The sequence below is a fragment of the Neomonachus schauinslandi genome, chromosome 12 (genome assembly GCF_002201575.2).
Source record: "Neomonachus schauinslandi chromosome 12, ASM220157v2, whole genome shotgun sequence".
NCBI classification, from domain to species: domain Eukaryota; kingdom Metazoa; phylum Chordata; class Mammalia; order Carnivora; family Phocidae; genus Neomonachus; species Neomonachus schauinslandi.
Window position 1 is genome coordinate 36,075,249 of NC_058414.1, and position 144,179 is coordinate 36,219,427.

Below are 144,179 nucleotides of genomic sequence, written 5' to 3' on the forward strand. Positions count from 1 at the left end.
GACCATTGGGTATGATATAAGACTGATGAATCACTGACCTCTACCTCTGAAACCAAGAATACATTATATGTTAATTAAAAAAGTAAAGATTATTGGTTGATAAAAAAGTCTCCTCTCCATTAACGCCACCAGTAGCCACATTGACTGATAACCAGATCACAAGCAGAATGTCAACTCACTGGGCGCCTGGGTGGCTCAGTTGGTTAAGCGACTGCCTTCGGCTCAGGTCATGATCCTGGAGTCCCGGGATCGAGTCCCGCATCAGGCTCCCTGCCCGGCGGGGAGTCTGCTTCTCCCTCTGACCCTCCCCCCTCTCATGTGCTCTCTCTCATTCTCTCTCTCTCAAATAAATAAAATCTTCAAAAAAAAAAAAAAGAATGTCAACTCACTTTGAGCTTCTGGTCAACTAAAGATCTTACATTTATTCAGTGTTGTTAAAATCCTGTCCTCTTCAGGGACGCCTGGGTGGCTCAGTCATTAAGCATCTGACTTCGGCTCAGGTCATGATCCCAGGGTCCTGGGATCGAGCTCCGCATCAGCCTCTGTGCTCCGTGGAAAGCCTGCTTCTCCCTCTCCCACTACCCCTGCTTGTGTTCCCTCTCTCACTGTGTATCTGTCAAATAAATAAAATCTTTAAAAAAAAAAAATCCTGTCCTCTTCAGCATTTGTACAGTAGTTTTAAATGCCAATTTAAGATCTTAGTAATTTTCATCTAAAAAATACTATTTTGTTACTTTGGACCTTGTTGCAGCCTATTTGGAATTTTTTGGTTCCAGATTCTGTCATTTAGAATGTGAAGCATGTTCTACTTTGCTGCCCAAGTGATAAGGAAGTATTTCTTGTAGGTCCTTAGTCAAGTGGACAAGAATGTGAGTGAGATAGAACCAAGGACAGAGCTCTCAGCCCTGGCACAAGGCAGCTCCAGTAATCAGAACTCTTTGAACAAGTGTATAAGAGCCATGAATGCACTCTTTCATCACCTTCCCCATGTTTTTGCAGTTTGGCCACAAGGTAATATGAAATTTTGTGAAATTCTTTGCTGGGAATATAGTACTAGCAACACCCTCAAAATGGAAAGTGAAAATATTTTTATATTCTTGTCCTCACCAAAAGCCTCACATAAAGGCTTTGGTGATGACATTTTAAATTTTTTAAGTGCTCATAAACTATTTTTTAATATTTTTTAATTCTGCGAAGTATTCTATGGTAAGCTCACAGGTGGTTGTGTGGGAAGCCTAATTTCTTTCAATACATTAGAATGTTACTCACCTAATTCCAGACTTCATACATCTCTCTGCCATTCATAAAATTGTGCAGAAATTTCTGCTAATTCTTGTTCCTTTCTCACCACAGGAGGAAAACTTGAACTCATGTAAATTTCTAGGTGTTTGGGTACTTTGGAATATTATCCATCTCTGATTTCCATTTGTCTTTTTTTAAAATTTAAATTCAGTTAATTAACATACAGTGTATTATTAGTTTCAGAAGTAATTTAGTGATTCTTCAGTTGCATATAACACCCAGTGCTCATTACATCAAGTGCCCTCCTTAATGCCCATCACCCAGTTACCCCATCCCCCCACCAACCTCCCCTCCAGCAACCCTCAGTTTGTTTGATTTCCATTTATCTTAATCATGTTTGTGTTTCCCTTTCTTAGTGCAATGAACATTCTTTTTTTTTTTTAAACCTAATTAATATTACTCCATATGCTTCAAGCAGCGATGTGTTTTCCTCCTCCTTTCTGCTTGGAACACATATGTAAAAACCCTTAGAGTTGTCCTGAAGCTTCTTTTATCTCAGGTCATACTATGCTTTAACCTCCTGAAAGGTCCCTTGTCCCTCTTGTATTTCACTCTGGTTATGCACTTATCTTTCTTTTCATCTTTTGTTATTTTTTGCAGTGAAATGAGCAGAATATTCCTTGGGAAGGCACCCAATCATCTTCAGAGAACTGTCTCCTTCCTCAAAATGATTGCTGGGAACTCCATAGTCAAACTTTCTTTCCTTTATTCTTTCTTTTTTTTTTTCCTTTTCCCTCTCTTTCTTTTTTTAAATGTTCTTCTAGAGCTGAATTCCCTTTCAGTCTCTGGACATAGGACTGTGGTATCTTTTCCTGACCATTTTCTCACACCTGTTCTCTTTTGGGGGAAACAGTTTATAGGATAGTGGTTAAGCAACTCAGCTTTGGAGTCTAACATGCTAGGTGAACTCAGACAAGTTACTTAACCTCTTTGTGCCTCGGTTTCCTCATCTGTAAAATTGGAGTAATTGAATTCACATTTTGTGGAGGATTAAATGAGATAAAATATGTAAAATTCATAGTAAAATGCCTAACATGAGATAATATATATTAGTTATTATTATTGCCCAGGGGCCATTTTTTGACCATGGTACCATGAATCCTAGGAATTTGGTTCTGTTCTTCCCGCATTCTCATCATCTCCACTTTATTAATCAGTTCTTGAAATTTAAAAAACTGCCTCCAGGACTGTGACTCATTGTATTTGCTCTACAGTAGTCCTTATGCAATTTGATAAAAAATGGTGCTTTTGGATTTATTCTGAAAGCAAGCCTAACTCTTTTTTTAAAGATTTTATGTATTCATTTGACAGAGAGAGAGAAAGAGCACAAGCACTCAGCAGACAGAAGGAGAGGGAGAAGCAGGCTCCCCACTGAGCAGAGAGCCTGATGTGGGGCTCGATCCCAGGACCCTGGGACCATGACCTGAGCCGAAGGCAGACGCTTAACGCCTGAGCAACCCAGGCGCCCTTATTATTAACTCTTAATTGGGTGTTGGTTTTTCTGTTTTCCCTTTATCCTGGTTTCTATGTCAGTAAATTGGAGAATAGACTTAGTCACTGTATGAATTGGTAATTTTAACCTACAATAGAGCAAATAGGTAGCACAGCCTCGATGCCTTGACCACTTATGATGTCTTAGGAATCTTACAAGGCAGACCAAAACCCAACCGTGAAGTGTCTTTGTGTTGACATGTTCCTAGATCCTGTACAGGTTTGTAATGTAATTGTACCTCTGGCTAGTGAGGGAAACATAATCCACATGTAATTTCTTCTTTAGCCTTGATGTGTGGATTACATTGATTTCTTTTGAAACGCTGAACCAGCCTTTCATCCCTGGAATAAACCCCCTTTGTCATGGTGTAGAATTCTTTTTACGTATCATTGAATTCTATTTGTTAATATTCTTGAGAGCTTGTTTGGAGGTTCTAGCAGGGGAGTGCAGCTGCTCATGTACCCTTGACCGGAGACTAGTCCCTCTCTGTCGCGGAAGGTCGTCCTCTTCAACCCAGCGTGCAGCTTCGGGAGGGAAACACAGGTAAGGGGAGAGGGAACACCAGCCTAGCCGGCCAGATCAGCTGAATCAATCCCGGCCATCAGTGGGGTGACAGTTGTCACAGCCAGATCGCCCTCACATCCTATTTGTTAATATTCTTAAGGATTTTTGTGTCTATGTTGATGGGGAGTATTGGCCTATAGTTTTCTTTTTTAGACTTTGTAAAGTGTTGATATCAGGATAATAATAACTTTATAGAATGAGTTAGGAAGTATTTTGTCCTATTTTATGGAAAAGATTGTTTAGAATTAGTGTTCATTCTTCAGTGAAACAATCTAGGCCTAGAGATTTCTTTTTGGGGAGATTTTAAATTACAAATGCAATTTCCTTGACATATATAGGGCTATTCCAATCATCTATTTCATAGTGAGTTGTAGTAGTTTGTGTTTTTGAGTATTTGCCTCATTTCTTGTAACTGTCAAATTTATTTGTATGTACAGAATTCTTTGTAACTTTCCCTTATTAGTCCTTTGGTGTCTGCAGGGTCTATAGTAATACCTGTTGTTACCTTCCTGATTCTTTTTTCTTTTTTCACTTTTAAGTCTTGTGTTAAGGTTTGTCCATCTTACTGATCTTTGCCAAGAACCAGCTCTTTATTTCATTGACTTTATTTTTCTGTTTTCAATTTCATTGATTTCCACTCTGATTTTGTTATTTCTTCTTTCTGTTTGCTTTGATATGAAATATTTTAATTTAGTTCATTTTATCTTTTGATTTTCCTTGAGAATTCCTCTCTGATATAAAGATTATTTAGAGATATGTTGGTTAGTTTCCAAGTGTTTAGAGATTTTCCTATTATCTTTCTGCTATTGATTCCAGTTTGATTCCATTGGAGTCAATTCAGTGGAGAAAGGATAATGCACAAAAACATTTGAAAAAAATGCATCATTCATGATGCAAACCGTCAGAGAAAGGAATAGAGGAGAACTTACTCAGCTTGATAAGAGTATCTACAAAAACACTGTAAGTAACACTGTAGTTAATAGTGACAGTGAATTCTTGCTCCCTAAGATTGGGCACAAAGCAAGTATGTCTGCTCTCAATAGTCTTATTCACTTTGACTTCAAGACTTATTATATGTATCTACAGTAGTCAAGATGGTTTAGTAGTGCTGTCAAGATAGACATGTAGACCAATGGGACAGATTGGAAATTCCAGAAATAAACCCACATGTATGTGGTTATATATTGATTTTTAGCGAAGTACAGAGGCCGTTTACTGGAGAAAGATAGTCTTTTCCACAAATGATGCTAGTAGACCTATTGGATATCTGTATGCAAAACAAAACAAAAAGAATTGATCCCTAGTTTGCATCATATATAAAAATTAGCTCAAAAAAGGGGCGCCTGGGTGGCTCAGTCAGTTAAGCATCTACCTTCAGCTCAGGTCATGATCCCAGGGTCCTGGGATTAAGACTGCATCCGGCTCCTTGCTCAGCAGGGAGCCTGCTTCTCCCTCTGCCTCTGCTCCCCCTGCTTGTGCTCTCTCTGTCAAATAAATAAAATCTTTAAAAAAAATTAGCTCAAAATGGATCCTAGATCTAAATTTTAATAAAACCTAAAATTTTTGAAGTTCCATAATGAAACATAGGAAAAATTCTTTGTAACTTTGGATCAGGCAAAGATTTTTCTTTTTTTTTTTTTAATTAAGATTTTATTTACTTAGAGAGAGTGTGTGTGAGAGACCAAGCAAGGGTGGGGGGGATGATCCATAAATATGATCCATAAAAGAAATTTATAAATTGTACCGCATAAAAATTAAGAACTTTGAAATACACTGTTAAAAAAAAGAGACAACCCTACAGACTGAAAGAACATATTTGCAAATCACATATCTAATTAAGGAATTGTATCTAGAATATATTAAGAATCTTCAAAATTCAGTAATTAAGAAACAAAATTCCAATTAAAAAGTGAACAATATATGTGAATATATACTTCACCAAAAAAGATATATTAATTGCCAATAAACACACGGAAAGATGCTCTAACTCATTAGCTATCAAGGAATTGCAAATGTAGTTTATTGTGTCAATTTTGCCTCATAAAGCTGTTAAAAAACTTAAATATTTTTATATTCCCACTTGTCAAGATATTAAGAAGTTTGATTTCAGTTATGTTTACTGGGGCCCTTGTTTCTGCTAAGGCCATGGAGTAATTCTAGGGACTTGTGTGGCTCCTAGAAAATGGGTTAAGATCAATTGACCTTGGCCACTACAGATGTAGGCTACTGCACAGTTTGGGTCTGTGTTCTTGCACCTCGGACTTGAGTTTACCTCAGAGACAACGTACTTACCTTTCTTTTGTACAAATCAAAGGCTCAGACCCAGAGGCCTCCACAGCACCTGAGGGCTCTGTAGCCACCCTTCATAAGCTCCTTGCCTTCATATCCCCATCCAGAGTCCTGCACAAAATTGGGACATAAAAGGATGGTCTACTCTTTCACAGGTGAGGACATTTCTTCCTTCATCTGTCCGTGGAATTATTTCCTCTCTCAGAAAGTCAGCTTTATTTTCCTGCATGAGCCTGAGACCAAGCAAAAACCCCATGAGCATTTGTTTTTTGAGAACCAGCTAAACAGGAAGACCATTTTAAATAGCTTGCTACACTCCCGTATGTCATCGCGTTTGATATCACTGAGGCCTGTCTGGCTCTAAAACTCAAACTGCATCTCCAAACCCTTTGGGCTCAATATTTATTGACAAGATATTTCTAAGAATCTCAGTCTAGTAAATGCACACTCATTGGTAGATAATTGAGGGGTTTTTGTTGTTATTTTTCTGACAATGATTAAAGACATTGTAGTAACTCAGAGTCATCACTCTCAGAATTCTCATTCAAACATGTCAGTATAGGTGTAAGAGATCAACTATATCTGTCTTCTCTTGTGGGTTGGCATTTTGACTAAATGGCATGATTTGTGCTTCATTAACTGTGTTTTGTTTCTTCTAAAAAATATTGGAAAATACTATTTAATCAAAGCTTCTGGTTATTTGAGATTTTACCTTATGGGTTTTTTGTTTTAAGATTTTATTTATTTGAGAGAGAGAGAGAGCATGGGGAGGGGCAGAGGGAGAGAGAGAAACTCAAGCAGACTCCATGCTGAGCATGGAGCCCTCTGGCAGGGCTCAATCCCTCGACCCTGAGATCATGACCTGAGCGGAAATCAAGAGTTGGGTACTTAACGAACTTAGCCACCCAGGCGCCCCTAGGCTGTATGGTTCTTCATGAAGGAAGTTTACAAGTTTCTTAAAGTCAGGGACAGTATAAAGAGAATCCCCAGCTTTAAATAATCTTAATAAATCTCAGTTGCACAAAATTTCATGAGGTATAATCTAGATCGTACAAAAAAATTTGTAACATAGAACTTCCCGTATTTCCGAGGAGCACACTTAACCCTCTGAAAATGTCCTGAGTAAAGTTGTTACTGAACTCAAACTTGTCCGTGTACCTGAGGCACAGTAATCCAATGTCTGAGACACCGGTTTTGAAGAAAAGAAGGCTTTATTAACAGAATTGCAGGGGATCACTCCCAAAGCTGCCTTGCCCCGTTGAGCCTAGGGACAGTTTACATACATGAGAGGGTGTTAAGGGATTTCTTGAAACCTTGAGGGGAGAGGCCTTGAAACAATAAGGAGATATGCATTCTTCTGGACAGTGAGGCTCTATTCAAGAGCTGGTAAAATTAGATACACCAGATAATTTGGAAGACAAATGTTGCAATCCAGTCCCCATTAGGTTTCTACAATGAGTAGGTACACAGAGGGTATGGGTGAAAAGGCAAAGTTAATGATTGATTGTGCATAAGGTTAAGAGGAGCCTAAAACAAGTAGGGGCCACAACAGAATGTGGAGCTAAGTTAATAATGCGACTAACACAACTATAGTCCTGCTTATGCTTTCAAAACAAGTCCCGAAACCAATTGTCTGGCCTCAAAGTAGCAGTAATTTTTGGATGAGAAAGGCAAGCCTCTGGCTCCATAACCTCCATCAAACTATTAATTTGGGGATCTGGCTTAAGATACAGTTATATTTGTAAATGTGATGGTCAATTTAAGATACAGTTATATTTGTAAACGTGATGGTCAATTTTATGTGTGAATTTGGCTGGGCCATGGGGTACCCAGATATTTGGTCAAACCTTATTTTTGGGTGTTTTTGTAAAGTCGTTTTGGGATTAGATTAATATTTGAATCAGTAGATGGAGTGAGGCAGATTGTTATCCCTAGTATAAGCTGGTCCCCTGTAATCAGTTAAGGTCTGAATAGGACAAAAAGGCTGACCTGCCCTCCAGTAGGAGAGAATTTCTCCCACCTGACTGCTTTGGAACTGGGACATTGGCTTTTTCTTGCCTTCGGACTCAAAATGAGATATCTGCTTTTTCTGGGTCTCAAGCCTGTAGGCCTTTGGACTGGAACTAGACCATCAGCTCTCCAGCGGCTCTAGATTGCTGGTGCGCCTTGCAGATCTTGGGACTTGCTGACTTCCATAAGCACTTAAGCCAATTCCTTATAATCTGTGTGTGTGTGTGTGTGTGCATGTGCATGCAGATCTCCTACTGGTTCTACTTCTCTGGAGAACCATAACTAATGTAGTAACTTTTCCTTAGTTTTAATATATCCTATTGGACCCTACAGAAATATGAATATTGGCTAGTTTCTCTGGTCTCATGTCTCCTACTAAGGGCAACTACTTTAGCATATAAAATAAGCAATTTTAGGAAAAGAATGGTGATTTCAGAAGATCCTTGCTTTGACTAGAGACTCACCTCCTATGTTAGCTGCAGAAGGGGTTCCTATTCAGAGTAAAACGAAAAACCTCATGACTGGCCCAGAAAATAACACATTTTTCCAATGCCAGAGGGGGTAATGTATGTCTCTTTTTAGACTGATAACACCATTAATTTTATTGAGGTAACTAGTGATTTTTTTTAAAGATTTTATTTATTTATTTATTTGGCAGAGAGAGACACAGTGAGAGAGGGAACACAGCAGGGGGAGTGGGAGAGGGAGAAGCAGACTCCCCACTGAGCAGGGAGCCCAATGTGGGGCTCGATCCAGAACCCTGGGATCATGACCTGAGCCGAAGGCAGACGCTTAACGACTGAGCCACCCAGGTGCCCCAACTAGTGATCTTTTAATAATCGGTTTATAAAATGAAAAAATAGGAACTTAAGCTTTGTTGGAAACTTCTAGGTTGACAAATAAACCAGATCTAGTTGGGCCACACCCAATGTAGGACATGTTCTAAAACAGGTTTGCAAGTTTGGGAAGAAGAATGCTTTCTTCTGCTTTGCTAAGCATCCTAAGAGGGACCCTTGAAGATTTGTGGTTAGGGGATGTCTTGAATGGGTGGGAGGAGAAGTGGCTAAAGAAGGAAATTGGGAGGAAACAGAGAAACCACAGCAGTTCCTGAAAGTAGTTCCTTTGGGGTTCATTCAAAGCTTAAAGTTAGGGTGTCATGTCCTTTCCCAAAGGGATACTCTCTGGGATTTCCTTTGTGTCTCTCAGATAGTGAAGTGACTACCTCTCTTATGGAAAACAAAGTGTTCAGAAGAGCTCATACGAAGAACTGCCATGATGCTAAATCTCCGGGCAGGCCTGTGGTGAGGCTTTCCTCCCCTGGCTTTTTCCATTTCAGTTGGTGTTCAGTTCACCCCTATTATGTGAGGCACCCATTGGAGTTAAAAGATTATTCACTGTTAAGTGGGGCATGCCTATTTCCCCTGCATGATTTGACCATTTTTCACACAGCAACATTGTTCATGATGATTATGTACAAATGGAAAGAGTTCCAAAAAGCCACAAAATGTCCAGCAAAGAATAGTATCTTCAGCAAGAGATAGGTTATGTTCTAGTCTTCCAAGTAAACTGCCCCATATCATCATAAATGGAGGAAAGAAAACCTCGCAGTCCACCTTTGGGGTTTACATGGCTTCTGTGTCTCCCAGGTAGACCTGTGCCAAGGCCGCCATAGGCTATTATTACATTAGCTTCACTTCTTGGATTCTTGGGACAGTTTGTGCTCAAGGTCATGATCTCTTATTATTTAAAAAAAACAACATTAAAATGTACAGCAATATGGGATTTGATTTTCATATGATTATAAGGTTTTTTTTTAAATGACAATAAATACGAACATCTTTGAAAAAATATCCTTAGTAGACCACTGTCTTGTTTTCAGAAAGCATGGTCCAGCTTGGTTCTCTGATGCCATCTACTGAGTGTGCCCTGTGCACCTCTCTGGCCTCAGCTGATGCTCTGGTTTAGCTCAGTCTGATCCAGCCACACTGTTCTCTCTGTTACCCACACATATCAACCTCTCACTCCTTCGGGACCTCTGTCAATGCTATTCTCCCCTATCTTCCCATGGCTGGCTCTTTCCTATTAGTCGGGCTCAGTGCAAATGTAATTTCCTTAGACATGCTTTCCTGGCAACCCTACCTAAAGTATCATACCCTCCTGCAGCCACTTATTTGTTGCCTATTGCATCTCCTTGTTTTGTGTTCTTTTTCATAGCATTATCACTATTGGAAAGGTTTCACTTACTGTTATTCTTGTCTACTGTTTGTCTTATTCCACTTGAATATAAGGTTCTCAAGAACAGGGACTCTGTCATTCTTACCTGTTGCTGAACCCCTAGAGCTTAGTATCTAATAAATTGTGAATGAATGAGAGTGGACATTCAAAAATAATTATTGAATGACTTAATGAATTCCAGGCACTGTTTACTTGGCAGAGGATTTTTAGCCTTGGGAAGTCATGATTTACCAGAATTTCTTCATTATGATGATGACAAATCTGAGACAAAGTGCAGTTTTCCCAGAGAGCTGCAGTGGCCACTGAAAGTCGACAAAGGAAAGCCTGAGTCTTGCAGTAGAAGGAGCTCTGGAGTTGGACAGGCCATGGGTTCAAAGGTTTGTGGCCTTGGATGAATCGCTGGGCCTCTCTATACCTTGGTTTTCATAAATGAAAACCAGGAATGCTAATGACGATAGCTCTGACACTGACCATCTCACCAGATTACTTTGCATACCATGGAGAGCAACATAAATTTCAGGTTCTCATTGGGTAAGAAAGGGCTCTTTGGTTCCTTCTTCCTTTTGTGTCACTGGGAGTTTGTAGAGTTTTTTGTATCAAAATTTGACACATATCCTTTTTTTTTTTTTAAGATTTTATTTTTAAGTAATCTCTACACCCAGTGTGGGTCTTGAACTTAACAACCCTGAGATCAAGAGTCACATGCTCCACTGACCGAGCCAGCCAGGCACCCCTGACACATACATATTCTTGAGGTAAAATAGCTTCTACTGAACCATGGATTTGTTTCTCGACCTTCCTTGATATAGAGAAACTCCTGAAAGGTCTTCTAACTTGTGTTGTAATAGGAATGACTGGGCCTGTAAGGAATAAGGTGTCAGGTCTAGAAAACATTTTCTGGTTTGATATTTATAAATATCTAAAGTATTTTAATACTGTATTTTGTTGTAACATATGCCCCGTTGTGCTTCCAAAAGTAATTTAAAGCAGTCTGTTAGTAAAATATACATATAAAAAATAAATCACGGGCGCCTGGGTGGCTCAGTTGGTTAAGCGACTGCCTTTGGCTCAGGTCGTGATCCTGGAGTCCCGGGATCGAGTCCCGCATCGGGCTCCCTGCTCGGCGGGGAGCCTGCTTCCCCCCTGACCCTAACCCCTCTCATGTGCTCTCTCTCATTCTCTCTCTCACAAATAAATAAATAAAATCTTAAAAAAAAATAAATCAGGTATCATACGAAGAGAGAAAAGAGCTGTGCAGTTTCACTTACCAGAGAATTACTGAAATGATACAGAAGAATTTGTGTCAGCTTTTCAGCAGCCAAAGAAAAAGGGAAAATAGGATATGTCACATCTATTCCAAGTCTACTTTCAGGCTAACCCAGGTCCATTTATAGGTACCAGAATAAAATTGATACTTGTTCCCTCTTAGGCAACTTTTTTTTTTTTTTAGAAGACAGCTTTGTACTGGAAGATAACCACTCCTTGCAGGCAGGGCACACAGAAGAGGCCCTGGAGAACCTGTTCATTAGAATACATTTACTACAGTGATGTTTGTTTGTTTGTCTATTTATTTCCTATATCTGCTTTCAGAGATATGGAAGGTATAGGGACCATAATAGAATAGAACCTTGTAATGGGCTGTGATACAAATCTGGACATTTACTGTTCTATTTGCCCTGCCTTCTTTCACTCTTCTTTTGGGAATTGTATCTCTCATCTTCAGGGAACCATTCTTTCCACTTCAACAATGGGAGCTTCCATGGTTTTATCCAAAGTTGTGGCCTCCCTGGCCCAGTGATTGTTCTAATTACTGGATCAATCAGAGATCTTTCCTAGGATTTGTAAGTCTGAGTGTAGAGGGTACCAGCCCAGTACCCTTTCCTGGGTGAGGCTGGGAGAAGAGATACTAGGAGTTGTAGGTCACCATGTTTCCAGCATGGAGAAAGTGCAGTCTAAGAAAATGAGGCTGGAACTCAGAGGGAAGCCCAGAGATGGAGAGAGAGACGGTCCTGGCTGTGTCTTGAGTCCTTGAAGCCCAGCTGTTCTCCTGCCCTGCCCGTGGTTTGATTTTCTGACCCAAAAGTCTCCACTGATTAAGTTAGAACTGGGTTTGTTACATGAGCCGAAGGGTCCTGACTACTTTTGAGAGAGATATGTAGGTTTCGCTTGTCCAGGATCCTTCTCTCCTTTTCCAGTAACAGCATTTTGATTTTCCTTTTGGGAACCACCCCACCTTGGTCCTTGTAGAAGGGTCATACAGACTCTTACTCACATCCCTCTTCTGGTTGCAGGCATGGAAATGTGATCCAGGCATGGCAAGTGAAACTTATTTTCTGGGTTTTAATTGGAACTAAGGGGAAAGAGAAGCTGGAAATGCCAGGGATTATTAAATGAAGAGGGCCTGCCAGTGAACAAAGCTAACACAGAGGAAAGCAAAACTCAGAGAAGAGAAAGGGAGACTAAATCCAGATGATACCTTGAACTTCTGGATCTTTCTATGCCTAAACCTTGGCTTTTTCAGCGATATGAGCCAATCATTCCTTTTTCCCCTCACACTGGTTTGAGTTGGCTTTTTATCACTTGCAATTAAAATCCCTGGTTAATAACAATATCTGAAGTCAGCCTTACGTTCATTGAGTATTAAGTGACTGGGGAGTGAAGCTCCAAAGCATCTTTACTCCATACACAAATTTAGGAATTTTCTTATGCTGGTTAGTCCTCAAGTCAAGATGAGTCACCGAAAGGTAGAAAACCAGATTTAAATAAACTGGAAACTAGCAACATGGAATGTTATTGAGTGATGTCTACCCAGAAATACTTTCAAACTTCCTTGAGTGAGAGTGCCAACAATAAGCCACTTAAAATTAGACTGTGCTATTTACACCATCCATGGGAAGAATAAATTAGTTGCAGTATATATGGTTTTTTTTTTAAGATTTTATTTATTTATTTATTTGAGAGAGAGAATGAGAGAGAGAGAGAGCATGAGATGGGGGAGGGTCAGAGGGAGGAGCAGACTCCCCGCTGAGCAGGGAGCCCGATGCGGGACTCGATCCCGGGACTCCAGGATCATGACCTGAGCCGAAGGCAGTCGCTTAACCAACTGAGCCACCCAGGCGCCCCTAGTTGCAGTATATATGTTTTTTGTCAAAGGCACAGGAATTACATTACTTTCTACTCAAGTCTTTCCTAGGAGGATGTTTGGTGATAATCCTTTTTTATTATATTTGATCTACGATTTGGTAATGAACATAGAATATTCTGAAATCTTTTGGCTGAAAAATGAGTCAATGCTTCAGTTAAATGAAATGAATCAATGTTGCTCTTTGGCAGGGACTGACCTGTGACTTATTTATTTATTTTTTAAAAAAGGAAAACATTCCCTGCCAGATCTATGTAGACAGACATTTTTCTGATATAATTTCTCCTTTATGAATAATTTCTTAGTCCTCATTCACTATTGATAAATATCCTGTTCATTATCCAAAGGTGCCATTCGCAAACGTTTTAAGGCTCAACAGTGGTAACTTTTCCTTATCATATCACAGCTTCTTGTTTTTGAGTGTTCTTTTTGTGGTTTTAAGACCTTTTTTAATGACTGTGTTTCCTTCCTTTTGGTAAAACTTTTGGTTTTTGGTGGACTAATGTTACTCTGCCTGTCTCTGCTGCCTGGATGGATAAGAAGGTGTTTATTTGTCTGCTTGTTTTTTGTTTGTTTGTTTTAATGGAACCAGTGGGATTTTTTTTTTTCATATTTACTACGGCACATAGAGTACTTTCTTATTCTTAAAAAAATCAGTAAGAACTTATATCCCTTTTGAATTCATAATATTCTTCATAAAATTATTTTTATTGATTATTTCACATTGCCTGAAGATTCTAAAATTATATGAACTTGTATAATTCAGATTGTCAGGAATAGAATAATCACCCTTAGGTATGATACATGTGAGAGCGTCTTTCCCCAACAAAGCAAATGAAGACCATATAAATCGCAAAGCACTTTGTTATTTTGATGCTATGTCAAAGCAAAAGGTTAATTATAATGAGTTTTAATCCTGTTTTTAAAAGGTAATCTGTAGGAATTTGTTAGGTAAATAAATTTAGTTTGGCACTCTCTAAACAAGATGATTTCTAATATGGTATTCCTAAAAAGTAAGTTCACTTTTTAGAAAGTACTTTTTAATTTTCATTTATACAAAACTTTGGTCATGTTTAGACTGAAAAATACTTTTTGAAAATTGAAAACTGAAAAATTAAGAATATTGAAATGGTACAAATGATACAATACTCTCTAAAAACTGAAACCAATCCATCCAGAGAAATACTTTCACAAATAAGTTTTTTTTTTTTTTTTAAGATTTTTAAGATGACCACCTGTTGTGATACCCCCCTGGTCCCTCCCTGCTCTTCACAGAATTCTTGCAGGACCTTGGCTCTTGCTCTTTTCCTCCAAATTTCTCTTTTCTCAAAATTCTCACGTATTTATAATTACATGCATGGTTGTTTAGTATTGTGTTAATCTTTCTCGTTAACAAATTTGCATCTGACAGTAGTCTTCCTCACACAGAGTCTTAATACAAAATGACTAACAAGGTGGGAATTTCAAACAGTATGGCATATTGACTACATTTAGTCCTGTGCCAGCTAGTTTTTTAGTCTCTAAGAGGAGGTAGTTTTCAAACAGAAAAATCAAAGGACTGTTTTCACAAGGGACTTTGTGAGACTCGGAGCACACGAAGCAATACTTAGGTCCGGGTACTCGATCTGTTAGGAAAATGCTCAAAATACATTGTATTCTTTTCTTTACCTAGAGAAGGACATTGCATCTGTCTGGTATATATCACTTCAGTGACTATGTCATGTCACAACTGAAAGTTTACTATATGGACAAAAAACTTAGTATTTTTTAAAAATGTTTTTAAGTAATCTCTACACTCAGTGTGGGGCTGAAACTCATAGCCCCAAGATCAAGAGTCTCATGCTTTATTTACTGAGCCAGCCAGGCACCCCAAAACTTAGTATTTTGATCATTATCTTAGGGGGATTTCTTACTGATTGAAAAATCTTTAAGGAACTCTCTAGGGAATGCTAAAGTAGAGGTCTTTTTAAGTAACATAATTTGTCTTTCTGTAGTTTCTTGGCTCCTTTCCTCCAAGATGAAAATGGAATGAAAGTGTGAGGAGTCAAAAGTTAGTGGTCTGGGGAAGGAATGACACTTTTTTTTTTTTTTTGCGGTGGGTGGGGGGACATCAATTCTCTTATTAACTGGGAACTTATTCACTTAGGAAGTGGAACTTTCTGGGGGTAGAATTGTCCTTACAAGGGATGCAGGAAATTGCAGACTTTGGAACATTCTTACAGATGTGAGGTTACAGCTATGTTTATTGTCAATCTCGTATGAACAATTTTCAGAAATACAACAGACCTTCGACATAGTAGACTTTAAAGCATGCCATTTGGACCACTCACAAGCAATCCAAAGTATCAGAAATGTATGGTTCACTGAGGCACGAATTTGAGTGATTTTCCACTGGAAGGATGAGTGAGGAAAGGTATTCCTTATCTAGGTAGGTAGATTAGCAGACATTCAGGTTGGGGAAAAGAAGGGCAGAGTTAAGTTACTAGAACACAGGGGCTCAAAGGAGAGATACTCCTGCTCACCTCTAGAGCTGGTGCTTGGACCTCTGAGGTGAGGGTACAACGCAGTGGTGCTTGGATCTTCGGAGGCGGAGAACTCAACAGGAGGTGTGCCGTGTGGCTGGTGCTGATGCTTCTGGGGCCCACACTGCATAGTGCTTGGATCCCTGATGCAGAGCAGCTGGCTGATGTTCTGGAGGGTCTTAGTGTAGCTGGTGCTGGGAGGGAGTGCTGAGAGAAGCTAGAGCTGGAGGGTCACCTGCCGTGGAGGAGGAGGTTGGGGAGGGATGCTGAGAGAATCTAGAAACCTTCCAATCACCAGCCAGTGACTCTTACTGACAAATCTTAGTAGGAATCCAGCTGCCAAGGAATCTGGGATATGTAGTTTTTAGAGTCCCAGACTCAGCATCCCAGAGCAGAATACAGATGAGAGCCTTGGTCCTAAGAGGCAGTTAGCGGATAACCCACACCATAGCTCCACCCCATCCGTAGAAATATTGGCTAACTTGTGTAAAGTTACAGCTGGGAAGTAGAAGGGTTGGGGGTCCTTGGGTGAGTATATGGGGATGGAAGAAACCATTCTCTTCTCATGATATCAAGCTTCTGAGTGAAGAAGAAAGTGTTCTGCTTTTAATTTGTTTTTCTGGTGCTCGCTTCAGCAGCACATATACTAATATTAATTTGTTTTTCTGAAAAGAAATATCAATCAACCACATTAAAAATGCAACATATCTCAATGGTGGCACAAATGGCTATTAATAATATGTGTACTTTATTGCTGGGGTTGAATAGAGAGGAAATTTTTCATGGATGCTATGTAATATATATTATTGAAAGAACTGTGGTCCACTTGATTTATTTTTCAAGTTTTAAATGGCATTTTATGAATATGAGTAATTTGTGCTTACTGTGAAAATTCAGGAAAAACAGAAGTATTTAAAGAAGAAAATAAAAATCCCTAAATAGTTTAGGCCACTAACCTCAGGTAACCTCTGCTAACTTTTGGTAACTATCCTTTCAGTATGGTGTGCTGTAAAATGAAAACAATCACTGCATTTATTTATTAAATATCTATTTATTTAAAATGAACTGATTGTATAATAACATAAATAACATATTTTCTAACTATGTTTTCCAAAACAAAACAGTTTAGTGAGAAGAGCAGTATTATTTTACATTTTTGCGTCTCTCCCCTGTGACTAGCTTAATGAAAACAACTGGATTCTTGTATCTGCTTCTGCATTCAACCTGTTGAATTACATTGTTTTTGGTTGACGTATATAAAGAAAATCTAGCCTCACACAGATATGTAGTAGAAAAAGGAAGAGTATTTTAATAGCTCATTTGGATAATTATGGCTGTTCTTCTTTGATTCATAACGTAATGTCTCAAAAGTTAGGTGTAACTCAATCACTGTGTTTATATTTTTTGAAGTTGATCATTGCTAAGGAAATTCTTCACACAGTCTAGAATTATAAAGCCAGAAAGAGCTTCATCTCAGATAAGGAAATCAAGAGATAGTGTGTGACAGAGCCAGGTTGAGAACACTGATATTGGGATGACCCTTTCAACAGGCTCCCCATCGCCTCAGGTTTTTCCAGCGTGGTTTTTTGCCAAAAGAAATCTTTGTTTTTCAAGAAAATGGATATATTGGTAAATTGTATTTTTTAAAGTAATAGATACTAAATTTCATTTTTTATGTCTTCTTCCTCCAAGCGATTCAGCTTTTTGAAGGGAGCAAGAGAGTTGGTTGAGTATTGCAGACTCTGAACCAAGTTTTTAGGGCCCTCATTTCTCCAAGAGATGAGGCCCCATGGTGCAGTGCCATATTTTAACCACTAGTAGGCACTCAAATACTTGTCAAGCTGAATAAGTCTTTCCATAAATAACAGACTGAAATTACCATCTCAAAACTTTTTTTTTTTTTAAGATTTTATTTTTAAGTAATTTCTACTCCCGATGTGGGGCTTGACTTACAACCCTGAGATCAATAGTCGCATGCTCCACCAACTGAGCCAGCCAGGTGCCCCTGTAAAATGCTTTTCTGATAGAGTGCATTATGAAGTTAACTTTATTCTTTAAAATTCTAATTTTAGAATTATTAGATTATTACTCAGATAATAATGAATGTAACTAAGGTAGAAAATTTTTGTGGAATTGAGAATATCTTTTAGTTGTACTATTGTTCAGGAAGAAAAATTTAAAAACATCTGGATTCTGCTTTCTTGGCTTATGATACTAGTTTATTGTGTTGCTTCATTTTCTTGTAGATGGTAAAATAGTGATTCAAAGAATAGGATAAAATACAAATGTGGCTCTTCTTTTTAGGTCCTTACTAAGAGAGAAGGGAATCTTTTCCAGATTTTTAAAGTTTTATTTATTTAAGTAATCTCTACACCTAGTGGGCAGCTGAGCTCACGACCCTGAGATCAAGAGGTGCTCGCTCCACCGACTGAGCCAGCCAGGCATCCCTCCAGATTTTTAGAGGGCTAGATTATTCAGCAACTTTTTAATATTTAGGATTCAGTAAAACTCAATTTGGGTTTGGTTTCATACTTCTATTTGTAATTTTTAATGGTGCATCCCTTTAAGGACTAATGTGATATGTTTGATTCATGAGCACTCAAAAATCCACAAACATTATAAATTAGTAAATATGACAGAATTTCAAGCATGAGAAGTATTTCCATTAATAAAGATAAGGATTTTGCCTTCAGTAAATAAAGTATGGCATGAGCTTACCTCTCCCCCAGAATCTGTTCAGAAATCTCAGAATTTGAACACTGTTCATTCTTTCTTTTGTTTCACATTCCTTTTGGGAAAATTCCTTGAACTATAGTCTAAAGAAAGAAGTGAGGTAGTTTTCTCTTCAGACTGGTTGTATTTTCTTCCATTTAACTGATTTTCAAAATCTTAATTGGAAATAAGAGTAACTGCTCTCTCCTAGTCAAAATGTCTCTTGCCACCTACTGGTTGTGTTTCATTCAGCAAGTTAGCTGGATGAGCCTTACTTTCGTGATCCGTAAATGGGAATAATATCTTCCCTGGTAGGGTGTATGAGGGGATAAAATGAAATAATGTATGTATAGCACTTAGCATAGCATGTGATCAGAGTAAAACCTCATTTGTCATTATTGAAGAAACTCTCCTGATTTTCCAGGTGAAACAGTATTCTTCCTTTCCTGTGTAAAACACACTAGCAGATGCCCATGACATGCTGAATGCTCCTGGCCAGAAGATACTCAAGAAGGTGTGGTCAGGGACTAACAGCATTGGGATCACCTGGCATCACCTTGTTAGAAATGTAGATTTTTAGGGGCACCTATGTGGCCCAGTTGGTTGAGCATTAGGTCATGATCTCAGGGTCCTGGGATCAAGGCCCCGAGTCAGACTCTACACTCAGTGGGGAGTCTACTTGAAGATGCTCTTTCCCTCTCCCTCTGCCCCTCTCCCTACGCACATGCTTGCTCTCTCACTCTCTCAAGTGAATATACAAATGAATCTTAAAAAAAAAAAGAAATGCAGATTTTTAGGTCTCAGCCCCAGACCTGCTGAATAGGAATCTGTATTTTAATGACCCTCCCCCCTTCCCCAAGTGACTTGGAAACACGTCCAAGTTTAAGAAGTACTATGACAAGGACACCTGCTTAACAGATGCTTGCTCCCAAATCATGTGATACCAGTTGTTCTTGCTTTTGTAGTTATATAATTTAACCAAGTATCACATAAAGCTAAATAAACATATGAAAAGAGAGTGTTGTCTTTAAGAAAACTAAGTTAAATGCTTTGAAACAACGCTAAGGATGAATGAGTCATAAAAATTATTGTTGAACTAAGTGGGGGTGAGACAACTGTAAAGATTGGAAAAATGATAAAATTTATCGAAAAGTGGTAAAAAAATTTATCGAATTTGAGCTTTGAGTTCTTCTCTTGCATGTGTTAGCTTCTAGACTTCACTTTAAGAAATTGAGTCATTTAGTCACTTAGTCGTTGGCTGGAGCCACTCTGAGTGTGTGCTCAGCTCAAAAGATAAGGGGGACCTGGAATTAACAGCTGGTGGCTGCCAGCCCACCACATCTGGGCAGCCAGTCTTTTCCTAAAGGAAGAACCAAACAACACTCGCAATGTCTGCCACAAGCCCAGTCTGTTTCTGTTTTTGCTTTTAAATCTGTAACCTGATGGGTACATGCATGGTATAAGCAATAAGCCTGTGAGACCAATGTCTTATATACTTTGCTGGGCAAAGACTCCTACAAATGTGCAGACTTTGAATATCCTGAGTGTGAAAATAATTATGCATTTTAATGATGGTGTTTGGAACTTGACAAACACTCAATCATGCTCTCTGGATACCAGTCTCTATAAATATAGTCGCCAATAGTCATCCCCAGAGCTACAAATTAAATCTCCACTGATTTTCAAGTTATTGTGAATTTACTAATCAAAATTCTGCACACAAATTGGCTCACCCAGGATGCATAATACTTATCTAAACCACCAAGGAAATATCTGAGCAGAGTCAGCAATTTGTCTTCCGCCATCTCTACTAAGTTTTACAGACTAGGAATAGCCAGTGGAGAAGGATGTTTTGTGATGCAAATGACATATCTAATAAAGGGTTAGTATCCAAAATCTATGAAGAACTTACCAAACTTAATACCCCAAAACCAAATAATCCAGTTAAGAAATGGGCAGAAGATATGAATAGACACTTTTCCAAAGAAGACATCCAGATGGCTAACAGACACATGAAAAGATGTTCAACATCACTCATTATCAGGGAAATACAAAACGAAACCACAATGAGATACCACTTCACACCTGTCAGAATGGCTAAAATTAATGACAAAAGAAACAACAGCTGTTGGTGGGAATGTGGTGTTGCACTGTTGGTGGGAATGCAAACTGGTGCAGCCACTCTGGAGAACAGTTTAGAGGTTCCTCAAAAAGTTAAAAATAGAATTACCCTACAATCCAGCAATTGCACTATTGGGTATTTACCCAAAGGATACAAAAATACAGATTCAAAGGTGTACATACACCCTAATGTTTAGAGCAGCATTATCAACAATAGTCAAACAATGGAGACAGCCCAAATGTCCATTGACCGATGAATGGGTAAAGAAGATGTGGTACATGTATACAATAGAATATTACTCAGCCATCAAAAAGAATGGAATCTTGCCATTTGCAACAATGTGGATGGAGCTAGAATATATTATGCTAAGCAAAATAAGTCAGAGAAATACAAATATGATCTCACTATATGTAGAATTTAAGAAATAAAACAGATGAACATATGGGAAGGGGGAAAAGAAAAAAAGGAGAGAGGGAAACAAGCCATAAGTGACTCCTAATGATAGAAAACTGAGGGTTGCTAGAGGGAGGCGAGTGGGGCATGGGCTAGATGGGTGATAGGTATTAAGGTATTAAAGAGGGCACTTGTTGAGATGAGCACTGGGTGATGTATGTAATCATCATATGAATTCTCCTGAAACCAATATTGCTCTGTATGTTAACTAACTAGAATTTGAATTTTAAAAAAACCTTAAACAAGAAAAAGATGTTATGTGAAACATCTATCACAATATCAAGCTTTCTCACATGAAGGCAAGCTGATGTGATAAAAATAGTGACACTTAAAGTGAGAAGATCTGTGTTTGAGAATGGCCTCTGTTATTTAGTTCCTGACTTAGTGTCATTAGAAAATGACTGATCAGTCTTTACAAATAGGCTTTGCACAGGAAAAACCACCACCAAATCAGTCTGGCTAGAGATTCTGGGGGCCTCTCAAGCCTTTTCTGTTGTTGTGTCTTTTCTGGATTTGTGTGCATAAATTCTCAATTAGAGGGATTTTCTTCCTCCCCACCCCCAGGAGTTTGTGATCTCTTACTCCCTCTGGTGTCTGTCTGCAGTACTGCACTTTCTCTCGAGCTGCTGCAACCGTCCCAGCTTTCTTTTGTTCTCAGCAGCCCTCAGGCTCCTAGAGTATTCTGCTCCCATCAGTGCCTGTGGTGCGTGAGACAGAAACAAGTCTCTTGGGTATTCCCTGGCCCCAAAAGCTGGAACATGAGAGGTATGCTCCAACTTTTTCCTTTCCCAGGGAGAAGCCTCTAGCTGAGTTGCTTAATGACTTTCCCAGAATAATTCTGCCGTTGGTTAATTTTCAGAGTTCTGAAAATATTGATTTTGACAGATTTTTGCCAGTGTTCTCATTGCTTTAATGGAGGAGCAGATTTTTGGAAGTCCTTACTCTGCCATTCTGGATGTGCCTCGTCTCTATTTTGCCTTCATTCTTAAAAGATCCTTTGAATTCGTGCATAATCTAGATTGATATTAATTTTATTTTTATCTTATTAATTCTCTCATTCTACTGTCTTCCATTATTAATGTTGAGATGTAATTAATTCACTCATTAGGAAGTTAGTCTGTTTATTGTCATTGGTTGCTTTTTAAGAGTTCCTATTTTTGGATTTCTGTGAATTTAGTCTGTATGACTATGAATTTCTTTTTATTTACTCTTCTTGGCTTTTTTTGGGCTCCTTATGTCTGTGGATTGATGTGTTCCAAGTTTATGGAAAATTCTAAGCCATTATCTCTTCAAATACTACTTGCAATTCATTCTCTTTCTTCCTCTTATTTGGAGCTCTGATTAAACAGATGTTAGACCTTCTCACATTTCTTAGCTTCTCTTCTACCTATTTCTTCTATCAAATTGTGTGAACGCCAGATATTTTCTTCTCACTCTTCTTTTAGTCCATGAATCCTCTATATCTCTGCCTTATCATCCATGAAACTCATCTACTGTCTCTCAAATATTATTGTATTTTTCATTACAGAAATTATATTTGATTCTTTTATATACTATTTATATTTTTTGTAATTTTTTTATCCTCTGTAGATATCTTCATTCTTTTTTATATGTTTAACATAGTCAGCAAAATTATTTCATAGTCTACATACAGCAATTTCAATATCTGGTGTCTTTGCAAGTCTATTTCTTTTCCTGTTCTCCTCATGAAACCTAGTTCCTATGTGCCTAGTCATTTTTGACTGTGTGCTGCACATCATTTTTTATTTATTTATTTTTTTTACTATTGGCAAAACTTACACTTACATTAAAAAAAAAAATAGAACATTTGAGTTTGCCAGAACATTTGAGTTTGCTTTTGCTAAAGCACAAGTGGGGAGCACAAGTGTTTCTGAAGAACATAAACTAAATTCAAGAGTTGAGATTCCCTAGTTTATCCTGAAGAGGGGGATGGGATGTAGTTCCATAAATTATTTCACCTTAATTCACCCTCATCCTGAATCCTGACAGTTCAGCATTTTGGGGACGATAGCTTCTTGTGGGGAAGGATTTCTTCTGTTAGTTGTCTGTCTTCTTTGTCTGTCAAAATTAAGGTTCACATCAGCAAATGACCTCAGTGTGTGAGTGGCTTCTGAGAGCACTTACCATTTTGAGTTATTATTTTCCATTTACTTTTAATTTTGTGCCTTGGGTTTTTTCTTGTTTTCATTTTTATGTTTTTAACAAGATAATTTTAATATTTTATCAAAGTTTTTAGTGTTTTCTGGAAGAATTAATCTGAACTACCTAACAAACCACTAGTAGAAATAAGAATTCCAGGGGTGCCTGGGTGGCTCAGTTGGTTAAGCGACTGCCTTCGGCTCAGGTCCTGATCCTGGAGTCCTGGGATCGAGTCCCACATCGGGCTCCCGGCTCAGCAGGGAGCTTGCTTCTCCCTCTGACCCTATCCCCTCTCATGCTGTTTCTCTCTCTCTCTCTCTCAAATAAATAAATAAATAAAATCTTTTAAAAAAAAAAAAGAAAGAAAGAAATAAGAATTCCAGGGGTGCCTGGGTGCCTCAGTCCGTTAAGCATCTGCCTTCAGCTCAGGTCATGATCTCAGGGTCCAGGGATCGAGCCCCATATTGGGCTCCCTGCTCAGCAGGGAGTCTGCTTCTCCCTCTCCCTCTGCCCCTCCCCACCCCTGCTTGTGCTTGCACTCTCTCTCTCTCAAATAAAATAAAATAAAGAAATAGGAGTTCTAGTTGAGCATATTTCTTCATAATGTGCTGCATCTCAGAGAGCTTCATGAATACCATGCTGATTTCTTTAGATACTTTTTTCCCCTTCTTCATTAGGTCCATTATTAGTTTTATAGGCATATCAATTATTTTTCCATATATTTTCAATATACTATTCTGGTCTTCCATTTCTTTGATAGTTGAGTTAAAATATATGTATATAATAAAATATATATGTTTGGCATCATTATACACACACACATATATGACATCATATCTTTCTATTGTTGACCCTCCAACTTTCTGTAACATCCATGGGACAGTACTTCTTTATTTGTGTTAACATTTCTGATTCACTTTGTTACTGCCCCATTTCACATTGTCATATAGTCTTTGAAGGATATAAGAATTATTTCTGAATTTCCTCCCAGATACTTTTCCATGAAACATATCCATTCTTCTTCAGTTTATTTGGCATACTGGGGTCCTCCAGAGAAGGTTGTGGAGCTATATCTGGGCACTATTACTCCTTTTATTTTTCAGTTCAAATTTTTTTTATTTCACCAGTAGGTTTTCTGCCCAGTAGAATCCTCTCAGCTGTTAGGTAGACAGGCAGGTCCTCAGCAGAGACTCAATGTATTGTAATAAGATTCAGAAAACCAAATTCATTTTTCACTCATATCCTCTCATTTTATCTTCTTTCCCTGACAAAGCTGCTACCATCATTTGGAAGAAGAAATGAAAACCATCTGTGCTTCCATGACCCTCAGCTTCTTACCTAAAACCCTCTGACAGGAATCATTTTTTATGACATTACTATTCATTCCTATAGGAGTAAGAAGAGTATGTCTGATGCATTTAATGAGCCTTGGCAAGCTTTTGTTCAGGGCTTAGACATATGTTCTAAGAAACCAATTATCTTAGGGCACATTGTGATATTTGGACAGGAATCCACTGAAACTATTTCAAGGAAAAGAGCGATTAATTGTAAGAATACATGGCAATATTATAGAATCCAATTGTTGGAAATACAGCCAGGTCTCTTGAGAGATAGAAAGCAATCAGGCAGCTATTTTTTCCATTTCTCTCTTCCTCTCTCCCCAGCCCTCTCTCCTAGCCTCTCTCTCTCGTCATGGTTCTTTTTCTCTATTTCCTCAGTATATCAGAATTCTCCTGATTCTCTTTCTTATTTATCAATGTATTTCTGGCTAAAAATGTCTGCTAACTCAGAATCTTTGTGGACTTATATCTCCAAAGTCCATCACCACGTAATTAATAGTGTTTATGTTTCTTAGTTAGGATTCCTGAGATAGAATTTAATTAGTTCAGATTAGGTTAGTTACCTGCTCATGGCCCAATGTGCTGTGGCAAAGACAGTGAGATCATGTGGTCTAAACATAACTGCCAAAGCATGGGTGGGAGACAGATACTCTTAGATGGTGGTGTGAATGGAGAGGTGATGATTGGCTTATCAGTTCATCAACATACTGTTCTGGAATGGAGATTTATCCACTTTTTAAATGCACAAAGTATCTTCTCTGGTTCAGTTATTTCAACATATGCCAAGTACAGGGGTAGGCAGGTTATGTCTTGTTATTAATTGAGTTTTAGATTGGTAGGGTTTTCTGTTGTCATTGTTGATTAAGTGCTTTGTAGTTGTCATATAAATCAGGTCAAGAGTTATCTTTTTTTTATGTGCTTTTCTAGTCACTAAGTTCCAAACTTTGGCTTTGCTTCCTTTCTAGTCTTTTGAATTTTTTTCTCTATTCTTTCTAGTCTTCCAATGAACTGGAGGAGGGTTGCTTTCCCCATACCTGTCTGGTCCTAAAATATATATCATCTGTGAAACTTTTGGATCAGTAAAAAATAATGCCCACTTTGCAAGTTCCCCTCTCTCACAAGATGAGCTACAGACCTTGGTGGTTGTCCCTGGAAGTAGTCATGTTCCCATGTCTAACAGTGGCCTTGTTGTTCTAGTAAGGACTTCTCTGCTAAGGAGTCTGTGCATATCTACATATACTTTTTAACCTTTTGGATGACCTCTTCTGTAACCTGCTTGTTCATATTCTATGCTAATATTTTTCTTGTTGATTTGCTGGAGTTCTTTATATGTTTTAGATACTAACTCAGTTTTATCTTCCATCATATCATTTATCAATTAAAGATATTTGACAAGGGACACTATTCCTTGTTGACGAGGTATCTTGATTTTGATGTAAGCAAATTCATCTTTTTTTTTTTTTTGACTTTTGGTTTATGCTATTTGTTTAAGAAATCTTTCCCTGCCCTCAAGCCATTTGCTCACATATTCTTTTCATACATGCATTTATTTATCTTTTATGGTTAGATATTTAATATCCCTGGACTCTACCTTTTTATGTAGGATTAATAAGAGATCCAGTTTTATTTTTTTCCATGTTGTGAGCCAATTTTTCCAACACCATCTATTAAACAAATCATTGTTTTTCCCTGATTTGTGGTGCCATCTTTGTTATATATTTTGGCAAATCTTGTATATTTAGAAAAATTTTATGGTAGAAATGAACAATTCCTCAACAAATTTGATGTAACTTATCTATAAAACCATCTAAGACTGTGGTTTTTGGGTTGTTTATTCAAGTATTCTATTTTTGCTGCCCAATTTGTCCATTTTTATGTATTTTTTTTCTGGAAATTTAGTTGTTTCATTTAAGTTTTCGAATTTATTAGTGTATGGTTGTACTTTGAACATATACATATAGATATTATAATGCTCTTACTCTTTTTATAATATCTGTGGTGTCCTAATTATTCATCATTTTATTATGTTTTTTTAACTAAGCATCCTCTTTTCCTTGATCAGTCTCATTAGAGGCCTTTTTTAAAATAATTTTTTTCAAAGAACCAAATATTTGGTTTTGTTCCTCTTCTCTTTTTTTTGTTCTTTATTTTATTGACTTCTACTCTGAAACTTATATCCCTCTGTAATACGTGTTTTATAAGTTAGTTGGAATGTTCAATTCTTCCATAGAAGACAAGGAAAGTAAATGAGAGGTATGAATAGTAAGTAGATTAGTAACCTGTGAGATATACTAGATGTAGAATAATTTGAATAGAGCATATGTGTGTTTAACCTAGACTATTAAGATATGGAGGAACCACAAGACACCAAGTATTTATGATATACTAAAGATACCAAGGTATACAAACCCCAATATTAATGATATACTACATATGCATGAGGCTTCTAAGACATTCAATAGTCATGAGATTAAATATACCACACATGTGACATCTATTCTAGTTCCTGTGCCCTCTGCCCAAGAAATACAGATAAAATCCATAGCTGTTAATTATGGTAATTGGCAAGCTGCAATTGTAGCCATGAGTACTTAGTCCAGCATTTCGCTGGTAGTGCAAGCACTACGTGTTGGCTCTCGACATCTTCCATCTTCTGTGCCTCTTTGCTCAAACCTCAACTCTGGTCCTCATATCTATGCTTTCAGCAGGGAATATGGCGTAGAGAGGAACACTATCTAAGGATTCAGGTAGTATGGTTAGCCTATCCTGCTGTACTCTACCTTAAGATCTTCTTCTCCAGGCTTCTCACTGAGTGTTTTCACTTGATTAGATAAACTGCATGATTTGAGCATGTTAATTTGGTCTATAAGCTTTTGTGGGCCATGACTTCTGAGATAGCTTGCCCGATAGTGTACTTGGAGAATACCATCACCTCAGGGGAATTTCTCATATAACATTTTCCTTCTTCTGTTTTTCTGCTTTCATTCTGTTGCTCACCATTTTATTTCTTCTTGGATAAATATATCTAAAGTTTAAGTGTCATCCCACTATCCAGTGAGGCCCACAGCACTGGTTTGGACTATGACTCTGCACATAGGCCAGAAATGTACATGGGACCTTAAGCTCACCTTCCTTACTTATATCAAATGATGACCGGTATACTGATCTCCCATCCCTTTGCTTATGGCAGGAGATGGCTTAACTTAGATTGGAAAAAAAAAGTTTAAGTGTCCTTCAAGGAACTGCTTTAGTATGTCCTGTAAATTTAGAGATGTAGTGCTAAATAGCATTAATAATTAAAAACTAAGATGACAGTAATATAAGACAGTCACCATCCTATAATTTTTAATATTCTTGTTAAAGTAAGGGTTATATTAAAATATTATTTCCAACATCAGACTGCTGAACCTACAATTTTGTTATTAATTTCTAATTTTATTGCTTTATGGTCAGAGATCTTCTGAATGGTATTAATCATTTGGAATTAATAGAGGTTTTCTTTATGATCTTAAAGATGGCTGTTTTTGTAAACATTCTGTGTATACACAAAAGGAATGCATATTTCTCGTTTGTTGAGCTTAGCTAATATATTTTCAATAGCTTGAGTTTGGTAATTGTATTTTCCAGATATTTTTATAATACTTCTAACATTTTATTTCTATCAGTTTCTGAGACAGGTGTGTCAAAATCATCAACTACAACTGGGGTGCCTGGGTGGCTCACTCAGTTGAGCATCTGACTCCTGATTTCAGTTTGGGTCATGATCTCAGGGTCATGAGATCAAGCCCTGCGGTGAGCCCCAAAGCAAGTCCCGTGCTCAGTGGAGAGTCTGCTTGAGATTCTCTTTCCCTCTCCCTCTGCCCCTCCCCCCACAAATAAATAAATAAATCTTTTAAAAAATCATCAATTACAATTGATAAATTACATATTTCTTCCTGAAGTTCTTTCAGTATTGATGTGTTTTAAAGCTATATTTTAGGGTGCATGTGAATTTATGATGGCTATAATCTTCTTGTTCAATTATTTCTTTTAAAACTTTTCCCATCTTTTTTCAGTCTTTCATTTTCTTTTTGTCTTACATGTATCTCTTGTTGCCTGTACATTGTGGGGCTTTATTTTTTTTAATTTGAGATTCTCTGTTTTAATTGGTGACCACAACCACTGTATTATAATTAATGCTATGTTAAGACTGTTTCACACATGTTAAGACCCATATTCATGTTTATTTACCCATATTGCTTTCTTAATTATCCCAATCTCTATCCTCCCCCTTCCCCCCACCAAAAAACCCAGAAAAGCTTTAGCCTGCTTGCTTATCATGTTGATCTTGTCCCCAGTCTTGTCAATATCAACAAGAATTTTAGTTTGGGGTATTTATTTGTTAACACTTGAGTTTTCTTATTTGAGGTCTCTTTCTTTAATTAATTAAAAAATATATTTCTTCAAATATTTCCCCTTCCCCATTTATATGTTTTGGGTCTCCTTCTGGGACTCCTGTTGTCTACACATTGGCACTTCCAACTCTGTTTTCTATTTTTTATCTTTTCTGTTGTCTATTTCTTTATTCATTCCTGCTTCCTCTGGGGGAGATTCCTAATCAGATCTTCTTACTAATTCATTTAAAAGCTGTGTCCATCTTACTAATTAACTGTTATTCATTGCAATTATTGCACATAGAGTGATTTATTTCAGCTATTACATTTGTTCATAAACAGTATTCCCCCGGGTTCTTTTGTATTATTTCTTGTTCCTTTCTGTATTGCTAATAATCTTTCCTTATGTCCTTCAATATATGTTTTCAAGCTTATTTGGAATTCTTCGTCAGCCTTTCCTAATCATGCTGGCTTATTGTAGACTTTGTTTAGTTTGTTGGCTCTCCTTGGGAATGGTTGTATTCCTGATACGTCTAATTGTCTTGGCCTATGAGCTTCTGACTTTGGAGTAATTGGTCTCTAATGTCTCTTGGGGAGTAGCCAAAGGCCAAGCCATGGCTTTGTGGATCCTGGTGAATTTAAGAAGAATGAAGAGAGTGGGTCCCAGGGTAAAGACCAAGTCACCTTGGGGTATCCTGGATACTTTCCTGGGCTGCAACTCCACAGGAACTCTTACACCTGGCTGCTGGTGTGAAGCTTTGGGATAAGACCCTCCCCTCCCCACCTCATCCAGGTTATAACGCACCAGACTTGTGGGGTTGGAGAAGAAACCCAGGGCAGGAATGGATGCCCAAGGTGGCAGCTTAGTGCAAACCTACTTGTTTTCATGAACTCCTTACTCCTTTAGGGCTATTGTGCCACTCTGAGAGTATTCTGTGGACCCTGGGATCAGCCTGTGGCTGTAGGAGAGGTCCCAGAGCCCAGAGAAGGTGAAGAGCAGAACACAATAAAACTCTTTCCTCTGTCCTATGCTTTATTGCCGTGGCCTCCAGCCGTTGTCTAGACCCCTTCCTCTCTCCTCAAAGTACCCACTCATTCGAGAAACCTAGAGTTTTTCATTTTTATTTCTTTTTTCCTTTTCCTTTTTTTCTCCCATTAAATGCTAATCCCTGAAATGCATGTGTGCCCTCTGTTTCTGTGGTTTCTCCAGGGCTGATTTCTGGAGTTGGAGTAGTTGGCAGCCCCAACTACTTTGCCCCCTTGGCTGGCCCTACAGTTCCTCGAGCCTTTTCCTTCTCCACTCTGCCTCTCTTCATCACCTGATACCTAGTTCCATGGGTGAGTTCATGTTCATGGTCTTTATTGTCCTCTTTGTGCAGGCCTCCATTCTTGAAAATCAGTAAGTGGAAGTCTTATTACAAACAGTGCTAAAATCAGCCTTCCTTCCACTTCTTCAGCTCTGCTGCAGGCCTCAAGTTAGGCCTGGGGTGTCCACTGAGAGTTTCCCAAAGCATGTTTTTGTCTCCCAAATGTCTGCACAAAGATCACATCTGAAATGAAAAAGCTGCAAACCAGCACTGTGTGTGAAAAAAAATCCCTGGGTAGAAAAAGAAGTCATCACTATAGAAAGAAACCCTTTAAGCTATAGAAGGCTGAATTTTGTCTAAAGACCACTCATTTTTTTGAAAGAATCTATGGAGCATGAATTAAGTTAATTTTGGACCAAAAGAAATACATGTTGCAAACAACCTCTATCCTCTCAGTCAACAGGAGACAATGATCTGGTGTCCTTTAGAGTTAAGAGGGGAATGGTCTTAACTCTGAGAGGCAGGATGGTGCAACCACCCAACCAAGATGGCAATTTAAAAAGCAAAGGCACCGGGTACTCTTGATTCAAATCCTAGCCTGGCCACTTACTACTAATTGTGTGACTGTGGTGGGTGCATTATTTAACTTCTCTTTCACTTAGTTCTCTCATCACTAAAATGGGGATTAAAACAGGTTCAGTTGTTACAAAGAGTAAGTAAGCTAGTGTCTAGGAGTCTATTCATATTGCCTACGGTGTTTCCATGATTGGAGTTCCTTTCTTTTTTTCTTCTTAAATCATCTCTATTTAAGGGATGCTCTCCATAACACTAACCCTCATGATAGTACCCCTCTTGTGATGACAGTATGCAGAAGCTGTCATGCTTGGGCACAGGAGGGGAATGCTTGCAGCCCTGACAGTAGCCACCCACAGTGCTGTGTGCACATGTCAGGGGTTTGCAGCTGGGTGTATGTTTGGGTGCAGGGCATCTGTGTGAGACCTGTGCACTAGCCTTGAGTAGCCGGTCGGCCAGGGGTGGATGGACACTGATTTCCTGGTCTATTCTGAATGTATTTTCTTTCCTCCCCTCATTAAGGACATCTCAACTGGTTTCACTGAATTTCTATTCAGCACTTCACTTGTAATACTCTGAGATTTTGTTTGGAAGCAATTTCTCCAAATTAAAATAAGAAGTCTCTTAAGTAGAGGAGATGGCAGTGACATGCAGCGGCATTGCTGGTCAGTCAGCCAAGAGGGTTTCTGGAAAGTTAGAGAGAAGGCATTGAATTTCTGTAAGTGGAAATTTCTGTAAGTCTGATCAGTGACCTGAGGGCCTGGCTGGTCAATGCTTAAGATAACGGAAAATCTCTGAAATCTTTCAGAGATGCTCACTAATCCAAATGGAGGAAGACTTGCTATTAGAAAATCTCCCTGACCTGGGTCAGACTGTGTTTTTTTCTCCTTCAATGCTTCATATTATTCACAGGTAGTAAACAGATGTTAATCCTATGTCTAGAAGAACAAAAATAATCAGAAGGATAGTTCTTATTTTTCAAATGTGGTTTTTCCACTTTGCTTGATTCTCACAAGCACATATCATTCTTTGTTTTATGTTTCCAGTTATTGTTCCCCCCCTTTTGCCCCCCTGCAGACACGTAAATTATCTACGGATTAGTTCACTAAAATCAATTTTATGTAAGCTTAAGCTAGGAGTGAGGCATCTTGTCTCCCCCCTCAAAATAGTAAATGGAATTTCCTTCTGAGTTTACCTGTACTATACATTCAGGGATCATTTCTATAGTTCGTTACCTGATGGCTTTTCTAAATATGGCTTCTGATCTCCCTTCTTCATGTATAACCTTATTTTAAACTCTAAAGTGTTAACTCCCCCCAATAAGGAGTTGAATGGTAGTCTAGCCAATGGAAGAATCACTGTTATAGACCTTCTTCTTATGAAAATGAGTCCTCGCTAAGTGTTTATGCAGAGATCTTGTTCTGAGAATGTTTCTTATAACTTGAGCTGTCCTACTGAGCACTAATAAGGAGAAAAGGTCACATTCAGCTACCAGTTCCAACCACATGGGTCCCTTTGTTCTCCCACTCCAAAGATATTAGTGGTTATGGTCTTAGGGTAATGGTTCACTTAGTAGGTTTTGATTCGTACCATTGACACAGGAAAGGAGCAGTCACCACGGCAAAGAAACTTTGCCATGATAACTACTATTAATAAATATCTGTCGTGGAGCTAAATGAAAAGTGTATGAAATGTCTGTTGAATCAATGGTAATGAATGAAGGAATGAATGAGCAAGGTTGGAGCTCCATGATGATAGTCTTTCGCTCATTTCTTTTTCAACCTCTTTCCCTCTTTCAAGACCCATGATATCTGTGTGTACTAAAGGCCTATTTTGTAGTAGGGATCAAAGCAGGTGGGCAACTGACCAACTAAGTTCAAGTTGCTCTCTTGAAGAATCAGGTTTTATGGTATGATGGAAAATTACTTTTGTTTTTCAAGATCACAAGGGTAATGATATCTATCTGTACTGCCTACTGGGACATAAAGGAAAGATGTAGCCCTTATGTATCTTTTCTGAAAAAGTTCTCCAGCTCTCACGAGGACAATAGTTGAATAGTGTGCAGAACCTACAAATTGTTCCTGTTCTCCTTTATTAGCCTATCACAGTTCTCATTTAATCCTCGTTTTTTCCATTTCATGCTTTCCAGATCTGAAAATCTTTCCAATAGTGGCCTTTATGCATTCTAATGACATTTAATTAGTTGCCTTTTATCCCACCTTAGTCTCTCTCCCAGACTATATTAAAAATCAATGATTGTAACAATTCTAATGATCTGATGTGATGTTGGACAGTTCAAGTCTGGTCCCAGAATAATGAAGAAAAAAAAAGTCAAGAACCAATAAAAGGATGTGATACTTCTTGACCTAGATTTCTTTGCTGTGCTTCCAAAACTTACACAGTAGAGATCAACAGTTGTGTGTGGTTTTTGCATTATCAAGGGTATGAGAACAGTGCTATGGAGTTTATAGTAAAGTTGAAGAAGGAAGATGATTACACTGACAAAGACAATAACCTCGATGTTTTTGCATATGGTTTTCTAACCTATACTTTTGGATTATCTTTCCCCCTCCTGCTACCCAAACTAAATGAGATGTTAGCTGCCCTTGACTGAAATGAAAAAATGAACATGGAATGAGCAGGAGACAAGATAAATGAATGAAAGATGAGAATATATTTCTTTAGAAAAATATGCACATATACATCTTTTTGTTTTTAACATACTCTGTATTAATTTATACATATACATAGCGTAAGCAGTTCACATCATTTTGGCACTATGTATAATTCTATGGTAAGCTGTGTTGTTTCGTCAGCCCCTATAATAGCACAATAATGTCTAGAGTATTTAGCAATATATTATCACATTTGTACTAGAGCTGCCTCAAATACTCTGTTTTCCATGTTTGTAAACGAAAATAGGAACACCACTACATAAACACTGTGATTGGAAAAATACCTTCTTTTCAGTTCCTCCCTTACACTCAGTAAAGGAGACATAAGCCACTTTAGTATCCAAAATACATTTTCACTGAAGGAATATAATTTTCTTTGGGTGCACTAAATATATAACCAGAACAAACTGACTTTCTGTTTTTCCACAACTAAATCACCTCTAAAGGCAGTGGCATCGACATAGATGAGATCTGAGATTTGGAGGGTTTCGATGGATTTCCCCATTTAGCACAAAATCAAAAGATAACTCTGATTACTGTTGCGAATCCACAAATGAACTTCAGGTGCCAGTAATGAGAACTGGTTTATTCAGGGATTTTTGAAGATTTTATACTGAGGATGTAAGGAGAGATGTGGGAATATAATATTGGGTTTTAATAAGAACCTCTACTTTTGTTTTAAATGAACTGGTAGATGGTTCAACTCGTAGCACTTACTTTTCCTCCTCCTGTTTTGCTAATAGCAGCAAACAAGAGGTCAACTACAAACTGATTTCTAATTAGCCCTACTGAATCTTCCTGGAAAAGACTGAGATCTTGTTAAGCTTTGAAGCTGGGTGGAAGGCAGTTAATGGATTTATATGGAGTCTTTTAATTACCAGTCTTAAACAAATTTATCTTTTACTGCTAGATAGCACCCAAGGGCAAGAGGTAATCTGCTTTATAAACCTTAGAGTGATTTGCTTTATAAATCCTGGAGCTTAAGAAAGTGGAAAACTCTCTTTAAAGAGAATATTCTCTTCCACTAGAAATTATATTTTTGGCAGTTTTGTGAAAAATTTAGTGATGGATTCTTTGTGACCTCCCAATTTATAAACGTCAGTGACCAAAGCACATTCAATGTGAAGGCCAGTTCCTCACGGCAGTTAGGGCCTGTTCAATGGACAGGATTCTCCAAAACCACACTGAGCATACAATATTAATAAACCAATTAACAAATTGGCCCATCTAATGTTTTGAGCAAATTGACTCTAAATTTCTTTGTCATTCAAAGCATTACATCTTCCTGCCAAATGCAGGTCTCCCCACCCCACCCCACCCGCCACCTTCTTAGTCATCCCTATATTAGAAAGCCACTTGGTCTTGCAGAGGTCATGTAATTTGTGCTGTTTACATTGTGTGGATGGTAAAACATCTGAGTAACATCGGAATTGACTGAAATAAAAAAATTAAAAATCAGATCCATAGCCAAATACAGAAATACTCTAATTCAAAGTCTAGAGTTAAAAAGAAAAATAGTGACCGTGATTTTAATTTTTCAAAGTTATAAATGGCTCAAGATTAACAAGGAGCACCCTGTTTCTGAACTAGATCAATTTAATTCTGTTTTTCTTGGATACTTTGCTTGCATTACTCTGACATCTGCATCTCAGTCCCGGATGAAAGATGGAGTTCACAAGGAATGCAGTGGGAGACCCCATTCCTAGACTGTCTCCCACAGCAATAGTACCAAGGATAACTTTCTCCAGATTTACTATGGACAAATTCACTTAATAATTCTTCACAAATGATATGCTCAGCTCCTGGGAGGATGGGGATCACTTTAAACGCATGGTCTGTCTGTCTCCCGGGAAATGGAGGCTCAGTGATCACGATGCTGCGTTAGCTTCACATTCAAGCGGATGACTCTTGCTCAATGATTTCCAAAGCAATGACCTCGGCACCCTCCTCGCCCAGGTTGTTGGCGGCTTCGTTCCTCGGCTCCTGATGGCAGATGTAAACCGGGATGTCCCTGGCTTCGGCGGCGGCGGCGGCCGGGCGGCGGCGCGGGTTCCTTCGCCCCCAGCGCTGGTCCCACTGGGTTTTAAACTGGGCCCATTGGCGCTTCACGGTGGTTTGGACCTGGAAGAGAAAAGGGAACCTTGTTGTCATATAATCGTCAGAAACGACCGAGCCAAGCTTATGGGCACAGTTCGTGGAGCTTATCGGAGGCTAGAGGAGGCTGAGTTGTAATTCTGATCCAAAGGACCGTGCAGTATACACGCTTTGGCTGGGGAATATACCATCTTGGGAGAAGAATTTGCAAGTCGGAGAAACGAGCTGCTTGCCTAAGCTACCACTGGCAAGGTCGTTTGCCCTTTTGAGCAAAAAGTGTCTTCTTTAGCTCTTCTGTCCAATGAATGAAATTTGCCTTGGTTTTATGCCCCATATGGTATAGGTGTCCTATCAGAGGAAAAGATTTTGAAAAGTTCTTATCTGCTACCACCTCTGATAATGCAGAAGCTTTAATCTAAACCTACACATTATTGGTCATGTAAATACACACACACACACACACAAACACATATATGTAAACCACAGCACAGTTCGGGGGTTTCATGATAAGTACTTCATACTGTTGATTTTTCTTTCTCCAACATGGCTTGGGGTGGGGTGGGCCGGATAAAACTCTGGTTAATGGAGTGCGAAGCTTTTAAGCATAAAATTTCAATCTCTTCCTGTGGAAAAACTTCTAATATGTAAACCAACTTATCAAACTTGCTTCACAAATATGATAAACTATACAGTACAGAAGAAGATGCTAAAGCCAGGAAGCTCTAAATATGAAAACTACAATAACCGCAGCAGAAAAGAACACCATGGGCAGTGACACTGCTTGTGGAGCTCGGCTTTCTTCAGAATTGAATTCAATTTAGTCATTAAGGTTCATCTTCCCTGTCGTCTCTTAACTTCTTGCTTTCCTCTATAGCTGAGCAAGACTAAAATAATTGGAGATTATTGCTACAATATCTACTCTACATTTCTGAATTTCTGTTGCTCAGTCAGTACATGAGACAAGCTTTTATATAAAAATATTTGTGTCGATTTATTAATACATCTTTCATTATTTTGCTACCGAACTTGAATGTAAGACCTAACCATTATGGGGGCACAGGAGGGGGAATCTGGAAATAGTATGACATGAGATAAAGTGTGTAACAAGTTAATTGTGAAGAACCAAATTTGTATGAATCTAAAAGAAGATATAAATGATGGCCCAACCTATTAATCTTATAAAGCGATATGTATGATAGAAGGCTGAATAATTTCTGTGGCAAATACATTTTCTGTGTATCATAGCAGAACAATCTTTCCAAATAATTATTAGTATTTGTCACATCATTTAAAATAGTTTATGCAGAAAAAGGCAAAGCAGTCAAAGGATTCACTGAAGACAAGAGGGTATGAAACTTGTCACTGGGAGGTTCCTTTTCATACAACAGAGCAGCCACCAAGTTCAAGGTGACAAATGGCAGAGGAACTTGGTAATCTGATCATTTGGAATTACTGCAGCAACACACTCTGTTTTGTCTTTGTGTTTTTTTGGAGGTGATGAGTGTGTGGGCGTACTCTCTAAGGCGTGTCTATCTAATTTCATTTAAAAGAGACCAAGACCAAAACTTGAAGTGCCATGGTCAAGCTGTGTGCCATGCAGCTGAACCTTGTGTTGACAAAAGATGTACACAGGACCAAGGATGGCATGAAAAGCTGTAGCCGGGGCTTACCATGCGCCGTTTTCCAAGCTCTCGATTGGTATGAACTCATTTAATCCTGTTGATTTAATGACTACTGTTCCCTTCACTTTGCATATGGGGACTGAGGTGTGTCCAGGTCGGACAGTTGGATGTGGTGGACCCACCAGGGCAGGGGAAGCCCGTGCTGCTCCTGACCTTGCTGCTTGGCCACAGCACACGCTGTAGAGAGCTGACCATCAAGTTCAGAGCTGAACTGGAAAGAGGACTTGTTTCTTGTGGTCACTGCATCAGCAGGATGAGAGCATTAAGTGTTGACCCATCTCCTCCAAAGACTGTACTCTTTGGGTTTGGGTCCCAGCTTGTTTCCTGCGTGTTTTTTTTTTCTTTCTTTCTTAGACTTTTCTCCTTTGTGAAAAGGAAATCAGGACACGAATTCAGACTTATGAGTAAGATTTACCGAGGCTATCTGAATCACCTCGTATGGTGTTGGTGCGTAGCAGCAACAACTCCCTACTTTTTCTCCTATTCTCTCCCCATCCTGGCCGCCCCCCCCTCCACCTCCAAGCTTCTTCCCCATGTGGCTGGATTTGAGAGAGTCAAGTATCTCCCTTATGATAGTCTGGCACCTTCAGGCTCCTATCTGGCCTCGTTCTTTATTAGGGCTGTTTACTGGTTGAAAATTGATTCATGTAAGTGTTTTGCCTCCTATGGTTTCCTAAGCACCTTCGTGGAAGAGGTACAAATGGAAGGTGTAATATAGCTAGAGGGGACGGGATGGATTGGAGGAATGGAAGAGGCAGAGATGAGGAAGAATGAAACAGTAAAGAAGAAAAGCAATTAGGACAGTTTATCTACATTTAGTGCTGAATAACTGAGCACTGACTGGTTTGTTCACCCTCTGAGACATTTCTGTCTAGAGGTCAAGACACAAAGAGAAGACAAAGTCTGAAGGATTAGGTCCATTTATTCTCTCTAATTGAAACAATGTGCTCGTGCACACACCGGCTTCCTGCGCTCGGCTACTGCCATTCAAAACAGCAGTAGGGTGACATACTCCAAATGGGCGGAACTTGATCAGGGTTATTCTCTTCAGGAGGCATGCAGTCCACACCCAAAGTGACCTGAAATCTTGGTCTGATGGTTTTGTCCTTTAGCGGTTTACCCCTAATGCCCCCATTTCAGCCACCCGGCCAGGCACATACAGAAGGGATTTGGGTCCTGTAAGAGCACTTAGACACCAGGCACAGAGCTGCTGTCAGGGGCAGGAGTGGAAAATTCCCATCATTCTGCTGCTTTTGTCTGAGTTGGCTCATCTCTCTGCCAGAGTGGTTTTAAGCCACTTACGGCCTTGACCCGAGTTCTCCAAAATTAACCAACTGCTTGTTTCTCTCCACCAGCTATATCGTTTCTTCCCATCAGGCCTCTCTGCTCACGCCGCTCCCTCTCCTGGAATGGCCCTCTCCCACCCTTCACTGATGTCAAGACTTGATTTTCACGACTCAACTCTGTTTCTCCAGGAAACTTTTCTTGACCCCCGATAAAGAGTCAGGAGTCTCTTTTCTGTGCTCTAGTTGCAGTAACCTATATTCCTTATTGCTCTTACTGCGTTATCTCATCATGACTTGGTATGTCTCTCTCTCCTCCTGTACAGGGAAATCCTTAAAAGCAGGAACCATGTCTCGTTCATTTTTATATTCCCAGAACGTGCCATGCTGTTGGGCATATAGCAGTTATTCAACAAACACTTGTTGACTGCTTGTCAACATCCATTCTAGAATGAGTTCATAACTCTTTCAGGCAAGAAAGTGATCACTAATGACCATAATTAGTGCACTGGTATCCAGTGGTACTAGGGTGGGGAGCTGAAAGCATCTGGGGCAAACCTAATGGAGAAATTAAAATTTTCTTTCATGCAAACATGAAACACTGGGTTTTGATATGAGACTTAGAATCACTGCTTTTTGAGAACTTGAATTCCTTCCGGAGGTGAACTGTAAGCCACTGGTGTTAGATCATCTACAACTGTTGCTTGGTCTTCTCTAGGTCTTATCTTATGCCATGGTGTATGTTTTTGGGAACTGCTCTTGAGCTCCAATGAGTCATTACTTTTGGAAATGATCAGAAGCAGGTACTTGTTGTATTGCCTGGGCAACCAGCTGGGCGGGAAAGGAAGACTGTCACTGGGTAACACCACACCACCTTTCTGTTCTTTTTCCACCTACAGCATCATTTCACAGGATCTCATTCAATGCCATGAAAAGAAGGACTGAACTTTGGGTCAAGAAACTCACTCTGCTCACATTAGCCTTGTAATCTTGGGTAGGATAGTTAGCCTCTCTGAGACTCCTTTCTTCAGTACAACTCTTCTACCTCACCTTGCTGTTGGAAGGATTAAATTGTGACAGTATATATCAAAGTGGCATCTCAGCTTTAAAGTACCATACAGGGAGGCTACTGTTATTATTGCTATTACTGTACTGTTATTAGGGCAGGATGTTGACCTCAAGTCTTCAGACGACGAAAATGAAACTCTTCTGTCATATTCTTTTTGGAGGGTGGTGGTGCTAAGAAAATACAAAGACCTCTCAATGACACACATAGTTTCTGAGCTCATACATTCTAAACTAGGTCTCCACAGAGTGCTCCATGGCCCGGGCTTGCTACTTCCTGGATTTCTTTTGGATTTCTGTACAATTTATTTTTCTGTTGGGACTAGTCAAGAGATGGTATGGTTTTATTTGGGTCGTACTGTCTATTAAATGTAGGTCCTTAAATGCTTTAAATGCCAGGTTTATAATTTAGAACCATCAAATGCCCTGTTGAGGAATTAGGAAATATACTGCTTCGGCATATTTTTGGAGAAGCGATGTCCCCAGACAAAAGGAACTGATAGTTTCCGTGGATTCAGCATCTCTCAAATACCAACACTGTCTTTATAACTAAAACTTACACAGATATTTAGAGGCATTCCAAAGCAGACAGTTTAAGTTTAGAGAGAGTTTGTAAAAGTGCCCAGCAGACCAAAAAAAAAGTCTTTGTTTCTCCTCACCTGTTCTTTTAAAATAATCCCCATTGGAGTATCCATGCATATTAATGAAGTATCCTGCCCAGAATGAGGCCAAAGGGTTTGAGGCCTATTTTATGTTTTTAATATTATTATTACAGAAATATTGATAGCCTTCTATAATTGCATTCCTGAATTATAATCTATTCTTTTGTGTGGAGATGGCAGTCTGCTTCAATTTGTAAACCACACATATAAGAATAGGCCTTTAGCTGGATGTAAAAGACACTTGAATAATTATAGTTTAATAGGGCAATTATCTCCTACAATACCACAGGTTGAGCTTGATGCTGCTTTGATCACTACAATAAGGGCATTGAATCTGTTTGAAAAAAAAAAAAACAGGGAGACTTTTCATTGCTCCTGAAAAGCATCAGAAATGTTAGGAGTTGCCAATGTGATAAATATAACATACAAAGTTTTGAATTATATAGATTCACCACTCATTATAAGCAATTAACACAGATCACTTTACATTTTCCCTAATTATATCAACTTATTTATTGCCAACTTTAAAAAAATAGAGCCCTGGTCTGATAAAGACATAATTATTGCATCTGGCTCTATTATTAACCATCTATATGAGGTTGGTATATTTGGGCCTCAGTTTCTACATTTGTGAAAAAGAAAATCAGGTCAGAATCTTCGTGGTTGGACTTGAAAGCTTTTATCTTTGGCCTTGTTTTCTTGAAGTTCAGTATAAGCACCAGCAGTTATATACTGTTGAATGGAAGGTGGGATTTACCCCCGGGAGTTTTGAGTCAATGGATAGCAAGATTTTCAGACCTGCTCCCTCACACCTTCACTTGCTGATGCCACAACTCAACCGGCCTGCTGCAATCTAAATTTAAGATTAAAAATCACAAGTTTTAAAAACACTATAAATCCACCTGGAAGTATGCTTTAAATGCTTTTATATGACTTTCTGAAGCGGAATCCCTATTAAACCCTGTTAATTAGATGCTGAGGGGTACTTCTGAATATTATTCATAAAGTTGTCACTAATATTTCTTTCACCCTTTTGGAGCATTATCTTTACTGGTCTTTATCTTACAGAATGTACATGCCCTACAGTTTGAGGTAAATTGGGTACTTCATGATTATAAGATCAAGGCTTTCTAATTCCTTTTCGCTATGTACTCTTCTATGTCTGTAGAAGCTTTCCTGTTCTAGAAGACAACAATGAATAAATAGCATCTATAATAAGGTTAATATTTTTCAAAATATTTAACTATTGTATTTCCTAAATAACATTCCCCTGCAACTCCCTCATTCATTAAGTCAAGGTCATTCATTGCTTGAAGAACAAATTAGATTTTGTCTAGAGTAGGTTCTCAAAGTGGGTTCTCTGATCAGCAGCATCAGCATCACCTGGAAACTTGTTAGAAATGCAAATTCTCAGGCCCCATCCCTGTCCTGCTGAATAGGAAGCTCTTCTGGGAGGGGTCAAGCACTCTATGTTTTGACAAACTTTTCCAGGCAGTTCTGATGCACATTAAAGTTTGAGAATACTGGTCTAGAAAAAAGAAATCATTGCTTAGCTTTGAGTCTCAAAGCTGACTTTCTTGAGTCTCTAGGACAACAGCTTTGAAAACCAGGTTTTATTGAGTGAGAAAAAGAATTTCTAAGTAGAAAAGCTTATCTTTGCATATGAAGTGAAAACCGTACTACTCTGGAAATAGAATTTTACTAAAAGCCAGAGTATAGAGAACATGCAAGATATGGCATAGGGAGAGTCCCCTGCAGTTGGAAGGAGCAGTGGTGAGTACAAAGCCTTCCAATCCCAAAAGGAAGAGGAGAAAGCTATACAGAAACACAAATAACCTTGCATTTCCCCTTCATGGTGGAAATACCTGGGGAAATGGGGAGAAACATAAAGCAAGGATAGAAACACCCCAGTAGAGCAAATCTTTCTCTTCTCATAGTCATGGCTATGACATGTGCTGAAGGGATTCACGGGCCCTTCACAGTGTGAAGAAAGGAGGCTGACTCTGCAGGCTCCTCGGGTGGCTTGTAAGAGAGAACTGGTGTTGCAGAACAGGGCTGGGGCCTGGCCAAGGAGGCTGCACAGTCAAAGGATCTCTCGGCTCCTCAGAAGTGAGGGGAGCCACCTGAGTGTCAGCAGGGGCTGCCAACTGCACCTTTGGATAAAGGCTTTGGAACTAAATATTTTCTAGAAAGAGACTGCTGTCTCTTAGAAGCTGGTGGGATGGGCCCTCTAAAGCAGGATAAGTTACAACAAACAAAAGTAGTTGTAGTTTCCATCCACTCCAATCTGTTACTGTTAAATTGAGATCTTTCTGATCATGCTACTTTGATCGACAAATGATTTTACCCACAACACATGGACAATGGCAGGAGACATGAAAAGGGAGAATATCCACTGTGTTGTTGGTGCTCTCTCAATTTTTAAGCTGTAGCTTGGAACCACTGGGCATCTTTAGAGCCACCGTCATCTTTTTGAGGTCCCTTAGATACTTAATAATTCACTGAAAGGTGTGGGTGGTCCACGTCCACACTCTTGGAAGACATGTAGGAAATATGTGACCCATAAGCACACTCTCATGGGCGCTTCCTCACTTGTACTACTTTCATTCTCCAAATTCCTTCCCTGCTTCTAGTCTCTCTGTCGACTCTCTGATCCATTTTTATAATGGGAATCACTGATAACATACAGGTAAAAAATGAAAATGAAAACATCAATCTGCACCGTCTAACTGCCATCTCAGCCCCTAGACTAAAACTTTAGCCCCCTGCTAAAACTCAGCGTGCTGTCAGCAAAGCCCAAGCACTGCTCTGTGGCAGCTGCAGCTGCAAGGGCATCCCGCAGGTCCGCGTGTCCTGCCGGGTTCGTGGGGTGTAGACGGCACCTTCACAGAAGGCCGGGTGGAGAGCCACAGGCCTAAAATTCATGGCGCTGTGAGGTTACATTTGGCACAGTACACAATTTCTATCTTATTAGAAACATCACACTTGTAGCTTTCCCCGGTAACAGAATCTTAATTAAAAGGGAGATGGTTTCTTGACTTCGAAAAGCGGAGATATCATACTCAAATGAACTAGAAACATTCAATTGTTAGGAGGACTTCTTGGCTTGCTTCCTATGCCTGACGCTCCAAAGACAGCGTCATGGTTAAAAATGAGGCATTTTTACAAATGCCTGCAATCCTCTCGTGTTTTCAAGGTATGGCCCTTCTGAACCTGATTTTTACGTTAGCCCTACATAGATACAGCTTTAGGTGGAAAAATTTATTTGTATGGCACCTGAAACAACTCAAAGATATAAACAACTCAAACAGAGATATACATTCACAGAAATTGATAGAAAGTTGGGATGCCCTGAGCCCTATTTATTTATTTCGCTTTTGCTATGCTTAAAACAAACAAAGAAAAAGACAAAGAGACTTTAACAGCTGGCAGCAGAAGGATGTCTTTTCATTCCTATCTCAGGCCTTTAGTCTAGCCCCTAGTGAGAGTGAATGCACAGCATATTTCTGCTGAGTGATGGGATGAGTTTATGGAGGAGCGGATGAAGGGAGGAATAAAATATACCAATTAAAAAAGGAGAATGGAACGACAAAAATCTTGTGATGCAGTGACAAGGTTGGAGATAAATAATAGGTCACAGAACAGCAAAATCTTATAGGTGCTCCCTGTTTACCTCAAGAAATAAAGAGTAGAGAATCAATTAAATATCAATTGACTCTGGTTAGAAAACCTTTCTAATTAGCAACAGGAAAATCATATGTTTGTTGATCTCTTAACCAAATGTGATTTTCCTTGGTATAGAATTATTTTTACTAGGAATCAATGTAAAATTATAAAAAATGTTTGTACATTGCAATTCATGTGGTATATAACTAGAGAAAGTATACTAACAAAGCTCCAGGGAGGAATCATAGACATATTACAGTGCAGTTGGAAGAGTCAGTTCATTTAATTAAGAATCAGGAAATTTGGTTCTAGTCCTGGTTATACAACTATGATTGTGACATTGTGCAAGTCACATGTTCTTCCTGGAGTAGATTTCTTACCTAAAAAATGAGGGAGCATACAAACCATGTTTCTTGAAGCCCTGAATATTCTTTGGTACAAATTTAAGCAGCTCCACTTTTTTTTTTTTAAATTCAAGTATAACTAACATATATGTTGCAAATGGCAAGATTTCATTGTTTTATGGCTGAGTAATATTCCATTGTATGTATATACCAGATCTTCTTTATCCATTCATCCATCAATGGATGCTTGGGCTGCTTCCATATCTTGGCTATTATAAATAATGCTGCAATAAACATTAGGGATGCACGTATCTCTTTGAATTAGTGTTTTCATATTCTTTGGGTAAATACCCAGCAGTGGAATTACCAGATCATAGGATAGTTCTATTTTTAATTTTCCAAAGAGCTTCCATGCTGTTTCCCACGGTGGCTGCTCCTGTTTGCATTCCCAATGACAGTAAGCAGCTCCATGTTTCTGCTTCACCAGTTGGGGTCCCAGGCAAGAAGATTTCATTGGAAGAAAGGGAACTCTGGCTAACCCCGCCCTGACAACACTGGCCATATGGATCCCTAGATTTTACTGAGCTAAATATTCAGATATTAAATTACTTATTTGAGAATTCTTTTGGGGTCTTAACTTCAAGGGGATTGTCACAATGTCAAAGACTTGGTATGACACCAGCACCAAGCAGTGGGACAAGATAGCAGTGAACCAGTACAAACTGGCTGGATACTGACTCCGCCCCAGTGAGGAGCTGGGTCTTCCAAAGGGATGGCAGCATGACTTCTCTTTCTATGGGAATCCAGAATATCTCTCACTTGCTGCTCAAGGGACTGACCACCTTAAGGTGTCATCCAAGGAAATCAGAACATAGCTGCCCGTGTGGGTAATATCTGCAATTCTCCCATAGAAACATAGGTAAGATTCGGCTTGAAGTAGTGGAAAAATACATGATCCTGAATGTCACGAAACCCCACGAGGTCAACTGCGTAAGTGAGAGCAAATGAAATGTGTCCAGAGGCCCTCTGGGAACTGTAAAGTGCTGGCTTTATATCAACGAGTGATGGTATTATGTGAAATGCATGCTTACCTCGTTGTTGCAGAAGCAGTAGATCACGGCGACGAAGAATCCCTAAAAAGAGGAGGAGAAATAGAACTGAAGTTATTTTTGGGTGCATTATGTTGTTTAGGAATCCATATAAATAGACAGCCCAGAGAGGAACATTTCGCTATTGCACTAGCAAGTCAAGGTTTGATGAAAGACGATTACTAGTGCACTCATATTCAGTGCTTCACTCTAAGAATATTCTAGTTTAAGAGGGATGTAGCTTCCAGCTTGGGGTCCAGTGGAGGCATTTCTGACTATTAGGAACATCTGCCTCTCTGCCCTGTGTTTTCATGGCATTGGTGACTATGATGCTAGCAATCCAGGTTGGGAAACTGATTGGCATTGGTTATGTTGATCTTCAAAACTCCCCTTCATGAAGGCAAAACAAATGTGGCCTTCAAACTACCGCAAAGGGGAAGGAAAGGTTGAAAGGACAGTGGGAATAGAAATTCTGTCCTCAGTACTCAGTACTGTGCAGTGGGTTCATCCCTGGACAAATATTTGTCCTCAGAAAGATGTGTTCTCAAAGCTCATACTCCCCCTGTTTCCTTCCTCAGTTTTGAGATTCAAAAAAAAGAGAGAAACAGGTAATGAGAAAGAGAGAAGCTGTATCCCTTCCAGGTTACATCTATTTGAAAAGGCCAATCACAGATGGGCCTTGGAAAATGCTTCACCCTATGTCAACTAGCTGAGCGAATAGTTGAATAAATACACCACTGGCTTCTTTACCTGGAAATGAATCAGAGAGTGCATCAGGTAATCATATATCTTCCCAAGCATCTTGTTGGAAGGCCTCCAGGGAAAGACGACGAACTGGATTCCCAACAGGGGCACCAGGATCAGAGTGGCCCTCACTGCCTTCAGGTACATGTGCGATTCCGCCTCCTGGGTCTCCCTCATCTTGCTCACGAGCACCCGGACGATGTTGAGCAGGAAGAAGAAATTGACCTGCCAAGATGCGATGTTATGAGCAAATCATCCAGGTCGGACCGACTTAAGGATGCCTGCTTTCCTCGGTTCTTGTTTATCTCGTCCTGGGAGCAGATGTCACCCCACAGGACGGGACAGACGGCCTGTGAGGTGGTGTAATTCGCTCAGCATTGCCTGAAGCATCCATATAACCAAAGACCCTCCCCAGACCTGAATTAACATTTCCTTTTTTTTTTTTCGTCCAAATGAGAAAAAATTTTTTTCCTATATAAGTAAATATATTAGGTTCAATTCCAATGAGGGTGGTTTATTCTTTACTTTGATTTTTATGATTTTTACGAAGGAGAGTCATAAATGACACTTTTAGATCTTGCTTTCTGGTCATTTCATTACAAAGATTTTCCCCTTAGGCAGGACCACTTCATGGAAAGTGAAATGAGGACTGAAGAATTTGTCTGTAAAGTTTATGTAGTAGAGACAGTTAACCCAGCCTTCTTTTCTTTCTAATAACATTTTTTAAAGAAAATAACTTCATTGAGGTATAAGGCACATTCAGTAAATTGGAGATTTTAAGTTTACATTCAAGAAGTTTAGAGAAATGTATGTACCTGGGTAGCAACCACTCCAAACAAGAAAAGAGCATTTCATTACCCCAGAAGGTTCTCTCCTGCTCCTTTGCAGTCAACAACCTCCTCCACCTCAATCAACCACTAATTTCTATTACCATAGAAGTGGAGTGTTATACAGTACGTTCTCTTTCGTGTCTGGCTTCTTTGGTTTGACATAGTATCTGTGAGATTCATTCATGTTGTATATACTGGCATTTCAATTCATTTTTATTGCTGAGTAATACTCCATTACATGGATAATACACATAATTTGTTTATTCATTCTCTTGTTGATGGAAATTGGCATGGTTTCACAATTTGACTATTACGAATAAACATGCTATGAATATTTGTATGCAGGTCTTTGTGTGGACATACGTTTTCGTGTCTCTTGAATAAGTACCCGGGAGTAGAAGTAACTGCCTGTTGATATGGGAAGCATATATTTAACTTTATAAGAAACTGCCAAACTATTTTCCAAAAAAGTGGCTTCATTTTATGTTCCCTCTAGTTCTAGTTGAGAATTCCAGTTGTTCTCTACCCTTGCCAACACTTGGTATGGTCACACTTTTTAATATTAGCCATTCTGGTAGGTCCCAAACTACTTTTGACTGTGAAGATTAGTTTTGAAACCAAAGTTGTTTTTAAAACTTAATTGATGATTTATTTTTAAGTTATTAGAATGATTTTTCTACCCGGAATAGAAGTAAACATTGTTGTCCCCAAAACTCAAGAAAGGAAAGAGACCTTTAGTAATAATAAAACTCTTATGAGGTATTGGAAATAACTGGAAAGTTGGGCTGGTACGTCCATCACTGCTCTGAAGAGGGGTAAAAGAAATCGAGTGTGCACTGAAAAGACTGGAGCAGTGGGAAGTCAGGCTGGATGATGACTCGGTTTGATGGGTTACTAATGGATACTTCTTCAATACGACTCAGACTGTTTTCATTTTTCTCATTCCTACCCAAAGAAAAAACACTGTCTTTGAGGTTAGTGGGAAAAATAATGTCTAAATAATAAATGGGATGTCATGCTCGCTACCATAGAGTAAACCTTGGGTAAAAACAAAGAGCTTGGAAATAGATGCAGATGGTCACATTCTCCCCAAACCCAACTTCTTACTAGTCATGTGATTTGGGGTGAGTTTACTTGAACCTTTGGGTCTAGTTTCCCTAATGAGTTAAAGTAGTCCTGATGTATCTACTTTGAAGGGTTGCTGTTAGGAACAGCCTGGCAATGCATGTGAAGGGCCTGAAATACTTTTAAGTGCATGCTCCGTGGTAGTTCTGATGATGGTTCACGGACCAAAGATGAAATGAAAGATGGTTTTGTTTGGCAGAGACCAGGGAAAAAGGTGCAGAGGGACTCTGATTTTTCACTTCCTTTATCAGTAACATCTTCTTACCATTCTTTAGCCCCTTGGTCTTTACCTTTAATGAGGAGCATGTAGGTATAGCATTGTTTAAAGAAAACTGTATTTTTGTGATGGCGGGGGTACAAATGAACTTATGCCCCTTCCCCAACTGTGTTAAATAAAATTTAGTTTTCTCATTTGAAGACCCTCAAATTGAATTGTTACAGATGATCTCATTATAGATCATCATTATATTAGCCTAATTTTGAGGTTATGATACATATGTGACACAGAGCCATCTCTACAGAAATCTTCACAAAGAGATAATACTTAATAATGGATTTAAAAAGCAATTCTCAACAACAACAAAATAAATAAAAAGCAATTCTCACCACCAGCGCTGCCATGACGGGACCGTGGATGATGTAAAGCAAATGGGTTTCCACACTCAGCCAGCAGCTGAAAAAAAGGAGGGAGGGAATGCATGAATATAAATGCATTTTCTTTACAAATATGTTCACTTAAAAACCACCAAAATACTTACTTGTCATTGAAGTACAGCGCCCTAGTAATCGCATGGATAGTGGTTGGCACCAGCGGGAACCCTGAAAATGTGAAAAAGCAGAAATCACACCTGATTTCTTGGTCATAAGCTACAACTGTGATTGCATGGAAAATGGTCGTTTATTTTCAAAAATAGTGGCAAATTGTAATATCTCTGTCAAGATACTTCCTGATGTTTTTACACAAACTATTTGTGGTCAAACCAGGTAAAAATCTCTTGGTTAGAACATCATGTGTCTTCAGAGTTTCATTAAGAGCATCCAGATAATTAAAAGCCTTTTACAAATTATCCAGGGTGGTAGGCACCTTATTACTCTATGACCATTATACCATTGTTATGTCTATGGTGATGACAATGATGATGATGATGATGGTGATGACTATTAGTTGAGACCAGAAAGCTCTTCACTGCGTGTGAACTGGACTCTCTTATAGAGAGGAGTTGGGTCCCCATGGAGGGAAGTGACCTGGGGCAGCTTATGGAGACAAAAGCCTGATTGCTCTGAAAGCCTTATTGATGTTCATAGTATTTCTTGTAGGCTTTTTGTTTTCCTGTCTGTTTATATCACGTATTATCGATCCCGTTTTCTTTCCATAAGAATATTTCAGGGCACAACTGCATTCCCCACCCTCTGTAAGTTCTGCCTGCAGAACCTCTATGAAGGCAGCTTAGCATCTACTTCCCTGACTAAACTCCAAGTGCTAGTAAAAAGCAACTTTGAATTTATAAACGGAACGATGGGGGTCATTACTGGCAATGCATTCGGTCAGGGTACCTCTTTTTAAAATCATTTTTCATTCTACAAGTGTCATCTAGAGTAAAGTTGTGATTCTTGCAAAATGATTTTTTTCTCAGATGTACCCCAGCCCAACAGAATATTGCTTGAGACATTTGTAGAAAGAGCTTTTAAAATTATCATCGGATTAAGAAATGTATCTCAGAAGTGAGTTAGACCTCCACACTTTTATTTTCTGTGAATTATATGCAGAAAGAGAATGCCTCAGAATATTGAGTTTTCACATGAGAACAACCTCAGCTTCTTAACCCATGAAGCATATAATTCAATAGGGCCATTGATTAAATGCTTGGCCTGAGAGAATTTTGAGTTAGACTCTTTACACAAAACATAATTGTGTTTTATTCACAGCAGTTCTAACGTATCATTTCCCCACTTGGGTTTTAGAAACAGAAATTCATTCTCTTGATTTATTCTGAAACATACGTTTTAGAATTAGACAGCAGAAGAAGCATATGGAGATTCCCCCGCCACCTCATCATTTTGTAGAGAGGAAGATGTGTTCCTTAATGTACAGAGGAGCGCGGACCCTGTATCTGCTCATTCCCGGTGCTCTTTGCCTTGCTCTAGCCATGATACCGCTTTTGATGCAGTTTGTTTACCCTTTCTCTTCCTCTTATCCCCCAGGCACCAAGGGCCATAACGGCCCTTCCTGCCACGGCCTCCCTGAAGTTGGGGAGGGTAAAAATAATCTCTTCTCCCTAGGATTCTTTCTTTTTTTTTTTTTTTTTAGGGGGACCAAATAAATTCTATGTGTTCATTGTAAAAGTCCACGGGGGGGAATTTCCTTCTTTGAAATTTAACAAGAGGAGAACGAGCAAGGTGAAGAATCAATCTGGAGAGTGTTGTAAAATAAATGATTTTTTTCAGAGAACTAAACTTCACTATTTGAAGTTGCTTCAATTTGAGAGAAATCAACTAGTAAGCGGCCCCATGCAGATTTGTAAGGGAGTAACTACCGAAAGAAGCCTTCTTTCACTTTCTGTTGGGAAGAATTGCACCACTGGGTACTTTTCTCCCAGAGGGTGATGTTCCTTAAGTCTCTTATAATTTTTAGGATCTGTTCCAGATCCTGGAGTGGGTAGTATTATTCACAGCTGAAATGAATGGATGGGATGTACGTCACCTGCAAACAAAGTTATGTCTTAGGACATAGCTTTCTTGGGCCAAATCTTCTGCCGTACCACTTTCAGACTCTTTTCAAAGCACAGGTTATGCCTTATTTCATGGTACCATAAAATTTAGGACCTATCATACTTTTTAGGTGTGAAAATAATTTCAAAAGGACAATAAAAATATTATCCAGTAGAAATTTTTTCTTCTTCCCTGCTCCATTAAATTCTTTAAAGATTCTGTGACACTATTTTTCTTGAGAAGTTATTTCAGTTGTACTTTTCACTGTCTTCCTCTCACCCAAAGATAATGCTTGCCCAAAGTTCTGAGACAGAACAATTGCTTCAAAACACATCATCATGGTTGTCTCTCAACTTTGTTCCCAGACATGGTAAAGAGTTGGGTGGAATTTTGGAGCGTGTGCACGCACACACGTGTGTGCAAGGGTAGAGAAAGATAGATTTAAGGCCTGCTAAAAAATAATTACATTTTAGAACTATATCGGTTGACTATCTGTCTTTCCAAACATCTGTCTAGAGGGAAGTGCAAATCCTCATTCTTTTAAATTTATGATTCCATGCTTACCTTACTGAGTGCAATGTTCCTTAGGATCCCACTTCAATCATTCTGATAAAGTTTTAAGTATTTTCTGATTAAGAAAGGTTAAGGTATCCCATACATATTTTTACTTATTTTTATTACCTTCTTTTTGATACAGCTGAACAGCTTGTTCCTTTTTCTCTTTGAATTGTTTATGCGTGTTAAGCAGATGTCTTCATCGAGCTGTCTATGATGATGTCAAAAGTTTTATAACTAATTCACAATGCATCAGAATGGAAAGAGTAGTTATAAATTGTTCCTTCCAGGGTGTCCTCATCTCTGCTGAATGTCACAGGCAAGAATAAATTTACAACCTTTTTCTTCCATGGGAAATTTTCTGAGTATGGCAGATAGATGTTTTTGAATAGTCAAAACCAGTATAAGAAATATGCCATAGATTTTATTTTAAAGGAAATAAGTAAAATACATCAGACAGAAATGGTGTGTGTGTGTGTGTGTGTGTGTGTGTGTGTGTGTGTGTGTGTGTGTGTGGCAGGCCAGGGGTGGGATGTTATTTTCAGGTCTTCAGTTGGAAGGCATCTGACCAGCACCAATCATTACTATTGTGATGATCAGAATTACTATTGGGGTCATTGACCTGTATTCAGTTGATTCCTGGTATGATTAGCTTTGGAGGACAAGAAATCTCTGACAAGGTACATATGAGGCTGAGAAGGTCAGGGAAAGGTAAGATCAGCCTCTTGTGGAAGGCTGCAGCTAAAAGAAAAAATAATAAAAGGCCATTTTGATCTTTGTATTCTGACCTGTTTTGAGGTCAAGGAAGAGCAAGAGAACCCAGCACTGTAGGACAGTCACAAGCCTGCTTTCTAATCTTGCTAGATCGTTAAGGTAACAGAATAAGGGGGTTGTGGGGGAACAGTGGTGAGGTGGTTTGGGGTATATTCTAGATGGGTTGTCCAGTTCGCAAAGACCCCTCTCCCATTTTTTCTGGATGGGTCACCCATCTCCAGACATGTTTGCACTATGTGATAATCTCCCTCTCAAAGTCCGTGGCCATTATTCATTGAGCAGTGGCTGGCCCCCTGAGTTCAGTTGGAGCAATCAGATTCTCTTGTCCTGCTATTCAGAATTAGGACTTAAAGACAAGCACCTAGTCTTTTTATGTACCTGGAACAGAAAAATGTGAGCTCAGGAAAATTTGGGGTAGCTTTAATTGACCATTAGGATTGGGGGAGCAGAGACCCTATGATCTGTGGTCTGTAGAGAAAGAGAAGGGTTAAAACAGATGCTTAGGAAAAAAACAAAACAAAACAAAACACACAAGACAGAGACAAAAGATAGAAGGAGAGTGCTCCTGGTTTTCTAGTCCCAGTGTACAACACTTGTAGTAGCCTTGGTCCATTTCAGCCCTTGACTTCCATGAGCTACTCTAGGTTCTGATAATTTCTCTCTTTTTGCTTAAATTAGAAAATCTTATTCTCTGTTACTTGCAACCAAAGAGACGAAGCATCATCAGTTCATCGATGACATACCCCAAATATCTGCCCCACTAGCCCACCACTATACTTTTGTCCTATTGGTTTTGGGTCATGTGTTTTGCTAAAGTCCATATATACCTGTTAGGAAGGGTGTTATGGAAACAAATATTGCATAGGGCCAGGCCTGGTGTAGACTGTGAAAGATTTTAGGTCACTTACATGACTTCCCAGACATATTTCCATACAGTTGGTGACAGTGCCTGTTGAGTAGGGGTTTAAATACAAAGGTTGATGTTTTCAGAAAGCTTCTGGATTATCTTCTCTCCTCATTAACTCTTTCCTCTCCTATCAATATTTTTAGGGGCTCTGCAAAATGCTGCATTAAAGAGCAGGCTTAATTGAGAGTAATCCACAGCTTCTGCTCCAAGAGCCATAGTCACCCTATCAGTGGAGAATAAGGGCAAGCCTTTGGCTCTACAGTCGGGATCCTCCTCTGGTATGGGAGGTTCACAGGATGTGTCTTTTTTTTGGTAAGGCAGCATGCTTTTTTTGTCCCAGAGCTTTTTGCCTCTCCCTGTCTCACTACCTACCTAGTTTCCTTCCATCAGAGTGAGCTAGACTTTAGCAACCCCTGGGGGAAGGGGAGAAATTCTAGAGTGGCCTCATCGACCTCAACACCCCACCTTAGTCAATCTGTACAGAAGCAGCCATGGTTTAAGCAACCAACCACAGGCTTTTCAAAGTCATTGCCATGCACTGTGGTGTCAGGTAGGCTGCACTTGGAGTCCCATGAGGTTATTTATGTCTATTGTTTGGTGGGATTCTACCTCCTGACCTTTCACTGGAGGAGTCCTGCTGATGGATTGATAAGAAGGAATGTTTCTGAGGAAGGGAAGTGGTGCCTGGATGGAGGAGATACAGAATTCAGAATGTGAAACTCTCCTTTGTTCCAAACAGGATGATAAATAAAACTGAAGGGAGGGTCTAATCAGATCTCTCAGTCAGGGCACATTTGTCCATCTGGTAGCTGGGTTTGTTTCCTGGAGAAATGCATAATCACACCCCTCCTTCTCTGCACTGACTCCCATGCTGGTCACAATCCATATGAACTTGTTAAAGGGCTTCTACCAAGCTCTCTTGGAGACTGAACTCCTGCCCCCACCTGTGTCCCATCATTCCTCACAAGACCTAGGCCCCTGATCAGTTTCTGAGACCAGAAAGACTAGAAGAAGACTGTAAATATGCAGACAGAGGTGAAGGTGGCTCAAAACTCAGCTGGAAAAATACATACCCCAGCCCAAGAGATAATACCACCGAAGGTGCTGCTCCTCGGTGAACACGGCCACCACGATGAGTGTGTGCAGATAGATTCCTTCACAGAGCATCCAGAAATAATTGCAGGCCATCATGTACTGGTGAAAGAAATGCAAAATCTTGCAGCTCAGCTGTCAGAAAGAAATGGAGAAAGTCAGTGGAAGATATTGACCGTGAACAGAGGGTAATGTGAAAACGAGCCAAAGTATTTGTATTCAGCCTTCGAGGGAGTTTCCCCAAGCATCTGTGGACACGTGCCACCCTCTGTCTCCTCAAATCAGAATGACAGTGCATAGAGCATTACTATTACAGGTAAACAGCCATCTAGGGCAATGGAAGCCTTGTCCTCAAAATGTTCTTTTCCTGTTACATTCTGGGGACTTATATAGACTAGACAGGTTGATTTCCCTGCAATGTTTCTAAGGCCCATAATTTTTGAGAGCATCCAAGGATTTTTCACATGACTTTTATGGCCCTTTTTCTGTGGCCAATGAGGCAAATAACCCAGAAATTGTTAATGATGCTCCTAAAGTTCATTGATCTGTTGGTGATGTCTCGTTAGCAATAGAGAGGAGAGAACCAAGTGATAAATTCTCATATATGAGCCAGGAGCTATGCTGAACCCAACTGATGTGAGTGATATGGGAGCCTTAGCTTCTATATTGGGATCCACATGTTTGGTGCACAGAGATTAGGAATAGCATCCTTGTTTAGTACTCAATGCAGATGTAGGAACCACATCTCTGGGGGAATCAGATCAGCTACATATTGTTGTCTGTATAGAAATAATCATTGCTTAAACTACATAACAGAACCCTAAATTATTTCATAGTCATCTTTAGAATAGGGCTTCTCATCTTGGTACTAGAGATATTTTGGACTGGATGATTTTTTTGTTGTTGTGGGGTGCTGTCCTGTGCATTGTTGGGTATTTAGCAGTATTCCTGACCTCTGTCCATTAGACACCAGTAGCAGCCCGGCCCATTCATGAAATCAAAAATGTCTCTAGACATTACCAAATATACTCCGGGGAGCAAAATGTTCCTGGTTGAGGATCACTACCCTAGGATATTTAGCTGTGCTTAACTCTGTCTAGCAACAATGACAACAACAACATCTACTATTCAAGACGTTAGGTATTAGAGATGATTGTTTGCATTATTATTTTCCCAGTTGCTCCCTATTGCATTTTGAATCTGACTGATTTCAGGCTTTCTTTTTTACAAAGTATGATAGCCATAACATGACTTCCAGTGCTGCACTAACCTTTTCAGGACTGCACATTTCTATTTAATGCATAGCAGTAATAATTTATTTACTGAGAATCCAATGTGCTCAGTCCTTTCAGGACTCATAGAACATAGGGAAAAGCCAGCTGGGTCCACAAGAAGGCAAATATTGCATTTTCAGAGACAGAAGCAACTTCTGATTCTGACCAAAGTGGAACAGTAATGCAAATAATTCAAAACATCAGGTAATCCAAAATAATTTATAATTGGCTTAGGAAGGCACTGATTTTTTTTTTTTCTATCTGAATACCTTCCTGACTGGAATTATTTGATTTAATTTTATATTAGTTTGCATTTGCTAAGCAAACACTTGCTGGTGCACATGAACTCAAACATATAGGTGAAGTAAGAAATTCAGTCGATACTCCGCATTCATTTTTGAAGACTACTCTTATTTCAAAGCCCTATACCTTCTGGGTCAAGAATCCCAGTGTAGATGCTTAGGTGTCTGCCACTTGTAGAGGAGGGGATAGGGAGAAGATAAAGATGATAGCCCTGTGCAAATATGTGGCTCTTTGTCATCCAGAGCAGTTTGGCTTCATGTTTTATAGACAGTCAATTCTCATTATTCACAGTAGTTATGTTCTACAAAGTTACTGCAAAAACTGAATTAGCAAATACTGAGCCATTGCTCCAAGGGGAAATACAGGTTTAGGTTCCTATAAGCCTCTGGTCAAAATATTTTCATCCACCAATCAATATATAACTTTTATTTGTTTCTGTTTAAAGATAACTTATTTAATATATATTGTTGATTTACTAACATTGAACTCATGGCTAACAACACTATAACTTCTGCCTGAGGGAAACTTATCTAACATATCTATTTTTTCTGTAAGATACATCATAGCCTACTTGTGCTTAGGAATATGACAGCACTTAGGCATTGTGCTTGGGGGCTATTTTAAGCAATTAAATCACCAACAAAAAGCACAAAAATGTGAAAAGCATGGCATTAAATAGACTGTGAAAAGGACATTTACACTATGAGAGATGAAATAAGAAGACAGAGTGTTGCCTTGTTCAGCCTCAGCTGGGAATATGTACATCAGGTGACTCAGTGTTTTTGCTACTCTGTGCATGTCTGTGAATGACCATGAAAGCACTGAGAATATGGATTTTGGACTTACAAATAAATTTTAGCAAGTAGGCAAATTTGTAAATATGGAATCTTTGAATAATGAGGATCAATTGTATTTGGGTTCAGGGTAAGATATTTTCTGAGGATAAATGGCTCAAAAGTTCACAAAAATTCTGAAAATCACCAGCCTATTAGTTTTTTCCCCAATATATCATGGACATAATTGGATATATCTAGATGATCAAGATGATTATTAAAATTTTTATAAAATTGGTCACCACTTTGATCAGTGGTTCATAACTAGGGTTGTTTATCAGTATCACCTGGGGAACACTTACAAAATATACATAACCAGACCTCATCTCCCTTGTGTATTTTCAAAATATTTTAGGAGTTTCTAATGTAGGTTCCTAATGAAGAATCACGTGCCTGAGATATTCAAGGTCATTCAGTTGCATTCAACAAACATTTATGGAGCACCTATTAGGAGCCAGGAACTACACTAACTCTGTGAATATCAAGATGAATAAGGTATAGTCATATAATCTCTGACTTGATTATAACTCTTCCCTCAAGGATGGAGTAAAGCAGGTATTCAACAGAGAGGTCCTCTTGCCTAAGGTTAGTCCTTCCCATCATTCTGGGATGGTTTTCTGCTTAGCAGCATGAGGTAATAAGATATTAACTCTGAGATCAAATAAGCTAAATAGCTTTTTGACTATTCTTCCAGGAAGCAGTCATAATACTGTAATTTTGTTTAGAATAATTATTTCCCAAGTTGCAAGAAATAATCTATATTCAAATATAACTAGATCACTCCCAAGTAAAACAACAAATGTTCCAAGCCAAAAATATATGGAATTTGTGAATTATGCTCTATTTTATTTTCTTCACTAATATGGGCAACAAAGAAATAATTCTACTGTGAATGATATGTATCCTAAGAAGTAAAAGCAATACTATCCACTTTGGCTTCAGAAGACACCATTTAGTGTCTTCATTATCTGTTTGTGTTTCAATAAAACAAAATTTGTTGAGCAATAATGTCACTATCAAGAGAAGAGATCCTACAGTTTTCTTGATTGGGTACACTCATTAGACAAATCTATGTTTACCATCAAATGGCATGAAGAGCTTTTATAGTAATTTGATTAAAAATGGAATTGGAATTATAGAGCAAAGATTTTCTTTAGTCTAACAAATTAAGTCAACCTCAAAATTCTACAGAATGTTGATGTTCAGTTGTGGATTTTATTCCAATTATATCTCCCAACCACACTTAAGAAAATTCTTCTTATCTGTATAGCATAGAAAATACTGTGTGTCAATGTGTTTAAGAACCATTCAATGGGGGGTACCTGGGTGGCTCGGTTGGTTAAGCATCTGACTCTCGGTTTCAGCTCAGGTCATGGTCTCAGGGTCGTGGGATCAAGCCCTGCGTCAGGCTCCATGCTCAGCTCAGAGTCTCCTTGGGATTCTCTCTCTTGCTCCCTCTGCCCCTACCCCTGCTCATTCTCTCTCTTTCTCAAATAAATAAATAAATCTTTTTTTTTAAATTTTATTATGTTATGTTAGGCACCATACAATACATCATTGGTTTTTGATGTGGTGATCCACGATCCATTGTTTTCATATAACACCCAGTGCTCCCTACGTGCCCTCCTTAATACCCATCACTGGGCTAACCAATCCCCCCTCCCCGCTCCCCTCTAAAACCCTGTTTGTTTCTCAGAGTCCATAGTCCCTCATGGTTCATCTCTCCCTCCAATTCCGCCCCCCTCATTTTTCCCTTCCTTCTCCTAGTGTCCTCCATGCTATTGCTTATGTTCCACAAATAAGTGAAACCATATGATAATTGACTTTCTCTGCTTGACTTATTTCACTTAGCATAATCTCCTCCAGTCCCATCCATGTTGATGTAAAAGTTGGGTATTCATCCTTTCTGATGGCTGAGTAATATTCCATTGTATATATGGACCACATCTTCTTTATCCATTCATCTGTTGAAGGGCATCTCGGCTCTTTCCACAGTTTGGCTATTGCGGACATTGCTGCTATGAACATTGGGGTGCATATGGCCCTTCTGTTCACTACATCTGTGTCTTTGGGGTAAATACCCAGAAGTGCAATTGCTGGGTCATAGGGTAGCTCTATTTTTAAATTTTTGAGGGACCTCCACACTGTTTTCCAAAGTGGCTGTACCAACTTGCATTCCCACCAACAGTGTAAGAGGGTTCCCCTTTCTCTACAACCTCTCCAACATTTGTTGTTTTTTTCCCTGTCCATTTTGGCCATTCTAACTGGTGTAAGGTGGTATCTCAATGTGGTTTTGATTTGAATTTCCCTGATGGCTAATGATGATGAACATTTTTTCATGTGTCTGTTAGCCATTTGTATGTCTTCTTCAGAGAAGTGTCTTTTCATATCTTCTGCCCACTTTTTGACTTGATTATTTGTTTTTTGGGTGTTGAGTTTGAGAAGTTCTTTATAGATCTTGGATACCAGCCCTTTATCTCTAGTGTCATTTGCAAATATCTTCTCCCATTATGTGGGTTGCCTCTTTGTTTTGTTGACTGTTTCCTTTGCTGTGCAGAAGCTTTTTATCTTGATGAAGTCCCAAAAGTTCATTTTTGCTTTTGTTTCACTAGCTTTTGGAGATGTATCTTGAAAGAAGTTGCTGTGGGCGATTGTCAAAGAGGTTGCTGGCTATGTTCTCCTCTAGGATTTTGATGGATTCCTGTCTCACATTGAGGTCTTTCGTCCACTTTGACTTTATCTTTGTGAATGGTGTTAGAGAATGGTCGAGTTTCATTCTTCTGCATGTGGCTGTCCAATTTTCCCAGCACCATTTATTGAATAAATAAATCTTTAAAAAAAAATTCAGTGGGGGAAAGAGTACCTCCATATGAAAACTGCTTTGGAATTTTTTGTTTTTTTAGAAAAGACCAACCTTAGAACAGGTGGTCAATGTTTTGAGGTGTTCCTATGTTGTACTGGGGACAAGAGAGGGATTTTGGGATGAGAAGTAGAAAGGAAATCAGCACTGATCTATGGAAGCAATGCAGGCAACAGTAGGTCACAGCCTATATCCTATCTTTAAGCCATTGAAGAATCTACAATGAACCATTCTTGGTACCATTTGCCCTATGGGTATGTTACCAGGTCTGAAAGGGAGCTAGAGAATACCATCTTGCCTCCCAGAACTCACTCCACCATCTTCATAATGTCTGAAATGCCACATAATTTCATTTCTTTAGCTTAAGACTGTTTTCCTTATTAAAATGCCATACCTCTGGAAAGGATTACACATTTAATCCTATCATTCATAGAAACCTTAGAGTGGAAGGATTGAAGAATTTAAAAAGGAATGGGGATGGAGAACCATAGGAAACACAGATGTGGAATGTGGCATAACAAATACTTATTAATCTTATACTGGATGCAGGCATTAGGCTGGAAGATTAAAGTGGTCAAACACCAACTGTACTCCCAAGAAACTTAAGAGTCTTGAAGGCCCAGAGAAATGCTGCCAAAGGTAAGCTTTCTACAGTGGAAATTTTTGGCAAGGGCCAAACCAGTGCATACTTCATTCACATAATACATTTTGTATGTGACCAAAAACTCTTCTCTTTTACAAAAAATACTTGCAATTTCTCCCTTTCATTGGTAAAATGGAATATCAGGTGAATAGGTACGGCTTCCATATTAATTCTGTCAAGTCAAAGCTGCTAGGTTTGTCATGTTTTAAAGTAGAAAGTTTAAAGTTTGCTCTAAGTTCAGAGTGATTTCCAGTGACTAAGCATGATTATTTATGTTTCCCTAAAGCTTCTAAAATGGTTTTTTTTTTTTTTTTTTTTTTTTAAGATTTTATTTATTCACAAGAGACAGAGAGAGGCAGAGGGAGAAGCAGGCTCCCTGCTGAGCAGGGAGCCCGATGCGGGACTCGATCCCAGGACCCTGGGATCATGACCTGAGCCGAAGGCAGACGCTTAACCATCTGAGCCACCCAGGCGCCTAAAATGTTTTTTTTTTAATGTGGTAATTCTTTTTATTGTTTTTGCTTTTCAGAAAAATTAATACTTGACACCAGTCTTGCCTGAAGTTTTAAGTCAGCTGTTCAGGGTTAATAAGAAATGAATTTTTCTACTGAATTTACAGAACATTTAGCTTTGTTAAATAATTTCTCATCTTTTTCTTCATTATTTATTATACAACATTCGAGGATAATACAGCTGCCTTAAGATTTCAGATCTGAGAAATCTATGGCAAGACTTTTAGAAAGTGCATTAGTCAAGGTACAATTTAAACATGAATATACACACATTCCATAACCCAAATCTATACCATGGACTATATATAATCTTTCCCCCTACAATATGGCCTGACTTTGTAGAACAGTGGATTTCAACTGGCACCCTAACACAGAAGGAAGGGTGCAAAGTCATATTTTCTTGAGCCAGGGAAGAAGAATCGATAAGTCAATCTCTAGATATTTTGCTCGAAGGAAAAGACATTTTTGAAAACCGTGAATAAGACAGATTTGTGGTCTATATTGGTTAAATTTACCAGGTTAATTTATTACATTTTACTTAATGGACATTTAGAGTACACATTGAGTGAACATGTAATTGCTGTTAAATATGTGTCTCCCTGATCATTTTTTTGTCTCTGCTGTTTCTCCTATCTTGACCCTCAGGATTTAAACCCAGTAATATTAAAAAAAATTTTTTTTAAGATTTTATTTATTTGCGAGAGAGAGAATGAGAGACAGAGAGCATGAGAGGGGGGGGAGGGTCAGAGGGAGAAGCAGACTCCCTGCTGAGCAGGGAGCCTGATGTGGGACTCGATCCCGGGACTTCAGGATCATGACCTGAGCCGAAGGCAGTCGCTTAACCAACTGAGCCACCCAGGCGCCCAACCCAGTAATATTTATACAATAGGTGAGCAGTAGGTGCCAATTAAATCTAAATGAACATGGCTTTGGGTAGTGCTTATAATGTTGTTCACTGAAAACATTTTGGTAACTAATTTGATTATTTCTCAAGTATCCAAACGAGAGCTGCTTAATCAAGATTGGACAAATAAATTCCAGGGTCCTTTTTTTCTAACAGACCTATGGTTCTCGCAAATGTCTGAAGGGGTCAGGCTATTGACATCAATAAAAAACTTACAGTGCTGGGCAGGATCCCCGGCAGGGGTGCCCTTCTGAGTCTCTGCCATGTTCTTCTAAGTTTTGGCACCTTTAGAAGGCCAACAATTCCCTGTCATTTATGCCCTGTAGCCCTGCTAAAGCAGTTCCTTCTCTTTGCACAACGGTCTTCAAGCTGAGCATACAAATTCTTCTTTCTGAAAACACTTCCAATCTTCGTGATTTGCAATTTATCTTTTTTTTTTTTTTTGAGAAAGAGAGAGCACAAGAGGGGGTAGGGTCAGAGGGAGAAGCAGACTCCCTGCTGAGCAGGGAGCCCGATGCGAGACTCGATCCCAGGACTCTGGGATCATGACCTGAGCTGAAGGCAGTCGCTTAACCAACTGAGCCACCCAGGAGCCCTGCAGTTTATCTTAAAACATTCCCAGTCTTGAAATAATGGTTAAATAACATATTTAAAACTATAGTCACCTATAAACCTGGTAGTTTAATTTTGATAATATACCTACTTTTTACTCTGTCACAATGGTTCACATTTTTCAATTATTTACACTGCATGCAAATCATCCAGAACTTTTCAAGGCCTTTGAGCTTATTACAGGTAAAATCCATAATCACTTTTTTTCTCATAAAGGAGAGATGCAAGACTTATTTATCAGCTGAATTCAACTGCATGTGACAGGAAGATGGATGCTCTCTATTGAAGTACTATTTATGTATGCAATTGAAACATTTTTCTCCAATGGCCATCTTTATATGAGACCTATTTAAAAGTATGTCTTTTGCTGCTTCCCTTATCATTTCAATTAAAAGAAAACAAGCTTTTGTGTGAGTCAAATATACTCAGTATCTCTTCTCCCCACCCCATCATTCCAAATAGCAGTTCTTTAGAAAACAGAAAATCCAGAGAAAACATGCTCTCCAATGATTGAAAAAGGTCCTACTTTATGGGCCCTTCATCAGTCTGCCCCGATCTGTGAGAAGGAATTTTGATTTCAGGATCATTTTAAAGTATTATTATTGGAGAAGGGTTTTCATGATTAGCTTTTGGTTTTACATGAAAAAGTTTACAAGTGTTCCCATTCTCTGTAATATGATGGGAAGTGTGTGTTTATTTCTCATTCATTAGAAACACTATTGAACCCAGTTATAAGACCAAAACAAAATGGGAGATACTAGATCTGATGAGATGAGGGATGCTGAGAAGAGTTTTATTTCCCTTACTTAATTATTTGAGTTTGTGAATTGTCTTGAGACATGTTATGGGAGAATGAGGTATCTGAGTATTTTGACATATAATCAAAGGAAGGTAAATTATTTTACATTTTTAGAGCCAAGGACTCACTTTTTTTGTCTTTTCTATTGCTTTTCTTTTCTAAAACAGTATCAGTTTTACAAAGTTTCCAAAACAATATCAGTTTTAGAAAGTTTCCAAAAAGACTTAGCAAAAAATTAGTGATGTTATTTATCACTGCCATTTTCTCCCTTTTGTGAGTGGTCCCTTATCATTCTGGAAGCTATTTGAAAGCAAGGAACTCAGCATTCCCAGCAGAGAAAGTTGCCCAGAAAAATAACCCAAAGTATCCTCAAACTTTTGTGTGCCTAAGTATTTCTGTACAGGAATGTATATTGTACTTGATAGATGATTTAAGGAATTTTGGAGGATAATTTTGATTATCTGAGAATGTTATTTTTATAGGCAAATGTTAATAATGCCCAACACCCCTAGTGCACAAATCCACAATTCTGCTTCTCTGTTTAGGCCTTCATTTTAAGGAGAATAATTTGTAAATTTATAAGCAAAATTTTATATTATTTTTTTAAGATTTTTTATTTATCTGAGAGAGAGAGCACAAGAGGGGGGAAGGTCAGAGGGAGAAGCAGACTCCCTGCTGAGCAGAGAGCCCAAAGTGGGGCTTGATCCCAGAACCCTGAGATCATGACCTGAGCTGAAGGCAGCTGCTTAACCAACTGAGCCACCCAAGCGCCCCAGAACTTTATATTCTTTAAATCAATTTCTTTATTAGGTAACTGATTATTTCATGCTGTTAGGAATGTCATCCGTTTCCCCAACATATCAACCCCTGAACTGCATTCCAAATGTGCAGAGTTAAGAGGGAGAAATGAGAATGTTTCTCTGGAATGTGATATATTTATTTCAAAGGTAACTTACATCTGGCCTGGTGCCTCATGCCCTCAAATTTCAGGTTTCAGTGAAGATTTTCACCTTCTTGTTTTCATCCTAGGTTTTTCCTGCCTATCATACGTCTGCTTTTCAGATTAGCATTTACCTTACTGTAGTCACAGGAGTGTAAGTTTTCTTTTCTGGGGTGTTTTTATTTCTAAATGATATTTCTAAATCCTCAAGGTCTCTATCTTCCTATGAGGGAGATTTTTGATTACTTTTTTCCAGGAGATTTTTGATTACTTTTCTCTTTAGAACTTTTGGGGAGCTGCGATAGTGCTCCTCCAGAGAAGTATTTTGTGTCATTCTCGGGTGTCTCAGGATGTTGTGTGAATCAGAAAATGCTGGAAAGGGCTTCTTCCGGTTTCTTTAGGGAAACATGCCATACTGGGCCCAGGTACAACGGAAGAGGTATTTTATACTTTCAGAGTCAATGTGGGGTTTCCTTTGGAAAAAGCAGTCAGGCCTGTAGGGGCAATGCAGTCTCCTGTGAATGACTGCTCAGATTAGGACTTTGTCCACATTCTAGTCACTTCCACACAGACCGCCAGGATTGGTTACAGGTGAAAACTGGTATGCAACCATCCAGAAGAACTAGGAGATGGGGAGGAGTAGTGAGTAAAAATGTAGAGAAAATCCTTGTGGGAGAGAGGTAGGTTAATCACAACTAAAAGCCAAAACGAAAAGGATTCTGATCTTCTAGTCAATTTTGTTGGAGTCTGATAAGTTCCTGGAAATCACGTTTTTGTTCTTCTGTGAATGTTCCAGGAAAAGCTGGCCAACATATGTATGAATGTCAACAAGGCACCAGCCAGCACTATGGCTCTGGCTTGTTCTGCCTCCTGTATCCATGTGATGTGCAGATCATTCTGTCTTGTGTGGGCACAAACTTTTGGGAAATGGAGGCTGCATCTCCATGATCTTCCCTGAATTATTTGGAACTGGAGTAAACAACACCGTGAATTTGTGGGCAAACGTTTTTTTGTCTATCAGGGAGGATGGATTAAATGAGACTGACATCCAATTAGGTTGGTAATTTCCCCAGCTCTCTTCTATTGAAGTGAGAGGGTTATTTTGATACATGGAGAACTAAAAAGGAATATTGCTCAACTTTTCCTCTCCATCCCTTCATACATCTTACAAGGTTGAAAATGCCCTTTAATCTACTCCTTTTTAAAAAAGATTTATTTATTTATTTTAGAAGGGAGATGGCAGAGAGAGAGAGAGAGAATCTCAAGCAGACTCTGTGCTGAGCGTGGAGCCCTATGTGGGGTTCGATCCACACCCTGAGATCACGACTGGAGCCAAAACCAAGAGTTGGATGCTCAACCAACTCATACCACCAAGGTGCCCCTAATCTACTTTTTGATATTAAATTCTAAAAGGAGTGGCTATGGCTTACTTACAGGAGTCTGAGTTCCTGAAAGCATTTTAAAATGCATCCCTCCAAATATGTCCAGTTCAAGTGTAAATAACAAAGGCATCTACAGTAATTATCTTCCTATGGGGCTGATTTTCTCAAATTTTAGAATGCATCAAAATCACTGGCAGAGCCTGTTTAAACACAGGTTCTTGGGCCCCAGTAGTAGAGATCATGATTCAGAAGGTCTAACGTGGGACCTGAGATTCTGCATTTCTAGGGAGCACCTGGGGATCCTGATGCTGTTGGTCCATGGGCCACCCTGAATGGGTTTAGGGTATAGAAGGAACTTCCTCAGTACCTGATTCCTGTTTTGGTTACTTGCTGGTCTTCCAGTGCTGATAATCCTAATTATCTATGTTCCAGTAGACTCACAATGCAGTGGGGAAAGTCCTGACTTTGATGCACATGTATACTAAAACCTCATGAGAAGGAATTACAGTACTTTTTGTCAAGATGCCAGTGCAGTTGATAAATGAAGGAGCAAAAGGCACTCATATCAACTCGAAAACTGTCAACTTGTACAGTCTTTAAAGCTAGCTGAATGAAGGAGAAAAATCCCCCAGTCAGAAAGTCAGCATTAAATAACTTTGTAAGGAAGTACTGCAGTGTTTCTCCAGAGGAATTTAAGGATGTAACATTTTCAATTAAATGTGAATCTGTCATGCAATCCTGAGCTGATTTCTGATAAAGCCTCAGAGAAAATGAGCTTGAGTCTATGGAACGGTAGTTGGGATTTGGTGTGTTTAGGGGGAAAAAATGCACTGGAGATAAAAGTCCCATCTAAGATAAGAATGTTGGAAGATGATCTACAAATTGGCAAAGGAAGCACTCTGGAAGTGTTCTGAAAACAAAGCCACAGTAAACAGAAAAGCAGGATACACACATGATGGAAAAAAAGCCTGTTAAGAATGCAACACGGGAATACAATTAACAGCTTGCTATGCTCAAGGGTCTTTTTCTATATGGTATAATGAGGATATTATGTCACTCTTCACTAGAGGTTCTCAAGCCATGATTGACTTAGTTTTATTTTCTCAGACCACTGCCCTTTTGGTGATTTCCTATTTACTAACCTCTGAGTATTCTCTGCATTCTGTTTTTACACTTCGTCCCTTTTGGATTTAAGCAGTTTTTTGTTTGTTTGTTTTACAAATGCTCTGAAGTTTCCAAATCTATGCTGTTTAACGCAGAAATGAAACCAGGTGCCACCATGGGAAAATGGCAAGTGCTTAAGGCCTAACGACAATGGTAGCAACTATAATATAAATAATAATAGCTAACATTTGAGAGTTGTTATGTGCCAGTGTTTTGAAGATTTTTAAGTGTATCAGTTCATTTAACCCTCACAAACGACTCTATGAGGAAGGTGCTATTATCATCTGCTCTTTACACATTAGCAAAGTGAGGTTAAGTACATTGCTTAACATTGCAGAATGATCTGTAAGTAAGTATAAGAGCTAAGGATTTGAGAGCCTGTAAGATCAGTAGGATCAATGCTATAGTATTTGGAGCAATCCAGCTAAGCACAGCAAATATCAGACTGACTTGCTCCATGGCTTTCTAGCAATGAACCGACAGAATGTACCACCAAGGGAGAGTACAAAATTCCTTCTATCTCAAGTAGAAGCTTTTTGAGAATGAAAACAAATCTATAAGAAATTCATGATAGCCTAGCTGCAAATGTTGACACGAAGCCTCACTACATAAACCGTCTCACAAGGTACCATTTGTAAGACACTGATTTCCTGTGCAGAGGAACCACCCAGATTGGCCAGATGAGAGAAACTACAGGTTGGGTTGATGTTTTATAGCCATTTTAGGAAAAAATTCATCAAATCCATATGGGAAAATGGCCAATTATAAATAATACATTTTAAAGGAAATAAAGAAATCCTCCATACTTTTCTGCACCATATGATCTTGGTTAAAATACCATTTATTGGTTTTGACGAATAAGTAAAGTGAAATGGCATAAATGACCAGAGTAGGATATTTCCTTACCATCATTCTCTCTGCATTGTCCCTCAAATCCATCATACTTTTTCATCCTCAGTCTAATTTCTTCCATAAGCTACTAAAGTGGATAATTCCAATATATTTTTACCTGCATTGATCTCTCTCATCTCAAAAACCCTGCTGTCCCTGTCACGTCTCTCACACTGAGATGCCCTCCCTTGCACCAGCCTCCTCTGGGCTGAGTATGAGATGAAACCCAGTTTCCAACCCTGGGTTTCATCTATCTCTGGTGTCTCAGTTCTGGGCATCCATTCCAAACTGATCTTCCTGTGACTAGGATGAAGTTCTGACATAGTCTGGTGGCTCATCTGTCCCGAACAAATTAGAATTAGAAGAAATTCACTTTGTTTTTTCACAACTTGGGGCTCATTTGACTTTACTTATATAAGAGGCTACAGAAAATGTGACTGGATTATTTTGGCTTTTGAAGTGCAAAGTGCCCAGGTTCCCAGTAAAAACTAATCTGCCTGTATTGTCCCTTTTAGACCCAGAGAAAAAGTGCAGAGAGACATTTCTTTCTAGAAAATGACAAATATGCTGCCAGCTTCCTTTAGATTCAGTAAGAACAATGCTTTTAATTCTGCCTCCTGACTCTCTACATGAAGATCATCAAATAAGCAGATAGAACAAGAAAATGAAATTTTAGATATTATGGAAATGAAATGCTCAAATGACACAAATGACAGTGGGCAATTTTCACATCACTCAATAAACTGAGGCTCTATTCAGCCCTTATTTATGCCATGAGTTACTTTGAGTTTAACTTTTTAAAAAAGAATATCAAGGAATGAAATTCTCACCCTTGGTTTTACAGGAGAGGCTCTGCCTATCTAAAAAACTTCCAAGGGCAGAAACTAGCTACTTTGATGGGAAAGGGACCACAAACCCATGGGGATTCCCTACTGAGGAGTGAGAACATTGTTTTCTTTTGCCCCCAACTAAATAAACTCTTATAGAAGCAGTGCAACAGCATTTGGGATGATGCAGCCTCCTTTTACAAGAAATAACTTTCTTTTTAATATATTCCCTTGGGCACTGGAAGGAAAATCTTTTTGCCTCTTAACTGCTGATTCAGTGACCTAAGAACTGGGTCAAAATGAAAAAATAATCCACAACTCTGCCTTTAGTTTGCTTAAGAGAAAAAGTGTCTTAAAAAAAAATATATATATATATATATATATATTAAAGGAGACACATACCTGAATCACAGGTAAATGGAATGCTGATAAATATGCTTTAATTTATGGCCTCAGTTATATATTTTTTTGTTAGTTGTAATTTCAATCGATATTTGTAATTGACAATGTCCAATAACTACGCTTTTTCAAAAATTTACTGTGGGTTTTTTTTTTATTTTTTGGCCTTTTCTTGGGTTTTTCTTTATTATCTACACTCTTCTTGGCTATGGAGAACCTTAATCTAAGTTTCCTGGAATGTCACTTTTTCAAGAAAAATGCAATATTTCAAATAATTCATTTAAAGTAAATTTTAAATATATAATTTTGCATGTGACTTAGTAATATATTGATGACCTGATTCTCAGTGTTGAGATGTTATTTTGTCTGTCTCTTTAGAGGTAGAGAACCTTACTCTTAGGAAAGATGGGGATTTCCTACTTAAACTTTTCCTACTTCTTGTTTATCCCCTATACATTTAAATATATTACAACAGGGAAAATTTCTCCTTTCTTGATGCCTGAATTTATAGTTTCAACTGCAGTTCACTTTCAGAGTCTTCTGGATGGGAAACGATACTTAATAAATTCGGCTTCTATGAACGCATTCATAACAGAATATGTATTTTCAAGGTGAGCTACAACACAGATTTCAAGACTTGTGTCTCTTTTAGAAATAAGCAGTTTCAAGGATGAATAACATATAAGACATGTCCTACTTGAGGGTTCTTTCTTGCCCTTTCTTGAACTAACTTTGCTTAGACAGAGCAGCCCTGTGTTGTTTGCATACGGAGAGTTAGAGAAGAGATTTAGCAAGATCTCGCTGGAAAACAATAACTGTTGCAAATAGAAAACACACTAAACACAAATGACCTAGTTTTGGGGGGCCAAGTGCATTACGCTTCACAACTTACAAACATGATTTAATTTTTGTCGTTGTAGCCATTTCTTTTTAGCCGACACATTTTATACGTATTTGGTAAAAGGTGCAAATTTCCAAATTTTGTCTTACGGAATAAAAAGACTTTTGGAAATGTGAAAGAGGGCACAGGGTGTTCACACATTATGACCGTTCCCTGTTTCCCACTGTCAGTGGCTTATTATTGGTGGTGTATTCTCATTTGGTCTGCCCTCAGAGGAATGAGGCTTCTCTTTCAGGCACACAGTCTTTTTGCTCCTTTGTTTTCCGTTAAAAAAAATCTTGCAAACACTTGGAAATAGGTAAACAAAGGGCTGAACCCCCCATGTATGGTTGCGAGACATAGGAAGCCGTTTCCACATGAGGTGTGGTCCATTTCTAGGGATTGCTATAAATAGCTATGTTCCCCAAATTCTATGAATTCAGTTCAGCTTAAAGCCTAAAATTTGAGTTTGGGGCACTCAATAAACACTTGATTGATTGGATTAAATTCTACCTTTCAAGATTTTACAATTTTTCCCTAGGAAGTGTGTTCTTGGATAGCTAAAAGTAATAAGTCTGTTAGGTTAACAATATATTGATTGGCAGAACCAGGTGCTAGTCATGCCATAAAGATAAGCTTCTTTCCTGATTTTCACCAAACTTAGATCACTTCGAGAGTGCCTAATGTGTGCAACAGAGCCACCCTCACTCCTCCATAAGAAAGCTTCCTGTTAATTTCTCTGGCTCCTCTATGCTCACACTTACATTCTCCCAGGAGATCAGCTGCATAGTAGTTGAACTGGGTCCCTAGACATCTCCTTAGAGGCTTTAGTATAGGTTTCCAGGCAATAGAGAAGCTGCAAGGCAGAGCAGGGTTGACCTGGTGGTGGCTAGGAGGCAGTCTGTGCATGGTGACTGGCAAAGTATATAGGCACGTCTGCCCCTAAAGTGTCCTATGAACGTGAAAACATCCAGTGATGATAACTCATGAGACTGTTAAGAGCAATGAGTTGACTAATGGATGAGTTAGGGAAGCCAAGTGCAGAGACCAAGGGCGTTAGTTATAGGGCAAGAGTTAGCAGCAACGCTGTGAGCAATCATTTGCAATATTGTGCCCTTGGGAATTTTTAAAAGCTTTATGCTTCTTTTGGGACTCCAGGACAAGCTCTTGGAAGTAAACAGGGCAGTTTTTATCTTTCTTGTTGATGGATAAGGTTAAATGGCTTCCGTATTTCAATAGCAAATCCAGAGAAATCCTGAATTTAGACTATTAGGGAAGATAGTAGGTTTAGTATGGTCTTACAATGGATGAGAAGCCCCCTTCACCCTACAAGCCTCTAGAGAGTGGGCTGGTGGAATGACACGTGGGTATGATACCCCCACAAGAGTGATGGGAGAGAGCCTACTCAAGAATTTACAATACTTTATACTGTGACTGAGCACTGCATTGATTCTTTAATGACTAAAGTGCCATTTCCTGGCCTCCTCCATACAGTAGTAGCTTTTTAAGGATTTCCACACTTAATGGGATATGGGAAACCAAAAATTTGAGTCTTTTCTGCTGAGAAATGCTTAGTTAATTGCTTCTACCACTTAATAGGAGTCAGCTTCCCTAATGTATGTATCCAAATATGGACAATTACCACTTTGAAATGGTTCAGCCCATTTCTTTATTTTTTTTTTTACTTTTTTAAAAATTTAAATTCAACTAACATGTATTATTGGTTTCAGAGGTAGAGGTCAGTGATTCATCAGTCTTATATAATACCCATTATTCATTACATCACATGCCCTCCTTAATGTCCATCACCCAGTTACCCAATCCCCCCACCCAGCCCCCCTCTAGCAACCCTCAGTTTGTTTCCTATGATTAAGAGTCTCTTATGGTTTGTCTCCCTCTCTGATTTCATCTTGTTTTATTTATCCTCTCTTCCCCTATGATCCTCTGTTTTGTTTCTTAAATTCCACATATGAGTGAGATCATATGATAATTGTCTTTCTCTGATTAACTTATTTCGCTTAGCATAATACTCTCTAGTTCCATCCACATTGTTACAAATGGCAAGATTTCTTTTTTTTTTGATTGAGCCCATTTCTTTAAGAACACATCTTCCTAAGGAAATAAAGCAAGGGCACAATGTGGTATATAGAAGAGAGGGTGGGCTTCTGAGTGAGACATGTCTGGGTTTGAATCCCACCCCTAAATAACCACAGTACAGAGGACCTGTCCCTTCACTGATCCTCAGTTTTCTCAGTTAATAATAGGAATAATATCCATTCTTTGCTGGGGTCTTGGGAAGACTAGATGAAATGAAATTATTTTTGTTAAAATCAGTTGACATTAAAAAAGAAAACTCATCAAGATAAGCGCATTGGATCACATTCTGCAGGTAAGATAAGACTGTCTCAGATAATAGATGCCATGGTTTTAGAAGATGACCCATAATATCCTTCTGGATATATTCACACTGCAAAAATTATTAACACTGTGGATTCATTAGAAGCCAAATTAAGCTGCTTTCCCATGCCATGCCACTGTCACGCAGGATGCATGCTCTGGGCAGATTTCACGCATTTTTGTCTTTGGGTTGGCAGAGCTGTCAAATGCCAGTTTTGAAAGATGAGGCTATCTACAGATGCTTGCATAACATAGTTAGGCAGAGAAACAAAAATGAAAATATCCCTTGGTCATTCATTGTGTGCTAGATAGCTTCTGTTTGTGCTTTCAAATGCACTCTCCACCCTGCTCCCACCGCCCTGGGCCCAGAGGAACCCATCTGTACATCTCCATCAGGGTTTCCTTGCCCTCTGATTTATGGCTAAGCTAAGTTAATGGGGATCATCAGCAGAGACTGGGAGATGAGAGTGAGTGAGCTCGGGGTATTTAAATCTTTTTCAACTCAAGACAGTATTTATATGGCTTACCAGAGTAAATGCATAGCTACTCGTAGCTCAGTTGACTGGTGCAAGCCCAGCCCAGTGCCAGGACGCTAAGGGCATTCCTATATAGGCTTACCTGTAACCCATTAGTGACACACTGAGGCACTGCCTTAGTACACCCCGTACTGCCCACGTTCACAAGATGTGCTCGGTAAATTTCCCATAGATGTGAATACATTTTTGAGTAGTAGTAAAAAGTCATGATTTGTTGTATAATTCTTATGTGGTTATGATTGAATTATTCCCAATCCATTACTACTGCATATAGCAATTACTTCCGATAACTGTATAGAAATGACACACCATGCCTTATGCAAAATTCCACTGTAAAAGTAAATCCGATCACACATGTAAATAGCTGTTTAAGCCAGACAACAGCAGCATGTTCACTATTTATGGGGACTATGTCTTTAAGAGTAAATCACAAGCAAGTCATGCAATGCTTACCGGATCCCTTCTCACAAGCTCTCCATTGGGTACAACTTCAACCAGGTGGATGATGATAATCATAGAATTCAGAATGTAAGTCAGAAACATGTTCTTGTGTAGAGTCACCCTCTGGCAGCCAAGGCTCCTGGAAGAAAATGTAATAGAAAGCATTAACCAGTGCCAAAATGTGGAAGGACCTGGAAAAAAAATATTTTGGTAATATTTGTAGTATTTCCTTTAGCAATCAGTGAGAGACCTACAGGAATAAGTGAGGCTGGTCCCATCTTTAAGACTCATTACCACTTTACTGCCTGATTTTTACAAACAGTTTTCCAGTCACGGTAGCTCATAGTTTTCAGTCCTCAGGGTGACTTCATACAATAACTGAAAGAGTGAGTGATAAAATCACTTTTAATTATAACAAATGTCGTGAAATTAATTAAGAGAAGGACTCTTACAAGAGAAACCCTTAGGGTTTGGAGTGTGCTTCAGATGAAAAGTCGAATATTCATTGATGTAACCAGGCAGAAATCATGTGGCAAATGGGATAACAGAGCATGAAGTCAGAACCAAGGCTGCCCTTGACAAAGTACTGAATTTGTGTCCCCGATCCATCCCAGACTTCATTAAGTCTCTGTCATTCTTCTCTTTTGCCATTTCTTCTAACATCTTATTTCTCATATTCCAACTAGAATCAACTCTGTGATTCTCCCTTTCCACATCCTCCTGATGGTGGAGCTGAGACACAGTCAGAGAATTCTAAATAGGCTCAAATTTGATCTCATTATGAGGCATATTGTGGTTTGCATCTGATGAAACCCATCCAAGTGCTGCTGCTTGTTGGCATAGCCATTTCCCACCTTTTGGATACTAAACAATTTGTTGGATTTTTCATTCCTTGCTCCTCCACTTCATAAGCTTGTACATATGTATTTGTGTGAATGAGCACATAAATAAACATTAGTTTGAATATTCTATTTCACTTTTTGATGCAAATGGAGAGAGCCCTGCAGGATGGCTACAACAAAATTGGAATGATTATCCTTGATGAACATAAATCTTGCATTTACCATAATTGATCCAGTCAAAAAATGTTTAACATAATGTGAAAATTTAAAACATTCAGTTAATGATGCCAATGATTGATCACAGTAACTATTCCTAAAAAATCTTCATGGAAGAAAGTTAGGATTCCAGGAATTTTGAAAAGGGAATTCTGGGGAAAGATGAAATATGAGAATGGTCTGGGTTTATTTACAATGCTTTCCTAAATTTCAAATCAAAAGAAAATGCAATTATCTGTAGTAAAAAGTAGATTTCAGTAATGAGGGCATCTGTTAGAGCATATTTTGATTATTGTAGCTACATCTTTCAACTTTCAGGAAGCAAAACCATTAATAAATTGTTAATACAGAATATTTTAAAATTTGCAACTTGTTGAGTAGGGATAGAATGCAGAACTTTATATCCAGGAAGGGTTTAGAGAAGAACTTCCACACACACACACGCACACACGCACACACACATCCATGTACTACTTTCTTTGGCAGCAGAAAGCTCTGTTAAATAAACCAAACCTAATTGGTTTTATAATAGTACTCTAAAAGTAGGTTGCAAACTTAAGGCTTTAAAAAGAAAAAATTATTTATGTGAAACATCATACCCATTTATATTGCATAAACTCTTCAATATTGCAACTGCTACATTAAACCTGTGACCTGCCATTTTCCATAGAGTCATACGGCATTTTATAGTTCTTCTCACTGGGGGGCAAATATCTGTGGTCTCATTATTGGATTCAGCCTGGCTTAAACCAACAACAGTTGACATTATCCAGAACTAAAGAGTATGGAGGGGGGCGCCTGGGTGGCTCAGTCGTTAAGCGTCTGCCTTCAGCTCAGGTCATGATCCCAGGGTCCTAGGATCCAGCCCTGCATCAGGCTCCCTGCTCAGCGGGAAGCCTGCTTCTCCTCTCCCGCTCCCCCTGCTTGTGTTCCCTCTCTTGCTGTGTCTCTGTCAAATAAATAAATTAAAAAAACTTAAAAAAAAAAAGAGTATGGATGAATGCATCAAACAGTGCCGCTATTCTCGTGCCTGGTTTTCTTTTAACTAGGTAGAGTTCAATAATCTGCCGGTGTATGACATCAGTTTAAAGGACTGGTTAATGCTCAATCTAGTGTGTAAATCAAAAATATACTTCCTCTGCTGCTAGCTTATTACTCCCTGGCCCTTTTATCCCTGCTTTATTATGTTTTGTTCTTAACACCACCTCCTGACATAACATCTATCTGTTTATTGACTCTTATTTTCTCTTTTTTTCTCACCAGAGTGGGGGTGCTAAAGGAATTTGTTTTGTCCACCTAGAAGAGTGTCTGATGCCTTGCAGGGTTTGATACTCATGTTTTTAAATTAAAAATCTTTACATAAGAGTGGTTTTCTTCTTCAAGCTGTGACCAGTAAACAGGTTTCCAGTACATCAGAAAATTACATTAAATGCTAGATTGTCTCATATCTTATACTTTGTATCATACTGAACATTTGCCAAGTTCTTGCTATAGGTATTAGCTAACTAATATTGGACATTATGCTGTTGTTCAACAGTAGGGAAAACCTATATCCAGTGCAGTATTATGTACATAATGAGAAAATTATCTGGTTTAAAGCCAGATAAACTGTTAGTCTCCAAAGGAAGAATATGACTAGTATAGAATATGAGTTTCTGTGTCTTGAAGTTTCAATATAATTTCTGCTTATTGAGTTTAAAAAATTTTATTACACTTACTTGATGACATTTACACTCAGCTTTTTGAAGCAAGTTAGAGGTACTTTAAGTTTATTAAAATTCATTCAGTAATCCAACACATATTACTGTGTACCCATTTAATAATCCAACACACATTACCGTATGATTCAGACCTTCTGGTAGATGCTAGGGATATATGGGTGAACAAAACAGACAGCTTCTGTTTACAGGGACCTTGTATGCTACATAATTGTTTATTTACTCTTATTAGGATAACTGTTCTGAAGGAGAGGTATAGGATGCTAAAGAGATTAACTGAACTTAACATAAGTAATTAGGTGTTCAATTGTTCTCAATGCAAATGTCTTGTTGCTTGAATGAACATGATCTGTCAGATCTGAAATGTCTTAAGTAGAAAATAGCACAAACCTGATGTTAGCTATACTTCATTCCTCTTGATGAAAAGAAATAGGTATTTAGATAGACCGAACATTGCTTCCTTTTTGAATGACAGGGAACCCCAAGTACTATAGATTCTCTAATAGCAGGATAAGACAACATAATCTACTTCTGTCTTGGCCCAACCAAAGTGTCACTCATATGTGAGGAAGAGATAATGATTTACTTAGGTATGAATCTCAAGATGCCATATTTTAAGGCTAAAACTAAATGTTATTTTCATGGTTTTAGTTTACTTGGTGTAAATCTTCCACACTAAATAATGTTTCAAGTAATTGGGAGCCTATGTATGTATGTATGCGTGTGATTTGGGGGAGCTTGTAGTTGTATGAGGAGGCATTGAATATTTGCCTTGAGTTTTGCAGATTGCATAAACCAGTTTGATATCACAGCATAAGGAACAGCAGTGTTCAGTTCTTTATAAGACTGTAAAATGAATAGAGATGTATGTTGGAAGGCAGGGGATGTCTTTATTGCCTTGCATTGTCTATGTTACATTAGCCATACCAGCACAAAAGAAGGATTTCTTTGAATGTGACTTTCAATACTTTGAAATCGAACATTCATTTCGAAGTCACATTCAAAGTAGTTTCGATAGTCACATTCAAAGTAAATAAGGAAAGAAGCAAGTAATAAAACAAGTAAAAGTTGTTTTGAGTTTACTGGTGCATGCGAAAATACGCGTTGGTATAACTGCTGTGACTGGTACAAGCAGTTGTAGCTTTCCTTTATCTAGAAACCCAATATCTTATACATCTTTCCTCTCTGACAAGAGACTTTATACCTTTGGATTTAGCACAAAATCCTTATCCTTAAGGAACTCCTTTTCAATCATAATTCTTGCTTCTTTTCCTATTACTTCTGTTCTATGAGTGAACAGTTTGCTAAGACGTGAGTGACAGTTATCTTTTGTGTCCAGTCATGTCAAGGGTTGGGTTGGGCGAAAGGAGGCTAGCTATCTTTGGTGCCATTGATTTAGTGGTTTTTCTGGAGCAATAGGAAGGCAACCAGAGATGTAGAATAGTGGCTACTATACAAGTACAAGATAAAGTGTTATCTCTCCATCCACTATGTAGATGTGACAGAGAATACTAGGGCATACTGAGTGAGTAGAGAGGAATCAGTATTGCTTCTGGAGGTCCCTGTGGAAATACTTCTTTTGTGCTGGTATGGCTAATGTAATGTAACATAGACAACGCAAGGCAATAAAGACACCCCCTGCCTTCCAACATACATCTCTATTCATTTTCAGGCAAGAGTAATTAATATTCAAAATTTAACAATCAGTAAGGCATGAGTATCAAGTAGTCAAAATGGATGTTAATGAATGTTCGATTGTGGTGCTTTCTTGAGAGAAAACAGTGAGATGTTTTAGTAATTTAGGACGATTCCACAGAAATGTCAATTGATACATTCTAAGTGGAACTGATGGGATAAGTGAATTTAATTGCAAACTTGCTTAAATCGTCAGGGAACAAACACAAATAAATGGCCACTTATGTGACTTTCTCAAGACAGTCTTCCCTAAGGGTATCTTCATCTTAACTCTCTTGTTGACATTTACTATTGGCATCTAGTAGTGAGGAGTCTTGCTGAATAAATTTGATGTTTCTATTTAATCCCTCTCTGTATTGTTGCTCCTAACTATTTTTTTCCTGCAAAGAAAATGAGTATATATATGAGTAATTTCCTAGATTTTTAGCAGCAAAGTATTGGCAGTTCCACAGCCTCCCATATATTTAGTAACTTTAAATTCCTCTGCAGGCTTTCTTAGCCTGCTGGTTTGAGGGGGACACCTGCAGGGTTATTCCTTTTTATAGACCCTATAAGGCACATTTTATGAGTTGAGAGTGAGATTTCAATGGGATGATTATGAATGGGGCATTAGGTCTCAAAAGTGGAGCTGGGTGTAACTTCTCATTTTGGTTTCATGAAAGTTTTATGAAATTGATTAGATTTTGCAGAAAAACTCAAGCCTGGGAATGTAGAATTAAGCAAGGGAGTGATGATTATATTTTTGCTCAGGTTTTACACAGATGATACCATTTAAGCACATAAATCATAAAAGCTTCCATTGTAATATGCAGTAAAGACCTTAAGGGTGATGTTGAGCATTTGAAAACAATTCTGGGAAAATATTGGTAATTAAAAGATAAAACCCAGTGATAGATCAGAATTACCTTTTTTATTTTTTCACTCTTAATATTTATGAAATGCAAATGTACAGAAAAAAATCTGAAGATTCAGAAGCATACTTTAATTTTTTTTTCATACTTTAATTTGAAGAAAACGGATGCCCTTGATATTTTTAGTTTGGGTAGGTTTAAGATAAAATTAAGAACAAGTATAAAAATCAGATGTGACTGCTTTTAGATCTCAGCATGTGTGTTTTTCATATCCTAACCGTCTCCGGTTGTGTGCACTCTGGAGAACAAACTATTTCAGTTTCTGTCTTCCCATTACCGTATTCAGATTATAAATCAATAAGACTTGATTTTCCTCCTAAGATTTAAGTTGCTGTTTGGTAGGCTTTTGGAATTGAGAGACAGGAGGACAAAATTAGATGCTTTCTAGACAATCTGCCCCCAAATTCTCTCAAGGGTTCAACCAGATTAATTTTGTTCTGGGTCTAACTGGAGTTGAGAAATATTTTACTTTACTTATGTGCTGCACTTTTAAACACACATCTTCAGTGGCTTCATATAGAAATGAGTGTTGAAGGAATATTCTTATTTTCTTAACTGATTTGGCTCTCACATCTCATCACTTATTTCAGTGACTGCAGAAATAAAGAACTAAGAAATGTCCGGTGGACATTTTTTTATCTTTAAACTCCTGCATACATTTATTAGCTGCACCATTACAAATTTGGGGGCTGTTTCTTTCAATTTTTTTCCTTTCAATTTTTTTTAATGGCTATATTAAAAATTTTAAAGGTTAGACTTTTAGTGACAGACTTTTTAATCAAAGTTGTATGGGAGCCATCATGATGTATTTATTCACCGTGGTCAAGTGCAGTTGAAAAATGAATAGAAATTCCAAGATTAATCATGCTATGTGTTTATTCTGATGCATTCTGATCATTATAATTGAAAATACTCTTCTATTCTAATTCTAGGAATTAATCCCTTATATCTTGTTGCTTTGTGTTTATCTTTCTCCAGTTAAACCATATATGGAAGGAGCTCATGTTAATTTAAATTATTTAAATTATTATTTATTTGTTTACTATTATTTATTATTATTCAGTTAAGAAAAAATTGCATTCAGTTACATTGCTTGGTCAGAGTAAGAACCTTGACTATATAAGATACAGACCTAATGCGATAATGGTATAAGATGAAGACAAAGATTAAAAAGGATCAAGGGAAAAATAATAATAGTAGTTGTGTTCAGGGTGTGCTTATAGGTGATTCTCCCCTTGGCTTAATTTTCTTTAGTAGTATCATGATAATATTTTAACAAAAATCAAATTAAGATTCTGTTATACTATGTATGAATCACTGGATATTTAGTTACATTATATATTTAGTTACATTATCACATCTTTAAAGTGTGGAGGATTATTTGTAGTCTGAGCCTATGAAGGAGCTTTTCTTGACCATTTGTATAATACCACCACGACTAAAGAACCTATTAGTTGAAGGAGACAGCCCAGTAGTATAGACATTAGTCAGAATTCTCATGAAAGGGTAATGTAGTGCCTCCTGCCTTTGATTTAAAGAAATCACACTAAATTTAGGACATTTCTAGGACTGAATTTAACATACATTAACATCTCACATGCATGGTGAAGTCATTCCTGAAAAAACAGATTCAATGTTTTAAATTCTCCGTTATTTCAAAATCAATATTTATACCAACTTAATCATTTTGCCATAGGTAATGCAATCAAGTGCACAGACATGACCTCGGAATAGAAACCTCATTGAGATTTTACTCTTGAGAGTGTTAGAAGATAACTGTGGTTGAAGATGCTCAGTTTGCAAGGGCAAAACATTGACACTTAACTCTTCTTCCAGAGATTCTCCTTGGTCCCAGCTGAGTGAGTCAGGACCAGAAGGGAGCCTTACCTTCCTTCTATGGCTAAACACTATTCTGGGCTCACTAGCCACACTTCTCTTCCAGCCAAATCCACCTATGATAAACTCATAATTAGACAAGGTGCATTTGAGCTTCTGGCCATGGCCTCCATATTTTAGGATGAGGGTGAAAGAAGGAAGAGGAGCCTCTCCTCAGTACCTCCTGCAACCTTAGCATGGTAAGTGGAGCCTTTCACATGTTAACACAGTGTACCTATGGGCTCACAGGACTGTTTCATTTTGGGAAGAATCATATTACCTTTGAAAATTATCTGAATCCATCTTATTTTCCTTAGAGATAGCGTTAAAAAGCATGTTTTAATTAATTTCATTTTCCTTGCTACTTCATAACTCCCAGTGCTGCATTTCTCTTGTGGTTTGCAGAAGACCACCCTTCCCCTAACTCTTGCAGTTTGCCATTTATTTCAGTGCCTTAAAGAAGAAAATAAAAAGCAGATGCTATGAGGGTACTTACTTGAAAAACACGAAAATCCCCAGCGAAATCACCAAGGTGAAAATCGACAAAGAATGGCCCACAATAGCCAAGTAGTACAGAACGTATGCATTCTGGAACAACAACAACAACAAAACAGTTATAAAAATAAACAGGCAAATAAATGATAATAGAGGAGGGAAAATAGTTTCTATTTTTAATATCAGTGTAAACCAACAACTGTTCTCATCCTTTAAAAAAAATCTACTAAAATTATAACAAATGTTTCAGAGAAATTATACTGAATCATAGTATTTGGGGTTAACAGGTTAAATATTATAAGATTACCAGTTATATTAGAATATGCATGATGTGGTGGGAAGAACGTAAGACTGGATTCATCAGCGCTGTTCTTTACTTGGAGTACTAATCATTAAGTCTTTGTGTGACTCTCATAAGTCAGTCACTTCCCCCCTCTGGATCTCAGTAGTCCTCTTCTCTAAAATAATTTGGTCAAAACTAAATGATTTTTAAAACAATTATGTGCTGCTTATAAGAAACATCATTAACTACTGGGATGCAGAAATACTGAATATAAAAGGACGGGAAAAGATGATCTAGGTAAACACTAACCACAAGATAACTGGTATCATATCATAAAGGTCCAGATGTTAAGTCAGGAAGACAAAACAATTTTTAATTTCTGTTCACCTAATAATATAAACTCAAACCACATAAAGCATAAAGCAAAAGCTGATACCACTTAATAATCAATAGAACATATGGTACAAATGCAGTGTAGATAAGTTAGATAATTTCGATGAAGTTTTTTAATTCCTGGGAGAATTGTGGCATTTATGTACAAAGCATTACCCTTCAACATTTGATTCTTGTCAATTTCCTTGTGAAGAGCCTGATATGCAAGCACTGATTCTGCTAATAGGCTCTTGGAGCCTGCAGAGTCTTTTGTTTGGTGATGTGCATTAATGCTGGACAGAAAAAAATATTGCCTTTCTAGGCATTAGAATTTCAAAATGAACTAATCAACGTCTCCTGAATTGTGGCTGTTGTACCACTTGATGGGGCATTTACATATTATTTGCCACTTTCACTGATAAACTGCTCTCCTAACAGCACCCTTTTTATCCTTGCAGAAATGACGACCAAGTTGGAATAGTGGGTTTATAGCTAGAGCTGATAAAGACTTCAAAATAGCTGATACTCCCTTTCTTAGAAAGTATTTAGGAATCTTTGCAAGAAAACAAATACTCAGCTCCTGTCTTTTCTTCCACCAATTCATTTTCTGGCTACTTTTCTAACTTCACCACTAGACAAAACCAGGAGTGGCACTTTCTAAGAGTTCTTCCTTTTAAATAGTTCACCCTATAGATCCCCTTGCCATTTAAAATACTGCTTTTTATTTGGATATGCAAGCCATGCCCCTAACCTCTCTCACTATTTTATTTTTATCTCTGTATATTTTATTTCTAAGAAAACTTCATATAACTTAATTCAGTTTCTTTCAGTTGGCTCCAGAATACTTTAAAAAATGTTCATTCTTCTGAAATAAAGTTGTCTAAATGTGTAAGATTAAACCAACAGCTCATATTTTAGTTGCCATTCTTGGTGTCATTCTTAAGACTGAGAAGTGCTTCTTCTTTTTTTTTTTTTAAATAAATTCTAAGTTGGTTTCTCCACCTTTTTTTTTTTTTTTTTGCCTGTATATAGCTGGAAGATTTGTGCAAAGAATTTCAATCATTATGTTAGGTTCTTGGAGGGGAACATTTATTCTTAAAGTACTTTATTTCTATTTTCTCAGACATGGCCAGAGTGAGGTCAAATATGGCAGCACTAAGAATTATTTATTTGGATCTGCACTCTTTGTAACAATTCAGGTAACAGGTTTATTATTTTTTTCTGTAAAATCATAATCAGCACTCATTCAGAAATTCCTTGCTTGGTGACATGTAATTTCCATCAGATCTTATTAAGTAAATAGCTCTCCATTAGGATGTAGACATGCATCTGATTCTCAGGGGGGTGACTAAGTAATTTGTGAAGAGGTGATGGGATTTGGTGCCTGTGTCTCTAGTCAACTGGTCTCTAAGCTACCTATTCATCTTATTTACTTTTTGTTCTTGCTTGTTTTGTTTTAAACAAAAGGAAAATTTTCTATACTCCTAAATCTGCTCTATAGCAAACAGAAGCACTGATGGGCTTTTAGCTTCCAACTTAGTAATAACTTAGCATCCAGGCCTATCTTTGAAGGAAACAATAGGTTTCCGTTGTAGCACCAGGGCTGCTCAGGGATAGCCTGTGTGGTTAAATACTGACTGACCGTTTCTCCCAGCACGGTGGGGAGAGGAGGCTGATTGTGCGCTTAGTGATTTTTTTCAGATTTCTTATGCACTTGGAGAGTAGGTATCTGGGTTTTTCCCATTGGCTTAAATGTTTCCGAGCAGAGATGATATTATGAATATTTAACAGACGGTAAGACACAAATACCAACAAATCAGAATGGACTAAACTGCCACACCTGTATAAATAGGTAGATGAGAAGCCAGATTCTAAGGGTTCCTTCAAGACTGGATAGTAAGACTATAATGGGCGTCTTGGGGCAGGGAATAGGAGGCAACTGTCACTTTGTGACTTGGGGGAAAAGATCTGTAATTTTGGGACTCTTCCACAGAAGAGAGATCTTAGAGAGTCCCTGGAAATGCTGCCTAATATCTGGCATCATGGGGAATCCCATCTCTCTTCCATGGACACTATTTCCCTCGTTATGAATGGCCTGATTCTCATGGAACTCTTTGATACCAAGTGCCAACCAAGAAGTAAAATGTCATTTTCTCTAATGCTACTTCATAGAGTCCCTAGAACTCACAGGCCATGATCTGATTTCCTTCTATAGAATAGGTTGGCTTCTTGGTAGCAGGTATTTTAAAGTTATGCATTCATTTCTATGTAAAAATAATGGCACTCTCACCCAATACCGAAATGTGAAATAGAACCTACCTTCAGTTTCTCAGGAGTGAAAGCATTACACATAGTGTAGTTGGACCAGGTTCGATTGTTCTCAGGATGTTTATACCAATCCCCGTTCTCATCACAGTATTTTGTAACCTTTTCTGTTAATGAAACATAACAGTTATTACATTGTGATCTCAAAATACCAAGAAGGAAAAATAAAGCTTTATTAAAAGCCATTCCACAGAGTTAATCACTTTATAGAACTTGAATGTGAATACAGGTCAAAGGAAACTACCCTGAATCGTGCATTTTATAAGATGTTTTAGTATGTGTTGTCTTATTTTATCTTCAGCAAAGCATGTAAAGCCGATGTTGCTATCTCCACTTTATAAGCAGGAAGCAGGGAGTGAGAGAGGTTATAGAGTTTGAAGTCACTAGAGAGTGGGTCAGCTGGGATTTAATATTGGGTCCATCGCACTAAAAAGTGCTACCTATACCGTGCCTCCTATTTTTTAACAAACCTTATGTTTCTGATTTTAGAGAGGAATTATGTGAAAATGGCAAGACCATACTTTTCTTCATTTATATGCAATATATATTTATTAGGTTGACTGTATGAAACTGCAGTTTTTGTGGGTCAGATGGTCAAATACTGGCAATTTCATATAGTTAAGTCCAATAAAACAAAGAAGTCCTAAACTAAAGGATGTATCAAGGAATCATTTTTATGCTTCTCAAAAAGATTTCATTTGAATCATTTCTCTTGATCCCACAGAGGGCATATTAGGGATTTATAGATTTAGCCTTCACTATTTACTTCTTGAATCAACTCTTAGGTGATAGTGAAATTTGCTGATTTGGCTGGATTGGCATATTAAAGATCTCTACTTTGCTATGGGCCAGGTGTTGTGCTAAGCACTTTGCAGAATCGTCTTCTTCAACGTTAATAATGGCCTTTTAAGATGGGTATTGGTCTTCCCATTGTACATATGAGGGAACTGAGGGTCAGAGAAGTTAAGTGAATTCCCCTTCCACAGATAGCAAGTAGAAAGGCCAGGGGTCAAATCCAGGTCTAGTCTATTTGATTCCAAAGCTATGGCGGGGCTACTAAGCTCTGTATGAAGCTTCATAGTCCTGCGGCAAAGTTATCTACACTTCATTCAGTGACCCAAAGACTCATAACTAATTTGGTTGACTGCAAGATAGTATTAAAATTCGAATCTGATTGGCTACACAGTTGGAAAAAAAAATTGAATTAAATAAAATAGAAATAATGAACAAGTGAACGTTAAAATGAATGCACTTGCCAAATTTAATCTGAGTTATTCAGACTTTCCCTAGTTCTCCAAAGTACCTCTGCAATGTGTTTATTGCCTCAGAGATCATATAGTAACCCCAAATTGGCATAATATGCAAACAGATTTTACCAGTGTATTTGGAACCCTCAAAAATTTTTGAATTTTGATAATTTTTTGGGAAAAATATTTTTGAAGCATTTTTCTTCATTGGCAAAGGTAAAGAGCTGTCACACCAATGGATAACCCTTTTATGTATGACTTCTGGGGGGTTTTTTTTTTTGTTTGTTTATTTGTTTTAGCAGAAATGTGGAAGTCTGAATCACATACTAATATTTGGAGGCTACTATTATTGTTTTAAAGGCTAAGAAAACAATTCATGTAAAAAAAACTTGTCTGAAATATCACTGAGGTCTGATAATATTTAAAATAATTTTCTATCAGTAGTTCTGGTTGGTCAATCAATATGCTAATGGCTAGTATGAAAATTCTTTTATCTTTGGCAGTTTTTTAGTGTAATTCAAAATTTTTTATTATATGACTGAAACAGGTACTACCAAACTAAACACAAGATTCAAACTAAAAATTGTAGATTTGTCTGTACGTACTCCAACAATTATTTCAAGTGGCTGAAAAAACACATTTTTCAAGCAAAAGATGTTTTCAAGAAACCTATTAGAATCATCATTGCTTAATGTCAATTTGTTAGAAAGTTAAATAGAAAAATTTTAAATTGTGAATTTGCTGAGACAGTCACTGGACAAAAACTATTTAACAAATCACCATTGGACACCAACAATATTTCAAAAAGGGTTAGCACTAATCAGCATAGAAAAACTGATACTGATGTCGATGATGACCATTCCAAGCTTATTTGCTATTTTAAAAAAGTGGTTTGTGGGCGCCTGGGTGGCTCAGTTGGTTAAGCGACTGCCTTCGGCTCAGGTCATGATCCTGGAGTCCCGGGATCGAGTCCCGCATCGGGCTCCCTGCTCAGCAGGGAGTCTGCTTTGCCCTCTGACCCTCCCCCCTCTCATGTGCTCTCTCATTCTCTCTCTCTCAAATAAATATATAAAATCTTAAAAAAAAAAAAAATAAAAAAAAAAAAATAAATAAAAAAGTGGTTTGTAACGAAGCATTTTATCTTCTATTGTCAGAAAGTAGCTTATTATTTTATCAAAAGGAAGTTTTAAACAAAGTTATTTAGCTATATAAGGCAAAATATATTCTATGGAGGAGGAAGGGGTGTTCCTCCTGAAAAAATCCATTCCAATCACGGACAAGACTGTAGGAGATATTATTTTGTTCCGATGTCACTAAAGTCTGGGTCTAGGCATTTCCTGGTTCTACCCATTGCGGCTATAAGAACTTGTCCTCCTCCACCTGGCAAATCTTTCAAAATTTGAAGAAAGGATAGGTCTAACTTCCTTTTCCAAACCAGACATCCCCATTTACTCACACTACACAGCTTGGTGTCCCTTCACAACCTAGAGCCACTCTGCATGTGCTCCATTTTGGTATTTCCCTCTGAAATATTCTAAGTTCGGACTGCCCCATGAAGAGGACAGCATGCTTATTTCACTCCAGATCCACATGGGGGAGCTTTTTACAAATTCTGAGGCCTGAACCCCAGAGATTCAAATTTGCTTATCTGAAGAGGTAACCAGGCATCAACATTTTAAAAAAGCTCACCAATTCCAAAGGCTATCAGGGTTGAGAATCATGGTCCTAAACCATATGTTGACCTTCTTGGCTCTATGCCATTAATGTTGATTGTTTGACATTAAGGGCAGAGCCTTAAGTACATCCTTGTTAAATGTGCTTTTTACATTCTATCATATTCCTACAGGCTACCATCCTCTTTTGAATTTCAATGCTGTTATTCACTCTATCATGACCTGTCTTTTACCAAACACTTCGTCTAAAATGAAATCTCTGTCATTTCATTAAACTGTTTTATCATTAAAATATAGCACTGGGTCAATGGTAAAATCCCAAAGAATTTAAGTTTGTTGAATATAGATATTTTTAAGATGTGCTTTTCTTTTGAAGTGGATTTGTCCCCCACTTGAGAGGGTTCTTTCTAAAAACCAGGCTGATAAGATGGATCTATGCCTGGAAATCCCTGTTTTGCTGACCAAAACCTTGCCTTTTAGTCAATAATTACAGCCACTTTGGCAAGAGCCCATTGCTGCTCTGGAATGGCCTTGTAGCCTCTATTGTAGAAAAGCTCTTTATGCCAATCAAGTTATCTCTAATGTAGTTGTCAAGTCAAGATGAATGAAGCATCATTTATTGGGAAGAGTCAATAAAAGCCAGAAAGATGATCATCACACAGCACTGAGTTAGAGTTTACAGGAAAGTAGTGCTGAGCAGGGCAGGACACTCAGACCTTCCTCTTTGCACAATGAAAATGTTCAGAAGTGGCTGCCCAAACTGGTTTTTAAAGTAGTCCCCTGTAATCTCATTTTCATTATCTCTGTTTTACTGGGGTGGAACTTTGGATCTCATCCTTGTTGGAAGCACCAAAGCATCTCTTAAACGCTGACACAAGGATAGACTGATTTCTCTGCTCTAATCTGGATTCCAGAAACTTTCTTGCCTAGATTTTACCATTTGATGATTGTTTTTCTATCTTAACTGATGTTCTCACTTTGGGTCTATGCAAAGTAACCTCTTGTCATTCATACTCAGTGAGCAAACGTAAACAGATGGGCTGGTTGACCCCAAAATGTGGTAGAAACTCTGACCAAACAACTCTTGGAAAAATCTGAAAGGCAAGGTTGTTTTTCATCATCTCTTATGCATGAAACAAACACTGATTCCTCTTTTCAAAATGCTATTTCTAGTCAAGACCAGATAATGCAATGAAGATCCTTCTTTCAGGACCTTGGCATTCCCTTCCACTGACTGAATATTCTAACTCTCTTCCATGGAACCACTTCCAAAAGGATACTGAAGGAAAGAGAAAGATGAGCACTGTGAGGTGTGGAGGGATCACTGTGTTCTGTTATATCACATCCCATCAGACGAGGTCTGGAGCTTGAGGTGGAAGGACCAGCTTCATGGAGCCCTGCCCCACAGCCAGCCAGTTCAACATCTGGAGCAACTTAAACACACTCTGCAGCCTCAGGCTCACTCTACTCTCAGGAACAAAGCTCACCTGTTAACTGGGGCTTAAGCGGTGTGCCTGTAGCTTAGGTTCAGCATCTGAGTCTCTTTTTTTTTTTTTTTTAAGATTTTATTTATTTATTTGACAGAGAGAGACACAGCGAGAGAGGGAACACAAGCAGGGGGAGTGGGAGAGGGAGAAGCAGGCTTCCTGCCGAGCAGGGAGCCCGATGCGGGGCTCGATCCCAGGACCCCGGGACCACAACCCAAGCCGAAGGCAGACGCCTAGCTGACTGAGCCACCCAGGTGCCCCCTGGGTCTCTTTTATAACTAAGATGTATAGTCCCTTTTCAGTCTCTTAATCTCAGTTAATATTTCAATGGGACAGATTTTCTATCTAGTTTCTTGGAACAGAGTTTTTCTGGACCCAACACCTATAGTCCCTGAAGCTGGCTGGCTCCTGCTTTTTACCCCTCTGGTACCCGCCTTCCTCCATTGTATCAGTCTCATCTGATTCTGCGCTCCACCTCCCACCGCCGCAGCTACTCAGTGTATTGGTTGAGGTTTTCTGGTATCCGCCACTTTCTTATCTGGACTTTCTTTATTATTTAACACATTTTCATCTTGGCTGCACATTTTGTCACAAGCAGAACTTTAAAAGATCCTCGTGCCCAGGTTATACTCCAAACTAATTCAGAATGTCTGGGGTGGTACCAGGCATCCGGATTTTGTTAAGTTTCCAAGATTCTTAGCCAAATTGAGAATCAGTCACTACTAACACCTATCCAAATCCATCCCCTGATCCCCATGTGTCTAGTCTCTGGACTGAGGCTGTTATACAAACTCAAATTTTATCTCTTTACACATTCCTTGCATTGCTCCTGACCACTAGCCACTGGGCATCTTGGATTCCAGACCTCTAATCTTTTTGGATAGCTGATGTTTCTGAGATACATCCCATCAGCCCCCTTGCTTCTTACTTACTCCACTTGGTAGCTGGTACTCCTAGACCTTTATCCTGCCTATGCATCCTGATCCAACTTCCAATTATACCAGTGTGGCTAGATTGAGGCCTGAAGGAAAAACATGTCTTCCCTAGGAGGTTCTAAAAGTACTTCAATCTGCGCAAGTGTGTATGGGGATTTAGAAGTACTGTTTCTCAAATGCTTTTCCAAGACTGTTGCACTTACTTATAAAGAGAGGGTTAGGTAAGAGCTCAGGAGACTTTGTTCACTTGCAATTTTGTGTCAAATATTGTGTGAGTATATAAATTTAGATAATATATATGAAAATGTTTTAAAAAGTAAAAAATGATACTCAATGAGAAGTATTCCTATGTTACTTTTATAGCTAAAATGAATTTGGTGTCACTTACTTACTTAACACACATTTGTTGACTGCTTGTGTTGTGCAGGGCATGGAGCTGGATGTTAGTATGATCCATTCATTGTAACTTCATTAGTCTTATTTACTGAACATATATTAATAATCTACTGTTGGAACAGAAATCTAGCAAGTGTCTAGAGTTACCATTTTCTGATTTAGTTTCCCTTACACATGACAGTTTTATATAACTTTCAGTGTTATATAAAATTTCCGTTGTGTGTGCTCTATCAGTCCTGTATACCCAAAGTCTAGATCAAGTATTTGCATAAGCCACCAAATGTGCGACAGTTGAAAACTGAAAGATAACCACATTTAAGTAAAACTTCACAGAGTTAAAAAAAATTAATTTAAAATTTTATTAAAATTTAATATTAAATATTTAAAATATATAAAAGTTCAACTTTCATTTAGAATTAAAGACCAATGTGCTCATCTGACCAGCAATGTGACCTAAAAAATAAGGAGAGCTTGAAACATTTGTACAACTCAGTGATATTTCAAGTAAGGAAATGCTTCAGAAAGTGCTGAAACATGCAGAGTATGATTAGATAGGTATCTTTTATATCTGGTTTTTTTTTTCAGAATCATGAAAATTCTAAAAGCTTCATAGCAAAATATGAAATAAAAAGAAATATTTTACCTGTTGGATCAAAGTCTGGAAAATAATCTGGGCAGTACTGATGGGACAATACTCCAGCTGGTGTATCATCCCAGCACAGCCATCCATCCCACGTGCGGTTGCAATATGGACCTGATGATTCACAAAGAAATTGGAAAAAGTTGGAAAAAGCTGCAGAATCATCAGCAGGACTTAACAGTGTTCAATAGGACCTAACTATTTAATAGTTATTCTGGAACGCTCTACATGCATATGGAAATATGAAAAAGAACAGCCGCAGCAACAAAACAAAGATTTTAATCAAATTTACATTTTTATAGGGTTCTCTCCATTTGCTCTTCAAAAGACACACATGTCATCTGTATGGAATCTTTCCTCCAAAATCTTTCCTTTAAAATATCTCCAGAAATGCTGCAAAGAAATCTTGTGAAAGTATATGCAATATCACCCCTGGATAAGAGGCTTACTTTGAAAAAAACTATATAGCTTTAGAACATATACAGCCTACTAACCATTAACCTTAAAAAAGGTTGCCTTGGATGGCTCTATTCTTTTTTTTTTTTAAGATTATTTTATTTATTTGCGAGAGAGAGAGAGAGAGAGAACACACACCCACAAGAGCAGGGGGAGGGGCAGAGGGAGAGAGAAAATCCTCAAGCAGAACCCCTGCTGAGTGCGGAGCCTGACTCGGGGCTTAATCCCACGACCCTGAGATCATGACCTGAGCAGAAATCAAGAATCAGATGCTTAACGGACTGAGCCATCCAGGCACCCTAGGATAATTCTATTCTTAATCCAAGGGTTTAAAATTCAATTGTTCAAAATTCCTATTGGAGATGCATTTGTAGACAGTTAATAGATTACGTATAAAACTAGTCTTATAATTTTAGAATCACACTTCATTAGTGGCTAAAATAATGCTCAGTTTGAGCAGTTTATGTATTTATCAGCATTGGCTCCAAGTAGTTTCTCACTCCTTTCAAAATTTAATTTACCCTAAAACATGAAGATTTGCCTCTATAAAGCTACTCAAAAGAATAAGCCTCAGGCTTTGAAGTCAGTTCTAAGGAAGGAAGGAAGGAAGGAAGGAAGGAAGGAAAGAGGAAGGAAGGAAGAAAGGAAGGAAGAAAGGAAAGAAAGAAAGAAAGGAAAAGAAGAAAGAGAGAAGAAAGAAGAATAGAATAGAAAAGAGAAAAAAGATTAAAAAAAGAAAAAGAAAAGAAAAAAGAAATCTTAAAATACTGATCATAGTACGAAAGTTGAACCTCTGATTAAGACTGAAGTGAAGGAGGCTGTTCTCACTTGGTCTCTGAAAATAAATTTTGTGTTTCTCTTGTTTCATTTGCTTCAGAGGAATGGTTTGTCTTTGGGCAGAGCTGCATCTAATGACTTTTCAGGTTCTTAAAAAACACTGAAACTACTGCAGACGGAAGAATAACATGTATCTGTCTTTTAATTGTCTTGAGTTTTGTTTAAAGGAAAATGCTAAAAACAGGAACTAGAAATTAAAACTTTAACAATTTGAAGGCAAACCATGCGTAGAAACAGAATATACTTAAACGATATTCCACCCTACCAAGCAGTGTTATCTTAGAATATACAAGGGTGTACATGATCTTGTTGGGACTTTTCAAATGCTTTAGGGGACAGGGAGAGAACTGAAATGGATGTAGTAATGTTTGGCCATCTCATAGCCTTCTATAGCTAAGAGAATGTGCTTGGCCCTGAAAATATTTGTACAGTCACATAGAGCATTCTAGAGAAGGTGATAGATAAACAATGCCTGCCTAGGAGAGAGCTTGTATTAATTCCTCTGGGAACTGGGGGTAGAAAAGAGGAAGGAATAGCAGGAGTTGCCAACCCATTGACAGTTAAGGGAAGATACTGCCTAATTAACCCAAGCAAGACAGGGTTTTGACAGGATTCACCTGAGGCTAATTCTCTGCCCTCTATTTTCCACTTCCCTTCCTGCCATTTTCCAGTTCCTCTCCATCACTTAGCCCTGTATTGTTCCTCTTTGCCAGGTGTGACTACTGAGTTATTGTAGTAATTTTGTCATACGTGCAGCTGTTAGCCCAAAACCAGTTGGGTGAACTTAGGCAAAGAAAGTAGACATGTCTCCAGCATGAAACACACAAACATACCATAATTTGAAAACCACTGTTAAAAATGCTGGCATATTAAAATTAGTCAACACATATTTATCCATGGAAGGAAATAGCCTTTAATGATATTTGAAACACATATTTGCATACATCCTTCTTTTTACCTTCTCCTTGGTATGGGGGTAACTGCTGCATGCGGTCATAGCATTTGTACTGTGCATCCGACATTTTCTTTCGTCCTAGGACGTACAGAAATGGCTCGGACTCCATATTGGGAGGATAGGTGTTATTTGAAGTGGCAGGAAGAATCGGGGTTGGGTGCTGCGTTAAAAAGAAAAATCAGTTACTTATACAGAGCGGGAATAGGTGTATACAGAAATAAATGAAACAACCAAAAAGTTTGAAAACATTTTCCTTCATGAGCAACAATTACGAATGGTCTCTATGTAGGATGTTTTTCTTCATAACTAAAAAGTATATTTATATTTCATCTACAAATTCTACCTACAAATTTCATATTTGCATTCATCCCATTCACTACTGAAAATGTATAGTGCCCACCCAAACTCATTTACCTCTTTATCATATAAGATTGTTTTAATTTCATTATCACTGTAAAGTTTAGCAGTAAACAAAACAAATAACTGATTTCCAAAAAAAAAATACTAATATTAAATCAATTTTGCCTTCTTTGGAACCTCTAATAATCATGAGTCATGCTATTAAAAATAGATATATTAGGGCAATAAATGAGCTTTTATATTAGATTATTTCAGCTTTTTAAAAATTTGTGCTTAGATTATGTACACTGACAAAATTTCACCCCAGTTATTTCATAGAACAAACAAAATCTGTTCTTCTGAGATATTCTGCATTGGATGATTGGCCTTAATATGTTTAAATTGGCTTCATCAGCTGATGACCTACACAGGGTTATTTATTTTCAATGCTGAAAATCAATGTAAATCTTAAATATTTCTCCTAGCACTTCTGCATTTTTGGTACAGGCTGACATTGGTCATGATCACCGTCTAACACATCATCCTAAGTTGTGTTTACATAGATTTCAATCTCTTTTGTGGCCATGATGTTTTTGGTGGTGCCTGAATCCGTGATTTTCTATATCCATGTTCTGCATAGAGACTTTTTTCAGAGAAGACTGCAAGCTTCAGCCTGCACTGACTTTTCTTCTTCTGAAGTTAGAACACTCCTTGCTCTCTTTCTATCACACCTGTTAAACACACTTTTTATTTGGCCTTATTCTGTCTAAATTATTCTAAGATTAAAGTTTCCCCAAATGTATCGATGGCAGAAATAGTGTTATGTACTTTTCTCTATGCCTCACAGTCTCTAAAACAAACTCATTTTTATTAAGTTGGACTGTATACGTCAGGCTACTCATAGTAGGACCGCACTGTTTTCCAGCGTATGTCATTGTGTAGACGGGGCATCCTGTCCTATAAGATAGCATGGTGCTAAAAGCTAAACTGTACAATACATAATACAACAACAGTTCAGAACAGACAGAGGGCATGGAACAAGAACAGTCAGGGATGACTACAGACACAAGGTAGAACTGGAATTGGACTTTGAGTGCCTGCACAGGGAGGAGAGGGAAGGCTTTCTGGATGGAAGGAAAGGAATGCGTCTAAGTCCTAAAGGTAGGAAATGGCATGTGTGAGTCACTGTTAGGAAACCATCCTTCCTGGAGGGGAGTATCTTTGGGGGTTAGTAAGAAATGGAGTCAAGGAAGATCAGATAACACAGAGCCCTGAGAAAATGAATACAAAGTGTGCGGTGCAATGAAAGGGTCAATACATTTTAGCTAATGTTATTACAACATGACAATAAAATAAAGATGTCATGCAGGTTTTTGATCAGTGAAGGCTACGAAAGGAGAGTGTTAGTAAAATTCATGTGGTGGGCGTCAGATGTGCACAGATCAGAGCTGGGGAGGGAGCCAGGAAGCCCAAGGCAGGGACTAGATCACCACAGGAGGGAGCAGGGAAGTACAGCCCTCAGCACTTTCTCAAATAACAAAAAGACGTATTTGGAATATACGGAAAGGAGAACAGTTAAGAGTCAAACAGCTCTGATATTTTAACCTACATAATGGAAAAAATGGGAGTGCCCTGAGAAGGGAGAAGTTGGGAAAGGGAAACCTCACTGGGGGAAGAAGGTAAGTTCTCTTTTGTACTTGTTTTGAAGGTGTCAGCAAGCTGTCTAAGTAGAAATTGCTTGCAAACAGAACAGGGTGAATACTTACTACTTATAATTCCAGATGGACACTGTGAAGATGGCTGATACTACTCTTTGAATATTAGGATTATTTCTAATTTTAATGCCTCTTGGATGTATGACAATGAAAAGAGAAATTAATGTACTGACAGAAATTATTTAAAATGTACAAATCCTTTACCCATGTAGTTGAACATCATTCTGTTGTCATATGACCCTTTCTTACTCATTTCAAGACCAATCAGTTGGCAAATAGTTATTATTTGCTAGTAAGTCAAGCATTATGCTAGAAACTGAGGATACAGTGCTGAATAAAACACACATAGATCCTGCCCTCAAGGAGCTTACAGACTAGCAAGAAAGACCAACATTATAAAATATTTTCTGACACCAGAAATTGTGAACGGTAAAGAATCATCAATCACTGAATGCTCAGATATTCCTTTAGGAATTGGAATGTGGTTTGCGAGTAAAAAATACATATTTTGAAGCAATTTCATGTTAAGGCTTCATTTTGGATTGTATGAGCCTACATTTGTATGAAAGCACGTGTCTGTGTGTGTGTTAATAATCTCACTAGAGATCACATAACCATGGTCTTTAATAGATCATTGTGTCCTCACAATAAGAGATATTAATTATAGGTTAACCTTGTGCATCTATTTTAGATTCTTTGTGGCTCTATTCTTAGAACCTTTCATTGACACGAGAATTACCATTTCATATATTATTTATTTATGGGCCATTTTCTCACCACATTCAAATCAAATTAGAAGATGGAATGTGATGTCATATATAAATATTTATATTTTAGATATTAGGGACTATTTTAAGTTTGGCATTCCTTCCAGAAGTAATATTCTGAATTCTATCTTTAAATTGACGGGGCAACCAGTTAAGAAATGTTCCTGGAAGCCATGGGGAGGCATTATGTGCAAGGATATCAAGAGGAAAACCCTGTGCTTGTATTTTTCAATTACAGCATTATTTGTTTTAATGCAGTTTTAACATCAGTAACAGTATAGATATGACCATTTGAAAGAGCAGGTGTAGTTCATGTAGACGATAGTAGCATCAATCTTACCATTCTTGCAATATTGAAACAAACTCCAGTGAACTTGGTTTGGAGCCTGGTTCAATAGAGATTGTTTCAACACTGAAGGAATGAGAAATTAGAACTTCTGTCGTAGATGAGCCATAGTGATCTGAGTCCTCTCCTTGTCTGGTTCGTGTGTGAGCACTGACGATGGAATTTTTCCAGTGGTAACTGAATGTTTCAGTGATTTTCTTCTGAAAATAACATACACATTGAGGCATTCTGTCTATGTATGTGGGCATAGACAGATAACTATTATATATATATATATATATATATGTATATATATACATATATATATATATAATTCCAACAATGGAATTACTACTGCTTGACAATAACACATATAAAAATTTCATAAAGTTCATTGGACATATAAACTTTTTGCTGATGATTTTGTACCAATAAAAATGGCTAGGAGGTAGTGTAGTTCTCAGCAATATAGAGACAAAATAGAAGCATAGTGATTAGATAAGACTACCAAGCAATGTGAAAGACTTAAACATATTTTACTTATCGTATTATGTTTATATTATATATTTGGGGGCATAAATAAATATTTTATGCTCACATGAGGATAGAGATGAGGTATCAAGGGCACACTGCTTTTGTGGATAAAGATTAGTGTTCAAAGATTTGCATACAAGCCATCTTAACATGATTTTTCCAAAGCAAAACAAAAAACCACCTCTTAATTGTTGTCCTATGTAGCAGTTTAGCCGCCGTATATGTGATGTCACTCCTAAAGGTGCAAGTAAATGGCGCCACACATACGACCACCAAGCTGCCACCAATACCTGTAGTCCTCAGCTGAAACACCGCTGGTTCTTTTGGGTAATAGATACTTTGCTTCCCACATGCCAGGTACTGTTCTAGGTACTGGAGACTCAGCAGTGAACAAGACTGGTAAGGTCCCTGCCCTCATGGGGCTTACATTCTAGGTTTCGTGCACACTAATCATGGAGTCCAGTGGAAAGCAATCTGGTTTGAATGGTCATGTAGTCAAGCAATTCCTACTTTGATGTAAGACAACCAGCCTACTTTTGGGATCCAGGTGGTTTCTAGAAGCACAGAGACAAAATAATTACAGGACTGTTCTGTGTAGACCTTTAAGAAATGGCCCATCTCTGCCATGGTTTAAACCTAATGAATGTGGGAACCCACGCTACAGTGTTGACGGGAAAGATTCTTAATGATTGCCAGAGACAGAACTACTCTAAAAGGAACATGATTCTAGAATCCACAAACTGATATAACCAACAGGATTTCGATGTCACCATCCTTAATATTGACAATGTAGATGTTGGAATTATTTATATGTTTCAGTTACTTATACTTTTCAAAATAGCAATGGATAAAATAGAACTTTGTAGACTGTTAACCCTGGTTCTTCCAGGTAGGATCAGATGGTTGGTGTCCTACGTACTTCCTACTTAAGCATTACATAAACAACAAAACTGCTGCATGATGATAAATTCTAAACAAATGAGGGAATACAGCTTAGTTAATAACAAAATGCTTCTCAGAAGAATCTAGTTTTTCTAGGTCCTCATCATTGTTGTTATAATTATCATCATCATCACTACATTTTTGAGTGCTCACTATGTGTGAAGCACTGTTCTAAGCCTATTGCATTACTGCAGATAAGGGAGAGGAAGTGAGTGGGTGGTTTTGCTTAATGTAAATTGAGACTCATGGAATGTGGTGACAAACTGATACTTTAAAGAGCATTTGGAAATCAATTTCATAGAATTCAACAAATATACTCGTAGTGGTTTTTCACACTAATGTATTTAAGAAGTAATATTTTATAGTAATTAAAATCAATATCACTCTTTAAAAAAATTTAATTTTCTTGGAGGAGTATCCATGTGGAACACAATGAATGTTTTAGAAGGAAACTGAGATAATTATCAAAACTTTTTTATGGAAAAATTCTCCAAATCAAATACATGATCCAAATACTTTACTTTAGTAACTTAGTAACTACTTTAGAACTGTTCTTCTGTCACTGTCTAATATAATTATATGGTTTATGAAATAAAATTATTTAGAAATATTTACATGTAATTGATCACACAGAATTTAATTTAAGCTCTAAAGATAACAATATCAATTACGAATGGAATATACCACTATTTCTGCACTATAGAATCTCATATAAGGCTTGAGCATTTGAGACAAAATAAAATATGCTAGTAGTTCCTACAATATTCTTGTTTAAGTGTTTTTATTATATTTACAATGACATGAAGTTACTTGCATTTCCAAATATTGGATTACTTTTAGCAAATTATACTGTATTTTATCTAAAGATTAAAATAATACAATATTACATAATAAACTATACTCAATATCCAAGTAGATACAAGAGGGCTACATTAACAATCATAACCATAAACCACTTATTTGATGTATAACATTACAAAATAAAAATTCCCTTAAAAATGAGAGGAACATTTTTGGAATATTAGTAATATTTTTCCCTGAATAATGTTAAGAGAAACAGTTTATGCAAACTTGTAAGCCTATGACTACTCATGAATTAACAATGTAAATCCTGGAACCCTGGGAAAGTTTTGTTTGGGTGAATATAATAATATCAGGTACTGACTTATTTTTATTGCCTTTATGATTCATTGGCCAATGTTGTTCTGATGTGCTAGAAAGGATAAGGATCAAGACAACTCCTAATTTATTTATGTAAAATTTACTCATCTCTCTTTCATGTGTTGTGGAAGCTGATATGATGGTGGGTTAGCAAAATCAAAACAAATAAATAGATAGGCCCTGGTAGTATTTTCTAAGATAATTGCAGTTCTGACTACTTGCTAACCATTTAGGAATAAAACAATATAAAATCACATAACTTGGACATGATTTAAAAGGTTAGAGAAAGAGTTATGGAGTGACATTGGTCTGTTAAGACTTAAGATTCTTAGTCAGTTTTTTTGAGAGACGCATTTAAAATCAATAACCTGACCGAAAGAGTTCAGATGTTTGAAAAAGACAGGAGCCCAGAAACTGTGTTTCAAATCCACCTGTCTAACATCAAAAACATTTTACCCAAGAACATTATTAACCTTCCATGTTAAATTCCAAGATAATGTGGAGATGTCTCAAGTTAATGCTAAATTTTTGTAAACAAAGCTCACATTTCTCAGTGAACCATAACAGTAATCTAAATTGTGAAATTTCGGAGTGGGGATCTATTAGCAAAATATCAAGAAAATAATAGTTTTGAGGAACTTTTGGCTGGTGAAACTTAGCTTTGGCAAGATGTCTACCCTTGCAAATGCCCATTCAATCGTACGCTCTATTTCAGCATTCTTGATTAACGTAGCTTAAATGATGTTTACTTACATTTAGAAAGATGAAGAGTACCAAGCACCGGCGTGTGAGTGTGAACTTCATTTTTGGTTTTTGAAGATGATCTTCTAAGTCCTAGAAAAATATAAAGTAAAAAAGACATTTACATTAATAAACATAGCTTTCATATTGGCTATAATCAATTTCTTTTTTCTATTTGACTTGGAGAGGATCATGTCCCAAGACACCCTGCATAAAATTCATGTATGGAAGCAATATGCCGGTGATGCAAATGCAGTTGCATGTTCCACTCCTTTCCTTTCTGCCGGGAATGACTGGTGTCTGGTTGTTGTTGGAAGTCCTCCTATTAAGAAATTCCGGAGCCACATTTACATATCAGGACCAAAACAAAGGATTCAGAGAAATCAAGAGCAACCAGTGTGGACCTCCGTTAACCCGTGGCATCAGTAAAACTGCTGAAAATTTCAGTGGAAACATCCACAAAGAAATCACTTCATTGGACATGAACAAATACAACCTATGATTTGTAAAGGACCGTTAGTCATGCCCTCTAGGTAATTTAAGGCCAACTTTTATTTAAGTAGTCTTATTTAGAGCCTTGAGTACTTTTCTTTCCTACAAAATTTTCTACAAGTTTCAAGTTGGGACTAAGAATAAATTTCTTCAATAGCAAGGATCGAGTATGTCACCTAACGGCTCACCATTCCTTCTCAAAAGCATATAATAGTCAGAAACCTGCTGCTGTGTCACAAATAACAGTTTTTCATGACTGTGCAGATAATTTTACCCAAGGAAAGATAATAAAAGAGAGAAAAATTTAAAATATATATGTATTTTTTTCATCAGTGGGATTTGTGTGAAACTATTTCACCTAAGGGTGAGTGGTTATGATCGCATCATATGTCTTATACTTAATGTATTCTGCTAGGTATAAGTTAGCATTTACATTGTTTGCCTGATATATTTGCTCCCAAAAGAGTAAGTTGTATTCCATTTATATATCGGTACTATATATCAGAAAATGAAGAAGGAGAAATTAAAGTTTTCTCTCAGCTTGCTAGCATGGGTACAAGGGTGGATAGTGAAGAGTTTCAGGAAGGGAAGTAAGGGAAAGAGAAGGACCTTTTAATTTGTCCTCTCCCTTAATGGAAAATATTACTACCTGAGTATCAGATGAGTCCTATTTCTGGAATGAAAGGTAGGACTTTTGAAATGTATTATGTGTACTCATGAAATTAACACAGCTTTTCTTAACTAGATCCTGCTTTTTTTTTTTTAAGAAGGAAATTATAGACATACATTGAATTTCTAAAGGTCTGCTGCTTATGGTGGTCCTATGATTTAGCTTCTGAGAGAAGCAGGATGTGTGGAACATTACAGGCGCCAGAATTAAAAGCCAGATCTCTTCTTCAGATGAAAGTCCTACTCATTAATTTCAAATGTAACGGCTAAGCACAGTGAGAAGTCAGTTTCTCTATGAAGGTGAATATGGGGTGATTAGGCAGTTAATTGGCTTTTTCTATCTATGTAATATATTTGATGTCATTTGATATTTTATAAAGTATGAGTTGCTAGGTTTTGGCTCAACAGTATCATTACCATGGGGAACATGAGAGGCTGTGGGAGAATTGTCCCGCTGAAGGTGAATGAGGCTGCACAGTCATTTTGCTGTAGGAAAGGAGAGCCCCATGGTTTCAAAGCCCCACACACTGCTTTTACGATTGTACCATGAACAACTAAGGGGAATGAAAATAGTATGAACATGGATCTGAGAGTGAACATTTGGAAATGACAGAGGGGTTTAGTCAAGAAACAAAGTCCTTTCCTTTTTCCTATTAAGTGGAGAGGTCAATAATTTTAAATAATCTTGCATTATTTTGAACTATAACAAATTTCTCATGTGCAACTTTATAGCAGATCGGGGCTGTACTAAACCTGCCTCTAGTTAGAAAAGTTCAGTTATAATTCTCCAGGGTTAAACAGTACTTTGCAGATAATGCCTCCCTTTGAGAGAAGTATTTCGTGGTGATCTGTGAAGAGGACAGAAAGAACATGTAAGTAGAATTGTGAAGGAAGACAGGTCTTTATGAATTTAAGGGAGAAAAACATGGCAAAGAAGAGTAGAATCAGAATGGAGAATGAAGTAATTCACCTTTGCTAAGATTCTTCCAAGGAAAGAGAAAAAAAAGAATGAAGAAAGTTAAAAAGAATGACAGACGTGGAGAACCCAAAATGAACTAACAGAGACCTATAGCTTAGTTGAATGGATGATTAAAGAATGGATAGATTGCAGGGTGGAATCTCGGGAAAGACTAACATGGAAAGACTAACATGGAATTTCCAATAGGCAAGGTTTAGAATTCAATGACCCTGAGGAGAACAGTTTTGACTTAGGTTTAGGGAGTTAAACCTGCACCCAAACAGGAAAGGACAAAGTCAGGCAAATAGCAGCTAATGGAGATAAAAATGGAATTTGGAAATGTTCAATTTGGATTGGGTACAGATGAGACAGGTAGCCTGTGATCAGACAGTCATCTGGAATACCTGGAAGATGACTCCGAGAAAACCAGAACAAAGCTTAACTTTGACATTAGATTATTTACTTGTTTACTTCCTGTTGTTTTCCCTATTCCTTCTCTACAGGAAGGACTTAGTCGGTTTTGTCACCCAAGAACCTAGAAAGAAATCTGGGACACAGTAAGTGCTCAGTAAATGTTGGTTGCTTAGTTCAAGGGATGATGTTGGGTCAAAATTTGGTAAGGCAGCACGCATTATTCTTTTCCTAAAGAGCCCTAATTAGAGCCCTAATAGAGCCAAGAGATTCTAATTTCTGCATTTACTTTTATGATTTCTTTTATTTTGGGCAAGGAGCTTCACCTCTATGCCATTTTCCTGTCTATAGAAAGACTCCTTAGCCAATCCTTCTTGACTAGGAGAGGAACACACTTCCATATGTGAAGCATATTGATCCCCCTGGATCTGTCCAGCAGTCTAGTTACTAGGGGAGTGGTTTCCAAGATGTCTTTTAGCCACCTTTAAAAAACAAAACAAAACAAAACAAAAAAACAAAAGCTCCTATGGGAGCCCCATATATAAACCAGATGAATGTGGAATCTAAAAACTTGATTGTGGAGTGTGATTCAGAACATGTAAATGAAATAACCTTGGACAGTAATTCAATTACTGGGTGGGGCAAGCAAATCTGCACTGCTCTGAATCCACAAATGAGCACTCATCACTAATCTCATCTCTAGAAAATTGTATTCCTTTGTTGCAGGGATGAGTTGGTCAGTGGAAACCACTTCTATTAATACACACAGACTAAATCACTAATTCAATGATGATGATTGAATAGAATAATCTTCATTTAAGGAGAACAAATTTCCTTGACATGTAAAGTTACATTATTTTTATTTATTTATTTTTTGTGGAAAGAATATGAAATGTCAATGTCTGAAAATAATGTGTCTATTCTCATAGATCAGCATTTCCAAAAGTGTATTCCATAGAATAGCAGTAATCCCATGAGAAGCAGCATAAAATAAAGTTTCCATGGCCAAAAATGTTTAGGAAATTAAGCATTTCCTATATTCTTCTTAGAGATCTACCATAGACATTAGCACTTTAAAGTACCTAATTTTCCTATACCAAAAGCACTAGTTTGACTTTAAATCTTCATTCTCCAAACCTGTTTGACTATGAAAAACAAAACAAAAAAAAATTTTTTTGCAGTCACAATTATTAACCCATCTACAGAATATACTTTGGAAAATGCTCTTTTGGCTCAATGGCAATTTCTAACCCACCATAGTCTATTAAGTTTGCAAGTCATGAGAAAGAGCTGCCCTTTTACTTAAAAATTTCTTTTTTTCTTCTCCATGGAGCAAAAGTGGAATTTCTGAGGTCTTAAATATTCCCCAGCCTTGGTACAAAGCCCAAAGCTATAAAAGGCATCTCAGAGGCAATTGCTCCTTTGGAGCATTATTCGTTAAGAACCTCTCCCCTAATACCCTGGCTATGAGAACAGGAGTGGGATGAGGGTAGGGGCAAAGAGAAGGAAAGAGAAGAGACAGGCACTGCTTATCTCAGAAGAGCTATATAGCCTTTTGTCACCCAAGGCCTGGAATCTGTTTCAAATTTGAAATTTGACATTTGTTTAAAGACAGATCTATCCAGTAAGCTTCTGTAGATATAGTCCAAGTGAACAGGTAAATACACTGTGTGAAACCACAGGGTCTGCTGGTTTGTTGCCTTAACAATGCCTTCTGTTTGGATAACTCCTTGATTACACAATCTATTAGAAAATCGTTCTTGATTTCTACAGGAACTCACTTGCCAAGACATAATGTTGTCATAAACCCAATCTATGCTGAGATATTGAGCAAAGCAGAATAACTTTGCTCCTCATTGTGAGTTTAAAATGCTCATCTGACTCCAAGCTCCAAGTTTAGTTAGTGAAAACTGGTATTTCTGCATTGGGGAGCTGTTTTTGGTAAACAGGTTGGCACATCATGTAAAAGAATCTAGATGAGAAGGGTAGTGGAATAAAAATGATGTCATATTGGGAGAAAGTGACTTTTTCTTTGACTCTTGTCAAGGACCTGACATAGTAAGTGTTCAATAAACATTTATCGAATGAAAAAGATAGATTGCCTCTAGGCAGCTGGCTAGGCAACATTAATCAGTGGGAAATCTTGGCGAAGTGGTTCAGGATCATGTGTAGTTCAAAAGTGTGACATTACTCAAATGGATACTATTAATGAATAATTAGATAGGATTTCGTTAATTAAGACTAATTTGAGGAAAAGGCATTGTGACCTCATCAATACTTTCTAGTACTGGATCTGCAATAGCAGCCATGATGGAGAAAGGAGAGATAGAAACTATTTGCTTCAAATCAATTTAATTAAAAACACATCATGCACTTATTATGTGTGTTTTAATACCATCTCAAGATAAAGTTTAGCTTCAATATGTGAGAGGTTGGGAGAAAAATAGTCCAGTTTAAAGGGTCAGCATAAGCAAAGATGAGGATGTGGGAATCACTGAATACGTTGAAGAAACTCTGGGCTGATTTTGAAGTTCATGTTCTTAGTCATTACATATATACTGCCATCTGACATGAAAAGAATACTCAGCTTTGGACAAATGGAATTTGAGTTGTCAACAGGGTCATCTATATGGAGAACCTAAAATGCACCTAATTGTTTTTTTTTTTTTAAGATTTTATTTATTTATTTGTTAGAGAGATAGAGAGAGAGCACAAGCAAGGGGGAGTGGCAGACAGAGGGAGAGGGAGAAGCAGTCTCTCTGCTGAGCAGGGAGCTTGATGCGGTGCTTGATCCCAGGACCCTGGGATCCTGCTCTGAGCCGAAGGCAGCCGTTTAACCGACTGAGCCACACAGGCATCCCCAAATGCACCTCATTGTAAATAACATGTTTACTGCTTCTGTATAAGCTCATAACTTTAAAGCTCATGGTTTCTGTTGTGATCAGCTATGGTGAATATGGGAAGAGGAGTCATTGCAGTGTAATGGAAAAAAAAAAAATCTTGGGCTAAGGAATAAGGAATCCATATTCTAACCCCAAAACAACCTCAAATTCATCATGTGACTCTTAAGCATGTTACTGCACCTTTCTGGACATCAATTTCATTATCTATAAATTAGACAATTGGGCTATAATTAGGGGTTCTTCTCACTCCAACATTGGCTCTAAGTTGAATTGCAATAAAATATAAAAAATACATTTTGGAGAAAGAGAAAGCAGAGCAATTAGATAAATATTGGGTCTTCGTGACCCTCCAATAGAAAATAAACAAAGACAGCATTTTCCACATTGTGTTCTCCAAAATATGATCCTTGTGACTACTCATTTAATAATGAAAAAAGGGAAAGAGTAGTTCACCAGGATAAGGTTTGAGAAATGTGGAATACTATGTGCTCTTTCCTGGAAAAAAAAATTATGTTTATGTTAGGATACTAAAGGTTCTGAGAAGTCCTGCAACAATGGATCCTTTAACTAAATTCATTTAAGTTAGCTCTTGTTATCAATTATTTTACCAGTAATAATGTGCAATTAACACTCAAGGAAGGGACAGGCAAGTTTAGCTAATAGTTGACTTCCACTGATTTCAGTGAATGAAAGGTATGTTGCTCTCTCCTTATTAGCAGAAAAGACTGTAGTTACAGGCAAATGTTGCAGATTTATTAGCATTTCTTTATTATGTTGGAATAGAAATGACAGGACTTTGCCACAACTTATTTAGATTACTGCAACTCTGATGAATAGATGACTGAGTTAAATATGTTGGTGCTATTACAGCATAGGGAATACAGCCAGTTAAAAAAAAATATGTTGGTGCTTTGTTTTGAAAGTCCACGTTCACAGATACTGATATGTGAAAAGTGTCCTTCTCTCTTACCCAGGAGACTTCCTGCGAGGTGCTATACTGGTTAATTCAAATGATAAACTCTTTTAAGTCAAACTTTAAAATATTTATGTAGAATTCACTGCTCGACGCACATCAAACCATTCTATAAATACAGGAATTCAAAATTGTGGGTTTATGAGTTAGTCCTTATATACACATTATTGTGTCCTTATACACCTTTGACAAACTTCTTCTTTCAGAAAAAGATATGCCTGATTTCATTGGATGATGGAACTGGAAGAGACTCTAGAATTCACATTTCCCAAAACCTCTCACTATACAGGTGAGTTAATGAAAACCTACTGAAATGATTTCCCTCAAATTGGTTAGAAGGTTAGTGGAAGAGCTCCAGTTAAACCCCTATTATATTCCCAAAATGAGTGTACACCATAAACTCCTAGGATGCCTCACATCAAAGGTTTTTTCGGGGCGCCTGGGTGGCTCAGTGGTTGAGCGTCTGCCTTCAGCTCCGGTTATGATTCCAGGGTCCTGGGATCGAGCCCCGCATCCGGCTCCCTGCTCCGCGGGGCGCCTGCTTCTCCCTCTCCCACTCTCCCTGCTTGTGTTTCCTCTCTTGCTGTGTCTCTCTCTGTCAAATAAATAAATAAAATCTTAAAAAAAAAAAAAAAGGTTTTTTCTAGCTGGCTTCAATCTTCTGCTAGTAAAGCCTGTAAGGTCTAGTCTAGTTGGGATAGAAGTCAACCACAACCGCAGTTCATCTTTTTGCCCAGTTTGGTTCCTCTTAATCACCTTCAGGAATTCCATTTGGTTCTGATTTCAAGGATATCTTAGGGTGGAAGATGCTCAGGCCTGAATAAAGTGGATTAAATAAAGGAATATTCTGTGGTTTCATTCAAAATGTTTAACAGTGGCAGCTACTTCCACACCCACCAATCAGAACAGTGGCTGCTACTTCCACACCCACCAATCAGAACAGTGGCTGCTACTTCCACACCCACCAATCAGAACAGTGGCTACTACTTCCACACCCACCAATCAGAACAATTGCTGGCTATAAACCACAGGCTCTGGTGCTCACCAGCTGTAAGCCAGCCCCGGAGTTCTCCACTTCCTTCCTCTCTCCCGTAACCCCGGTGTTCACTGTACATGTATCTCTGTATGTTTGTGTTTGCAGAAATGAAGGTGGAGTGGAATGAGACAGAGAGCTCTTACTGTATTTATAAATTCACTCATCAAGTATTTACTGAGTCAGATGCACTTTTTGCCCTTATGAGCCATTAGGTACTACAGAGAATGCCTGAGTGGAAGCCACTCTTATGTACCCCCTTTATTTATACATGCTTCCCAATCCCGTCACCATTTCTGGGGTTCTACACAAAGATATTTCACAGAGAACCTTACCAGGGACAAGGCTGTTCCTGTTTTTCCAGTTCTAGTAGCATATATTTACTAATAGAGAAAGGTGCTATCAAATATAATTTAATCATTACAAAGCTTTCCTTTTCTTCCTATTAAGTTATTTAAGGGTCCATTTCCCTGAAATTTGAGTACCTTGGAAATTATCCTTTTGGCATGGCTGTGCAAGCAGTTCAAAGGTTTCTGTAAAATTAGCTGGATTCCCTTGAAAAACAGAGATTAAGTGAGATTAATGACATCAGGGATGGCCAGCCAAGCTGCAACCCTCAATGTCAGCCATGATGATGCAAATAGTTTTCATCATAGCAGTTGTTTCCCACCATGACCTAACAGCTAGTATTCAAGATGGTGATCTAAGGAACTTGTCTAAAATGATGGTGTCAAAGTCAATGTCAATGTGGCAATTTAATATTTCAGGTGAAGCCAACATTTTACAACCTGCTTTATTAAAGAAAGCTTGGTACTTCCTTTTTTTTTTTTTTAAGATTTCATTTATTGATTTAAGAAAGAGATAGAGAGAGAATAAGTAGTGGGGAGGAGCAGAGGGAGAGAGAGAGAGAGAGAGAAGCAGGCTCCCTGCTGAGCAGGAACCTGATGCGGGGCATCATGACCTGAGCCGAAGGCAGACACTTAACCAACTGAGCCACTCAGGAGCCCCGATACTTTCTTTATTAAAAGAAAACTTGCATGTGACTCATTTTATCAATTCAATTTTTAAAAATTATATATGTAAAGAAGTTTTGGTCCCTAAAATAAGACTTAGCCAATCCTACATTTAATTAGAAATACCAAAGAAGTAATCTTAATGCATGTGATTTGGTTTGGGGATGTAGATGGGATAATGACTGAGAAGCATGCAGCCAAGTTCAGTGAATTCAGAATGTGTATGGAAGGCATCTAGATAATCTCCATCCATAAGTAATCTTTATTCATATTTTCCCAATCTCTGACTGAATTTCTATGACAGCTCTTTGTACTTCCCCTGCCTCCCTCTGGTGGTTTGCATTCAGTGATAGTAGCTAAAGGAAACACTGGAGAAGTAAGCGCTAGGATTCATGTCATACCAATGAAGTGAATTGGAATAACTGAGTTGACCAAGAGTTTACTCTAACAGAACCTGTGACTCTTTCCAAAGGAAACTTGACTGGCAATTTCTTCTCTAATGTAAGTTGACTAATGTAAGTTCACTGCTCTGCTGTTGCTATTGGGCAAGGTAGCTAATGGGCAGGGCTTCCTGGGACTTGAACTAACCGCTGGTAGGAAGCAGTCAGGTAACAGAGCTCTGTTGTAGGAGTGAAATACAACACACCTTTGAACTTAAGGCTTTAGGCTCAGGAAAGTTTTGATATTCTTTGGAAAGATACAGATGGAACCTAATGTTTATCAAGAAAACCTATTATTATCATGGCTGATTGATACACAGGAATATATAGTAGTCTTTAACCAAATTAAAATATGTATTAAAATGGACTTATGTATTGTATGGTGACTAACATAACATAATAAAATAAAATTTAAAAAAATGGACTTTTTAAAAAAGAACTGATGGGAAAGGAAGGAAGGAAACTAAAATGAACTGAGTGCATACTAAGAGCCAGGTAATTATATTTATTACATTATCCTCACATCAAATGCAAATAAACATTATCCCCACTTTAGGCATAAGGAAACAAAAGTTTGCAGATGTTAAGTGACTTAGTACTAAGTTCTCACAGTCACTGAGGGGCAGAGATAAAATTTGAAAACAGTTCTTCAAAATCATGCTCTTTTCATATTTCACACTGTATTCTAGAAATACATACATTTAAAATCAATATTAAGTAATGACAGTTTGAGAATAAGTTGTCAATAATTTTTCTTTTTAAAAAATAATTGTGCTTTAAAAAGTATGTGAAATTTTGCTTTGGAAAATAAATAGAAGTTTGGTAAACATTTATTGTCTCTTAAATTGACAATTTGAAGATTGTTAAATATGTTAAGCACATTTCATTCTTTCTCTTGGTTAATAGATATTTTACTTTATATTTTTATAGAATTCTAGTTTGTCATACATTTTTAATAATTACAAATAATGACAATATATTTCCCTTTAGAGTCTCTTCATGAACATTCCTTGTTGAAGGGTTATAGGCCCATAAGGATTCTTAGTTTTCATTAGTAATCTATTATAACCACAAGGACCAAATCTAAAAGGCAGTAAGAGATTTATGACTACTCATTTTAAAATCGTTAGACGGGACACCTGGGTGGCTCAGTCACTTAAGTGTCCAACTCTTAATTTTGGCTCCAGTCACGATCTCAGGGTTGTGAGATTGAGTGCAGCACTGGGCTCCATACTGGGTGTGAAGCCTGCTTAAGATTCTCTCCAACCCTCTCCCTCTGCCCCTCCCCCCCCCAACAAAACAAAACCATTAGGCAAATATTATTTTCCTAGGTCAACTATATTGGCTATATTGACTTTTATCTAAATCATACAAGTAAACTAATAATCACACTTTGGAATGATTATTGCTTAAAGACAGATGTAAATTATTTATGCTCTTTTTTCTAACTTAACTGTATTGAAGCAATTATTCACAAGTGCTTCAATGTCAGTTTCAAAGTTGCTCTCTGTGGAATCATGCTAATTCTAGAGTTGGCCACCAAGGTAAATATTGGACTAGATTACCACTAATACTCCTTGATTAACTGCTTCAATATTCTTAAAATATGTAATTTAAAAATGCAGTACTATATTCTCTCCTTCTATCAGAATTAAATGCAGAGTCTATACAACCAGAGATAATTAAGATAAAAATCAAAATACTCAATTCATCAAGGATCTTCTTAGCGCAGTATCAGTGGTGAGGCTAATGTTGATCCCAGGGCTCTCCTAAACCAAAGAACTGTGGGAAATAGAGCCAGCCAAATGTTTCCATCTGGTCCATATCAACTGCTGTTTTAGAGTCAGCTTAATTAAGCATTGGCAAGAAAAATGCTGAAATAATTTAGAAAGGTGTAAAGAGAAGCCCATTAAAACAAATACATAACAAGTGAACTTTCAAATATAAAAAGCAACACTTTTAGGAGTGGTTTGCTATACTGCCATCAGTTAATACTTTGTTAAATGCCACCGAGTTTCATAGTTCATGGCACTGGATTAATTGCAGTTCAATTCTAATTTGTCTCCCTAGAACAGAGATGTTTCTCATGGAGCTCTATGTATATACAAATTCAAGACTTGAAACGGGCAGCAAACATCACTGTAGAGTGCACAAGCCCACCCACCCCATATATATGTATATATATATATATATACATATACACCCCCAGTTGACGGAAAGGTAAACTTTCTCTGTGCACATATGTATATTTACAAAAATAGTGCATTCAATCTATAGTCCTTTTAAAAAGTTGGCTTATAATATTTACTAGATGTGCTGTCTGAGCATGATATTATCATTGCTCTTAAATGGGGTGCTGTATAGTATTTACTAGAACAGGAAACAAAATCAATAGCACAATTGGAAACATAGTCTAGAAGCTGTTTCCTTGATTTATTTTTAAGACTAAGATATTTATCATAGTCATTCGGAAATGTCTTTAAAGTTACTTTTTTTTTAAGATTTTATTTATTTATTCATGAGAGACAGAGAGAGAGAGAGACAGAGGCAGAGGGAGAAGCAGGCTCCCCGCGGAGCAGGGAGCCCGATGCGGGACTCGATCCCAGCACCCTGGGATCATGACCTGAGCTGAAGGCAGACGCTTAACCGACTGAGCCACCCAGGCGTCCCTTTAAAGTTATTTTTAATTAAAACTCAGTGTTTCTTGAAAAATAAAGTAATAAAAGTCCTATTTTATTATAAGAAGACAACAAGAATTTGATTGTCATATAGATGAGTCCTATGGTAAAATGTGCTTTGCTGTTTTCACACAATACTATCAAAGACACAAAATTCAACAGCACCCCATTTAAGAGCAATGAAAATATCATGCTCAGACAGCACATTTTTCCTTGTATCAACATAAATATTAGATGCTTAGAGAACAAGTCAGAATATGTCTCTTTTGGCTAAAATAATTTAGTGGAAGCAGGAACAAATACTGTAACATAAGGATTCATGCATTTTAACATAATTGCTTGATGGGATTTTACCACAGGAAATCTTAACTATTATAAGCATTATACTAATGGGGATATATAACTATCTTCCGGCAAAGTTTTGCTTTATTAATTGCATAAGTTTATAAACTATAAACAATTTTACGATATGTGTCAAAATCCTTAAAACATAGAGACCCTTTGACAGTGACTTTTTTCCTACAGATATAATCATAAATTGGTTGATATTTAATTATAGAAATATTAATTATAATATTGTCTACTATGGTGGAATTTGGAAATAATCTAAATGCTCAAAATAATGGATTTGTTAAATAAACTTTGGTACATCTACACCATGGAACACTGTGCGGCCATTAAAAATTGTATTAGAATATTTAATTACCTTATTATATAGATATTTATTACATTAACACTTTTTAAAAGGTCTACAAATTGAATGCACTGTTTTTGTAAATATACATATAAGAAAGGCTTGAAGAATAAAATCAAATGATTTTTCTGAGCTCTTATTATGCAGCAGGCACTCTCAATATACTATCTTCCTTAGTCCTTTCAGTAGCCTTTCTATGTAGATAGCATTATTGTTACTGTAATTTTGTAGCTGTGGAAACGAAGTCTAGGGGGCTAGGTAAAATATTAGTCAGGTTGGTTGTGTAACAAACAACCCCCACCCCCAAGTCTCAGTGGCTTAAAGAACAGATTTCTTTTTTTTTTTTTTTTTTTGCTCAAGTGACATGGAGCTACGGGACAGCCGAAGCTCCCTCTGTGTGTCTGCTTCCCATTGCTTTTTTTCTGTGACTAGGCTGAAGGAGCAGCACTGATCTTGAGGGTGTTGCTCTCCTGGCAGGGGGTTGTCAGGCCAGAGGAGCCAAACTACAAAATGGCATTTCAAACTTTGCTCAGCTGGGGTAAGAACAGCTACTCAGTCACCTCCCATTGACCTAAGCAAGTCACAACATGAAGCCCAAAGTCAATGTATCAGGAACAAATAATCCTTGTCTGAGTAAAGAGAAAGTGAATAATTAGAAACACACACACACACACACACCCAGTACAACTGCACAAATTTTCACAGCAGAGTCATCGCAAAGATGATACTAAAACCTCCCCAGGAGGTGGGTTTGCAGGTGATTTTCTTTTGCTTATCTGCATTTTCTAACTTTTATAACATGTAGGAATTGCTTTTGAAATATAGAAAAGGGAAAAAAAGAAAAGACAAAATAAACTAACTTGTATTTGTTCTGGGTTTTATTTGGTGTTGCTAATAGGGATGTTCCCTGTGGTGTAGCTTTGGAGCTGAGAATAAGACAGCTTTACAGGGGGGAAGGGAAAGTTATACTCATCTCACCTTGTTTGACCCTGCCTTTAGTCTGTGTTCTGGTAACTGCAAGAATACTTAAAAAATTGTTTGACAATAATCTCTGATAAGGAATACCCCACAGATTAAAAGAGGACACTTAAACCAAGTGGGAGTGCCATTTCAGAGAGGTCCAGTCTCTATAATTAAAACTACATTCATGATACCAACAGCAAGTTGCAATAAAAAACAATGAGTTAGTACTAAATTAGCAATACGTTTAAGACAGAATGTCTGCTGGTCTTTCTAATTACATCTCTTAAGAGTGCCCTGATGGTGATTAGCTGTTAAAAATATATTTCACAAATGTAATTACTAAACTATTAAGGGAAATGAATCTCAGTGGCCAATGAGGAATAGTCATAATACACCCATAAAAACAACAGCAAACGAAGGTGGAACACATTCAGTGATATTATAGAAAATTGCCCAAGTTTTCCATTTTACCTCTTAACACTGTTTTGCTTCTTTGGAAATTCCCACCAGCAGGAGGAAAAAACAACATATCCTATCTTACATTTCATATTTGCCTTTCCTAATGAACAGCTATGGTAACATTACTTAAATGTAGCTAAAAATAGTCAAATTTTGCAACATCTGTGCTTGAAATAAAGGCAACCCCTGACTGCGAAACAATAGACCACAAGATAGTTACAATATCTAACCTCAGCAATATCTGGTACTCAAAGAAGGCCAGCAGGAATTCTTTAACCATATATTATTTTCTCTGTTCAGCAGTATCTTTTCCTTTCTCTCACTGTATGTGAAATCTGTGATCTGCCATCTTGGGCAGACACTCAAATAATACTTGTAAATAAGATAAGCCTCTATATCTCTCACAGTCCTTAAGGTTTTAAAAGACCAAAAAGAGATAAATATTCAAAATGTTCAATGAGTAGGCTTGTGATATATATTGGACAAAAAAAAAAAAAAGTGCCCCATTGGCAGCTCTGTGTAAATTATACTCATGGTATATCTTGAAATGCTATTTTTTTAGCATGACATTTCTCAGGAAGAGAGAGGTGTTATATAAATGTTCAAAAAACAAAACTAAACAAAACAGCCCTCAACAACACCATCAAAAAACTACATTAAAAAAATAAGCAAAGCACATGAATAGAAATGTCTCCAAAGAAGAAATACAAATGGCCAATAAGCACACGAAAAGATGTTCAACATCACTAATCATGAGGGAAATGCAAATCAAGAGCACAGTTGAGATACTACCTCAGTGGGAATGGGAGGAGAGGTTACTGTTTAATGGGTACAAAGTTTCAGTTTTGCAGGATAAAAAAAGTTCTGGAGATGGACGGTGGTGATGGTTACACAGCAGGATGAATGTACTTAATGCCACAGAACTGTGTACTTAAAAATGCTTAAGATGGTAAATTTATGTTCTGTGTATTTTACCACAGTGAAAAATAAAAATAATAAAAAGAAAGACAACAGAAGAAAAAAAGCAGCAGCTCCGAATGACTGGTATCATTTCGAGTTCATCACTGACATGATGGGAAAGGATTAAGTAATTGGCTGGGGTGGGGCTGAGGCGTACTTGCAAGTGCCAGTTTGGAGACAGGGATTCAAGACCCAGCCCTGCAATCCGCTACTTGTGGGAATTGGGGCAAGATGAGGACTATGGATGTGTACAGTGAGAAACCGGACTGTAAGCTCTCTTACTTCCAGGAACTCTACAAATGTATGAAGATGGAGAATGATGAATAGAGAATTGAGTAGTAAGCACCGCAATACTCCGTGATCGGGGACAAAGGAAGGAGGAGAGAGAGAGATTTCCTCAGGGAAGAAAACTCCGGTGTTCCCAACAGTAGCCAGGATCTTAGGACCTAGAGGATACATTGTGTACTCTTCTCTCTCCCTATGGGGCAAGGTCCCCTTCTCCCCTCCGGAGGGCAGCGTGCCAAACACTGAAAACTCACTTCCATGACACTGCTTAGAGAGGAGCAGATGCCTTGCTTCAGCAGGGAATGGTTTGGAAAGAATCATGAGGACATCCATTCCTGGATAGCTCCAGCCTGTGGCCAAGAAAGAGAAGACATTCAGTCAGGGCTGTTAGCTATTTTAATAGCTCTTCTCTTCCGCTTGTGGGCATTGCGCAATCCCTAGGGACACGCAGTGACACAGGTGCCTTGCACTACCATCAAAAACAGAGGGCTGCGTCGCCATCAAAATGCCTCAGCAGGGTGGTTTTGCCCAGTCAATAAGCATATTGGTGGTGGGTGCTGAAATCATCAGAAAAAAGCAAAAAGCAAAAAAAAAAAAAAAAAAAGCATAAAGCAAAACTGAATCACAAACTAAGACAGACAGACAGTAAGATTTTCAACAGAAGCGAGTCAAATGGCCAGAGGTCCCCAATCACCCTACTAATAATTATTACAGATGGATTGCCTGTGTGGGAACTAAATAAAGTCTATCATTATGGGACAGATATCAGATTTTGGCCACAACTAGACATTTCTATGTTAAGTCTCTGATTTCTTACTCAGGGTTGTAGAAACTTCAAAATGTGCATCATTTCCTTATGCTAAATCCTGTTTGCTTGGTTATACATGTACATGACACAGTAAACTTCTGGAGTCATTTCATTTATTCAACAAAAAATTATATTTGTTGATCTTTTATTTTGTGCCATATAGTGTGCTAGATCTTGGAAATACAGTGAACAAAAATATATGAGATCCTCACCAACATGGCACTTAGAGTGAAGTTGAGAAGACAGATAACAAAAGAATTGGGAGAATAAATGCAAGATCATAATAAGTACTACAAAGTGGAGAAAGAGCCCTCAGTCAGGCTGAAACAATATTTAAAGTGCTACACTGTGGGGGGATGTAATGAATTTGACTCCTGTGAGCTAAGGGGAGACACGAGGCTGGAACAGTGAGTTGGGATCAGATTACACAAAGCCCACGTGTTGTGGGTCTGAACCATGTCCCCCTAAAATGCATATGTTGAAGTTCTAACTCCTAGTACTCCAGAATGTGACTATATATATTTTTTAAAGATTTTATTTATTTATTTGACAAAGAAAGAGATAGCGAGAGCAGGAACACAAGCAAGGGGAGTGGGAGAGGGAGAAGCAGGCTTCCCGCTGAGCAGGGAGCCCGATGCGGGGCTCGATCCCAGGAACCTGGGATCATGACTTGAGCCAAAGGCAGACGCTTAATGACTGAGCCACCCAGGTGCCCAGAATGTGACTATATTTGGAGCAAGGCCCTTTAAAAAAGTAATTAAAATTTCCTGAGGTCATTAGGGTAGGCCCTAATCTAATGTGACTGATGTCCTTATAAGAAGAGACAATGAGGACACAGACACACCCGGGGGAGGAGCATGTGAAGACACTGGGAAAAGATGGTCATCTACAAGCTGAGGAGAGAGGCCTCAGAAGGAAATGGATCCTGTCAACACCTTGATCTCAGATTTTCAGCCTCCAGAACTGTGAGCAAATACATCTCGGTTGTTTAAGCCACCCAGTCTATGGTACTTTGTTATGGTGGCCCTAGCAAACTAATATGCCATACAGGTCCCTTGAAAACTTTGACTCTATAATCTAAGATCCATGGAAAAGACTTTAACGTGTTTTAATGGGGGCAGAGAGAGGGGTGGCGACTTGGAGGCAACTTGGTAACTTGGAGGAAAATTTGGAAGGGGGTGGGAATGGAAGCAAAGAGACCAGTTAAGGAAGTGGTTGCAATTTTCTAGAGGAGAGACATTGCCTATTCGGAAATGATTTAGGAGGTAAAATTGACTAAATATTGTGGATTAAATATTGGGGAAAGTGAGGGTGAGGAAGGTGTACAGGATAAATCCTAGGTTTCTGACTTTTATAGCATGACTGATGGGGGTGTCACTTAACTGAGATAGGGTACACTGGAGGCTGATCAGGTTTTGTCAGAAGGCTCGTAAGTTTAGGACCTGAAGTGGTTTTTATTAAAGACCAATTTCACAATTTCTTAGCCACATTCTCCTAGAGACATGGGTTTCTTGTGGGCACACTTAGGGCTATATTACCAACTCATCGTGACTTTAAGAGCAGTCACAGAGGCGGTGGTTAATATACCTTAGTATGTTTCCTTAAATGTCTGTAAAAAATATATATATCTATACTACAGAAGAAGATTGCTAAACGGCCCTGTAGGAAAGAAACAGGGCACTGTTGTCACTACTACATGCTACTAAATATCTAGCTGGCTCAGTTGTTTGTTGAATCATTTAGCCAAAGAGTTGGCAGCGGGCAGAGCAATGAAGAACAGGGGGTGGCAGATAGTAAGCCAGGACTGAAAGGGACAGCGGCATGGTCAGGTAAGGCGGGCGCATATGGGGCCTTAATACTGGGTGTTTGAGACAGCCTACAAGTTCAATCAGGTGCCGAGGAAAGGAACAATGATTGAGAAAGGAAAGTGGAAGAAACCAAAAAAACCATACCCTACATCATTGTATAGGCTGATGGAGTCTGCATTCCCTTGTGCAATGGTTCACATAGATAAGACGAAGCTGACTACCTCTTCTCAATTTTCATCTGTTAAGAATTGATGCTCCCAATCTCACAAAACTTAAATTTTTGACTAACTTATAATTTTCGGGATCAAGTTCTACAATATGTCATAGGATACCCTCAGAAATCTTATGGAAGCATAGTTCTACATACAGTTAAAACCTCTATTGCCATTTGGCATATACACAAAGAAAGATAGGTGTACATTTACTGCACAGATACTGACATGAGAGTTATATATATTGGGGATTTTACCAAAAGCAAATCTCCAATGTACTTAGTCAACAAAAGAGAGGAATGAGTCAAAGCAAATGTAATATATTTTCCAGTTGGATATATTGGAAGTGTGGCTACCAGAAGGCATGTGGACTGACAAAGGAGGGTGGGCTTTTTTTTTAATACACTCCAATTAAAGCATTAAATGCAATTGTTTTCCTTAGTTCTGCTTCTACTGGCATTGAATTCTCATGTAGCAATAAACAAAATGAAAGTCGTAGTAACTGTAAATAGTAGTTGAATGGTCTGGTGGGTAGGGTCATTCAAATATTTTTAATTAACCCAATCTGAAATGAAAGTCCATCAAGGGTATCACAGGTAGAGTGCTGCCCTTGTATTGAGCTATTTGTATGCTAATAACTGTGTGCCTAGAGCAGTGCTTAAGGCCTTTACTCTCATCACCTGAATTAATTAACTCAACAACTGTAAGAGGCGAGGTTTGCGGTAAGAAAGTAGGTATCTGGGATTCAGTATCAGATCTTAAGATCTTGCAGTCCAGGGACCCAGTAAATATGTAGTAAACTCTCCCTGATATTAATTTCCACAGAGCTGGGTTAAAAGTTGGGAATTTGGGTTCCTCTTTTCTGCCCCCTTGTTCAAAATTAAACAAAATAGGTACTCAATACAGAAAAAACTGGCTATGAGTTTTCTACTTCTCACTAGTCAGGAAATGACTGACATACCTGTGCACTCAGCAGTCAGGAATATTTAGAGAATTAACTTCAAATAGATTGCACTTATATTATACCCAAATAAGTGCCAGGAGAGAGTAAATCAATTAATGAAGTGAAAATTTCAGACAAACTAGGAATTATATATTAGATACGTGGTTCTCACATTTTCAGTTTATGGGTGACTTGAGTGGCAAAGGAATTCAAGAATAATTTGTCCCACCATTTATATCTTCCACTGCATGTGTGTGTACACAAATGTGTACTCATTATATACATATTCTTTTTTGGAATTGACAGGAAAAAGATGTTATTAGTTCATGCTAAGAATGAAAGTGTGGACAGTGATTATAGACCAAAATTGCATAAACATCAATGCTACAAGAAAGAAGTTCATGAGCCATCAAAAAAGCCTTGTGACCTTCATTTATAGATGAACAACACTAGATATTTTCCCAAACAGGTCATTAAATTTTAAATATACCATAATTATAGGGACTCTGATAAATAGGTGATAAGAAACATTTAATATGATCCAAGATTTTCATTTTTATAGGATATAATATATAATAGTTATCATGATTGAATAATGTATAAAGCTTTCAACATTGTCTTTATATTATAACATCAAGGAAAATTTTATACATGTACTTCTTTAGGAATGTATTTTAGAATTAAGTTAGTTTTAAAGGACTCTTCAGTTGAGGTTTGACTTAAGGGTCATTCAATTAATGATGCTTGAATCAAGGACTCTGTCCCAGCTACATTTTTAATTTGAGGACTATGTTTTACATTCTAAAAATATTAGGATTTGATTTCCAAAATAAATTGATAGAAGTGTCAAAAAGGACTTGGAACATCTACTTGTTTAGGGGTTAGAAAGGATGAATTAATAAGGATGTTCTTCTGGGACCTAGACAACAAAATAACTTTGACATCAAATTGAAAGGATGAGAAAGATTTTTCATCTTATTTTTTAATACTGTGTCTTTATGCATGTATTTAAGTTATCATATGCAATATAATGAGAGATGGTTGAATAAGATAACAACAGTGGCTCCTTGTGTCAGTAGCCAAATTGGTAACAGCGTGTCAAAACCATTTGAATCTACTAAATTATGTTGGTATTTGCCCAACTATACCAGCAACAGTAAGGCTGAAAAAAACAGACTATTTTCCAAAACAAGATGTCATTGTAGTAAGTTTGGAAAATAAAAACTAAAACTAAGGTTTTCCATCATGAAATCAAATTAGCTAGATGATTTAAAATGTTTTAACTTTTCTGGTTATTTTGCATTAATCACAGTGGAAAATAATATCCTGTTGGGTTTAAAGTTTGTCGACGATTCCTGTCTTTCAATGTTCAGATATACATATTTTTTAATATTCTAAAATAATGAGATTTTTTTTAAGATTTTATTTATTTATTTGAGAGAGACAATGAGATAGAGAGAGCATGAGAGGGGGGAGGGTCAGAGGGAGAAGCAGACTCCCCGCCGAGCAGGGAGCCCGATGCGGGGCTCGATCCCGGGACTCCAGGATCATGACCTGAGCCGAAGGCAGTCGCCTAACCAACTGAGCCACCCAGGCGCCCCAGAGAGAGAGATTTTCTAATATACCTTTATATAATAAGTTTTTTGTGGGTTTGGACTATGAACCTGCTTATTCATATTGGAAATAAAGCCAATAAAATTCTACTTCTCTCCCATGAATAAATAGGAAGAAAAAATTACAATGATAATAAAAAGAAGTCTTTTGATATTTTTCAGCATGTACATACTCTGCAATGTTTCTGAAAGATAAAATGGTTCAGTATATATATTGACATATATTAACATACATACATATTGTGCTAAGGACTATGCTGGCACTAGAAATGCCACTCTGAGTAAGAAAGGCACAGCAATTCCCTCTGAGAGCTACATTCTATATAAAGATACAGAGAAGAAAAGAGGCAGTTGTAAAATATATGCTCGGGAGGGGTAAGTTCTAGGTTCCAGGAGACGTTTAGTAGCCTTACTCCACTCAATTGCCCAAGATATATTGTAATTATTTCCTGACTTCTTGAGAGTCCATATGATGAAGCTAAAGTCCCTCTCATTTTCTAAATGCTATGGAAAATAATAGAGAAAATTGTTTTTTTTTTTTTCCGAGTCTTACTTAACCATCATTTATATAGCATTAATAAGCCAGAGCATGAAGCTAGAGCATAAAATCAGAACACTAAATGTGGAGGGTAAATATTGTGTATATGTGGGGTTTTTTGAGGGGATATATTGCTTAAGCATGATTGGCTTTAGGCTTTTCAGAGATATATTCTCGCGGGAGTTGTGCTCTTGCCTCATTTATATAAAACAGTGATGGACATGGTTTTCAACTTGTACCAGGCTCCCATAAATAACCTCTGACTTGTGGCAGATTGTATTCTCCCAAAGATGGTGCCTCCAATAGGATAGATATATCATCCCACATGATCTTCTTACAATGTGATGTGGACACTCTTCCAAGAGGTGGGGGCTATGGCCCCTCCTCTTGAATCTGGGTACTTTAGTAACTGACCTGGCCCTCAGAGTGTGGCAGAAGTAACTCTTCATGACTTTCTAAGCTCATCTATTTTTCCTTGGCTCTCTCTTTTTCTTGAGACACTTGCTCTGGACTCAGCCACCATGCTGTAAGGAAGACCAGACCATAACACATGGAAGAGCCAAGTATGGGTGTTGTGATCATTAGTATGAGCATCAGCTGCCACACATGTAATGAAATAGCCTTCAGATGATTCTAGCCCCCTACCTATGAGACTTCTAGCTGAAGCCCCAGACATCAAGGAACGAAGTCAAGTTGTCCCACTATGCCCTGTCTAAATTCCTGGCCCACAGAAATGGTGAGATATAATAAATGATTTTTATTGTTTGAAGCTACTAAATGTTAGGGGAATTTTTTATGCAACAATAGGTAGCCATATTAAAATACAGCTCAAAGACTTCAGGTAAAAGATTAAGTAAGAGTATTTGGGTCTATTTCTAGCTCTGCCACTAACTAGATGTTTTAGTCTATTGTAACTAGTCTTGCATAAGCCGCAATACCCTCTGGGTCTCAGTTTTTTCATCTTCTAGTTGAGAAAATCGGAACATGTCCCTTTCAACCCTAGGATCCAAGATTCTGTGATGGGGGCATTCTAAATAAGGGAGTATCAAGAGATGTACCCAATGGGTATTTGTTGAATGAAGGAACAATTTAAAAATAAGATAATATAATAGCCATTAACTAAATACTTTAGAGTGAATGGAGTGGAATCAATATATTGATTGTCCTAAACACAGTGATGCACATTTACAACATTTGAAACAGAATGAAATGCTATATGGAAGATAAATGTTTTTGCTTGTGGTTTTCATGATGAAAGAAAGATAGACCAGTTGTCATTACATACCACCTCCCTTTTACAGGTACAAAAACAGGATAGACAATATTAAAAGTCACACAGGTAATATGTAGTAGCAAGTGCAAGCTGAGGACACAATTCAGTATTATGTCATGATTGGAAACTCCAGGGCTTCTCAAACCTGGATACAGGTTAGAATCACCTGGGGAACTTTCAAAGCACACTGGTTTCCTGGCCTCTCATTCGAGGCTCTGACTCACGGGGTGTGGCCCAGGTGTTGGTAAGGAAACATCCTCTTAAGTTCCCAGGGAGAAGTCTGGCTAGAGCTAAAAGTAACTTTTAGCTCTTCATTTTATTCTTGCCTTTCACTTCTCCTGAGATCTCTACCTGAAGAGAAACAGAGAAGAGAGGAAAAGGGAACTTCTCTGTCAGAGGAGGCATTTGGTATCTTTTTTATTTTTAGAAACAAAATGATCCTTTAAAAAAATTTTTTTTTAAAGATTTTATTTATTTATTTGACGGGAGAGAGAGAGAGAGAGAGAGAGCACAAGCAGGGGGAGGAAGAGAGAGAGAAGCAGACTCCCCGCTGAGCAGGGAGCCTGACATGGGACTCAATCCTACGACCCCAGGATCATGACCAGAGTCGAAGGCAGATGCTTTACCAACTGAGCCCCAGAAACAAAATGATCCTTAACTGAAATGAAGGACCTAATTATTTTAAGGGAACAAAATTATATTAAAATCCTATGATTCCTCTTTCTTGATCACAGAAAACCGAACTTCTATGTTAAAAATCCCATGTGGCAGAAACGGAGTAGGACACAAAGGAAAAGACCACACTGTGCGGCTGTGACTCAGCTGGACCAGAATGAAGATCTACACCAGGTAAGTGGGCATCAATTTATCATTCTCAGAACCACCAGCCTAGGAATATGACCTTCAGCAAATCAGACTGAATGTTTTTGCTTAAAAGATGACCTGGTTTTAGTGAGAGAGCATAAAGTTTTGGTTCTAGGAGTTGGACTCTGCCTGTGGGAGAACTGAGACTGAGCTAAGGGCAGAACAAGGCACAGTGGTACTGTGTTGGTTCAGATGAAAGAAAGCAGGGCAAAGAGGAATCCCACAGACTTGGGGAAAAGAATTTTGACTATAGATTCGTAGGCAAAATTCTTTCCCCCAAATTTCTTAAATTGTCCCCAGTGATATTCATTTTTAGGCAAGAAATAATAAGTCTTATCCTGCACATTTCTGAAAATCTAATTTGGGGAGCCATTCTCTCGAGTTGCTGGCAACTCTGGGACTCGCGTTATTAGAAATGTGATATTGTTATCAGGGTAAGAGAAGATCCTAATAGGGTATTTAAGAGCTAACAGGCTTCCTAACCTCATATCATATAAATAAACTAATGCCCTAGGTCCTTTTGGACCTTTTAGTACGTATGACAAAAACAAAACAAAATGAAAAAACTTTCAAGACAACTCAGCAAAAAATTCCAATTTAGAATCAATATAAAACTTTGGAGGTCAACTGCTTTCAAAGCAGAAACTGGCTTTATTTTCTTTCTAAAGATTTTGGCCAAAGCAACGTTTGGAATACTCACATTTGGAGATTAACTTTCTGCCAAACACAGAAGTTCCTAGTTTATTTCCTCAGTGGAAATCATCCCATCAAGTGAATCTTATTTATTCCAGGAACAGTGTTGCATTTGTAGACTACGTCCCTAAGGACTTAGCATCAAATAAATTACATATATAGCATCAGTATATCATGAAAGTTTAAATAAAAAACTAAAAAATCTCTATGGTAAAAGTGGTAATATTTAATTCTATTTAGAACATGTGAATACGTATAGTCTGAAAACATAGTTTCCCTACATCATTAGTTTGACTTAAAGCTTCCCTATAATCATATAAATTAGGCATTATATTTATAATACTTTTACTAATTTTTTAATATAGAAGGGATTTTCAGAGCTGATTTGGAATGGTCTATAACTTAAAAAAACAAAAGCAAAACCAAAAGTCTTTTCTAAAGGATTTGAGTTGTTTTTTTCTCCCAATCAATTTCCCTGTCATAAGCAAGGGCATTTATTTATATTATTTCCCTCATCAGAGTGGAACTCAGAGTAGAGTCATGATTACTCTATAGTTATTTACATGGATGATACAGAAATGTGTCTTCCCTTACAAACTATATTTTGAAGTCAGAGCAGGTCAGCATTTCTCTGCTCCACATTTTCCTTGTTCAGAGTAACATGAGCTAAGACCTTCCAGTAGGAGGCATCCATCAGGAGTAACAGGGCTTTCCCAAGGGAGCTTCAATCAGTCTTTTCAGAAAAGGTAGGAATAACACTGCGGTTTGCAAAGGTTGCTTCAAACCTTCATCTCTAAGCCTGGACCAAGAGAACTGGGGAGCCACTAGAGTGTTAATTGGGAGAGTGGTAGGATTCTATTTCAGGGAATGGGTTGGGGAAAAGCAATTCTAGTGGCAGGGACAGTCAGGGAGCTGGAGCCTGGGGGACTGGGGAAGACTTCACGGAGAAGGTGACCTTAAGCTGAGAAGAGAAAGTTAAGTACAAAAATATGCGAGATGGGCAAAAAAATATTTATTGCTTAAGAACAAAAACACATGCAATTAAGAAAATCATGGAGATCATAAGTAGACATTTTAGAAGAACAAATAATAGTTGCTTCCAAGAGGGAAGGGAATGAAGTGAGATCGGGGACGGGGAGTCATAGGGTAGTGCTCATGATCTTCTTAAACTCAAAACTGTTGGAGACCTGGTATGGCCATGCATCATGCTATTTATCTTCCCAACAACCCAGTGTGAGACATGGCATCTTCATTTTATTGAGGAAGACACTGCATCCCAGAGAGATTAAGAGATTTATTCAAAGTCTTCCATTTAGGAAGAGGCAGAGTCTAAATTCAAACCCAAGTTTTTCTGACTCTACAGCCCATATTTTCATTGTCCCAGTACCTCATGATGGTTTCCTCATTTTAGAAAAGCATTTCTTTTGGTTTATGGTACCCACAATTTGTAATAATAGTAATTCAGAGCCTTAAAAGTATACATGAGACTTTTTGTGCAATGTACATGGGATCAACAATCATTTGGTGAGTATAAACATGGGGGTATCCTCTTAATTAAATCCAGCTGGATATCCTAAAATATTTAAGATAATTATATTTTTGATATTATGAATTACTATGACTTATACAGACAACCTGAAAAGTCTAATTAAAAAGCAACTCTCAGCATGGAAGAGACTCTTCAGCAACTCTTTAAAGAGCTCTATGCATTTGGCAACAGCTGCCCCTTACATACACAAGAGTATCATATGATTCCATGGAAAATGATCTGGTTCTAAATAGCACTCATAAAATTTTTTTCCTCAATAAATGGCAACACTGACATAAATTATGATAACTACTTTCCTTCCAACATATGATTTTTGTACTTAGGAAGTGGCATCTCACTAATCAGGCAGTAAGCCTGCCATGTAACAAACAATGTATTAGGGCAAACCAGAGGCTCCATGAAGGCCAGGAGTGACCATTAACACTCTCCAAATACATGTCCACTCCCAAATCCTGACACAGAGGTGCTGCAGGAGGCTGCCCCTCCCCAGTGCTCTGCGCACCCTGAGAGCCAAGACTTGCCTTCACCTGCATGTGGATCCTGACTCCCCTCCTCACATGGGCTTCTGGGATGGTCTTAAAGTAATACTGCTTTCAAAGGAAACTGGGGTATGCATAATCCCAAAAGACAATTAGAAGTCTCAAATATTCCACAGAAGATCAAACTGATCATTCATGTTAATACAAGTTAAAATGGAAAAAAAAATCTTTCTAACAACATCTGCTCAGAGTAAAAGTATATATGTTTTTATTTGCTGGGATACTCTGCTGAATATTGCAATAAAGAACCACAGGTTTCTTAGAGAACAGCTGGTTTATTTTTTTTTTAAAGATTTTATCTGAGAGAGAGAGAGAACAGCTGGTTTAAAAGATATTTCTTCTGTTTTTATATTTCCATTCATTTGAATTGTTGTCTTATGTTTATTCTTAATATTTCTATATATGTTTTAAAAGGTAATATTTTCTAGAATGTTGTTTTATTTTTTTTTAAAGATTTTATTTATTTATTTGACAGAGAGAGACACAGCGAGAGAGGGAACACAAGCAGAGAGAATGGGAGAGGGAGAAGCAGGCTTCCCGCCAAGCAGGGAGCCCGATGTGGGGCTTGATCCCAGGACCCTGGGATCATGACCTGAGCCAAAGGCAGACGCTTAATGACTGAGCCACCCAGGTGCCCCTAGAATGTTGTTTTTAGTAAAACCTCTTAAAGTTTCCTCATGGCATCATGTAATGACCAACAAGGTTTGAATCCCTGCTATGGCATTTATGAGCTGTGTGACCTTGGGAAAATCAGTCAGTCTCTCTGAGGCTCCATTTTCTTATTTGAAAAATGGGGATCATAATGCCTGTCTTGCAGTGTTAATGTGAACTGCAAGGAGGTGGGTCCATAAAACATTTGACATGCAATAAGCATTCAATATATAGACACATTTTTATTGTGACCTGAGCCTGTTCCATTTCTCTTTGAGAATAAACTATAATTTAAGAATGTAGCCTCTAGAAAGCCTAATAAGTCAGGGAGAGAAGGCCCAGATACAGTCAGAGAAGTAGAAAAGTCCTTAGTGTATAGAATTGAGATAATAAACTTTATCTCTTTGTGCAGTAAGATTATTAGGAGAGAGTCACACATTTATGGGGTTGTTTTTGCATATTCCTGGTAAATTTTTTTCCTTTCATAACCAAATAAAATTTTACACATTAAGAAGAAAAGTTCTATTCATACACATACTATCCTCTATACCATCTTATATCATTATAATGATAAGGAACAAAGTTCAATGGGATCTTAAAATTATTCTGCTGTTAAACCAGCCTTTTAAAATAATCTCAAATATTCTTTTGAGGCTATTTAGCCAGATTTTTCCATGTGCCCTGTGAATAGCCTTATACCTTAAAAAGTGGTATCTTGGGGCAGCTGGGCAGCTCAATTAAGCATCTGCCTTCGGCTCAGGTCATGATCCCAGGGTCCTGGGATCCAGCCCTGTGTCAGGCTCCCTGCTCAGCGGGGCGCCTGCTTCTCCCTCCCCCAGCTCTTGTGCTCTTGCACGTGCTCATGCGCTCTCTCTCCCTCTCAAATAACTAAATAAAATCTTTTAAAAAAGTGGTATCTCAATGACACTGTCTGAAGAAAGGATTTAGCAAGTAACAATGGTGGTAATAATAGCTGATGTTATTAGCATTTGCTGTGTATTAGCAATGTTCAAAGTGCTTTCCATATCTTGTCTCATTTAACTCTCACAGTAATGGATGGGATAGGTACTACTGTTACTTCCATTTTACAGATTCAAAAATGAGACAGAGAGATTAAGAAGACAAGGAGTAATTGACATATGTCCTGAGAACATCAATATTAAGGTATGTTGCTCTAGACATCTTGGAAGCAAAGGAGCAAAGACCTTTCAAATTAAATAAGGAGAGTGACAATGAAAACAATAGAATACAGCATTCCTATCTTTCTTCTTCCTCCTTCCTTTGAGTATATAATCCGTATGTAGAACCAGTTCTGTATCCTGGGCAGATGGAGAAGGCATTTTAGGGAGGGCCCTAAGTATTCATGAAGTAGTGTTTATAAGTAAAACTAGAAGGAAACTTAAAAAATGTAAATAACTACTAGAGTTACAAATATTAATATTCAAGTGATATTACTGATCCATACTTTTGTCCTGGTTTTACCACTTACTGTACCTATATCATCTCAGGCTAATCAATGCACTGCTCTAGTTCCCCATCTATAAAATGAAAGGGCTTTATTAGCTGCTATCTAAGGTCCCTTGAAACTTGACATTCTCTAGTTCTTATAACAGCTCAGGAAACTTCATCCTAATCTTTATATGATGTTCTGGTCTTTAATATATTTTGAGACCAAGGTCCTTATCAAATTGCACTTGACCTCTACCCACAAGGCCAGCTTCTTGTCTTAGTCATTGAAACTAAGGCATGAGAGATTTCATTTGCCTTGAAAACAGGGAAAAAATGATACTGACATCCTATAGATCTAATCTGCTCCACTCTGTCTGCTGACTGGGTTATTTCTGCTGTGATACTGGCCTAATAAAAAAATTAGTAAGTTCCAGTTGTGGCCAAGACAAAGAGGACCTATCTTAGGGGAATTATACCCACCTTTGACATAATCAGAATAAACTATAACTCATAGTGCAAGGGAAGAGATGGAAAACTTCTTTGTTATTATATGTTATGATGGAATTTTTATTTTAAAGGTCCAATATTTCTGCAGAATAATTAGCACATTTGCTTGTGTCAATCTCCATCTTTCTACATACCAAGAGTAGATCCCTCACACCAACAGAGATCAGAAAGGTACAAGCAGGATTCATATGAAGATTAACGTCCCTAAGAGTGCATCGCTCTGAATCTTTGAATCTTATGCTACATTATATTTTGCAATTGATTACTACATACATGATCTATTAACTGTACCTCACAACAACACTTAAAGGGGACAGCAAATGGAAATATATTCATTTTATAGATAAGGAAATGAGGCTTAGATAAATGGAAGTTGCTCATGTTTTACCATATGCATAAAGGCTAGATATAGCCATTATTACCCAACTTGTAAGTGATAAAGACAGGACTAGAACCTAGATCTTTCCATTTGAAGGCCCATTTTCTTTTGTTCTATTGTATGTGTATATTTGTGTATGTATATATATGTGTGTGTGTGTGTATACACACACACAGATTAAGATTGTTTATCTCTTTTTGAAAGGTAATAGGTGATGTTTCCCCTAATGCTACCTATTTTCCAAAAGGAACTATATATTTCTTTTTTTTTTTTAAGATTCATTTATTTGACAGGGAGAGACACAGCGAGAGAGGGAACACAAGCAGGGGGAGTGGGAGAGGGAGAAGCAGGCTTCCTGCGGAGCAGGGAGCCCGATTCGGGGCTCGATCCCAGGACCCTGGGATCGTGACCTGAGCCAAAGGCAGATGCTTAACGACTGAGCCACCCAGGTGCCCCTATATATTTCTTTTATAACAAAAAAGTAACAATCAGTTACTAAAAGTCTTTCATAAAATACAAATGGCCCCAAAGAGAGTGTTGTGTTGCATCACTCTTAAATTATCATGGATTTCTGCAGACCACTTTAAGATGCAGAGCTGTAAAATCATAGCATTGAGAGTAAAAAGGAATTATGAATCAGACCATGAGAGTAAGTCCAAGGAGGACAGGCTTGGGCAGGACACTGGGATGTTTTTTGCCCATTAGAACCAGGAAAACATGAAATGGCTGGTGTTTGAGAAGAGGAGACTATAAACTTGCAAACAGGGTATCAAGATAAGCCATTATTTACAGCTTTGTCTCTGCCTAAACTATAAGGGGCTTCACGAGTCATTCCACCTTAACATAGGGAGCTAGAACTGAAGATTTTTTTTTCTATAACCCAATGTCTTATCATAGTACCAGTACATAGCCCAAACTCTGAAAATGCTTCTAAACTTAGGAAATTTGAAGTACTGGAAAGAGCTTTGCATTATTACTCTGAAAAGATCTGGGTTTGATTTGGGATCTCTTTTTGTTATTTGCTAGCCAAATCCATGGTCCTGGATTAATGACCTGTATCTCTGAGACAGATATCAATCCTATAAAATTTAGATGATATTAATAATCATCATGCCTCTTCACATAGTTGGGAAGATTAAATAATTATATATGATAAACTATGAATGATCAGTGTACATAAATTATTACTATTTCTATTTTTCAAAAAGTCTTTTTAAATATAGCATAGTAATTCATAACAGTGCTGCCACCTTTTTAGAATTCTGAAAGATTACAAGACAAAGAACTAAGAGCAGATGGAACTATATATAGAGAAAAGACAACTTTAAATTATTCTTATATTCAAGCTACTAAAACTTTAAAGATCTAAGATATTAAATACACACACACACACACACACACACACTTCTCTGTATATAGTTACTGTGAAGGCAGCCTGACTCATCGACCCCTTAGGATTACTTTCTATCTTATAGCTATAATGAGGATATATTTTCTATCCAAGATAAGGAAATCTTGTTGAGTAAAATACTGACCCAGGGAGAACTTTAAAAGGGATTATTTCAATATAACTATATAGAAAATCCAGAAATAAGTCCAGCTCCACATGGGAATTTATTATTGGGTAAAGGTGGCATCTGATGTTGGTAGGGAAAAGATGGATTACTTAATAAATGGTGCTAGAACAACTGCAAAGCCATTTGGGGAAAAACTGGGTTCTTCTTCATTCCCTACATGTAAATATATTTTAGATAAGTAAAATAAGTAAATGTAAAACATGAAACATTAAAAATAGCAAATATATGAATGTTTTTATAATGATGGAAGAAAAAATCCTTCTAGGCATGTCAAACTCAGGAGGCATAAAAAACAAGATTGGTAATTCAGACAAAATAGAAATTTAAAATTTCTTTACACCACATACACACAGCAAAGCATAAATAAGCAAAGCATAAATAAGCAAAACATAAATTAGGAACTAGGGAAAATATTCACAACATATATGACAGAAAATAGTCTAAAACCTTTAACAAAACGAAGAACAAAATCAGTAAGATGAAAAACTCAATAAAAAATGGACAAAATAAAATACAAATGACCAATTCAAATATGGGAAAACTCCATTTATAATTAAAGAAACACTTAACTCATTAATAATTAATTAACTCCATAATTAAGGAAGTACAAATTAATGTGAGGAACTTTCCCACCTGTTAGTTCAGCAAAGACTAAAATGTCTTATTATCCAGCATTGGTATTATCGAGCACTTTTCCCTGTTGGTGGGAGTGTAGGGGTACAATCTTCTTGATGGGCAAGAACTATAAAAATTTAACCCATCTAGTTCCAGGAATTTTTCTGTAGGGTTAATTAGTACCAGCATGTGTAGAGCACCGAGGATGTTTGGTTACAGTGGTTTTTGAAACAGGTAAAGTTTAGAAACAGTTTAGAATAGTTATTTTTAATCCGTGAAATGGAGCATTGACTATTAAAAAGGATGAGCTCAATCTCTATGGGATAATATGGAAAGATCTTCCTGATGCACTAAGTTAAAAAAAAAAACTATATAACAGTATTTATATTTGATCTCATTTATGTTTAACATAAACATATATTTGCATTTACCAAAAAAGCATCCAGAAAGGTACAAAAGAAATTATATATAGTGGGTTCTTCTCAGGAGTTGAGTTGTAGAATTGAGAGGAAAAATACTTTTATTTTTATGTAAATCTTTTGTATCATTTACTTTTAGATAATGACCATGTTGATTTTATAATAAAAAGTTTAAACCATGCTAAATCAATGTGAGTTACGCTCATTAACTGCTATTCATAATCTTCTAGATGTCTTCGAGTCTTATGTGAAGACCTTTTCTATAGACTTTAAAGATTTGTAGTCTTCACTTATACATATCAATCTTTTCCTCTGCTTTATCTACTCTATGAATTTAATCTTTATAAATTTGGTTGTCATTTTATTTAGAATTCTTTATATTGTCATAATTATCTGATTGCTTTAACATAAATTAGCCTAAATAAAAATGGATATCTACCATCAATATAATAATTTTAAATAAAATGATTTAATAGGGCAATGATTCTAGAATTAGACTTTCTGGATTCATTTTCCAGCTCCTTCATTTGTTAGCAGTGTGACCCTAGGAAAGTTACCTAACTGCTCAGTTTTCTCATTTGTACAATGAGGTGAATGGTGGTCTTTATATTATAGGGCAGTTGGAGGATTAGATAAATGCATATAGAAGATTTAACAGTTCCTGACACTTAGTAAATATTCAATTAATGTGCTGAGATTATCATAATTTATATTATTATTAAAATACTTTGAAAGAGATTTTCAAATTCAGTTGTTACAATATAGTCTGGTCTTCAAGTACAAACAACCTCCTAAGTATGTTTATAAAGATAGAACAAATTGTTATTAATGCTGAAGATGAAGCAACTGTTTCTCATTTGTTGAAAACTATCAGAGTTGTGAATATTACCTTTAATTTCTCAAGCAGAAATTACCGAATATGCCAAAAATAAAGATAGAAAATGAGATGAAGATCAATCCTAAATCAAAATTGCCAAAGAGGGTTCACAAAGAAAAAGGAAATAATGTCATTCAGCCTGATGGGTCAGTGAGATTACAGATGTATATGAGGACTCAGTTAAATTAGTTATTTTTTACTCTATCTAGATGTAAAATGCAAACAATGTGTATAGCATTACCCAGATATTTTCCTTACATTTCACTGACATTATAATTAATCACTCAATGGAATATGTTGCTTGATTCCACTTGGAGAAATCAGAAAGCCATACATACCTTCCCGGAGTTGTTAATTTTCAGTGAATTCTGCCTCTCTTCCCTCAATAGTCTTTTTTTTTTTAAATTTTTAAACAACAGTTCCAAGATAATATCCCAAATATAAGTATATTAATGAGACATTGTGTGTAAGTTTGTAGTACCTGAACAGGGATTTTTTTTTTTTTTTTAAGTAGTACAAAGCATAACATTCATATCATGGAGGGAGCCAGATACCTCATCAACTGAAAAATTGAGTATTATCATTCTCTAGGTGGTAAATCTAGCAAAATAAAAGAAAACAACTTTAAACCTCTCAATGCTGCTATTCATTTATTGATTTGTGAAGCATTTGAAACTATACAAGATTTATTCTCTTTCATTGTACTGGATATAACATGACTGCTTTAGGTAATGTATGAATATCAAGTTTTTCTTTATCTCCTTCAGTTTTTGTTCCTCTGGGTCCTTCAAGGACTATCAGAACTGAAGATTGGGAGTGTTTGTGTGAGTACACACACCACACATTATTCTCTGAGCTAGCAAGGATATCTGTAAATACCTGCTGTTCTTTTAATTTCAAGACCTAAAGTATTGATAAAATGTTAATGATTTTCAAACAGAAAATTTCAGTCTGCCCATGCAAACAAAAGTGCAGTTTTCTGGGATGACATACTATAAGTCATTCTCAAAATTCATCAGAAACATTTCAAACTGTGCTTCTAACAATTCAAAAACAGATCTCATCAAGTCCAGAGTCATTAAAAAGAGTCAAGACGGATTATTGATTATTAAATTGACATGGATATATACCTAGGGACCTTGAGGAAATAATACCACTAGGTATGTGCACTTTGAGGAATTATTAAAACTTTGGAGGTGTTAACTGAAGATGGTGGTGTTCACTGAAAGCATTTAAAAATTGACATCAGAAGTGAAAGTATGGCTTCAATTTTCTTTGAGTTATTCTAAGCATTATAGGAAATGAGAAAGTAGAACATGTGTCAGAAATAAACCTCAAATATCTGTTTATGGCTTTGTTTTTTTGATATGTGTGTGTGTGTTTGTACATACATATACACATGTACATGTGTGTATGTATTTATACATAATACATGTATGTGTGTGCATGTTTGAGATTGAGAGGCAGAAAGAGAGAGTGACAGAGATAGAAAGATAAGGGGGGTGCTGGGTGACTCAGTTGAGTGTCCGACTCTTGATTGCGGCTCAGGTCATGACCTCAGGGTCCTGAGATCCATCCCCGGGGAGGGCTCCACACTCAGTGGGGAGTCAGCTGGAGATTCTGTCTCTCTCACTCTGCCTGTCCCCCCACTTACACACACACACGCTCTCTCAAAAAATAAATAAATCATTAATTAGTTTAAAAAGAAAGATAAAGAGGGCAGGAAAGAGGCAAGGATGGAAGTCAAAGATGTACCTTATGAAAGTATAGTATTTTAAATAGAAGGGTACTTCTTTTTACAATTTCCTTCAGCTTTACCCAGTTTGAAGCTCACTGAACTGAGTCAAAGGTGTGCACAGATCCCAAGCTGATGGGAGGCCGAGGCAGGAGGGGACCTGATGTGGTCTGAGGCCAGTGCTTCCTTTAACTCCGTCATCCTAGCTTGTTTTGTACAGTTTCTCTCTTGTGGTTACGAAGATGCAAGTGATTAGGAAAAAAGACCAGTATTTAAGTAAATGTCAGCAAAATTTTTAAAAAGTGTGTTTTCTTAGGCCACTTACAAACCTTTTGGAGGCAAAAAACAAAGGCTAGAGCATCATCAACTTATTTTTAATTAGCTTATTCCTGTTTTGTTTGTTTGTGTAAAATAGGCTAAGAAAATTGAGATGACTCAGCCATTCCATTAATATTAATGCTTTAAATTAGCATTACTAAAAATGTTGCTTCACAATAGGGATCTCTTTGAAATGTAATAGAGTATAGTAATTTAAAAGTTACCCCTTAAAATGAACGCTAGAGAATACTTCATCCATGAATGTGTCCCTGGCTCAATGAGGTTCTTCATTTATCTCCTTTATCACTCAAAACCTAGAAAAATTGCTTTGAATCTTTTTCTCTAATATCAAATACAAACAGTTGCCTACTTCATTCTACTTGCCTAATTCCTCTCCATAAGGACCTAATTTTGACATGCTTCTTCAGCCCTCACTTTTGTTTCTGGTGGTGTTTTTGGTAGCTGCACAAAGGATGCTTAGTGAAAGCTTTAAAAATGAACTAGAGATAAAAGGATGGATAAATGAGTATATTTGTCCCCTCATCACTGGATTTCCTATCTAGCTATTCTACTTGACTATGATGTTATCTACAGCAGAGACTGCTTCCTGTTGACCACTGTGTTCCCATCATCTAGTAGGTATTCAATAATGTGTGCTGAATGAATCAATGAATCAAGTCTCTCACTTTTATGTCTTCAATTTTTTTCAGCTTTTATTTGGCTATGTGTCTCATGTCTTCAACTACACCAGGAGCTTTTTGAGGGTAAGACTCATTTTTTTATTGTCTTGTGCTAGCAGAGTGCCTTGAATAAAGCAACACTTCTAAAATGCAAAACATTCATGCAAATGAATGCAAAAAGGAATGCAAAACACTCCAAAACAAACAAACAAACAAAATGAATGCAAAAAGGAGTGCAAGAAGGAATGCAAAACATTCCCTTTGATTGTTTTTTTAACCTAGAGATAGTTCCTATATTTTTAAGTCTAAACCATAATAGTGAAATAAAATTTAGGTCAACATAAAGAAGTTTTCAATAAATAGATATTAAAAATCCAATATCAAGCTCCAATATCTAATATTTTAATAATGTAGATTTCCTTTTGAAGTCATTTGTTTCTAAGATCTCAAATCTAACAAATATTCATATTAATGCTTAGAAATTTCTATAATGCATGCTCATACTTCATAGAAATTTATTTTAGATAATATATTTATAACTCTAAGACTCTCTGATTATAGCACTCTGTAATTACATTTCCTATTTCCATACTTAAATATTTGTCATCATAGAGATAACAACCATTCATTAAATAAAATGGAAGAAATATGTAGAATGAAGAAAATTGGCTAGAGTCCCACCACCCCAACACAACCACCTCCAATATTTTGGTCTATTTTTTCCAATTTTTTTGTACACATATTTATAATTTTCTCTTCTAAGTTATAATCAAATTATAATCTTATATCTCATATTTTATTTATTAAGTTTATTTCTGCTTAAGGGAAAAAAAAGTGCTTTTAGTACTAAGTAAGCAAATTTAATTCCAAATTGTTCCCAAAACTTACTGATTGTCTTCTCCTCTCCCAAGGAGCTCATATATGCAATTGATCTCAAAGAATTTATCAAAATATTGGAAAAACGAAATAAATAAAAATGAAAATAATGCATGTGTGTCAGAGAGTATGTATAATTTTTATAGATAGCTGTATCTCTAACTCTTTGTTCCTAAGTAGATAATGAGACCACAAACTTTTTCAGAAAACTAATTCCAAAGGTACTCACAATAAAGTATCTTTTAAAGAAGTGAATTTTGTGTACCTGTTGGTTTTTACTATAAAATTGAAATTTTTAGGTCAAGTCATTACCTCTGCAAGCATCAGTCTCTTCATCTTTAAAAATAAAAGGCTAATATAAACATTCACCTTATAGGTTTGTTTGGAGAATTAAAGTAATTAATGCTTACAATGTACGTAGAGAAGTGTCTGAACACATAGAAAGTGCTTCATAAACGTCAGTTATAATTATCATTCCTGGGCAAGTTTTGTGGTCAAATAGTAATCTCAGATCTTGAGGCTGAATTTTTTTTCTTTTCCTGGCTTCAATTAAGTAGAAAATTACAATTTTTTTTTGTCATAATGCTCTTTTAGAAATCACTTAAATATTCCTGTCTTTCATGTTCTATACTTTCCTATCTCCCCAATTTGACCAATTTAAAAAATATTCAAAAACATGACCTTTAACACTGACTCTCTGCTGTACTTTTCTCCCATTATTTGCATTTCTTACAGAATCTGGATTTAGTATAACAGAAGTTGCTAGGCTAGTAGGGATTTGTAAGCTATCTCAGAAGGTACCTGGTGGGAGTTCTCAGAACTATGTTCACACTAATAACATGAAATAACTATCCCACCAAAGGTAGAGAGCCTTTCAAATTAAGGTTGAGAGCAGAAGACGATACAGAGCAGATCACAGTGCATATGCTAGCTAGATACAATGCAAAGGGAACCAGGAGCCAGGAACTCAAGTTGTGTCTGCTTTGCCACATGGCAATCTATCCCTTCTGCATCAGTATCACAGTATAGTCATTGATATCAAGGCTGGAGATTTTACTATAGGGATTTAAGTCAGTAAGTGTGTCAATTTGAAAGTTTGGGAATTTAGGCCAGTTAGGAATTAGATTGACAATAGTTAATCGGTGTTGATCCTAGGTTGTTTTCCTCCCTCCCTCCTTTCCTAGCTTTCTCAGAAACATCTTTATTACAAGTGTTCTTAAACACTTCTTTACATGCATTGCAGAATGTGTATTAACGTCCTGTCAGATTATTTCTTTGACTATGGAATATTTCAGTAACGGTTTCAATATTTCTTTTGGTTAATGTTCTTTCTGAGTTTAGAGACTTGTTTCATATTAAGTTAATTTAACAGTGAGTGCTCTTTGGAAAAGAATTATTCTGTGTAGGGAAACATCAATGTTTAATCTTAGCGGAACATGTTATCAAACTTGGAATTCACATTTTTGCTTTCATTGTCACTTCTAGACATAGGAAATGAACTAAGGCAGATGAAATGTGATTGGAATCAATGGACATTTCTCAATGAACTAATTTGATGAGGAGTCAATATAAAGATTAGAAACCACTATTCCAAAAGGATTCATTGGCAGTAAAACACAGAAAGAGCCTTTAGCTCCTATCTATGAGAATTGGATTGTTTTTTGTTTGTGTAGGTGAAAAAACTTGGACCCTGAGTGATGAAGCAATTTTCCCCAAGATGACACTGTTATACAGTAGCAAGGCATGGTAGAGACACCACCTCCTTTGGCATTTATTCTTTTGTTTGTATCAATTCAACATACTGTTATTGTCCTTTAGAGATAAATGGTCAATACACTCTATAGAACAGTGTAAAGAAGGGGGAAAAATAAAGCATTACTGATACTGATTCAGAGACAAGACAAAGAAAAAATTAGATTGCGATTTATAATGAATATTTTGAATTGCTTAGATTTGTATATGGGTTATATTGAAGTATGGTCATGAAGAATGTTAATAAGACTTTAAGGATATGTAGAGAATATAAAATAATGTAAGACGATAACTTGTGAAATTTTATTTCAATTAGGCAGATCGTAGTTTATATTATTGCAAAAAGAAACAAAATGACTCCATGTATTTGTCAATACAGAGAGAATACAAGATGTTAGTTTTTATAACTATGTAAGTTTTAGAAGTTTATTCAACAGCATAGCTCCTTATGACTTAAACAAAATTTTTTCTAAAGAGAGAGTGTCTCTGTTTGATGGTGTAAATTTATGAGCAAACATAAGATACCAAAATTCTATCTTTGTGTCATTCATTCTCAGAATACATGACAGTAGGTTAGCCATTCTTTTGATACAAGATGAACTAAATTGTTCCAAAATCATAAAATTATGAATCAAAATAAAATCGTTTTGAGAAAAAAAATCTATTCTTCATGACTGCTCTCTTTTTCCCAAATTTTGATTTGTATTATGGAATGTATTTTTATTTATAAGGAGTGATCATATACAAAAGTAGCTCTAAAGCTTTTAGCAGAACTTCAAATTCACTCAATAACATATCTTCCTCATTCTCTGTCAAATAGGTGGCTTGGCAAATGAGTGAATATCAAGAATATATATAAATACAAAATATTGATTTGTATTTCATATTTACATATATTTATATATAGTAAAATAACTTCATATAAGTCTACACTTATACAAATTCAAATAAATACATATTTACATCAATTTATAAATTTATGCAAATTTATATATAATTTTTATGTTAATTTGTATTATATACTATTCATTGAAAAGCATATATTTATATTTAAATTTTATATCTAAATATTGTTTATCTCTCTATTTAAAGGGTGTCCCAAAAGTCTTCATATAGTTTTAAACATTAATCACTTCTAAACTATAAATGCTATAAACTTATGAAAATAACATTTGAAAATTTACTTACATTTATTTTACACTTATTTAGTACTGTGTGCTTATTATTATTCAAGTAATAAATTTTTTACCTAAAAAAGTTTTTTTATATCCTCTGATTAAAGATGACAAACAACTGAAGTAGGTAGACATCTTCAGAAAATGACTCATTCTTGAAAAAAAGCATCCACAACAAAGTATACCCGCTTCAAAACATCGTCTAGGGTTAGCTCTGTATATACGCTTCTGAGACAAAACAATGGCCCACAGCCATTATAAAAGATAAACATAAACAACAGAAGCACTTCACTAAACAGAAGCTCACCTCAAGGGGGCAGAATTCTGTACTTCATACTGGTTTGCTCTAGTGGGGAAGGAAATAACAGAGTCAAAATGATTAAAGGTGATGTATCTTCGCAGGAAACAGACCCGCTCAGTTTTAATGACAGATATGGAGTTTTTGTTGTTCATTTCCTCAAAATGAACATTTTAAGTTTAACTTAGTAGGCTTATTAAAAAAGCATAGTGGTCTGCTGGCTTATTTAAGGTGAAATATTGGTCTTTTTTTGTTCAAAAAGTCTAGAACTGCTCAGGAAATACCCTGACACCTGTGATTAGTCCAAAAATTAAGTCTTTGTTCAAATAAATTCTGTAGGTTACTAACAAAGATTAGCACTAGCCTGAACACTTTCAGGCACACCTCCAGACTCCAATCATTTCTGCATTACCAGCACCATGCTCAGTGCTTGGTCCAAAGTACACCCTCAATAATGTTTGGGAAGTTGCTGTGAAATTTTAAATTTTATGATGTAATATAAATAGCTTCTAAAACAGTATTCTTCATTTAAATATATCAAAATTATTTTCTTTGAAAAGATAATTTGAATAAACTTTAATGGGAAAAGAATTAGAAACATATCTTACTCATATTTAGCCCTTAAAGAACAAATTAAACCCTAAGGAAAAGCCACACTGAAACATTCAAGTCAGAGTTCCATAATACCTATTTTACCCTAAAATACTTGCCCTGAAAAAAGCTTCTGATTTACCCTCACATACATTGCTAACTTAGCCTGAAACTGATATATATAATATTTAACCAACTTTATTAGAGATTTTGTGAAAGAGGAATGTTTGGCTTTATTTCTGTGGGAAATAAGGATCTTCAAATTCTCTTTGAGGGATGTTGTGTTCTATGGCCGTAGGCACTGGCCTGAAATATGATCATAGGCAAATTAGTTTATTTTAATGCCTATTGCATGCATGGATAACTCTATTAAGTGAATGAAATTTGACAAGCAGATATATGATAAAGATATAACTGTGTATTTCACATAGTATCAAAGGAAAGCAACAATTTGAAGAACCACAAAACTGTTTATTTGATCTGATTTTTCACTTATTTTTAAAAAATTTTTTAGATTTTATTTGATTATGTTATGTTAGTCACCATTCATTACATCATTAGTTTTTGATGTAGTGTTCCATGATTCATTGTTTGCGTATAACACCCAGTGCTCCACTCAATATGTGCCCTCCTTAATACCCATCACTTATTTTAAATCATCCCATAAGTGACAGATATCTTTTCATTTGTCTTCTTTATTCCTTTTTAATTTCATGTTTGAATATCTTGTATCTGGGACTTATATAATAACTTCGATTAAAATGTAGGGTCATGGCACAGTTCCAACCACAGTTCAGATAGAACACTAAGTATTAGTATTTATTCAATGAATGAATGGATGAATGAGAAAATGACTAAGGTTTGGGCAAAGTCAGTAATTACCACTCTAAAAATACTTAGAGTGGCCATTGGAAGGATAGTACAATAAAATTAATATATGTGAAGGCAAAATTTTCCTCTGTGTTTAGATTAATGGTTCAATTTGTACTCCCTTTAAAATAGCAAAAGCCTCACAAATGTCACTATTTCTACATGTGAAACAGTTCTTTTTTTTTTTTTACTACTCTCTATCAGTACTCATGCAGTTTTACTGAGAGCATGCAGTTTTACCTGAGAGCATGAACTCTCAGGTAAATTGATTTATCAAATTGAGCAAAGATATAGTAATAAGTGCTCTGACCATTATTTATTCTAGAAAGTTAAGTTCTGAAAGGAGCTCTGTTCTATTAAACGTGTTCTCACAAAATTATGGGCAGGTGAACATAACTGTCCCTTGTATGTAACTGGGGAAATACAGTGTTTGAGAGGTTAGGTGATCCTCATTAGGAAATCAGTGGCAGACAGAGGTAGTAAATTTATAAATAAAAATATTCAGATTTTTGCTTAGTTTAAGCTATGACCAATTCCATTTTCTTAGAAACATTAGATATGTGCTCTCCTGCCGGTGGAGAATACTCCCTAGTCCCTGAGTGCTAGGCTGAACTGGGGACTCAGCAGGTAGACCAGGTTTTTCATTCTAGAAACTGTATAGATTATGTAACTATAGACTTCATTCCCACCTTTTAATTAACTTTAGTGCCACATCATACAAAAGAGTTGGCTCAATTTCATCTATTTGGATTAGTGTAATATATTAGACAGGAGGTCCATAATTTCCCTTACATAAAAAGTGCTTAAGATCATCCACAAGTGGTGCGTTTTAAAATTCATTAAAGATCTCTGACATGTTCTTCTATTAGCAAGGTTCCAGAGAGCACAGATGGCAATTAGTCACACAGGTGTTTGGTGGTTAACTTCTTTGATTGAAGAGAGCAGCACCATCCATGAAAAGAACCTCTGAATCTCCAGAAACAGTCATAGTATTAGATGCTATTCAAAGCATCTCCTATCAGTACTCTAACTTTCCTAGATTCTTATATAAATTCTTTGCTTATTAATCCACACGTTGTACACCTTAAACTTATGCAATGTTATATGTCAATTATATCTCAATAATGTGGAGAAAAAAAAGTATTCATTTTAGAGTTTTCAAAATGGCTGATTGATGGAAAATCCAATCCTGGCAGGATGGATGGTCCTTTAAGCCAGTGGTTCTCCAAGTGTAGTCCCTGGACCAGCATTATCTTCATCACTTGGGAGCTGGTTAGAAATGCAAATTCTCTGGCCCCACCCCAGGCCTACTGAGCCAGAAACTGGTGATGAGGCCCAGCAATCAGTGCTTTTACAAACCCTCCAGATGATTCCCATGCAAGCGAAAATTTGAGAACCCCTGCTGTAAGCTAGTTGGAGGTGCCTGGAAAAAGGGCTCTCCAGAGAGAACACAGGAATGTAAAAATTAAAGTATTCTTACAATTTATTTTTATTTATTTTTTTATTTTTTTAAAGATTTTATTTATTTATTCATGAGAGGCAGAGAGAGAGAGGCAGAGGGAGAAGCAGGCTCCCAAGGAGCAGAGAGCCCGATGCGGGACTCGATCCCAGGACCCTGGGATCATGACCTGAGCCGAAGGCAGACGCTTAACCATCTGAGCCACCCAGGCACCCGTATTCTTACAATTTATATTACATTTAAATTATAAAACATTATTTGGTCATGGACGGGATGTTTAATTCTTATCTTTAATTTCTTCATTTTGAATTCATTAGGATTAATGTATTTGAATTAATAATTGATATACATAGTACTATATGGATAGTAATGTGACTTCACTATGCGAAGAATCTGCTTTAGGCAATGGTGGGATGGAAGTCAGTGAGTGTGGGAACCTAGACTGAGTTGCTGTTAAAGTCTTTGCACATTGGCAGGGACCTGAGATGCTAAATTATCACCTTTGGTGTTCCATGTGTCCCTCCTGCATACCCTATGGCTTCAGGAATATTTCCTTCAATCATACATTGCCTTTACATATCACAAAACAGAGGTGAAAATTAAAAAAAAAACATCTTGGAAGATGGAAAAATTAGCAAATTACCAATCTAGGGAACCAGTATGAAAAAATATTTCTTTTCCTTGAGTTTATTTTTACATACTCTTCAAAGCAATTCCAGAACTTCATGGCAATATGAATATATGTGGCCATACAATTATATTCACCTTCTTTTAATCCTTATTTCTTTTATTCTGTTCATTCTTTGTACTGGTTTCCAGATCAACAGTGCCAATTATGAAAGCCACCGCTATTGGAAGTTTAAGAACAAACAAACAAAGGATTCCTCTAGTTTTAGGATAATTGAAACAACCCCAAAATATGGTGGCCAAAGTGTTAATCAAAATTCAATGTGTAGCTTAACTTTTAATATGATGAAATCATCATCAACAAATTATCAGAAGTTTTTAAATTATAGCTGAAGAATATTTAATATACTGAATAAATAAATCAACAAAACTCATAATGCTATTAATATTCACACGAAATTAAAAAGGTCACTCTTTCTGAGATTTTAAAAAATTACTTATACAAGCTGTAAGAAGGGTAAACTTACAGAACTATGAGTAAAACTCATAGTTTTACTGCTATAGTCACTACTGAGTACTCTCAAATACTGTCTACAGATAGCCATGCAGAAATCATGATCATAACTGTGTGGTGTGAATAAAAGAAAGTAGTGGTAAAATAATCAATATTCTCACCACTTCAGAACTTCCATCTTTCTCAATTTTGGGAAAGATACTGCATGATTAATTCTATCTAAAGGCAAGTACAGGCTGTAATAATAAATAGCTATTCCTACAAGCCCTGAAGAGATTATGTCTGTTGTTGGAAGGGTGTAGCTCCAAGGGTGGGATGTTGCTAAAGACAGGAAGAAAACTCTTGTCAGTCTTTCACAGTCTGCTCCTCTATCCACTGGTCACTAATCTATCTTTATAAATCCTTCTGTTGAATGTGTTGCTGTTTGCTGCATCACCTTTTACCTTAGGCACCATAGAGTAATATTCAGGAGGCTAGGTTAAAAAAGACCCCAAGCAGCAGAAAATGTAGTTTATTGACACGATGCTTTACAGATGGATAATGCTAGTAATGAGAAAGCTGCATAATTGCTCTTTGTGGTGGGCCAAAACCTCAGTCAGTGGCTGATACACATGGAACAAAATTATTAAGGCACTTTATTTCAGAGTTGGAATGGTTCCCAAATTAGAACAGACCCGCTAACAGTCCATCTGGCTAGGTTTTGGAATGGTAGACAGATTGTGGCCTATGGATGCAATTCTTTAGAATAAAAACAAACAGGAGAGGTGCTCCTTTGCCAAAAGACCGAGAGGATTTTGCAGGGATTTAAAACACATCTACATCATAGAGCCTTGATTGCTTACATCCAAAGCAGAAAAATCTCAGGAAACACATGAGTATTCAATGTCATTGGTGTGAAAGATAATTTCCCATTTCCTGGTAAATGCAGAAATGCTTGGCAAAGTAGATATGGGATCAATTTATTTGGCTGGTATGCTTTACAAAAGATCAACATACTGCCAAACCAGTGGGAAAAATATGGCACTCTGGCTTTCCTTCATATGATTCTGGTACACACAAGAGCCACAGAGAACCAAGACTTGTTTGGATCATGGTTAAAATTAGGGCTGGTCTTAAATTCAGGAAGAACATGACCATATGTTCCAGTTGGTTAACTATCAACTCCTTTAGTTAGTTTTGCCAATTTCAAATAGTACCTTTCTGCTCAAAGAAAGATTATGGAATAGAAGCCTCCAAAGGATCTACAGTTCCATATCAAAGAGAAGAGCTTTGATTTTTTAAATTTTTTGTTTGTTTGATTGTTTCTTAGGCATATGCAGTCCAACCCAGGGAACATAGCTCAGGGGGGATCTCACCCAGTATAGGCTGGGGCTTCTGAGCTTTATGGTGCAATGCAAATTGGAGGAACCAAAGCCCTCCCTGTTCCGCCTTGGTCAACTCATGGCTTTAGTGTAATGAATGGTTGCACACACCCTTTTGCTCTGCCATACCAAGGCCAAGCAGAGAGGAAAGCCTGCAATAATAATGAGGAAAGCCCAGTGGCACTGGATGGTAGGTGACCTGGCTCACAATAGGCATTCAGTAAACAGTCCACTGAACATGATAAATTAATTCTAGCCTCAGTTCTGTTGATAACTACCTATTCAACCTTAACTACTTTTCTGAGCTTTCACAAAACAAGGATGATAATGGTGCTTACCTCCCAGGACAAATATGAAGTGGGACAATACCTAGAAACACATCTTATGAAGTCTGAGGGATTAATGATGATACTTCTTTAAACCCAGGAACTAATATTTTAGAGGATAAAAGTGGTGCTGATTTTCTCATTTTTATTCCTGTTTTATTCAATAAAATAGGTAATCTAAATTGAAGAATATTTCTTTCCCATGGGATTCAGTTATGTGATTTTCATTTTGAATAAGCCAAAAGTGTCTGATAGACACTTTGATTTTTCCTTGAATTAACCAAAATGCCCAAGAGATGGCTCAGCACCAATTATCCAATATGACTTTATTTTTGCAGGAAGTTTTAATCATCTTCCTAATCTGGCAATCTTTCCTCCAAAAGCCTGACATTTTTTTCTTAAACAAATTATGCTTCATGTTTTCAATTGAAATATCGGCCTTTGACCTCCGTTGAAATGCAAAGACCAGTGGGAGGGATAAAGCACTAAGCTGCTCTTGGTTTTTGTGGGGTTTTTTTTTTTTTGTGTGGTAATGAAAGATCAGAGGAGAGGTTTCAATGGGGGAGGATATTGAAGAAAAGATCAAAAAGACTTGGCACTGTTGGATGCGGAGACATGGACTGGGAAGTGAGGGTGGGGAGACACTGTAATAAAAAGCTGCTCATTTCATTCTTTTACTGTGGGTTTACCCTGATTGAAGAAAAGTGGAAACGAATCCTTTGCTCACAGGTTTAGTAGCTAAGTAGATCTAAAATGTACAGAGATAAGCTATTAAAATTTTATGAGTCTTTCCCCCCCTTGCCCAGTAAAGTCAGAAAGTACTCTTTTTTTTGCTATGTTATTTCTTTGAGAAATAAATCTGGGGGTCATTGCTCACGAGTTTCGTAGCAGTCTGCTTTGACCTTCCTGATGTTTATTTAGCAGTTGGCATACTCTTAACATCTTAGACACCTACTGTCTATCCCACATTTCAAAGTGGACA

General features: G+C 37.5%; 1 protein-coding gene across 1 annotated transcript; it reads right to left on the bottom strand.

Moving 5' to 3' along the window:
* Positions 1-35,164: 35,164 nt before the first annotated feature.
* Positions 35,165-98,433, bottom strand: CALCR (calcitonin receptor). The gene is made up of 12 exons (XM_021689772.2): positions 98,383-98,433; positions 91,850-92,006; positions 89,602-89,712; positions 83,215-83,327; positions 80,242-80,333; positions 72,501-72,627; positions 53,873-54,026; positions 48,613-48,673; positions 48,461-48,527; positions 45,906-46,124; positions 45,159-45,200; positions 35,165-35,392 (listed from the first exon to the last, which is right to left on the bottom strand). The coding sequence occupies exons 1-12, from the start codon at positions 98,431-98,433 to the stop codon at positions 35,165-35,167; spliced, it is 1,422 nt and encodes a 473-aa protein (XP_021545447.1).
* Positions 98,434-144,179: the final 45,746 nt, after the last annotated feature.

What these genes read in the sequence shown, in the direction of transcription:
- CALCR (XM_021689772.2), bottom strand. Translation starts at nt 98,433, where the DNA reads ATGAAGTTCACACTCACACGCCGGTGCTTGGTACTCTTCATCTTTCTA. An exon ending in ACCCCCATACCAAGGAGAAG is followed by an intron (nt 89,713 to 91,849) that starts GTAAAAAGAAGG and finishes GTGAATCATCAG; the next exon opens with GTCCATATTGCAACCGCACG. An exon ending in CCGTCATGGCAGCGCTGGTG is followed by an intron (nt 46,125 to 48,460) that starts GTGAGAATTGCT and finishes GCATCTTGGCAG; the next exon opens with GTCAATTTCTTCTTCCTGCT.